We start from the raw sequence: 105375 nt of genomic DNA, 5'->3' as shown, positions 1-105375 counted from the left end.
CCCTAACCCTAACCCTAACCCTAACCCTAACCCTAACCCTAACCCTAACCCTAACCCTAACCCTAACCCTAACCCTAACCCTAACCCTAACCCTAACCCTAACCCTAACCCTAACCCTAACCCTAACCCTAACCCTAACCCTAACCCTAACCCTAACCCTAACCCTAACCCTAACCCTAACCCTAACCCTAACCCTAACCCTAACCCTAACCCTAACCCTAACCCTAACCCTAACCCTAACCCTAACCCTAACCCTAACCCTAACCCTAACCCTAACCCTAACCCTAACCCTAACCCTAACCCTAACCCTAACCCTAACCCTAACCCTAACCCTAACCCTAACCCTAACCCTAACCCTAACCCTAACCCTAACCCTAACCCTAACCCTAACCCTAACCCTAACCCTAACCCTAACCCTAACCCTAACCCTAACCCTAACCCTAACCCTAACCCTAACCCTAACCCTAACCCTAACCCTAACCCTAACCCTAACCCTAACCCTAACCCTAACCCTAACCCTAACCCTAACCCTAACCCTAACCCTAACCCTAACCCTAACCCTAACCCTAACCCTAACCCTAACCCTAACCCTAACCCTAACCCTAACCCTAACCCTAACCCTAACCCTAACCCTAACCCTAACCCTAACCCTAACCCTAACCCTAACCCTAACCCTAACCCTAACCCTAACCCTAACCCTAACCCTAACCCTAACCCTAACCCTAACCCTAACCCTAACCCTAACCCTAACCCTAACCCTAACCCTAACCCTAACCCTAACCCTAACCCTAACCCTAACCCTAACCCTAACCCTAACCCTAACCCTAACCCTAACCCTAACCCTAACCCTAACCCTAACCCTAACCCTAACCCTAACCCTAACCCTAACCCTAACCCTAACCCTAACCCTAACCCTAACCCTAACCCTAACCCTAACCCTAACCCTAACCCTAACCCTAACCCTAACCCTAACCCTAACCCTAACCCTAACCCTAACCCTAACCCTAACCCTAACCCTAACCCTAACCCTAACCCTAACCCTAACCCTAACCCTAACCCTAACCCTAACCCTAACCCTAACCCTAACCCTAACCCTAACCCTAACCCTAACCCTAACCCTAACCCTAACCCTAACCCTAACCCTAACCCTAACCCTAACCCTAACCCTAACCCTAACCCTAACCCTAACCCTAACCCTAACCCTAACCCTAACCCTAACCCTAACCCTAACCCTAACCCTAACCCTAACCCTAACCCTAACCCTAACCCTAACCCTAACCCTAACCCTAACCCTAACCCTAACCCTAACCCTAACCCTAACCCTAACCCTAACCCTAACCCTAACCCTAACCCTAACCCTAACCCTAACCCTAACCCTAACCCTAACCCTAACCCTAACCCTAACCCTAACCCTAACCCTAACCCTAACCCTAACCCTAACCCTAACCCTAACCCTAACCCTAACCCTAACCCTAACCCTAACCCTAACCCTAACCCTAACCCTAACCCTAACCCTAACCCTAACCCTAACCCTAACCTAACCTAACCCTAACCCTAACCCTAACCCTAACCCTAACCCTAACCCTAACCCTAACCTAACCCTAACCCTAACCCTAACCCTAACCCTAACCCTAACCCTAACCCTAACCTAACCCTAACCCTAACCCTAACCCTAACCCTAACCCTAACCCTAACCCTAACCCTAACCCTAACCCTAACCCTAACCCTAACCCCTAACCCCTAACCCTAACCCTAACCCTAACCCTAACCCTAACCCTAACCCTAACCCTAAACCCTAACCCTAACCCTAACCCTAACCCTAACCCTAACCCTAACCCTAACCCTAACCCTAACCTAAACCTACCCAGATACCCCTGGCTAATAAATATATAAACATACCCACATCACCCCTAAAACCTACCCAGACACCCCTGGCAATGTCACCAGGGTGTCTACAGCCCTCTCATCATGCTAACCCCCACCACAAAACCCTACCTAAAACCTACCCCTCTTACCTGGGGTCCAGATGGGTCAACCCTCGACTCCGCACCCCGCGTGGATCCAGCCCGGCCTGGCGTACCCCTCGTGGACGTAGCCCTGGATTCCTGCAAAAAAACAGAGAAAAAAATGATGAGTGGCTATATAAAATATAGTGTGGGTTAAATAACATAAATGGTTAATATAGTAAATAAATAAATAAACTGATGTGATGATACATACTTATCTGGCTTATAATAAAAAATAATGAAATTTATTATACATATAATGGCACTAGCAGGACATGGTAACGTTGTTGGCTATCTTTGGACCTGGGCCGCCTTTAGTGGTCAGTAGAAGGCTGGACCGTGCACAACCATTTCAGGAACCTTAGGGTCCCTGATCTTGGATTTTTCATTCCCCTAACCCTAACCCTAGCCCGGGTCATCATAGCCCTAGCTGGGATTTTTTACAGTGACCACAAAAATTTCTTGACCATGCGCTGGCTTTCCTCGATGAGTGTTGGCTGTCGTGTATGATTTAGGTGTATGTGTGAGACTCGTGGCGGCCAGTACAACTCTGGACAGTGCGTAACCGTTTCCGAATCCTTCGGGATTCGGATCCTGGATTTTCATTCCCCTAACTCAGCCCGTGCCGAGACGTCTGGACCTCGTGTTGACCACATACTTACCTGAATTGTACACGAAGGTGCCTACTTACCCGTTGTAAGTGCCTGCTGTTCCAGATTATTCGACGGGACCCTGTAAAAAATTAAAAAACATCAGTTTGTGTTAAAAAACAGTTTATGAAGCATTATACAATGCTGAACGTGGGAATTGGTCGCTGGGTGAGGGGCCCCGCCCTCCTAGCCTATATAAGCTGGAGGGGACAGGGTCAAATTCCCTTTTGTCATTCGGGCTCACCTGAAGAAGGCTAGATAAATAGCCGAAACGTCGCGATATGCCCGAAAACTTATATAAATAAGCTTAAAAAAATAAACTGCCGGCATCATTTGAGGGTGTGGTGCGTCCGAGCACATGGTTTATTTTTCTCCGTCCATACAGACGTTGAGTTAGACCTATTTTAGGTCAATATATGACAAATAAAATTATTAATAAATAAGCAGCCGGCATCATTTAAGGGTGTGATGCGTCTGAGCGCAATGCTTATTTATTTTTCTCCGTCCATACAGACGTTGAGATTAATTAGAATATGCCCCTTACCTAACACGCACTAAAACCTACCCCTGTTTTTTGGCGCAGACCCCTCCCTGAAATAGCCCGGGTCATCATAGCCCTAGCTGGGATTTTTTACAGTGACCACAAAAATTTCTTGACCATGCGCTGGCTTTCCTCGATGAGTGTTGGCTGTCGTGTATGATTTAGGTGTATGTGTGAGACTCGTGGCGGCCAGTACAACTCTGGACAGTGCGTAACCGTTTCCGAATCCTTCGGGATTCGGATCCTGGATTTTCATTCCCCTAACCCTAACCCTAACCCTAACCTAACCCTAACCCTAACCCTAACCCTAACCCTTTCTCTCCTTTTAAAAGCCTCTGATTTTCCTCCTTTAGTCTTGTGTGTTTTTTAGGGTGACACACACCACTCTAACCCTAAAGCTACCCGTCTCACACCTCTGGCACATAACCCCGAGGTGCACACACCACACAACACTAAACCTACCCGTCTCACACCTCTGGCGCATAACCCTGAGGTGCACACACCACTCTAACCCTAAACCTACCCGTCTCACACCTCTGGCACATAACCCCGAGGTGCACACACCACACAACACTAACCCTACCCATCTCACACCTCTGGTGCATAACCCTGGGGCATTTACCCCTCATACGCCTAACCCTACCCAGTTACAGCCCGCGGGATCTGAACCCTGGTCATAATAGCCCGCTTTAAAATTAGCCCTTTGACCCGTACCCCGGGCTTGGTGTGACCCCTGAGGAGGAACAGGTGGCTTTTCATTATTTATTATTCTATCATATAATTTCTTTTTTTCTTTTTTTCTTCTTATTATTATCTCTATATATACCCCCTCTTTTCCTATAAATACTGGAGTGATTAACGAATGAATAAATAAATAAATAAATAAATTCATAAATGAGTACATGAACACACACCACACACACACATACACCATGCAGTGAACGGAGCAGGGTACTGTGGGCTTTGGCCCTGGCCTCGTCCAGTATCCCTCTTTAGTGGTCAGCGGTTGGATGGAGCGTGCATAACCATTTCCGGCTTCTTCGGAGGTCGGATCTTGGATCGATTTCCCCTAACCCTAACCCTAACCCTAACCTAACCCTAACCCTAACCCTAACCCTAACCCTAGTCATCAATCATCAATAAAAATTAAATATACCGTGCACCCAGAGGAGGTTAATTTCCTTGATGTTGTCTCCTACAAAGGTCCCAATTTTTCTGCCACCGGTCAGCTGGACTTCAAGGTCTATTTTAAAGAGACAGACACGCACTCACTATTACACAAACACAGTTTCCAACCTAGCCACACTTTTAGGGGGATAGTAAAATCACAGTTATTAAGGTTTAAGAGAATCTGCACACAAAACACATCTTTCCTGGAAGCGTGTAAGACCTTGTTCACAGCTCTGAGAAAACGAGGATACACCCGCTCTTTTCTCAGAAACATATTCAGAACCTTTGACCGGCCGGCAGAGAAACCTTTAGGCGACGAGAGACCGAGGGACAAAATCATTCCTCTGGTGACACATTATTCTAATTTTAGCAGACAATTAAACGCAGCAGTCAAAAGCAATTTTGAAAAATTTATAATACCCTCTAAATATTTGCAACGTCACAAACCCATCGCAGCATACAGGAGAAACAAAAACTTCCTCGACATGCTGGTCCAAAGCAAACTCGAACAGCCTAGAAACACAGGCCGAATTGGCAGTTGCAAATATTATGTACATCATAGACTCATCAAGAGCAGGGTAAATAAATGCGTTATAAAACTGCCTACGTCTCTGTCCCATCTTAGTGAGAATTGTATATATCTCATTTATTGTCTCAAATGTCGACGACAATACGTGGGCCAAACCAAGAACGAACTAAGAGAACGAGTGTACCAGCATGCACATAATGTGCTGCACAAAATTATGAAAAGACAACATTTGGTGCAACATTTCTTGGTCCATGGCCTACAGTCGTTGAGGGTCACGTGTCTTCAAGCTAACCCACGATGGTCTCTAAAAGAGCGACTCAGGGCCGAGAGTCGCTGGATTAAACGCTTGGACACTGTGTACCCCAGGGGACTAAATGAGATATAGAGAGTTATAAATATCTATCCTTCTTTTATTTTTCTACCCTTTCTCTCCTTTTAAAAGCCTCTGATTTTCCTCCTTGAGTCTTGTGTGTTTTTTAGGGTGACACACACCACTCTAACCCTAAACCTACCCGTCTCACACCTCTGGCACATAACCCCGAGGTGCACACACCACTCTAACCCTAACCCTACCCGTCTCACACCTCTGGCACATAACCCCGAGGTGCACACACCACTCTAACCCTAACCCTACCCGTCTCACACCTCTGGCGCGTAACCCTGAGGTGCACACACTACACAAACACTAACACTACCCGTCTCACACCTCTGGCGCATAACCCTGGGGCATTTACCCCTCATACGCCTAACCCTACCCAGTTACAGCCCGCGGGAACTGAACCCTGGTCATAATAGCCCGCTTTAAAATTAGCCCTTTGACCCGTACCCCGGGCTTGGTGTGACCCCTGAGGAGGAACAGGTGGCTTTTCATTATTTATTATTCTATCATATAATTTCTTTTTTTCTTCTTGTTATTATCTCTATATATACCCCCTCTTTTCCTATAAATACTGGAGTGATTAACGAATGAATAAATAAATAAATAAATAAATAAATTCATAAATGAGTACATGAACACACACCACACACACACATGCACCATGCAGTGAACGGAGCAGGGTACTGTGGGCTTTGGCCCTGGCCTCGTCCAGTATCCCTCTTTAGTGGTCAGTGGTTGGATGGAGCGTGCATAACCATTTCCGGCTTCTTGGGAGGTCGGATCTTGGATCGATTTCCCCTAACCCTAAACCTACCCGTCACTGACCTGATGTACCAGGGACTTATACTTATACCTAAACCTACCCATCACAGATTTAATAGAATAGTTTTTGGATGGATTGTAGCCCTACCGGTAGCAGCCCTGCTGGCCGTAGCCCTGAGGGGTCAAGTGTTGGTATTTGGGATTTGTCCTCACAACCCTTTCGGGCCTAACCCTGTCTGATACAGCCCTAATGGGTGGATGACAAGGGCTTGGTATGCTCACATTAATAACCGGAGTGTTGTTTGTGGAAGGTTGGAATGAAGGGGTTCACCCCGTTAGGGAGCCTAGTGAGGTGATAGGAGAATTGAAGGATTGAGGTCAAGCATTGGACAGCCTTGTTTGTTACAGCCCTGAGGGGGGGCTGGGGCGACTTCTAACCTACAAATTGATTCTGTCTGTTCCCGGGGGACGAAGGGCGTTGGGGATTTTATTTCGGGGAGGGGCGTGGGGTTGGGTGTGGGTTCGTTGGGGGTTTAGATTAGAGTTGTGGGGGGTGTCGTGGGCCCAGCAGGCCATGCATTCCCTGGGGGGGAGGGATTTTTGTTATTGGGGCCCGAAGCCAGGTTGGCAATTCCTGAGTAAGGACAACAGTAGAGTCTAACAAGCGTCGGCCCGTGCGTGTCCTCAGACTCCCTTCCGGCCTGGCGACATGCTGGGTTGGGGGGAGCTGTTGCAATTCCAAAAAACCTAACCCTAACCCAGCAAAACAACAATTTATAAGATTAAAATCATGTTTTATTCAAAACTTCACATCACATTATACTTTATTTATATTATATAAATCTATATTTAAGTCGACTGTTTATATAACAATCTGTGATCTCATGTAGCTTCGGGTCAAAAAATCTGACAGAAAATACACAATGCTAAAAGCTATGTGGAATAGCATTGCATTATAAATATAATCTATTATGAAACCCCCCAACATGGCATAAAGAACACAGACCAACCATATATTGCCGAGATTGTGTGTTTGTCTTCAAACGTGTCTATCTGCATGAAATAGTGATCTGATGATCTCTGGAAGCTGTTTTGTTCATAGACATCTATGGTTTTGTTTATGTCAGATACTTCCTGAATGTCACATGGTGTGTCTGTTCTTCATCTATCCATATATATGGAGTGAATTTTCAGTAGTACAGCTTTCCAGTGCCCTCCGGCTGCCAGAATGAATTGAAAACACAGCATATCACAGTATACTGCACTCATAATGATACATCCGCGGATTTTGGATAAAGATTTAATAAATAATACTTCTCTGTATAGAAATTTGGCTCAAACATGTGAGAATCTATCAATATTTCTCCACATCTGCACACATTTGAAGTAAAAGCCCTGAGGGAAGTTGTTTTGTTGAGAGTCTTCATGACGACCACAGAGGAGTTTTTTATGAATGGGAGCAAATGACGCGCATATTACAATCAAAAGGTAGCGACGCCCATGATCATATTCATAACTCCTGGCACATATTAACACATTACGGTCATTATAAGGCTTTGAGAATAAAACAGAGGTAAAAAAAAAAAAAAAAACTTTAGTCTTAGATCTTTTTAATGATGTATAGTTTGTCAAGGTAATTACTTACATCTGATAGTAATTTTGAGTTAATTGAAGCAAAGAGAGCTTCAGTGCGTCACCGTCCTCGTGAACGTTAAGAGGTTAATAGGGAGCCATTGCAGGGGCTCAAAAGGGGGTCAGGAAATTTTGTTTAATGTAAATATACTGTTGTCTGAGGCGTTTGTGTGGTTTTTACATTCAAAAACAGCATAATGAATAAGTAATAGGCTATTTTCTACACTTGTTTTGAGGCTCTCTCCTGAACGCTCGGATTTTATGGGCGTGTCACTGAAGACTTGGAAGTAAACGCCCACAGCTATGATTGGAGAAGATTTGCATATTTAATGAGCTTTGGCTCCCCCGTGAGTACACGTGAGGGATTGTTTTGAAAGCAGCAACCAGAATTATTTGTCCCACAGGGCTCACAAAATGTATTTCAAACAAACACAATGATTTATCTCACATCCACCCGCGATTAATTGTAATATTATTTTTTATTACTTGGCCTGCCTGATTGGTTGATAAAACCTGAACTGCATCACACACACACACACACTACAATTTTTAAACACATTATAGATATGCTAATAAATCAAGAATAAAGCATTTATATCTGTATGTATAAACTATTAATGTCTATTAATGCTTTATAAATGATGAATTAACTATTTACTAATGCTTCAGAGTGTGTAGTTATTATAAAGTGTTACCGAAATGTGCTATACAAATAAAACTGCCTTGCCTTGCCTAAAAGAGCTATATAAATAAAGGTGACTTGGCTTGACTTTAATAAATGGTTGATACTACAATAAGTCTAAATGAAGCAGATCCACACCAACACAAAGAGAGCTTTAGAAAAGCACAGACACACACCATCACACACTGATCGTATTGTCTATATGAGAATTTATTACACACAGACACGTTGTTTCAATGACAGAAGTTCAGCTGTAGTATTAATGCAATGAAAAGACTCTAAAACATCTCACTGTCACTGATTTATCATGAGCTCACAGCATTATGGGTAGAATCTCTCTACTTTTTATTAATTCATCACAACAGTTTAAGTGTTGCGGAAGCAGAATTAAGCCCAAACCCAGGATAAAGCGGCTGAGTGAATCTGGTCTGGACTGTGTGGAAGAGGCTCATTGTGTCTCCAGAGACGCTGTAGAAGGACAGAGTCCCTGCACTGTGATCCACATACACTCCTACTATAGTGCTCATGGGCTTTTCAGGGAGAGAAGTCACTACTTTATTGTGTGAGACTGAGCAATAAAGATTGTGAATGACCATGCAGTACAAACTCCAGGACTGATCATTACGGCCAAACAGACACTCATCATACTCTCCCTTCCTGCGGATGCCCTTATATGACACTGCTATATAGACATCACCAAACCCACCCCTCTCAACCTCCCAGTAAGCGCGTCCAGTCACACTGTCACTACACAACACCGCCCATGGTTCATCAAATCTGTCATGATGATAAGGAACTGGATCTGTGTTAGTGCGAGCAACCATTCGGTTCCACCCAGAGATAAGTTTATGTGCTGTGTTCATATCCAGATTGGGGTGAATTAAATCTGATGGAGAGAAAACACATCAGCATCAGGAATTATGAATCTGATCTTTTAATGTAGCTGAACTCTTCATGTTCAATATATCAGCAGTGTCTCAGTTCAGTTTAATCATCATTCACATGATCAACTCTAAAACTCTTCTGTCATGTTTCCCCTTCTCCAGGAAGAACATGAACACACTCAGAGTTTTTCTGCTTGTGTTCTCAGTGACTTACATTGGAGGAAGTCGTCCCTGGTCTCGGGAACAGCGACTGTGGAAATCAACAGAAATGAAGAGTGTTATCATCATGTCAAGAGAAAATTATCCTGCATCCATTACTAACACATGCAGAAATCCTCCAACACAGAAGATATTTAGAGAAATGCCGCTGCTGTTTCCAGAGCCCAAATCCTGACACAAGCACTATTGAGGGTAAAAAAAGTGGCGTCAATGTGTTTTGCTGTAAGAACTGCAAAACAAAAACTTGCAAAATTGTCGCTATTTGATAAATTAAAATAAGCTGATAACATCGCTGTTTTCTCCAGTACGACTGCACAGCCAAATCTAATTTTGTCGCAATATTATCCTGTTTGACACTGTGAAGCTGCTTTGACACAATCGTGATTGTAAAAGCGCTATATAAATAAAGTTGATTGATTGATTGAAAATTGCAAACTGTATAATATATTTCCATAAACACAGACTTTACACAGAAAGAAAAATACTATTTTGTACTAATTATTTTATTTTTTTACTATTTACAAAATCATTAATCAGTTTTCCACTTCAAAGTGACATCAAAAGCACAAGGGGGGTATTTATTCATTTGATAAAGAGGGGGCCTTTTACAGCCCCCCCCCCCCAGCCTCATTTTGTATTTCATTATGAGGTTTAAATAATACATTTTGGTAACTTTTTATCCACCTTTTTCCAGTCCAAACACACTGGCCCTCATTTATCAAAAGTGCGTACACCAAATTTCCAGCGTACACCTTGCGTACACCCAAACCCACGGTGACTTTGATATTTATCAATATGGACGTTGGCGTACGGCACGCTCAAATCCTACGCCAGCTCAGGAGGTGGTGTACACACGTTTTGAGTTAGCGCGAAAATGCGCAGAAAAACAATTCCTAACACCACAAAACACATATGACCCACTGTTAAAAACCACAACAACAACATTCAGTGTTTATTTTTGTGCAACATGAACGTCAATGTTTAATTTGTGTGACTTTACCAAATCGTTTGATTTGTAGGCCTGTATTCCTCCAGTCGCGAGCCTGTGCACTTTATCTGACGTTTCAGGCCCGTCTGGCCCGGCAGCTGCGCACGGACTGGGACTAAAATAATTCATACTGACAAAATAATAAAAATGACCTTCTTCTTTTAAATAATAATAAAATCAATAAAAACGACATTCTTCTTCTAAATAACAAGCGTCATTAAGAATAAAAATTAAAATAATAATAAGAATTTTACAAAATGTTATGTAATTATTAATGTGAATGAATGGTACTCCACATCATCATCACTATTGTAGACCCCAATATACAGTCTTGTTCAAAATAATAGCAGTACAATGTGACTAACCAGAATAATAGGTTTTTAGTATTTTTTTTTTTTTTTTGCTACGTGGCAAACAAGTTACCAGTAGGTTCAGTAGATTCTCAGAAAACAAATGAGACCCAGCATTCATGATATGCACGCTCTTAAGGCTGTGCAATTGGGCAATTAGTTGAATTAGTTGAAAGGGGTGTGTTCAAAAAAATAGCAGTGTGGCATTCAATCACTGAGGTCATCAATTTTGTGAAGAAACTGGTGTGAATCAGGTGGCCCCTATTTAAGGATGAAGCCAACACTTGTTGAACATGCATTTGAAAGCTGAGGAAAATGGGTCGTTCAAGACATTGTTCAGAAGAACAGCGTACTTTGATTAAAAAGTTGATTAGAGAGGGGAAAACCTATAAAGGGGTGCAAAAAATGATAGGCTGTTCAGCTAAAATGATCTCCAATGCCTTAAAATGGAGAGCAAAACCAGAGAGACGTGGAAGAAAACGGAAGACAACCATCAAAATGGATAGAAGAATAACCAGAATGGCAAAGGCTCAGCCAATGATCACCTCCAGGATGATCAAAGACAGTCTGGAGTTACCTGTAAGTACTGTGACAGTTAGAAGACGTCTGTGTGAAGCTAATCTATTTTCAAGAATCCCCCGCAAAGTCCCTCTGTTAAACAAAAAGGCATGTGCAGAAGAGGTTACAATTTGCCAAAGAACACATCAACTGGCCTAAAGAGAAATGGAGGAACATTTTGTGGACTGATGAGAGTAAAATTGTTCTTTTTGGGTCCAAGGGCCACAGGCAGTTTGTGAGACTACCCCCAAACTCTGAATTCAAGCCACAGTACACAGTGAAGACAGTGAAGCATGGAGGTGCAAGCATCATGATATGGGCATGTTTCTCCTACTATGGTGTTGGGCCTATTTATCGCATACCAGGGATCATGGATCAGTTTGCATATGTTAAAATACTTGAAGAGGTCATGTTGCCCTATGCTGAAGAGGACATGCCCTTGAAACGGTTGTTTCAACAAGACAATGACCCAAAACACACTAGTAAACGGGCAAAGTCTTGGTTCCAAACCAACAAAATTAATGTTATGGAGTGGCCAGCCCAATCTCCAGACCTTAATCCAATTGAGAACTTGTGGGGTGATATCAAAAATGCTGTTTCTGAAGCAAAACCAAGAAATGTGAATGAATTGTGGAATGTTGTTAAAGAATCATGGAGTGGAATAACAGCTGAGAGGAGCCACAAGTTGGTTGACTCCATGCCACACAGATGTCAAGCAGTTTTAAAAAACTGTGGTCATACAACTAAATATTAGTTTAGTGATTCACAGGATTGCTAAATCCCAGAAAAAAAAAATGTTTGTACAAAATAGTTTTGAGTTTGTACAGTCAAAGGTAGACACTGCTATTTTTTTGAACACACCCCTTTCAAATAATTGCCCAATTGCACAGCCTTAAGAGCGTGCAAATCATGAATGCTGGGTCTTGTTTGTTTTCTGACAATCTACTGAACCTACTGGTAACTTGTTTCCCACGTAGCAATAAAAAATATACTAAAAACCTTGATTATTCTGGTTAGTCACATTGTACTGCTATTATTTTGAACAAGATTGTATGTGCCGTGATATGAAATTAAATGGTAATTGTTTCAAAACATGTGCTGTAAAATAATGCATTGTGATGGTAATTTATCATCCAAACAGCTTTAAACTGCTGGAGTGCGCTTCTCAACCTCCACTCTATTAAAAGTAGGCTACTCGTAATTTGGGTCCATATTTTGTTTTTGTAGGTGCCTTTAATCCCGCTCTTTAAACTCCCAAATAAAACAATTTCGGGTTTTTTTTCCAATTCCCTGGTGATGGTCTTGATGGGCGCGTCCATCATCTCACTAGTTCATTTGTCAGGACACTGATCAGGGAGTCAGCCCATTGACTTATGTGCTAATCAGTGCTCTGACTAGTGAGATGATTGAGCGCGCCCGATCTCCACGTCGGAGAAGTTTCGCTTCTTTGCCGTCTTCTGTGTGTCCATGGCGTAAAATGAAGGCGTGGAGGAGGTGGAGACTTGAATATATAGGGGCGAGTTATTCTAATGGCGATCGTTTTCAGCCGCGGCATTTATCAAGGGCAAGTATTGCGTACACCTGGATTGCAGAGGTACGCACAGCTTCATAAATCAGGCGATGAGAGGAGTGTAAGCATAATCTTACGCCAACATATACACCAGTTTCTACGCAAGATTGATAAATGAGGGCCACTGGGTTGAGTGTATATTATTTGGCATGGATAATGAAAACTTCCCTACAAAGTTTAAATCACAAATTCACATGACAGAACTATAAAGTTAACCTGTTTTTGTTTCACATTGTTTCAAATATGTAGTTTTGAAGTCACGCAAATTAACATTAGTAGGATCTGTAACTTATAACTGGTCAGCAGTCTTCGCCTCTTCATGACAGATCGCTTCCTGTACTCCTCATTAGTAAGCTGCTTTGGATAAAAGCGTTTGCTAAATGCATAAATGTAAAAAATGTCAAATGTAAAATACAGTAGCAGTACAAGCTCCTGGCTGGTGGAAAGCTAATGAATGATGGGTTGTAATGAACGATGAGTGGGAGGGGGGTCTCCTCATCAATGCCAGGCTCTGTGGAGGGAGAGACAAAGGGATAGTGAGGCTTGAGGAGTGAGACATGGAATGTGGGGTGGATGCGGAACTCGGGGGGAAGCTGGAGCTGGTAGGTGACGGGATTGATCTGCTTCAGGATCTTATAGGGACCAATGAACCTGGGACTTAGATTCTTGCATGGCAGGCGTAAGCGAATGTCCTGCGTTCACAGCCAAAACCTTATGTCCCAGTTGGAAGGTGGGCGTGGAGGTCGGCTGCCATCTTATGCCTGCGGAGAGCTCGCTGCAGGTGGTGGTGTGCGGAGTCCCAGACCCTCTCGCTCTCCCGGAACCAGTAGTCAACTGCTGGGACATCCGATGGTTCCTCCGACAAGGGGAACAAGGGGGGTTGGTATCCCAGCACGCACTGGAAGGGCGTGAGTCCAGTGCTGGGTTGGCGCAAGGAGTTTTGGGCGTACTCGGCCCATCCTAGAAACTGGTTCCAGGAGTTCTGGTGGCTGTGACAGAAGGTACGGAGGAATCTTCCGATCTCCTGGGCCCTCATTTATCAAGGGTGCGTACGCACAGTTCTGTGTGTAGTGAGTGCGTAAGAACAGTTTCACGCAAAGTGTGGGATTTACCAACTTGTACTTATACGTAGAAATGTGTGTAAATATAAGCACACCTCTGAGCATGCTTACGCAGAGAATCTAGTGGTAGAACAGCGATACTACACATAAAACAGCATGTAAAGGGTTACTTCAGCAATTAACATATGGCTTTGTATCAGTAGAAACCTGGGAGTATATTCGAATGATCGTGCTAAATTTATTTGACACTAAATTTATATATAAAATTATGCATTGTCTTAAAATGATATCTTCATCTATTACTATCAATAATACATCTATTATTTCCTTGGACCCAACCCACAGTTCCCTTACTGAAATCCTCAACAAGCCAAAATAAAATGGGGCTTGCATGCTATCGCCAGATTTCCAAACAGATTTGGAGCCACAGACTGACCCACATCGCCATAAAAGCACCATCATAAACCAACAAATGTAATTATGTAAATAGAAAAGTGTTTCATTCTGTTCTCTGCTAGACAAAAAATCATTTGTGTTGCAAATTTGTTGTTGTTGTTGTTGTTAAACATTGTCATTGCCGTCAACGTCAAAATGATTGACTCATTTTGTGTTTGTGAAGTTCCTCTTTTTGCCATAATTGCGGTGATAGAAAAAAAAAAAACAATCTCGTGATTTTTAAAGGGATGTGTTGTCACCATATATGGTTCTTTGGGGGCATTTCTGAATGCTAATGACTGTGAACGTGAACGAGCATGGCACTTACGCACGTGGGATTTATCAACAACGATTGCTTACTCATGTGCGTAAGAACTGTGTACGCACGTTTGATAAATACGGATTTTCTTGTACTTAGACACCATTCTAAATTTCAGTCGTACGACGAACTATAGAACCTTTTCTACGCACTGTTGATAAATGAGGGCCCTGGATCTTCCGTTGCGTCTGCCCGTTCGTCTGCGGATGGTATCCAGACGAGAGACTGACGGTCACACCTAGGAGCGAGAGAAAAGCTTTCCATACCCGGGAAATGAATTGTGGTCCTCGGTCTGACACAATATCTTCTGGGATTCCATAATTCCTGAAGATGATGTTGAACATAATCGCCGCTGTTTCGAGTGCAGTGGGCAGACCTTTCAAGGGGATGAGGCGACAGGACTTGGAGAATCTATTCACTACCACCAGGATGCAGGTGAAACCATCAGACGGAGGCAGATCTGTGATAAAGTCGACGCCTAGGTGTGACCAGGGTCGAGTTGGAACGGGCAGCAGAAGGAGTTTGCTGGCAGGGAGGTGCCCAGGACTCTTACTGATGGCACACTCCCGGCACCCTCTCACGTACCTTTTGACGTCGGCTGCCATGTTGGGCCACCAGAAGCGGTCCCGTAGCAGCGAGAGGATTTCATTGGTCCCTGGGTGGCCAGTGCCCAATGATGAGTGTGCGGAGTGAATCAGTGAATCAGGGTGTGCGCTGTGCCCGTAAGATGTACCGATGGTCTGGAGGGCAACCCGGCGGAGCGGAGGCATTGGAGGAGGGAAGGGTCTCTTCCAACCAGGAGATAGGGCTCACGAAGACTTTCTCTGGAAGAACTGGTTCGGGTTTCTCAGGGGGTCCCTCAGGGCTATGTAGGTGGGAGAGAGCGTCGGTCTTTACTTTCTTGGACCCAGGGAAGGTAGGCGATCTGGAAGTTGAACCTCGTAAAGAAGAGTGCCCATCTGGCCTGGCGAGGGTTGAGTCTCTTGGCATCCCTTAGATATTCGAGGTTCTTATGGTCAGTTAGGTCGAGAAACGGGTGCTTAGCTCCCTCCAACCAATGCCTCCACTCTTCTAGGGCGAGTTTGATGGCGAGGAGCTCCCGGTTGCCGATGTCGTAGTTTACCCCTCACCGGGTTGAACTTCCGGGAGAAGAAGGCGCATGGGTGGAGGCGGCTGGGCGTCCACTGCTGCTGGGATAGGACCGCTCCCGCTCCGGTGGTGGAGGTGTCTACTTCCACGACGAAAGGGAGGTCAGGATCCGGGTGTACCAGGAGGGGAGTGGTGCAGAAGGCTTCTTTCAACTCGTCGAAGGCTTGCGTGGCCGCTGGAGTCCAGGACAGAGACTTGGGCTTGCATTGCAGGAGATGTGTGAGGGGACCGGAGATGATACTGTAATTCTTGATGAAACGGCGGTAGAAATTTGCAAAGCCCAGAAAACGTTGGAGTTCCTTGATGGTGGAAGGGAGTGCCCAGGACTTGATGGCTTCCACCTTCCCCTCGTCCATCCGGATGCCACTGCGGTCGATGTTATATCCAAGGAACTGCACTGAGGGCTGGTGGAAGGAATACAGAGGGGGCGTTGGCGAGTCCATAGAGCATGACAAGGTACTCATAATGGCCAGTAGGTGTCACGAATGCTGTCTTCCACTCATCCCCCTCACGTATCCGGATGAGGTTATAGGCGCTGCGGAGGTCCAGCTTGGTGAACACAGTGGCACCTCGGAGATGTTCCAGCGCTGTTGGGACGAGAGGATGGGGATAACGGAACTTTACAGTGATGTTATTGAGTGGTCTGTAGTCGATGCAAGCTTCCGTCCTTTTTGGCCACGAAGAAGAAACTCGAGGCAGCAGGGGACGTCGATGGTCTGATGTAGCCCTGGTCGAGCGCCTCAAGGATGTGCTCTTCCATGGCCTTCTTCTCCGGAAGGGATAGGGGATAGATCTTCCCCATGGGCAATGGCTCACCCGGAAGCAGATCGATGGTACAGTCCCATGGCCGATGAGGAGGCAGCTTGGAAGCCCGGTGAGGGCAGAACACGTCGCTAAAGGGGGCGTAACAGGAGGGAATCTGGACAGAACGTTGATCGATGGGGCTCTGTGCCACCTCTTGATGGAGGTGGCACAGACAGGAATCTTCCTAGAAGATAACACAGGAGGGACAGGCAGCTGGAGAAGCATTGATCGCCCCACTTTAGGACCTCACCGGACTTCCAGGAGATGATGGGGTTATGCTGCTCCAGCCAGGAGCGCCCTAGGATCACGTCAGCAGTGGAATCCTCCAGAACCAGTAGATGTATTTCCTCCGTGTGGAGTATGCCGGACTGGAGCGGAAGGAGCCCGGCGAGGAGTTCTACCTTCCGCAGACTAAGGGGTTTACCCGTTACTGATTCGATTTGGTAGGTGGAAGGAGTGAGAGTCGTCGGGAGACGGAGCTGACGGCAGAGGGCACCGGATATAAAGTTCCCCGCGGAAACGGAGACGAGGAGGGCATGGACTGATAAGGAAACATCAGCAGTAATGAGGTTCACAGTGGTGGTTAACGGTTTACTTCTGTACAATGAAGGGTATATCACACTCACCAAAGGACGAGGTGGAAGCGTGGGACATTTGGAGATGAAGTGATCAGAAACCGCACAATAAAGGCATAGTCCCTGTCCGAGCAGTCTCCTCCGTTCCACGGGGGTCAATCTCGCATTCTCTACTTGAATGGGCTCAGAGACTGGTTCTGGAGGGCTGACGGATACTGGTCGGCAGAGGGACGGCAGGCTCGGGAACTGGTCCTGGTGTTCTTCCAGACACGCCTGCATACGAGTGGCGAAGCGGATGGACAGTTGGATGAAGTGTTCTAAGCCGATGGTATCCTCGTATGCAGCGAGATGCAACCGTACGCGTGGATCCAGACCTTGGCGATAGGTGGTGAGAAGCGCCTGTTCGTTCCATCTGCTAGCGGTGGCCAGGGTTCTGAACTGTAAAGCATACTCATTTACGGACATGTTATTCTGTTTAAGATGATATAACTTCTCACCCACAGAAGCGTCCCAGGCAGGCTTTCAGAAAACATCTTTGAAATGGGAGAGGAAATTTGACAATGATTCTACAATGGGATTATCTTGCGAATATAAAGTTTCCGCCCAGCGTAGGGCCTTACCGCTCAGTTGCGAGATGATAAAGGCCACGCGGGCGCGATCCGATGGGTAAAGGTGCAGTTGCATCTCCAGGACCAGCGAGCACTGCAAAAGGAATCTGTTGCAATCCTCTGCCGATCCAGAGAAGGGCGCCGGCTTGGCCATGGGACTGGCGAAATCCGGGGATGAAGAAGTGACGCTGGTGTATGCGGAAGTGCTTGCCGGTGCCGGTGCCAGTGAAGTGGCAGTGAGTGCACGGCGTACGGCATCCACCAGCTCTTGGAAGGGATCCGGGTGGCTCATACTGGTGCCCGCTGTCTAGGTCCGGTCTTCTTTTACGGTACAGACTAGACGGAGACAGGAGATGTTTAACAGAGTTTATTGCAAGGGCACCAGTAGAGAGTGACTGTGGCAGAGTGAAGTGAGGTGACGGTGAATCAGGTTCTTGGGTGAAGAGGTGATGGTCTTGGTAGGCTCAGGAGGAGATGAATGGAGAACACAGAACACACACACGCTGGACACTGGAGATCGTCTGAGACTTGGAATTCGCTGGAGAATGAAGTAACACACTTCGAGGGAGTCCTTAAGGTAAGCAGAGCAGGTTAGTACCTTGTGCAAACGAGACCGGACACTGTAGTGTGTGTGAGCATGTGTTTTATGCTGTGTGTGAGTGAGTGCTGATGAGGTGCAGGTGCGTGTAATCAGTATTCTGGGGAGAGTACACATGGGGTGTCAGTGACGTGGGAGCCTGGCGTGTCTGTGACACATTTCTCATTCCTTTTGTAATTTTGCACCACATTATCTTCCACAGAGGCTTCAGACACCTCTTGCTCACTTCCCGAATCAGATATATCAGAAAATTGTGTATTTTAATCATCATCCTGCATCTTTTTCTTACACTTTTCAGCTACTTCATAAGCATTTAACTTTCTTTTCACTGCTGCCACTTGAAAAATATTCTCCTCTTCATTAAGGGTTTCATTCTCCACCTCACCAAGCTCAATATCCATTGTCTCATCACTTCTCAGATTCACCTTTTTACTCCCTAACCCTAACCCTTTCTTCACATTTACATTCATTTCTGGTATTCCATCAGCTTCCCTATCTTCTGCCCCATCAGTTACTTGGTTCAACTTTTGATTTTGAGGTCCATTTTCATCTGCAGAGTTTGCTACATTTACATTGTTCAGGGCAGGAACACACTAAATGCCCTTCCTTTCCACATCCAAAATACTTCATGTTTTCAGTCGTAGCAAAGATAACATAATCAACTTTAAACTTGAAAGCAACATTTATTTCCTCAATATCCATTCTCAGTACCATGTAAACAAACCTACGAAAAGAAACCACATGTTTTAACAGGGGAGACTTACAACCCAGCGGAATTTTTTTTATTGCGGACGCGAACTGTCCATATCTAGACAGCTCACTTTGCAACACTTCATCACTGATGAATGGGGGCACATTCGATAACAACTTTCCTTGCAGGATTAACAAGTGGAAAAATCTTAATGAAACGTTCGTTGAGTACTAAGCCTCTTTCTACAATTTCATTGAATTTCTCAACTTTATCCAAGAACAAAACAACAGCACCGTTCATCCTAGACGCTGATCGGATACAATCGTGACCCACCACCTCTCCAACCACTAAAACAACTTCCTCGACCGGACACTCAACACCGACCGGCACCTTAAACCCTTGCCGCCGGGTGAGTTGCTCAAACCTATCCCAGTCCACAGAAAAAAGTGATATAAAACCGTAAAGTGAAAAAACATTTAAAAATTGACAGACCTTTAGATGAAAGAAAAACCGCAACCACTCTCAGATTCACTCGACTCACTCAACAGACACTCACGCATGCACAGAGAGAGAGAGAGAGAGCGAGAGAGAGAGAGAGATTTTGATTTTTGAAAAACTTTATTTACAATTAATCCATTATCTATTTACAGTACACCAGCAATATAAATATTAACCTTTCAACAATTTATATCTCCACAAATACACCTTAAACTTAAAAAGAACACACCAAATTGCCATCACACACTTCACACACTGCACCAAATCAAATTAAAACTTGTAAGATCTTCCATAATTTAATAAAAAATGAAATCAATCAAAATTCTAGCTTTGATCAAAATTGAAAAGCACATGTCAACATCATCATCAGACCTTTGTTCCACTTTATTTTTCCTGCTAACATAAATAGCCATTTTTGCTTGCCCTAAAATAAAATTCAACAATTGACAAATGAAACGTTTTTTTTCCGAAAGTACTTAAAAACCAAAATGAAAGTTTCAATACAAAACAATTCATTAAGTTTTCCAAACAAAACTTTCAACTTTATAAATAAACCTGCCAATCTAACACACTGCATAAAAGCAAAAAATGTCTCTCTTTGAATACAAAAAGGACATGCTGAACTGACTTCAGGATTTAATACTGAAATAAAATAATTAACTGCAATGGCACCATGGAGAATTCTCCATTGTATATCACCTACCCTTTTGGATAATGGTGGTTTATATAACGACCTCCATTCAGGTTGTACATCTTTACTCAGTTTAAGAACAGACCGCCATGGTGTATCAGTTCTATCAAGCATTTTCTTATTAAAAACCATGACACAGGCTCTATACAACTTTTTGCCTTTACTACATTCAAGATGGCTGCCATGCCTTTTCTCTGAGTTCTTGGCTGCCTACAATCTATTAAAAATCTACTTAATCGCATTAAGGACCATTAAATAAAGTTTGAGATTTGCTTAATATATGCACTTTGATCACAAACGGTGGATTTTGAGAGCATCGAGTTGTAAAGAACTTTGTAATTTGCAACAGTTTATACCACGCTTTGGAGGCTTCTGGCCTTGCTAGGCCTGAAGATCTATCCTCACCTTAACATCTAACTTGGTACATCGTGGTAAGAGTGAGTAATCATGCCTCCTAAATCTAAAGCAATGCCTGATGAGGATGCTGTTGTGACCATGAGTACACTTACCCAGTTACTGGATCAGCAGAAAGAATTCTACAAGGACATGCTACAACAGCAACAAGAAAACTTTAAGAGTTTTATTCAAATAATCATGGATGGAAACACAAAAAGGCTGGATGGTGTTATTAGAGATGTCCAGGAGTTGAAAACAAGTCTACAATTCACTCAAGGCATCATGGAAGATATGAAAAAAGGATATATAGACATTGATGTAAAAATCAAATCATTTGAAAGCAGTATTGCAAAGTCAAGGCAGGAAATGGATGAGTTATTTAATAAGTTGGACTACATTGATAATCAGTCCAGGAGATCCAATCTTCTAATTGATGGGATTGCAGAGGAAAAAGGAGAAACTGTGAGTGGACTAGAAATCAAGATTCAACAAGTGCTATCTGAGAATTTGGGTCTCGATGGTACAAAAATTGAGATTGAGCGAGCATATCGGATGGGCCAGTTCCAGGAAGGAAGAAAGCAGAGGAAAATTGTTGTTAAGTTTTTGAGATTTAAAGATCGCCAACGCATCCTTTTTTCTGCGAAGAAATTAAAGGGCACAAATATTTACATCAACGAAGACTTTTCAGATGTGGTGCAGCAAAGGAGAAGGGAATTGCTGCCTAAACTGAAAGCAGCCAGAGAAAAAGGTGAAAGAGCCAGTCTAAGGTATGACAAACTTATCATTTGGCCTGCCATTGGACAAAGAGAATAACTGACTTTGTTTACTATCCAACTCCAATTGTGTTTCATTGATGTTTTTAATCTTTTGTAAATATGTCATCTTTATTTGTAAACTTGTCAAAAAAAGGATTACTTTTAGCTCATTTAAACATATGCAGTCTTAGAAACAAGATTCATGAAATCACAAGAATCTGTTCAACAGAAAATATTCATGTTTTAGCTTTATCTGAAACACATCTAGACGACAGTTTTGAGAACTCACAGCTTACTGTTGATAAATACAAATTATATAGAAGAGATAGAAATCAAAATGGTGGGGGAGTTGCGTTTTATATAAAGGAGAATATTGTTGCTACATTTAAATCAGATTTAATGTGCAGAGATATTGAAATAATATGGTTAGAGATTAAACTTCCATTTAATAAGCCATTTTTGGTTGGTTGCTGTTATAGACCTCCAAACTCAAACGTAGAGTATGTACAAAAAATATGTGAAAATATGGACATGGTTTCAGATCAAAATAAGGATATCTTTCTGCTTGGGGATTTTAATATTGATTGGTTTTCAAAAAAGTGCTCATTGCATAAAAAGTTGTTTACAATGGCTACTGTATGCAATCTCAAACAAGTGGTGACACAACCCACAAGAATTGCTATGGATAATACATCTAAATCAACATGCATAGATCATATCTTTACTAATGTTCCTGATTTATGTTAACAAGCTGTTTCTGTGGGGGTAGGATGCAGTGATCATAACCTGATAGCAATTTCAATAATGATGAAAATTCCTAAATCTGGTGGAAGGATCATGTATCGTAGATCATATAAAAACTTTAATCCTAGATTGTTTGTTGATGAGGTCAATAACTCAAATTGGTCTGCAGTTCTTCAGGAGGAGGATGTAAATGCTTCTCTTAACATTTTTATGGACACTCTTAGTAAAATAGTTGATAAACATGCACCTCTTCGGAAAAAATCTATAAAAATCAACAGTGCTCCATGGTTAGATGAAGAGCTAATGTCCCTCATGAGGCAAAGGGACAATGCCAAAGATATGGCCTTCAAATCAAAATGTGATGTAGACAGAGCACATTATCGCAAGTTGAGAAACAAAGCTACAAAACTAAATAACATAAAAAAGAAAGCATATTATGGACAAAAAATCTCCAATTCTAGGAATGATAGCAAACAATTGTGGAAAGTATTACAGGAATTGATGTGTAAAAAGTCAAATAATTTGAATATGTACATGGAGACTAATGATGGTGACATTTTAAGTAAACCTTGTGATATTGCCAATCATTTGAATGATTTTTTTATATGCAAAGTAGAACAATTAAGATCTTGTATGACAATGCAAGACACTGAATCTCCTTGTGACAATGTTAGATTTATTATGAGAGGGAAAATTTGCTCCCTGTCATTTAATACTTGTGATGAGGACAACGTTAAGAAGTTGCTTCTCTCTTTATCTGATGAGAAAACCCCTGGTAATGATCATCTTGATGGCAAAATTTTTAAAATTGTTGCAAATATTTTGTCCAAACCAATATGTCACATCTTTAATAGGTCAGTTCTCAGCGGAGTGTTTCCGAAGATATGGAAACAGTCTAAAATTGTGCCTTTACTGAAAGATGAAAAGGCAGGGTTTACTCCTTCTAATTGCAGACCAATTCATATTCTTCCTGTATTAAGCAAAATATTTGAAAGGTTACTTTTTAATCAAATGCTAGAGTACTTTACATTAAATGAATTGCTAACGAGTTCACAGCATGCCTATAGACCAGGCCATTCAACTAACACTGCATTAGTGCATATGGTTGATCAGTGGCTTACATATATAGAGAATAAAAGACTTGTTGGTGCAGTACTTTTAGATTTTACAGCTGCATTTGATGTAATTGACCATGATATTCTGTTGTCAAAGCTCAAGTATTATGGATTCTCACAATTGTCTGCTTCACTGATAAGGAGTTATCTATATGGCAGAACTCAGCAAGTATTTTTTAATGGTAGTTTTTCTGATAGTAAATGTATATCATGCGGTATTCCACAGGGCAGCTGTCTGGGTCCACTCTTATTTTCAATTTTTGTGAATGATTTGCCCCATGTTGTTAGAAATGCAGAAGTTGTACTGTATGCAGATGATGCAAGTTTATTTTGTGCATCTCCTTCAATAACCGATCTAAGTATGAACCTTCAAAACCAATTAAATTTGATTATCAACTGGGTTAATTTGAACAAATTAGTACTAAATATTTCTAAGACCAAATGTATTGTTTTTGGTACTAAACACTTGTTAAATAAACCTTGTAACCTAAATTTGAACATTGATACAACTTTGGTTGAGCAGGTTACTACTTGACAAGAAATCTAAATACAAGGATTCACAAGATCTTAGTACCAAGCCTGAACTTTCATCAAGATTAGGCTGCACCACCACACAAAAAAGAATATTGAATGTCAGGAGTATTAACCCCTGTGAAAAAATCTCTCAACATGTGTTCTTCATCAACTGTAAAACATGATTTGAGTTTTATCCCAAAAATGTAGATGCTTCCTCCACATGTTCAAAATGAGGCCCAGTTACAGTCAATAAATGTCCCAAAGTGAAAACTTTGGATTTCTTCAATAGGACACTGATCCCCGGTAAATAGCAGTGAGTGGAAATGTCCAAGCGGGCCCCCATTATTAATGGTTCTTGTAATAACCAATTAAGCGAGTATGAGTTCTCAGTCTTGTGAACACGAAAGACTCCACACCTTAAAAAGGTTCTGATAAAAAGCAGGTAGCCCTGATAAAACCAGTTTAGTTGGATCCTTTAAAAAGAGGGATTTATCCAGTCCAAAACCTCCAATGGTATGCAAAATGGCACAACTAACAGCACGCCAGCCACTATCTGATGAACCATCCAAAAATCTTTTTAAAACCTGTAAACGAAAAGCAGCCATTCTACTTTGTAAATTAATCAAACCTTGCCCACCCTGTGAGACCCAGTGTAATTTGTCCTAAAATAAATTCACCAGCACAGCTTGAATTTCAGCCAACAAACTGTGGAGAAGGGTATGCCAAAGTGAGGATGCCACTAAGTTGTTGATAATGAGCGTTCGCCCCCTATATGACATATTTGGCAATAACCACTTCCATTTATCTAAGCGACCTTTAACTTTTTCCATCACCCACTCCCAATTCTTCTGTAAAACATTATCAATGCCTAGATAAACACCTAGATATTGTATGCCCCCTTTGCCCCAACACAACCCATCAGGAAGGCAAGGTTTACCATTAGACCATTGTCCTAACAATATAGCCTGACTTTTTTTCCAATTGACCTTGGCAGAAGACACCGCTCTAAACTCTTCAATAAGATAAAATAAAATCTGTACATCACTTTTCTTGTTGATCATTACAATAATATCATTAGCAGAAGGTGACAAGCATATCTTATTATTACAACTTGGTAAAACCAAACCACTTAAATAACTTCTTTTTTTTAAAGCAGTGGTTCAATGGCCAAAGAATACAGCATTTCCGACAAGGAACAACCTTGTCTAATACCTCTGAGAACCTGGAATGGAGCACATAAACCACCAATTTATTTTCAGTGTACTCTCGACGTCACAGAGTACCCTGATCATATCAACAATTTTTTTACAAAAACCAAACGATGTTAACGTACTCGACAAATAAGAGTTTTCAACACGATCAAACGCCGTCGCCTGATCTAAAGATATCAAGCCAATATCTAAATGAAACAATTTAGAGACATGAAACATCTCTAATTAAATAAATATTGTCAACTATCGATCTACCAGGGACACAGTACATCTGGTCCTGATGGATAACCTGATCCAATACTGCCACCAACCTATTAGCCAATGCTTTGGAAAGCAGTTTATAATCAGTACAGAGAAGTGAGACAGGGCGCAAGTTTTTTATATCAGTAAGGTCTCCTTTTTTGGAATGAGAGTGATCACAGCTCTTCGGCAACTCAACGGCAACCTGCTGTAGTGACATTGGGAGATGGTAGTGAGTTAATAATTAACCATCTGACCGGATCCTGGGATAATCTAATCATCCTACAAAAGTCCCTTGTATTACAAATATACCACTAATTAACAGATGAGGCGCCACATTATAATCCCCAAAGAAAGGATTTTGTGTGTTGAAGTCCTGGACACCTCAGGCCTTTTGGGCTGCAGCATACACATCACCCAAACAACCCCCCTGCTTTCGACCTCTGACCCACACAGACACACATACACAGAGAAACTGCTCTGAGAACACACAGATCAGCAATATATGGACTTTTAGATTAAGTTACCTCTTCAATGTACCAAATATATGTATTGTGATGATGCAATGTTTTGTATGATGTTTTGAAGTAACTTGGATGTTTACTGCGTGTAAAATCCATTTCTGTAGGCTAGTAACTGTAAATTCTGTATCTCTGCATTCTTGAATGTCAATACTGTCATTTATGGTATCATTGCAATCACAGATGCCCGACGGCAATGAATTTGGTATTTAAATATGCGACAAATGGCTTCAATATGAAACTATACACTTTCCGGGAAAATAAAGAAAATGGGCTCTTAATACATCACCCATTTTTGTTTGAGTCACAAGGAAGTGGGGGTCTTGTGACCCACTCTGCTCCTGATTGAATAATCTCAGCCTATCTCATCTATAAAACCTAGACCCACAATGACTCTTGGTGAAGCGCCTTCCATCAAAGAGAGACCCGCGCTTCCAACTTGAGAGATGGGATGAAGAGATGGCACTTTTCCGCCACTCTGGAGAGATGAATGATTGAGCCAGGAGCGGGCAAGGAGAAACGAGCAAACCTGCCCGAAAGACACGACCAGCAATCACACCCGGAAAACTCCTCCAAGAACTCCATCCCCTTGAAGAGACCCTTAAGAAACTGCAACAGACCTACACACCTAAAACTTAAATGCAAGTATCCTATTTTGCAATCAAACTGTGTTTTAAAGGTTGGGTTAGGGTTAGGGTTAGTACGCTTATACCCACATCGCCATAGGACCAAGTGCCTCGTATGTGTGAAGCCATAGCGCACACGACTACGATAGCACCTGCGCCCCAACAGTAGATGCCACATCTAACTCGTAGAATCTGACAAAGGTAAGCGGCGAAGACCAGCCTGCCGCATTACAAATATCTTGGAGGGAAGCCCTCGACAAAACTGCTTTAGAAGCAGCCATACCCCTGGTAGAATGCGCCTGGACATCCAAAGGAGATGGCTGTCCGGCCGCCTCATAAGCAAGTGAGATGGCCTTGACCACCCACTTGCTCATTCTCTGGTTAGACAGGGGAGCCCTCTTCTTTGGGGCTCCAAAACAGACAAAAAGCTGATCAGATTTTCTCCACAGGGCAGCTCTGTGGACATATGCGTCTAACGCCCTAACCGGGCACAGCAGATTTAGTCTTTCCTGGTCTGACGTCATAAATGGAGGAGGACAGACGGCTTGAAGAGTAATGGGGCCCCGTGGGCTCATAGGAACCTTGGGCATGTAACCTGGTCTGGGATGCAGGAAAGCCTTTACCATACCAGGCGCAAACTCTAAACATGAGGGCCCTACCGACAAGGACTGAATGTCTCCTATTCTTTTAAGAGATGAAATGGCCAATAGAAAGATTGTCTTTAGGGTGAGGAATTTCTCTGAAACTTCCTCTAAAGGTTCAAACGGAGGCTCAGACAAGCACCGTAAAACAATGGCCAAGTCCAAGGTCGGGACCCTCGAATGCACCACCGGCCTCAACCTTAAAGTACCACGGATGAAACATGTAACTAGAGGGTGTCTTCCCAAAGACACTCCACCCAAAGGGGTGTGGAAGGCAGCCAAGGCCGCCACGTACACCTTTATTGTGGAGGGGATCAACCCTGCCGAGAACCTTGCCTGCAGGAACTCCAGCACTGTACCAACCGGAGAGCCATCGGAGAGCCTATTCAGGAGGGATATTAGGTCCGAAAACCATATCCTGGTCGGCCAGTACGGAGCCACTAGAAGTACCTGGGCTACGTCCCGGCGTACCCTCTCCAGAACTCCTGGAAGCAGGACAATCGGCAGAAATTCGTACAGGGGCAGCCTCGGCCACTCCTGTACCATGGCATCCAACCCCAGTGGGGCTGGATGTGACAGAGAGAACCACTGAGGACAGTGAGAATTCTCTGCCGAAGCAAACAGGTCTATCTCTGCTTTCCCGAATTTTTGCCATTGGAGCTCCACCACCTCGAATTCTGGCCGAGGTGGTGGAGCTCCTATGGATGGTCATGATGTTTAGGACCCCTTGGATGTAAACTGCCCTGACGGAAAGCAGTTTCCCTTGGGCCCACAGGAGGATCTGACGTGCCAGTTTGTGTAAGGGACGGGACTTCAGACCCCCCTGGTGATTTATATAGGCGACCACCGATGTATTGTCTGTCCTGACTAATACATGATGGCCCCTGAGGTCGGGCAGAAACTGTTTCAATGCAAGAAACACAGCGAGCATCTCTAGCCGATTTATGTGCCATAGCCGCTGGTGTTCCTGCCATAGACCCTGGGATGAACGGCCACTCATGGTCGCACCCCACCCCGTGAGGGAAGCATCTGTCGTTAGCGTTACGTGACAAACATGAGCCCCCAACACGGGTCCCTGGGACAGAAACCCAGGATTTTTCCACTTTTTCCACATTTTTCCATTTTTCCAGAGCACAAAGGCATCGCCGCGTGACTTTGATCGTGCGGAGCGGATTTCCCCTCGGGGAGAACCCTTTTGTTCTGAGCCACCACTGTAGCGGCCTTATGTTCAGCAGGCCAAAAGGTATCACATTGGACGCAGCTGCCATGAGACCTAACAGTTTCTGGAACTGTTTCACAGTGACGGCACGGTCTAGCTTCGGTTCTTTGACTGCTGTCAGGATCGATGCTATGCGTGTTGGCGATAATTGCGCCCGCATAATTACCGAATCCCAGTTCACGCCTAAAAAAGTGGTTCTCTGAGCCGGAGAAAGCACACTCTTCTTGGCGTTCAGCCTCAACCCCAATTTCGACATGTGTGCGAGAACAGCATCTCGATGCTGAACCGCCATCTGCTCGGTGTGAGCTAGGATCAACCAGTTGTCGATATAATTCAGTATGCGGATGCCCTGCAGACGCAATGGCGCCAGAGCCGCATCCACACATTTGGTGAATGTGCGGGGTGACAGTGCTAGACCGAAAGGAAGTACTCGATATTGGTATGCCTCTCCCCCGAAGGCAAACCTCAGAAACTTCCTGTGATGCGGAAGGATGGAGACGTGTGGGATTACAAATTTATAAATTGTTATATCAAGGTTCCAATGTAATAGTATACTAACAGTTTGTTATGTACATAATGCTTTACAGTTTGGAGGTACAGACTGACTACATTCTAAGGAGATCAAGCTAATCAGTCTTTTTGTCTTTATGCACTTCCTGATCTATAAGCAACATTGTCAGTGATCACATTTGCATCAATTCATCTGATTGGTACTGTTATGCTGATAGGATTAGGACTGGTGACATGGAAATGTATGGGGTGTGTCCCTTTTACCTGGGCGGCATGTGCATTCCTTTGTTTAGATTGTCTCCTCCTCTGCTGTGTATATCCCTCCCCCTGAAATGTGGATAAATTACAATGTATACTGTTAGAATAAGACTTGGACGACTGCAGCCACAGATGGCACGTGTGTTTCTCAATAAAGAGGAACGCCTGCCCGAAAGATATACCTAAGCTCTCCTGGTCTTCACTTCTGAGTTTCCAACACATGGAAGTACGCATCTTTGAGGTCTATGGTCACAAACCAATCCTCCGACTTGATCTGCGATACAATCTGTCTGAGTGTGAGCATCTTGAACTTGAGCTTTGCCACAGAGCGATTTAATAGGCGCAGATCTAATATAGGGCGCAACCCCCCATCCTTCTTCGGCACGATGAAGTAACAGCTGTAAAACCCAGACTCCCTGCCGGGAGGAGGAACCCTTTCTATAGCCCCCTTTGGCAGGAGTGTCTCTACTTCTTGTGCCATTACCAGAGCCTGCTCCGGGCCCACCTCTGTGGGTAGGACACCGCTGAAAGGAGGTGGCCGCCTTTTGAATTGAATCGCGTACCCCCCTTTCGATTATCTGCAGGACCCAACGAGATATATTTGACAGACGTTTCCAATCGTCTAGAAAATCTACTAAGGGAACCAGCCTCTCGAGGCTGGCCTCTGGTGTATTTTGAACAGCAAGCACAGCGCCCTGAAGCGGCGGACCGGCAGGGAACAACTGACTTGACTGCTCGGGAGCCCCACGAGGGGGGAGCGGACCACCCTCGGGTGGCCCGCGGGGACCGTCTGCGCCCCGGCGTTGTGGCGGGGTTGGCAGCGCGGCCCCCAGAGGGCGCCGCAGGACAACAGGTACCGTAGGCAGAGGTAAACACCGTTTTCCTGCGGGGGGAACCACACTCAGCGTCCTGACGCTTCTGGCGTCAGGAACGCTTTGATGAGGCCTTCTTGGCGATCAGGACTGTCCTCAGATCAGCCCTGCCCCTCGAAGGCCTCGCCTGAGAGCGCCGTCCCTCTTCCCCGCGCTGAGGGGGAGTTCGGGTAGCGACGCTCTGCTTTTGTTGTGGCCTGTAGGAGGAGCTCGTACTCGGCTTAGGCTGCTGCTTTTCTGCAGCAGCCCCAGGGACCTGGATCCGGAGAGGGAGAAATTGTTTCAGCGCCGCTGCCTGTTTTTTCGACTCCTGGAACCTCTCGGTGACGGATTGGACCGCGTCACCGAAGAGGCCCGCAGGAGACAGCGGCGCATCGAGCAAAAAGCTCTTCTCCCTCTCCTTGATTTCGGTGGGGTTCAACCATAGGTGCCTCTCCGTGGCCACCAGGGCTACCATAGAACGGCCCACACCTCTGGCCGTCTCCTTGGTGGCCCGGAGAGCGAGATCACTGTGAGTTTCTTGTAAAAAAGCAACATCAATATTTTTGTTTAATTTCTTCATATATTGTAGTTCTTTTTCTAGAATCTCTGGTCCCACTTTATATTAGGTGGCCTTAAGTACTATGTACTTAGATAAAAAAATAAGTACAATGTACTTATTGTGTTCAAATTGTATTGCAAAACACCTTTGCTGAAATTGAGGTGGGATACGGGTAGAGTTAGGGACAGGTGTGGTGGTGTGTGTAAGTTTAAGGGTAGAGTTAGGTGTAAGGTAAGTGTCAACTGTGTAACTACAAATGTAACTACAGAAATTAATTACAGACGTAATTACATGCAGGTATTTTTTTAAATGTAAGTACAATGTAAAAACATGTATGTACACAATAAGTGCATTGTATCAAATGATTAATTACAATGTTACTACATTGTACTTAAGGCCACCTAATATAAAGTGGGTCCGAATCTCTTGCACCATTGACATTTAAAGTAGCTAAATGCACTTCACTCATCATTAAAACAAAAGAAAAGAAAAAAACAAAGAACTCAAAAAACTTGCTCTTAAAATTAACAGTCATCATTGTTCGAAGCAGTATTGAGATTTCTCACTATTTTCTTTAAACGATACACTTCTCTGTTCGTAAAACAATTTTCAGCCATTAGGATTCTTGCTTTTTCGACAAACTGCGTGAGATCAGGAAAATATTCCTTCACGCACACACCCCTTTTATTTTAAGTCGTTCTGAGAAACAGCTTAATGTCATCCAGCTCGTAATTCCGTCCAACAAACTCGCTCTAAGAAAGTGTCGTGCTAGAATCAGAAGACTCCCCCTCATCCTCTATATCCTTTTCTTCAACCTCTTGTACACTTTTTTTTTAACTTACTTTGGCGTCAATTACTTTGTTACTCTTCTTCCTTTTCTGGGGCATTTTGAACAAATTTGCTCTGTTTCCAAACTAACACAATCTGTCTCACGTTTCTTTGACCGCCACTGAATTCATCACCGAAGCACTTCCATTTTCTCCAACTCCTGTATCGTGAGAAAACTGTTGCACGCTCTCTATAATTGTTATATCAACATCAGAAACAGTTTCGGTATTCTCCGTTCCTAAGTGCTCATGTTGCTATGAAATCATCGCGACCACAGTCTCACCGGGAGCACCTATAGCTGTCACCGCCACATCCAAGCTCGTCCCCGGCAATACCTCCTCAATAGTGCCGCCAACACCAGCCGCACTACCACACTCACTATTCTCATTCCCAATGTTTAATCCATTATGTGGAAATTTATCAGGACAATTCCGAATTAAATGCCCCGATTTACCACAACCAAAACACTTAGTCTTTGTGGTAGAAACAAAAATAACATCATCAAAATCATCAATTTGGAAATTGAGTGTCATGTCCAACTCAGCATCATCTTGAATAATCATACAAGCAAGTCGCCTAAACAAAACAATATGTTTCAGCAGAGGCGAGCCGCTACTGATTGGGATCTTTTTAATCGGAGATACCAATTTTCCATACCGAGATAGAGCCTGTTAAAATTTTATCACTAACAAAAGGTGGAACGTTTGACAATGGCACTCGTTTAGCTGGCAATGAAAGGGGAAGAACAGGGACAAATTCCCCACCAATGACTACTCCGTTTTCAACAACTTCATTAACCTATCCACACTGTTAAGAAACACCACCATGGCGCTATTCATTCTAGAGGCAGATAACACGTTTTCATCATTCCTCTACACTCCCCGCGGACGCCACCTTAACAGCGTGATGCCGCATGAGTGAACTCAAAACCTGCGCCCGTGTTTTTTTTAAACTCTAGAGAGAACCAAACTCAACAAATCCTACAATAAATTGAAGATAAAAACAGAAAGAATCACAGGATAACTGTAGATCAGTTTTTTTCTTTTTAAAAACACTACATTTTGAGTTTAAGCAACGAAGGAGCAGCAGCATCTGAACATCAAGCAGGATCAGACCTGCACAGAAGAAATCATCCCAAAACTCTAATCAACAAACAGGCAAGAAAAGCTACCACCTTCAACTACACTACATTCAGCAGTAAAACATAAGATTAGAAAGAGATGAGTAACTTGTTGACTAAAGCTAAATGTTGAGGAAATAGTAAAAGGCAGGCTTTTAAAGGTTAGAGCTATTTTTGAAAGTTTAGTGATGACTTTTATTTGTGTTTATGTACCAAATGCACCAGTCCAAAGAATGGTATTTTTAGACATACTTTGTTCAACTCTGCAAAACTGTTGTCCTGAAGACTTCTTGATAGAAATCATATTGAGCCTCACTTCACGTAAACGTCTTGTGCATTTTATTAAGAAATATGATCTACGAGATATTTGGAGGGCTTTAAATGGAAATGAGAGACAGCACACTTGCCTTCACACACAGATTTTATAGTTTTAATTATCACCTCAGCATTTTTAGTAAATGCTATATTACACCAGCAAGTTTTTCAGACCACAGTATGGTGCACTGTAAGCTTATTTTAAGTTCAGTGAAACCAAAAAGTGCTTACTGGCATTTTAATACTAATCTGTTAAATGACAATTTTTAAGAAAAATCATTTAAATATTTTTGGGAAATTTATAGAAAGAAGAAGTCTTCTGAAGATGGAGTTTTACTGTCAGACTCTGCCGGTATTCGAGGAAGAGCAGTTAATTTTTTTCAAAATCTTTATAGAAATGAGTTGGGATCAGGGTGTTGTGTGGAGAATGGTTTCTTCAATAGTTTGCCAAAAGTGTCAGAGGAGGGTAATAATGATCTTGCAGGAGTTTTGACTATTATGCCCTGCAAGGCATGGAGTCTGGAAGAGCACCAGGAGTGGATGGTCTCCCAGTTGACTTCTATTAAGTATTTTGGTTGGAGTTGGGAGTAGATTTGCTGGAGGTACTCATTGACAGTTTGTCGGAGGGCAGTGTAACAATAACGAGTCTCGGGGAATAATTTATTTAAATGGGACTCATATTCATGAGTCTATAATGTGACTCACTGGTTGTACATTAGTTATTAACAGGATTAAAAGGCCCGTTATAAAGTCGATTTCAGTAATCTAGTTCCCTTTCGGGGAACTCGAGCTGCGTCGAAACGCTGTGAGAACGCCTCTGCGTTAATGCGTTGTGAAGCACGTGTAGAACCAATCCATCGGAAGATCAATCGATCTTCGGCGTGGTGACATCATCGACCGGAAGCTATAAAGCATCCGTGAAAACAAACAGGAACTAGCTTCTGTGCCTTCAGCAAGCGATCTGTGTGAACCTGTCTGTCTATTTGGTGTTTTTGTCTGTCATTAGAGAGAATTTTCCACCCTTTTGTTAAATATTATTATATATTTACAAAAAAAGAGAAAATAGAAGATCAATGGCGAGTGAAAAGCAGTTTAAGAGGTGTGTTCATCCCTGCCCACGCTACATCACGGGTGGGGATACAAACGCTCTATGTGTTATCTGCTTGGGAGCGCAGCATGCCCAGGCAGCCCTCGAGGGGGCTGCTTGCGAGCATTGTGAACAGCTTCCCCTGAGAACGCTGCACTCCCGCTGGGCACTCTTCGAGGAGGGTGCCTCGGCTCGTGTTCCCCGCGGCTCGGGTCCCGCTGCTGCCGAGGCACAGCGGAGGCTTCAGTCGTGGGGTTCACAATTGGACCTTGCAGAGGGGTTTGAGATGGGCGCTGCCTTATCTCTGCTCTCACCTGCACCGTCCAGCGCCTCTTCTGGGGGTTTGGAAGCCCACCCTGCGGTTTCTTCCCCCCTGAGAGAGACGCCGGTGCTCCAACTATCCAGCACTGAGGAGGCGGACGTTGAGTTTATCGCAACTGAAGACTCGCCACTTGAGTCCCCTGCTAGTGAGGAGCTAGTTGAGGTGCTCACGAGAGCAGTGGCCAGATTAAATATTGACTGGCCCACCGAGAGAGCTGAGGCGGGCAGAAAGAGACAAAGCAAGCTCTATGAAAGATTTCTGCCCTCTCGTGCAGCTGAGCCTCAACGTCGGGGCCTGCCGTTCTTTCACGATCTGCACACCGAGGTTGCTAGATCGTGGAAGAGACCGGCAACATCCACATATAGTAACATCTTAGGGCTGAAGCAATATGGTTATGGGGCGATGCCAAAGGTTGAAGAGATGCTCGCGAACCATCTCTTGCCTTCCTCGGCATCTTCCCTAAAGGCCCCAACTTTGCCCACCAAGCCATTAAAGACAACATTGGCGCTGGTGGGCAAAGCGTACTCGGCGGCAGGTCAGGCTGCTGCATGCCTGCATACTATAGCCATCATGCAGGCATATCAAGCCGACCTGCTTAGCAGTGACAGTTGGAATGGAGGGAACAGAGGCAGCCACGCCCCTCCCCCGAGCCATCAGTTTCCCTCAGAAGATAAAGACTGCAAAAGACAAGAAAACATATAAACACAACCTACTCAAGAAAAACCCAGACAATTTAATGGCTGACTGTTTCCAAAAAGGAGACAAGTCCACTATCACTAACCTACTGCTCTACACAGAAAACTGCTATGCTTGGCACACAGTGATCTGCAATTATCACAAGAACTTTACAAAACACGGCATCTGTAATGGGAGGCAAATTCGGATTTACGAAGAAGAAGGAGACAAAGTAAAACTGTATCTGACTGTAAATATATACCACAATGGAACAATAATGTTTCAAGGGAATTAAGTTTGATCCAGCTCTGTCCAGGCCAACTTTAACAGCCTCAAATCACTGGCAGAGAGTGAGAAACAGAGAGAGAGCAGGCAGCCATGTTGAGCCCGTGAGCTCAGGGGCGGGGCTAGAGCTAGAGGAGGAGGAGCCTCTCCTGGACTGTGATTCGCAGCTGGAGCTGTCAGTCACACAGATACACAGCAGTCTGTCCCTACAGGAGGTGGAGCTGGTGGAGCTCAGAGAACTGGTGCTCTCACAGACAACATCCAGTGAGTGCATACAACACCTGGAAAACAAACTTCACCAACTCACCAGAGACTTTACAACTAGTGTTGAGGAGCTGAGAGGAGAAATAAAAAAGCTGCAGCAGGACAGAGAGACCCTGAACAGTGAGCTGAAAAGTGTCAGAGAGGAGCTGATCTTCAGAGACAGAGAAATGCAAAGTTTGAGAGAGCAGACAGAAACCATCACACAGCCGAGCTCTAATGCCACCCAGACACCAGCAGACCCCCTCCTGACGGCCCCTGAGACGCCCACAGCACAGATAGATACCTACAGCCAAGAACAAGAAACCACACAGTCACATCCAGGCAGAAATAATCATTCTAATCGACTCAAATGGCAAATTCATAAATGAAAACTAGCTGTTTCCCAACCAAAAATCCCTAAAACACTCAGTTTCAGTCAATCTCATGTCCATCTTGAGTACCTATAGAGTAGTATTGCATCATTCATTTCTCCAAAAAGTCTTTAGTTTTATTATATTTATAAAAGAAATATGGGCTGTACCGAGTCTTTCCGGAAAAAAACGAGCGCCTGGAGGCGTATCGTGTGGGCGGAGCTAAAGAATGACGAGCGCAAAGCGGTGACGTCCTCAAGCGTGGAGAAACTCATGGCTATCTCAGCTAATACAGATAATGATCCAGAATCATTCGGAGGCTGAAATAAAATGAACAGGAGAAACGGCAACAGCAGGACGTCCGTCTCTGTGGTATGTACTGTATTTAGTGGCCTGTCAACATTTGTGTGTCTTTACTGTCTCTTTGCACGTCAGACTATTGTACATAGAACAACACAATGGAGTCCGTTAGCGCATTTGAATGACGAAGCACGCGATCGTGTCGTTTACTGATGTTTACTCACGCGACGAGCCAACAGCATAGACATTTGAAGCAGTTTTACTCACCGGCTGCTTCCAACGCAGGACCGAACCTTTATTGCTGGGACCGCTCCATCAAAAACACACTTTGGTATGATTTGGTGAAGTCCTGTGACAGCAGTGACCGTGGAGATCCGCGATGTTGTGAAGCTTCCCGTCATTTCTGCGTTCAAATCGGGTCAAATGCAGCGCTGCCTTCCCGGAATGCTGTGCTGAAGCGTTGAAGTCGCTCGACGTCACCCATAGGAATAAAGTGGAGCGCGGCGCCTGGATCGCCTGGATCTGCAGCTGAGAGTGTTTACGGGCGTGCATGTCCTCTCTCGCTCTAGTCACACGCGCGCGCACCCTACCGGGAGAAGAGCCCGTACAGCCCATACAAGGACCTTCCGATCTATTAACGTCAAGTCGACCCATACTCGTAAAAAACTCGCCAAAACTTGTGAGAAACCGGAAGGAGTATTTTTAACACAGAAATACTCCATCAAACGTCCAACATTAGTTTTTGAAACTTTGTCTATGTTTAGGATGGGAATCCAAGTCTTTAACAGTGTAAAGCTCAGTATGCATGAAACAGCATCCCCCCCCCCCCCCCCTTTAAGTAGCACAAGCTGAAATTAGCCTTGTAAAAAAACAATTGTAAGTTGCTTTATAAAAGTGTTTTTTTTCTTTTTCTGGTCGTTTTACAGGAAGCAGTACGCCGTCTTCACAACTTGGTCATATCACTCATTTAATTGTTATCCAGCTGCATGTAAGACATAGAGACAGTACGCAGGAGCTTCAGGTACAAACATCCAGTTCTTGCATCGCAGGCAGAAGCTGTGAAGAGTTCAGCTCGGAGTCGATTGAGAAGAAAGAGGGTAAGATTTATTAGATTAGATCCGTTTTTGGTCAGTGTGACTATTTTTCAGGTGCATTTTATGCAGTACATCGCGCAATACTGATTGTCTTTATTGGTTGTTTTTACAGAAGCTACAAGCAAGACAGAGTGTGTTAGCTGAGGATGAGGTGGGCCTTTGGAAGTGCGCTACCATAGACCTGATGTCTGATGAGGAAGATGGCATCGTTGGCGGGGTGTCTGGATGGATTGTTCGACCAGCCAGGAGCTCGCCGAGCTCTGTGCCACGCTGCAGTCGAGATTAGAGAGACAGAATGGCGCTAGTTACCTACAGCTCTGAAGCAGAAAACAGAGACTTCATGGTGCTGTAGGAATTTGGGCTTGTCATGAGCTTCCTAGTGTTGTGTGGGCAGATCTTAAACATTTTGCATTTGGTTGTGTGTTTGTTCTAATAAAGCTCTTTATTTGAATAAACTGCATGTCCCCGGCATATTTTTCTTTCCTCAATAAATGAATGTCCTTGATGGTTATAATAGTGTAGTCCATAGGATAACAATGACATGACTACACAACATAATAGCATATCACATGAATATGAATATATAAAATTATATGCAAATCATTATATATATATATATATATATATATATATATATATATATATATATATATATATATATATATATATATATATATATATATTTAAATTTATTAATTTATTAACCAGGTTGACCAATAGTAACAGATCTGCCAACCAATCACGAGTGATTTTTCTTGTTTCAATGTAATAGTTTCAACCAATACTGAGTGAGGAAATTCAAGCCATCCCGGCAAGGCGCCGCCCAGTGCTGCTATTCATATGCTAATTAGAGCCATTAGCGTCGTTCATTTCCGTCAATATGTGGCACAGACGAACGCGATGTTCACAGGCTGTGAACTGATGTTAATTGTCGAAAATCAGGGATATTTCCGGCCGTTTACGGGGACGAAAATCCCACTTTTCATGCAGTGCAGACTAATCTGCCTAATCTTCACAGAACTTTAGATTGCGGTGGAAACGCAGACAGTTGCAGGTTTGGGTGGAGAAAAGTTCCTGTAAAAAAAAGTTCCTGGTACAAATTGTTCTGTAATTTTGGTGGAAACGGGGCTTAAAATATAGAGGCCTTTTCTAAAGGAGAACTTTACAAAGCTCTAAAAGGATAAAAAATGGTAAAACACCTATTCTTGTAGGAAATATTGGGATATTTTGGGAGACGATCTACTGGAAGTATTTAATAATAGCCTAACTGAAGGTCACCTGCCGATGAGTTACAAAAGGGCTGTAATCACCTCCTACCGAAAAAAGGTGATCCAAGAGAGATAAAAAAAAAATGCCATTTCATTATTATGTGCTGATTTTAGGTTTCTTTCAAAGACTTTGGTGAATAGAGTTAGAGAAGTAATTGGGAACATTATCCATATTGATCAGTCATACTGTATACCTAACAGATCTATATTTAATGATGTTTATTTGATTAAGAATATATTGGATGTTTCTAGTCTTTTGAATGTAGATACTGGATAGATCACCTTAGATCAGGGAAAATAGTTTGACAGGGTTGAGCATGTTTACCATTAAAGATAAAAGTTTTATTGACATGATTAAAGTATTGTACCAGGACATTGAACATGTTTTAACCTCTTAACCCTCTTTTTGAGAATTTTCTGATAACAACGTACCCAAATAAAAATGTCTGCAGCTCTTAAACCACATGGTCTACATTCATAAATTGTGTCTTATTTTACCCAAGAGTCATAATAACTCAAAGTAGTATAGGAGCAGACTAAAACAAGGGGAGTGACTCAGGTTTTATTTATTTATTTATTTTTTATTCCCTTAGGGAAAAAAATTATGAGATTTTAATGTTGAGGCCCTGAAAATAACCTAAATATAAAACTGAATGTCTGATCATGTGGAATTTTAGGATGATACTCTCAGAAATGTAGCTTCTGTAAGCTATTATGTCAAGAAAAGCTTAAGTGTCCTTTCAAAAAGGCCCTTTATTTCAGAATATTTGTAATTGTGAAGAGTAGTTTTTGCTGCAAAAAAATCTGCAATAAACTGCTAATTATAATGCATTTACAGTTCCTGAAAAACTAAATCAACTATTTATAGAATTTACAAAGTGACAAAATTTTTTATTTAGCTGATAAAAACAGTCTGTCATAGAGTCTGTGCGGTCCACTGCGGTGTGTGGGTAAACTGGCGAGCAGGCACGGCGGTGTCCTGGAAACTAGGCACAAGTAGTATTCCCAAATAATGCTTACAAACACTGCACAAGATGATACCTTTTGATTGGTTACAACGTCCATCAATCAAACTTTTGTTGTCATTGGCTAGGCATTGATAGGCATTATCCATTGAAATCCATGGGCGCTTTGATTGACAGCTTGCGAGCCAGTAATGCGCTTCCTGTATATAATGTGTCATCAAAAAGCCTGTGATTGAAGGTGAGAGACCTGGGAGGGTTTATCTTGAGAGGAAGAGTCCAAAGTACAGGGGATATTGCCAGAATAATGATTAGAATCGATATTTCATTGAAAATGGATATGGTTGATTACACTAACTCAAAACGCACATGCACACAAAGGAGGATTTCTTGTGTTTTTTTTTCACCTTTTTTGTTGTTGTTTTGGATTTAAAAGTTGGATGAATTTTGAAGAATGGACCCTTACACTGGCATCTATGCTGTTCTTTATTGGATTCGTCCGATCTGATTTGCACGATATGAGATGAAAGATGAGTACTGCGTTTATTATGCTAATGTTTAAGTGAAGTTAATAAATGTAATTTTGGGAGGAGTACGGCCATTTAATCTTTCAATTAATACCAAGGTATAAAACCAGCAGCTTACCTCTTCCCCTTTTTAGTTCCTGAAGCATTTGGCCTGCCCAACTCTGCTTGAATGGCTTCGCTGCTCATTTCTCCTGTTGATCTCCAGATCGCCGGTCTCTCCGCTCCACATAACACCTCGCTCAAGAAAACCTCTCTCTTCTTCCATCTAGAATCATCACAGGGCTCGGTCGATCCTCATCGTGATGCATCGAGGCCTTCATCATCATCAACATCATCCTCTTCAGCAGTAACGTTAAGCCTCGTACCTCCTGCTGAGAAATGGTCCGTCAACGCGCTCAGGCAAGCGTTATCCAGCGCGAGTTTTCCATTTCACCCAGAGGAATTCAAAAGCGCAACTTCACGATCTGCTCGTGTGTTTTCACCAAAAACTCTCACTCTCACGCCGCATTCAGCGTTCTCGCAGCAACACGCAAACATCAACACAAACAACTGCCAGATCAATACGGTCCGTTACTGTTTCAGCCGGCAGCCTCAGCTGCCGACGCTTTCACGTCCGCCCCTTAATTCGGCCGGCACTATCGCGGCCGCAGACATTAGTTCCGCGGCCTCTTCGACAGTGACTGTTACCTTTCCTCCTCCCACAGGTAAGTATAGCTTCTTCTGTTCTTCTTTCCACGCTTCCAATATTTCTGTGCTTTCTGGCTTTTATTCTCTGTTAAATCGAGAAAAGCTATATAATACATTTCTCCTCTGCTATTGGAGCAGGCCCAAAGCGTGAGGCTGCCTCCGCAAACAGTCCTGCCCCCCCCCCCCCCCTTAATTTCTTCTCTGCTATAGGTGCAGACTCAAGCGTGAGGCTGCCTCCTCAAAAGGTCCAAAAGGCCCGCCCCTCCGTGGTTTCTAATGGATACGAGTTAAACTAAACAATCAAATTACACTTTATATTTTCCAAGATGTTTTCTGTCTTTTAAGGCAGTTTTAAGGCATAGTTTTATCACTATGATTTTATTTCAAGTATTTGTTTTAAATAAGTTTAGCTTAGTTAGTTGTTTGACGCTATAAAAGTTGTCACTGATGAACCAGCAGACTTTTTCAGAAGAAGAGTGGAGTTTTTATCTTAATTTCTATATTTCCCAGATTTTGGCATAAATATTAAGAGCATTAGCCCGAAGATTATCCAACCATCTATGATCTCTAAGTTTTAAACAAGAACACCATCCGTTTCCTCATCAAAAGCAATGAATGGATCAATTTAAAAAACTGCCTTTTCATTCCTATCTTCAATCTCCCGACACCCATCCAGCAATATAAATATCTTCCCTTTTCCCTTGCCACATGGAGGTGCAGATCTCCTCACATTTCGACCCGCTGTTTTCTGATGAGAACAACCTTCCTGTCACCAGGCAGTGAAGTTCATTTAAAAAGCTTCAGCAAATCCCCACCCACTCTGGTATTTAGGCTTACTTATATTCACCTCACTTCTTCCGCAATGGAGCAGACACCACCGCAGGCCAAAAATGGACTGCCCCACCATCAATTAAACTACTGGGTTGGTGGTCCTCAGAGGCCTTTCGTTTTTACTCTGTTCGGACCTCAGCCTCATCAAACAAGCCATCTTCGCTTGATGCTGCACTGCTCTGCCAATTTGATACTGCCGCTGCAGTACTTGGCTTTACTAGATATCACCGTTGTAGTCCTTCACTTAATGCCACTGTCCCTCGCTTGATGCTCCAGGGCTTCGCTTGCCACTACAGTGCTCCTTCAGTTTAATGCTGCCACTGCAGTGCCCTTATTATTTAATAGTGCCACTGCAGTGATCCGTCATTTTGCCGCTGCCGCTGCAGTGCCCCTACTATTTAATGCTGCCACTGCTTTGCTCCTCCAGTTTGCCGCTGCCGCTGCAGTGCTCCTCCTATTTGATGCTGCCGCTGCTTTGCTCCTCCAGTTTGATGCTGCCGCTGCAGTGCTCCTCCTATTTGATACTGCCACTGCAGTTCTCCTCCTATTTGATGCTGCCGCTATAGTGCTCCTCCAGTTTAATGCTGCCACTTGCAGGGCTCCTCCTTTTTAATGCTGCCGCTGCAGTGCTCCTCCTATTGGATGCTGCCACTGCAGTGCTCCGCCATTTTGACGCAACCGCTGCAATGCTCCGCAATTTAACGCTGCTGCTGCAGTGCTCCACCAATTTGATGCTGCCGCTGCAGTGCTCCTCCTATTTAATGCTGCCGCTGCAGTGCTCCGACATTTTGATGCTGCTGCTGCAGTGCTCCGCAATTTGACGCTGCAGTGCTCCGCAATTTGACGCTGCTGCTGCAGTGCTCCACCAATTTGATGCTGCAGTGCTCCTCCAGTTTAATGCTGCCACTGCAGTGCACCTCCTATTTAATACTGCCACTGCATTGCTCCTCCTATTTAATGCTGCAGCTGCGCTGCTCCTCCATTTTGATCCTGCCCCTCCAGTGCTCTACAATTTGATACTGCCACTGCAGTGCTTCTCCAATTTGATGCAGCCGCTGCATTGCTTCGCAATTTGATGCTGCAGAGCTCTGCAATTTGATTCTGCCACTGCAGTGCCGCACCAATTTTATACGACGTGCTTCTCCTTTTGATGCTGCCACCGCAGTACTCCGCCAATTTGATGCTGCAGTGCTTCTCCTATTTCATGCTGACACTGCAGTGTTTCGCTAATTCGTGACTGCCGCTGCAGTGCCCAGTGCTCCACAATTTAAAATTGCCGCTGTAGTGCTCCTCCAATTTGATGCAGCCGCTGCAGTGCTTCTCAGTTTGATACTGCCGCTGCAGCGCCCCGCTAATTTGAGATTGCTCCTACAGTGCCCTGCCAATTTGAGACTGCCGCAGCAGTGCCATGCCATTTTGAGACTGCCGCAGCAGTGCCAAGCCATTTTGAGACTGCCGCTGCAGTGCCCTGCCATTTTGAGACTGCCGCTGCAGTGCCCCGCCATTTTGAGACTGCCGCTGCAGTGCCCCGCCAATTTGTGAATGCTGGAGGCTGCTGCAGTTCCCCGCCAGTTTGAGAATGCTGCTGCAGTGCCCTGCCATTTTGAGACTGCTGTTGCAGTGTTTGCTCTGCTGCTGCAGTGCCCGCCATTTTGAGACTGCCACTGCAGTGCCCTGCCAATTTGAGACTGCCACTGCAGTGCCCTGACAATTTGAGACTGCTGTTGCAGTGTTTGCTCTGCTGCTGCAGTGCCCCACCATTTTGAAACTGCTGCTGCAGTGCTTTGCTTGATACTGCTGCAGTGCCATGACAGTTTGAGAATGCTGCTGCTGTGCCCCGCCATTTTGAGACTGCCACTGCAGTGCCCTGCCAATTTGAGACTGCCACTGCAGTGCCCTGCCAATTTGAGACTGCTGTTGCAGTGTTTGCTCTGCTGCTGCAGTGCCCCGCCATTTTGAAACTGCTGCTGCAGTGCTTTGCTTTATGCTGCTGCAGTGCCATGCCAGTTTGAGAATGCTGCTGCTGTGCCCCGCCATTTTGAGACTGCTGCTGCAGTACCCCGCCAATTCAAGAATGTTGCTGCAGCGCTTTTGCTTGATGCTGCTGCCGTGCCCCGCCAATTCGAGAATGTTGCTGCAGTTTCAATTCAATTCAATTCAATGAACTTTATTGTCCCCAATGGGGAAATTTGTCTTGGACTCTGGTGCCCGCATACACATATACAAACATAATACAAAACACACACACACACACAAAAAAAACACATTACATACATATAAAAACATACATGCTACTTATTTAAAAGTCTAATTGACGTTGGTACAAACGATTTCTTGAAACGATTATATTTGCACATAGGCATCCTGTATCTTTTGCCAGAAGGCAACAACTCATCTTCTGCACTTAAAATATGCGAAGAATCAGATACAATCTTGGTAGCTACACTGATGACTGACTGCTCATATGAATACTCCAATGATTGGTATTGCCTTTTCCCCATAATTCTCATTGCCATTTTTACCAGGCGAGCAAGTTTAGCTTTGGACTGAACTGTAATATTGCCAAACCACACAGTATATCGATAGTCAGCCTTCAATTACAGCCTGGTAAAAGATGTACATTATTTTCTGTTCTACCCCAAACAATCTTAATCTACGTAAAAAATGTAACCTCTGTTGCACACGACAGCATACACTATTCACATGAACACCCCAGTTAAGCAAGTTATCCATATAAACACCCAGATATTTATAAGAACAAACCTGTTCAATGGGTATATTATGGATAGATATTGGCGAGTGGTTCCCTACTGACCTCGGGTCAAAAATCATTTCCTCTGTTTTTTTAACATTTATGATCAGATGATTCATGTCACAACACTTCAGAAAAAGTTTTACCTCTGAATGATACACAGAAAGATCAGTATTATTATACAAGAGGCTAAGCAAAGCTGTATCATCAGAGTATTTAATCATGAGATTATTAGGATCAGAACTTGTACATTCATTTGTATAAAGTGTGAAGAGAATCGGGGAACTAACGCAGCCCTGTGGCACACCTATACTCATTCTTCTAACATTTGACACAGTATTATTGACCGTGTTCGATTGGTTAAGAACGAATAATACCATTTAATTAAAAACTGGTTCATTTTTTGGATTAGACCATTGGGCATAATTGTGTTAAAAGCAGAGCTAAAATCAACAAATAATAACCGTGCATATGCTTTGGGATTCTCCAGGTGTTTCGCTATAGCATTAGTAATAGTGTTAATAGCATCCTCTGTACCACGACCTTGTTTGTAGGCAAACTGAAATGGGTCTAAAACTGGTTTAACCTCTATCTTTAACAAGGACACCATATATCTCTCAAAGCACTTCATGACACATGATGTCAAGGCTATGGGCCTATAATCATTATTTTCCATTGGATTCGACTTTTTTGGTATCGGAATAACAACTGATTTTTTCCAAATATCAGGGACCTTATGACAATCCACAGATCGTTGGAAAATAGGACACCATGCCTGGCTAAGCTCCTCTGCACATGATTTTAAAAGTATGGCTGGAATGCCATCTGGTCCTGTTGACTTTCTTGTATTAATTAGACTAAAAAGTGATCAAACCTTTAGAGGGTCGATTATCACTCTGAAAGAAGTATCTTCATTTACAACAGTACCTAAAAAATTCTCACATTCTTGGGTGTAATCCTGTGCATCAAACCTCAAATAAAACTCATTTAACTCATTTGCCTTTTCCAAATCATTATTAGTAATGAGGTGCTTACGTCCAGTATTCATATTTGTCATTGCTTTAATTGTGTCCCATATTTTTTTTGATGGTACAGAATTAAAACTCTGCTCCAAAGGGTCCTTGTGTCTTTTCCTAGCGACTCTAAGCATGCCAGTGAGTTCTTTCTGTACCACTCGCAGACCGACCCAGTCTTTCTCCTTAAAAGCTTGTTTCTTTCGATTAATGCATTCTTTAATTTCTTTAGTAATGTATGGCTTGTTATTTGGAAAAACAGTTACACACTTCTTTTCCAAAACGTTATCGGCACAAAACTTAATATACTCAGTCAGTGTGTCAGTGTCCTCATCAATATCCCCATTCTGTAAAGTGTCCCAGTCTGTCACAGGAAATACACTGTACACATCCCTTAAGAGTCTCTATGCTATTCCCTGACCACACAGATACAGTCTTTACCTCCGGTTTGCTGCTTTTAAAAACAGTTCTATAGGTTGGAATCAGATGGATCATGTTATGATCAGAAGTAGATAGCGGAGGCTTTGATTTTGCAACATAAGCATTTTTGACATTACCATAACATTTATCCAAAATTTTCTTATCCCGAGTTTCACATTTAACATATTGATCATAGCCAGGAAGCATTAATTCTAACTTACACTGATTAAAATCACCCATAATAAAAACATTAGCGCATGGTGTTCTTTGCAACTGGTTTTGAACACAGTCAGCAATTTGCGCTGCTGCTTTTGCAGCATTTCCATCAGGAGGGATATATGCCACACATAAAATAATGTTCCCGAATTCTCTGGGTAAGTACACAGGTCTTAATGACAGACAGAGTAGCTCCAAATCGGGGTTGCAAACCCTCTCCCTCGCCGTATATTGAGTACACCAGTCATTCCTGATATAAACAGCAATACCTCCTCCTCTGCGCTTCCCAGCCATCTCAGTCCTATCCAAGCGAGCGAGGGAAAAACCATCCAGTTCAAATAAGGAGTCTGGGACGTCTTTATTTAGCCATGTCTCCGTTACCACCACCATGCCAGCTTCACGATACTCATAGCACACCTTTGCGTTAATCCGAAGTTCCTCTATTTTCCTTCTCAATGAACGCACATTCCCCATTACAACCGAGGGAAGCGGAGGCCTACTGCCTCTCCTTCTGACGCGTTGCCGAATTCCTCCTCTTCTACCTCTCTTTCGTAAACGCTTCCGTCGAAATAACTGCTCTTCCACTGCCACGGTGAAGTCTACCGCTGAGGTAATACCCTTTGCGCGAAGAGACAACAGTGCGTCTCTTGTGTAGATAAGCGGCAGCAAACTTCCATCCTTCACGCACTCTGGCGTGGCGCAACATCTTTCACTAAGTCCGATTATAATCAGCCCCAAGAGAAAAAGAGGAGCAATTTTCTTAATCCAGGCCATCATGATGTCCACAAACGGTACTTTGTTTAAAAAGTAACTTAAAAGAAACACTTTAAAAAAGTTACAAACTTAAAACAAACAGACAAACACACAATCAGTGTAGTGTAACGCAGCAGCACCTGAGCCCGGGTTGCCAGCTGAGCAGCGCCACCGGAAGGATTCCAGGATTCCAGGATTCTCAAGTGTTTGATGCTGCTGCAGTGCCCCGCCAATTCGAGAATGCTGCGGCAGTGCTTTGCTTGATGCTGCTGCAGTGCCCCGCTCAATGCCTGACTGCAGACACCTCACCTATTTCATAAACTGCCACAGCAGTTACCTACCTCAATACTGCTACAGTGCCATCTTCCATTCAGTCTATTTAACAATTTTGGGGGGTCTTCTGGAATAATTATGCAGACTCCTCCCGTAATCATGAGCTGTTCAAATTTCCATGATTCTTGCTTGCTGTCTATTTCTGCATTATGTTTTTGGGGGGCAATCGGAGCTCGGGTAGAATATCCTCTCCGAGCCCCTCTATAGCAGACAGCAAGCCAAATCTGTTTACCACTTTCACTAAGATTATATGGGCACACAAACTCGTGAAGTTAATAAACGTAATTTCGGGAGGAGTACGCCCATCTAATCTTTCAATTAATACCAAGGTGTAAAACCAGCAGCGTACCTCTTGCCCTTTTTAGTTCCTGAAGCATCCCTCCTTCTCCCCTGCTCCTCCCTTTTGTACAATTTTGTATACCACATTGGTGTTGGTTGAGGAGAGATCCCTGACACGAGTGTAAAGCGCTTTGGGTGTACAGTAGTACATATGAAAGCGCTATATACATGACTCATTCATTCACTATTGTATTCATTCAATTTGCCTGTTATAGGGGGGCAATCGGAGCTCGGGTAGAATATCCTCTCCGAGCCCCTCTATAGCAGACAGCAAGCCAAATCTGTATACCACTTTCACTAAGATTATATGGGCACACAAACTCGTGAAATAGCTAGTGCTTCAGCATTTCATTTAACCCTTTCCTCTCTGGTGTATTTATTGCAAAAACAAGTTAAGAACATAAATCTTGAGTGTTTTAGCTTTCAAAAGATAGATGTAATAGTTGATTGAATATTTATATAAAACAAAAGTAAATAAAAGTACAAACATGCCCACTTCCATCAAACCACCCTCCACCACCCCAGCGATGCGGTGCATATGTGACCGTATGAATGAGGTAAGGGTGGTGATTGACACTTATGTCCACCAATCAGTAGCGAGTATGTACTATTTCAAGGCTGATTGGCTTGAGCCTGGGATGCGTCACGTCCATATCCTCTCTTTGTTGTCGGTTTGCTTCAGCGGTTCTAGGTATGTGCTGTTAGCACGTAGCATTTTGCTAACTTATTTTCCGTTGTACTAATGGTTTGCTTGTTGTACACCAGCCTGTCTTTTCATCAATTGTGTCTCTCCGTCGGATGCTGTTTTGGATGCGATTTCTGCCCTCCCTTCAGGTATGAGGAAGTTTTATAGTAAACGATGTCTAGCTTCACTGAGGGGCGGGTGGTTTGAGTAATGTGCAGTCCCTGTACTTCAGTTTACCAGCGGGTTATTTGAAGGCTGTGTATCCTGAGTGGTGAACTGATTGTAAAACTCATCTATCCGTGTTGGGATTCTCCCTTTCGTCCTGGCCGTTTATTACAGCCCGGTTTTTCCTTCATTGCGTGTCGTACTAACAACATCGGATTACAACTATTCAGGGGGACTTCTGCTGCCGCCGTCTGGTTTCTGTGATTTGGTTTTAAATCATATCTTTTTTTGGGTTACTTTGGGGTGGAGGATCGTGCTGTTTTTGGAGCTGGCCCAAGGTCAACGTGGGCACTCCTTTCTGAGACCTGTCCCGCAAACTTTAAATGAGTTTTCGTTGTTTTTCCTTTTCAAGATTTGTATGTTGTCACCTGTACTGTGCTGTGGTGACTGTTGACCATCGTTTATGGTGGAATTGTGACTTTGTCTTTTATTCATTTGTTTGTGAGACTTATTTTGTTTATGATTTTTTTTTTTTCAGGAGCTGGGGTCCCACGGGTGAATGATCTTTGTGGTGGTGGTGGTGGTGCTGCTACAACGTTTGCCGTGTGACACTCCTGAAGTGTATGAGTGTGTGATCTGAGTCCACGGTGGTGTGGAAGTGTGATTTTTGGATTACTAGTGTGGCAATCACTCCGGTGGGTAACCCCAGCCCTGTAATTAATTATATTCTATTTTGTTTTGTTTATTTGGAAATTGTGTAACTGGGTTTTGTTTAACGTTTTTTTTTCTTTCTTATCCGTTTGTGTTAATTTGTTGTATTGTCACCAGAGAGCACATATGAATGGCACATATCAGAGCTGATTTTAAGTGATTTGTTTATCTTGAATTAAATTTGTGAATAAAACTTTTGTATTTTTATATGATGCCCAGGTTTCCTGCCCACATTTCTTTATAAGAGAGTCGAACCTGTGTGACCTAATAACAAATTGTGGGGTTTAACTCTATTTCCTGGGTGAAACCCTCCCAGGTGGCGTAGTCGCATTTTCTACAAGTAGTTAAACTTGAGCTTGTGTGTGTGTTAAGCTGTACCGTTCCCCATCTCCTGCCACACATAGTTAAGGGGTTAAATGTTATTTTTTATATAGATAAAGAGTAATGCAAAGAAATGTGCATATGACACTTACGTGTAGACATTATGGGGCCGATAGTGTCACTGGCTTCACTCACTCCCACTCTACTCACTGCTCTGCTGCGGATCAAGTACTGCCTTCCAAACTTCAATCCAGTCAGAGAAAAGACTTCATTAGGTGTGTTTATGACATGCCACTGTTCCTCGTTCACCTGCCGGTACTCCACTCTGTACTGCACAGTTTCTCCATTTGGGGACTTCTGCAGTTTCAGGGCCACACTGCGCTTCAGGACCTCCTTGACTTCTGGAGGGGGAGGCTTTGACATGGGCTGGAAATGTGTGTCTGTCAGCCTCCCTTTTTCATACAGACGGATGGACGAGCCTGGATTAGATGGATCGGGGATGGCAGACATAAGGAATAGGTGTCTCTTTTCATCTTTATTAGCCTCTGAAAAAGTTTTAAAAAGATTTAAGGTGTCTCTCATCTTTGAGATGACAGCAGGATCGTTGAACCACTTTATGACAGATGCCACAGAAACCATGTTTTTTTCCCCATCTAGCTCTTTAAACTTGTTAGTTTTTATAAACTCCTTCAGAGTTGACATATACTGGTCATCATACTTCAGAGATGTGAAGGTCAAGCAGACCACAACATCAATATTAAGATTAAAGAGGAAGGTGTTGAGATGGTCTGAGTCTTCAGTTTTTATTCCCTCCAGCATCTTGGTGTGAGAAGTTAATAGGGCAAGTTCAGCCTTTGCATCATTTAACCACTGGTTAAGACTGTCAGCTTTAAAAGGGGAGCTGAAGTGGATCCTCTGAATGTCTTCCAGCGAATTCTCCTGCAACTCTCCTCCTCTTATTGCAGACAAGACCCTGGCCACTTCTTTCAGGAGCATTGTCTTGTAAATGCTAAATGAGTTCTTAAATGAAAGCAGCCTCTCTTTGATGTCACTGAAAACATTCACCAGTGTGTTTCCGGACAGGTCGTTGTATGTCCTCTCTACTTCTCCCAGCTCCTCCATTATATCTTCAATGTTAGAAACCAGATGTGCGGTGATTTCTCTCTCCAACCGAGCAGCTTTTTCATTCAGTAGAGAAAGAGGATAGAGCCAGACTTTGATTGGAACAGCATTCTGTGGATTCTCCTTCAGGATATTGGGGAGCTTCTTGAACACATCTACGGCCTCCATGAAAGTGGTGGGGTTTTGCTCAAGGTGGAAGTCACCATGAAATGTGCAAGCAATGCTCTGAGCCATTTTCTTATCACTATCTTTCATTTCTACAGATGCTTGTCCCTCAATAGAAATTAGAGGAATCATCCTGACAATAATATTCAGTTTTCCCTCAATCTCCTGCTTATTTTCCTCTTCTGAAAATCTCCGATCAAACACCATGAAGGCCTGACCTCCATAAAGTACAGCCGTGACCACATGAGTTGCAGTTTTCTGGTCAAACACCTGCGGGTAGGTGATCTGGCCCAGATGGCTCATAGTGAGCTGTTCAAATCTGGTGGTTTCACTGTAATACATTGTCACTCTGGACTGCTGGTTTGATAATTTGGTGTCACGCAGAAACTTGGCAGATCCTCCAACCTCCACCAGCCCTCCTAAGAAGCTGGCCTTCAGGGAAGCACTTACATCCAGGAGATTTGCCTTACTAGAGAAAGAGTCGGAGCTACTGAAGTCAAAATCTGTCTTGTGCTGTGGACGGGTGTCCAAATCTTCTCTCAGTGCCTTCTTATCCCACAGAGTAACACCTGAAATGAAAAATTACTTTAACAGTCCCGTATGAGGACCAGTGCACTGTTGAACAAAAAAATGCAGGTTTTATCGTGTTGCTACACAAGTACTAGTGATGCAACATTTGGTGAAGAGGGTAAAATAAACTTGTATTTATTTATTTATTTTAGGTTAGTACAGCACCTGGAATGAAGGTATCCGTGCGGCAGTCATACAGCATACCAGGAAACAGAGGTCTTCCTAGAGCTGCCACTTCAATGGGCTTTGATGCCAAGGCTGCAGGAAATTACAAATAAAAGCTCATTATTTATTTATGATATATTTGAACAAAATTACATGATAATGTTTAACTCTTTCACAACCTTTTTTTTTTAAAGCTGCCAGCCACCACCAGCATTTTGATCATTTACGCAAAAGTTTCTTGGCCACCAGAATATTTTGTTGTATGAATATTTGAACATGCACTATATCAAAAGAAAGAACAGACCCCATTCTAAAAAAAAAAAAAAAAAAAAGTTCTAGTAAAAAAATATAAAGCTTGTTACAAATAATAAAATAAAATAAAATAAATCTACATTTTTACTGAATAAAGCATGTTTTTGTCAAAGACTATAACCAGATGGGATTCAGAAAGATGGTTAAAACACATATGGAGTAGATGGAGTCCATCAACACCCCAAACACATATAGCTTGTTGTTGGAAACTCCGAAATGAAGACCAAGAGAACTTGGGTATTTCTTTCGGGCAGGCATTACTCTTTATTGAGAAACACACGTGCCTTCGGTGGCTGCATTCGTCCAAGTCTAATTCTAAACAGTATTGTGGCAAGGGGGGCGTGGTTCAGCGAGGTCTGCAGCGGGAGAGAGAGCCGCGGGACGAGCGGTAAGTGAGTGGGTTGGACGCAGATTGATAACACCTGTATCTTGTTCCAGTAATGGGCGTGGGGAGAGGATAAAACGCCTGTGGAAGCGGAAGCCAGGGAGAGAGAGACGGACTGCTGACGCGCATCCCCAAAGAGACTGAGTTGACCCGGAAGCCGGAAGTGCTGTTACCCAGAAGTGTTTCTGTAAAAGAGTATTGAAGAGAAGTCACACGCCTGAGTGTGCTTGCTGTGTTTTGAGTTAAAGAAATAAAATAGCGTCAGCAGTCCAGCCGACCCCTTGTCCTCTTCCTTCCCACACACAAACATTATCACACTGGTGCCGAAACCCGGAAGGAAGTAGGACAACGCCGCCGCCATGCAGACGTCTTCCGCCACGCCATTTGAAGACATCATTACATCCCTCGCGGTCCTCCACCGCGAACAACACCAAGCCCTGCTGGACCTTCGGACGGACCAGGAGCGCCGGTTCGCGGCGATAGTCCAAGGCCAGCAGGAGGACCGCGAGAGATTCCGGAGCTGGCTTGACTGGGAGGCTCGCACCGAGGCCGCCGGGCAGACCGGCGCACCGGTCTACGTGCCCCTGCATAAGATGGGGCCACAGGATGATCCCGAGGCCTTCATCAATCTCTTTCAGAAGGCAGCGGAGGCCTGCGGTTGGCCCCGGGCACAGTGGCCGGTGCGCCTGATACCGCTACTATCAGGAGAAGCCCAGACGGCTGCTCAACAACTGCCGGTGGCGAACCTCCTGGAGTACGACGACCTCAAGAGGGCCATCATTCAGCGGGTCGGCCGGACCCCTGAACAACATCGCCAGCGCTTCCGCTCCCTGGAATGGGGCGAGGCCGGCCGACCCTTCGCGATGGCCCAGCAGCTCCGGGACTCCTGTGGCAAATGGCTATTGACGTGGACCACATTGTCGATCTGGTGGTGCTGGAGCAATTCATCGCTCGGCTACCGAACAAGACAGCCGAGTGGGTCCAGTGCCACCGGCCCACGTCGCTGGAGACGGCCATCATCCTGGCGGAGGACCACATGGTGGCGTACCCGGGGGTCGGCGAACCCCTATTAACTTCTCTCTCTCTCTGTCTCTCTCCCCCCTCTGTCTCTCTCTCCTAAACTGAATCGTGATTGGGACAAGCGGTCACACTGAATCGCCTCATGACCCGATTTTTTTGGCCAGGCATTCATTACAACGTGCGCAGGTGGTGCGCGTCTTGTCCGGAATGTCAGTTGGTAAATCCACTGGCCGCTCCAAAAGCGCCATTGCGCCCCCTTCCATTAATGCAGGTCCCCTTCGAGAGAATTGGGATGGACCTCATCGGGCCATTAGAGCGATCCGCACGCGGACATCGTTTTGCGTTAGTTATCGTGGACTACGCAACACTATATCCGGAAGCAGTGGCCATCCGCAACATTTCCGCGAAGAGTGTTGCGGACGCACTGTTTCGACTGATCTCCCGGGTGGGGGTTCCGAAAGAAATCCTCACTGATCAAGGCACGGCCTTTATGTCACGTACATTACGCGAACTGTACGGATTACTGGGCATTAAATCCATTCGAACAAGCGTCTATCACCCACAAACAGATGGCTTGGTCGAACGGTTTAATCGCACGCTTAAAACCATGATCCGTAAGTTCGTACAGGAAGACGGCAAAAATTGGGATAAGTGGTTAGAACCCCTTTTATTCGCCGTGCGGGAGGTTCCGCAAGCCTCCACGGGGTTTTCCCCCTTCAAGCTTCTCTACGGACACCAGCCACGGGGGGTGCTAGATGTCCTGCGAGAAACTTGGGAGGAGGGGCCTTCTTTGGCGAAAAATGAAATTCAGTATGTGCTGGACTTGCGAACAAAACTCCACACACTGGGGCGGCTATCCAGGGAGAATTTGTTACAAGCCCAGGACCGCCAGAGCCGGTCGTATAACAGGGGAACTAAAATACGTAAATTCACACCGGGAGAGAAAGTGCTCGTATTACTCCCTACGTCGAGTTCCAAATTAATGTCGATGTGGCAGGGGCCGTTTGAGGTCGCACGACAGGTCGGGGATCTCGATTATGAAGTGATACGGTCCGATAGGAACGGGGCACGTCAAATCTATCACCTCAATCTCCTAAAAAAATGGAATGAGGTTGAATCATTGTTGTTGGCCACGGTGATCGGGGGGGAGGATGATCTCGGGCCAGAGGCGAGCATCAAGGCGCAATCAGTCGCGCTGGCCCCTGGTGGAGATCACCTCTCACCGTCCCAACTCACTGATTTGTCAAAGTTACAGGCGGAGTTTGCCGACGTGTTCTCGGCCCTACCGGGACGCACCGACTTAATTCAGCACCATATCGAGACCGAACCGGGCGTGGTAGTTCGCAGCCGGCCGTATCGTTTACCTGAACACAAAAAAAAGGTGGTTCAGGAAGAATTAGGGGCAATGCTGGACATGGGACTAATAGAGGAGTCCAACAGTGACTGGGCGAGCTCGATAGTTTTGGTCAATCAATCAATCAATCAACTTTATTTATATAGCGCTTTTAAAATCACGATTGTGTCAAAGCAGCTTCACAGTGTCAAACAGGATAATATTGCGACAAAATTAGATTTGGCTGTACAGTCGTACTGGAGAAAAAAAACAGTGATGTTATCAGCTTATTTTAAATTATCATATAGCAACAATGTTGGCAGATCAGTATATAAGTTTATAGAAGTAAATAATACCTAATTCATACATTTTATTTGTATAATAAGTTGAATAACTTTAATCATATTTTTAGTGTCCCCAACTGAGCAAGCCAAGCCAAAGGCGACCAAAGGAACCAAAACTCCATCAGGGCGTGATGGAGAAAAATAAACCTTGGGAGAAACCAGACTCAGTTGGGGTGCCAGTTCTCCTCTGGCCTATTAACACACCGTGTAAGATTATTATTCTGGCAACCTTACAGGTCAGAAATCATATTAGATCGGAATATTCAAAATTTCAGGGTATCACGGAAGAGACAGATTTATTTGGAAATAAATGATGGGATGGGGCGTCGATTACACAAGAGTATGAATACATGAAAGATCGGAATTATTGCGCCGAAGACGGGTTTTGAGCATGTCGTGCCAGTGAGGCAAATTCAGAGGAGACACCAATTGACACGGCTCAGCAGACACTCCAGGATGAGCTGGTCATGTCCAGGCGCAGGTCCACCATCCGATCCGGACCGGGCCCAGATCCGGGATAAACCTCGGGATAAACAGAGAGACAACATTAGCGTAGATGCCACTCTTTTTATGATGTAACGAGTACATCAGGTGTTATGGGAAGTGTTCCCGGTTCCGGCTGACCTAGTTAATGCAGCCTAACAATCAGTCAATTGAATTGAATAATGAAAGTTAAAAATGTTCTATGTGTATGCCATAGTAAAGAGATGTTCCTAAAACCGACGGCTCGGTCCGGTTCTGTGTGGACTATCGCAAGGTGAACGCTGTGTCGAAATTCGACGCTTATCCAATGCTGCGGGTTGACGAGTTGCTTGATCGGCTGGGCACAGCTCGATTTTATTCGACATTGGACTTAACAAAGGACTATTGGCAGATCCCCTTGTCTCCATTGTCCAAAGAAAAGACAGCTTTCACCACGCCGTTTGGATTGCACCAATGCCTGGATTGCACTCTATGTGGCGGGCCGCTTTTACACTCCCCTGACTTTTCTCTCCCTTTCTTGTTGCAGACTGACGCGTCGGACAGGGGGGTTGGGCGCAGTCCTGGCCCAGGAGGTGGAGGGGGGAGAGCGGCTGGTGCTGTCCATTAGCCACAAGCTCTCTAAGAGAGAGGCTAAGTACAGCACCATCAAAAAAGAGTGCCTTGCCTGCCGGACGGCTCCCCGGCCTGAGTCGGGCGGTGGGGGTATGTGGCAAGGGGGGCGTGGTTCAGCGAGGTCTGCAGCGGGAGAGAGAGCCGCGGGACGAGCGGTAAGTGAGTGGGTTGGACGCAGATTGATAACACCTGTATCTTGTTCCAGTAATGGGCGTGGGGAGAGGATAAAACGCCTGTGGAAGCGGAAGCCAGGGAGAGAGAGACGGACTGCTGACGCACCCCCCCCAAAGAGACTGAGCTGACCCGGAAGCCGGAAGTGCTGTTACCCGGAAGTGTTTCTGTAAAAGAGTATTGAAGAGAAGTCACACGCCTGAGTTTGCTTGCTGTGTTTTGAGTTAAAGAAATAAAATAGCGTCAGCAGTCCAGCCGACCCCTTGTCCTCTTCCTTCCCAGAGGTATAGCTTTGACAGAAGCGGCTCAATCCTGTGTAATAGATCTATTTCCTGCACCAATTGTTTGACCCAGAAATGTGATTTGGTTTTTAGCAATTTGAGCTTTGTGAAAGCCATTTGTGAAAGCCGATCCATTTGTGTACTTTTTTCTGCAAATAGTCCAACAATGCTTTCAATTCAGTTTGATGTACCTCATGATCTGTAGAGGCAATCAAAATATCATCGACATATTGAATCATGGTGGACTGTTTGACTGGACATTCTGGGTCACACAAATCACGTCTGACAGCCTGATGGTATATAGTTGGGGAATCTGAAATCCCTTTGGCAACCATGTCCACTTTAATTGTTCATAGTTAACTGTGAAAGCTAACCATGCCTGGCTGTCAGAGTGCAAGGGTACAGAAAATAATCCATTAGACAAATCAATTACTGAAAAAAACATACAATCTAATGGTAAGCCATTACAAATTGTAGATGAATCTGCTACAAGAGGGGTGATTTTATCAATATGTTTATTGGCTACTCTATAGTCTATGGTCAGTCTCCATGTCCCATTGGATTTTTTTATGGGCCATACAGGTGAGTTACAGGGACTGTTGGTTTTAGCTAGCACTCCTTGCTGCAACAATTTTTCTACAATGGGTTTGATTCCCTGTATAGCTTCCTTATTGATCGGATATTGCTTGGTTACAGGAGGTCGAGTTCCTGTCAATTTAACTAGCTTTATGCCTGTCAAAAACCCACAATTATCCTTATCTTTAGCCCAAATTTGGTGATTCTGTAAGAAAGCATACTCAGGAGGGGTTGAACCATTGGTAGAAACTTGTGCTGAGGAAATGTTTATGCTGGTAGATTCTGAGGACATGTCTAAAGTTAGATGTACTTGTCTGAGTAGATCCATGCCTAGAATTGCACCTGTATTTAATGGAGCACATAGCAATTTTGTGGTCAGAGTCTTTGGGCCAAACTGTACCTCTATGGATGGTGTTTCATACAAAAGCGAATCTTCACTTATTACACCAGTTAAACAAAGTTTAGTTTTCTTAATGTTTAAACCTTCAGCCAATTTTGTAGAAATTACTGTAATTTCTGCACCTGTATCAAGCAAAAATTGGGAAAAAAAGAGAAAATCTCTTTCTCTTTTATGCTACCTTTCACAAAAATGATCTTGTCATTGTGATGGATTATAGGGGAAAGGTAACTACTCACAGCCCCAACAAATTAGTTTTTTGCCTGTTCTTTTTGTGCTTTTCGAAGAGCCTGAGCAAGCTGTCCTAAAGTTTCAGTGTACCGTGGCGGAACTACTTCAGTATTGTAGGCTGGCTGAGAAGGAACAGAATTATGCATAGTATTTATTTTACTATCTTGCAACCTTTTCCTAGAAATGCGAGATGCATTTTGCATAACAATGTCCTTCTAAATTCAGAAAAATGTGTAGGTGATGAGGGCAAGTTCTGGGATAATCTTTCTCTAGGTGCTAGCGCTTTGGCAACACTTTGAACATGTTCAACAGAGTTAGGAGGAACACTTTCAATCACAGATCAGATCCCTTAGATTCAATCTGACTGGGGCAACACAAAATATTAGCCGTAATGCTAATCTTCCCTGCTGAAAAACAAAGGCAAAACAAAACAATTTTTCCCTGCCGAAACCAAGGCTTAATTCATTATTAGCTGGTAATGCTAATTCTTCCCTGCCTGAAAAACAGAGGCTTAAACAGTACTTCCCTGCCGAAACAGAGGCTTACAAACTATTAGCTTGTGATGCTAACCTTCCCTGCCTGAAAAACAGAGGGTAACTTTCATCTCTAAAACTAATTTTTTAAAGGATAACCCTACAGCTGTCTGATAACTCTTCTCTGGCGGCACAGAGGGAAACAAATTTGTACTGGTCTTTACGGTTCTTTTGGATAGAGTGGCTCACCAACCCTTGGTTGTACAGAAAAAGTCAGCTGGATTCAGTCTGGAATGAAGTCAGAATCTTTGTTGAGCTGGATTCAGTCTGGAACGAAGTCAGAGGGCCCTATCTTGCACCCAGCGCAATTGACTTTGTACACCGACGCATGTGTCATTCCTATTTTGCACCCGCGCAAAGCGCGCTTTTCCCTCCACAGAAGCACGTCGCTAAACTAGTGAATGAACTTGCGCTCCCTGGGCCGTTCAGCGCAAAAAAGGAGGCATTGTTCCGGCGCAAACAATCCCTGGTGCTATTTTGCTGTTCCATTAAACAGTTGCGCCACTGACCAGAAAAAAACGGGTCTAAAGTCAGTGGCGCGTTGCGCGTTGTTCATTATGCTATTTTAAGGGCGCATGCTTGACCATAATGTATAAGCGTGCACAACGCGCATACACGTTGCTCATGAAATCTACACAGATGCAACAGTTATTTTTGCAAATCATAAATTGTTACACTAAAAAAATATATATTAACATATTGTGGTGTGACACGAAGATGTGAAAAAATAGGAATAAATCTATCTTACAAATGATTCAGGCTTATTGTAGTAATTAAGGATCAGACCTGTTTGCCCAATAGTGGCAAGACATATATGAATATAGGGACATCTGACAAATTGGTTTGTCCATCAAGAACCAGGAAAAAAAAAAACACTGAAAAACTGAAAAAAAAACTGTTTAACCGACGCTATTTTGGGTGGGTTTCTCCCATCCCCATACAACACAAATTCTCTGTCTTTCACTCCCTTACGAAAGGAAAATATATTTACCAATTTATTACTTGAAATATATTTTAATATATTGTAAATATATGGAATAATATATTGATGGTATTATAAAATATATTATATATTCATGTAATATATTGCAAAATATACAAATGATTGCCGCTTTCAATATATTGCAATGTATTGAAAAATATAAATATTAATTCCTATATATGTGAATATATTGCCTAATGTATTGCATGAAATTTTCCAATATACTGCAATATATTTTTGTTTCGTAAGGGCTGCTCTTACAAGAATGTGCGCCTGGTAAATACGCCATAATAATAGCAATCCATAATGGAACTTGCGCACCTGCTTTTAAAGGGAATGTTGGATGCCGCTCTGATTGGTTTATTCACGTTACGCCCAAACCACACCTATGAATAATGAAGCTACTTCAGACCAACCCATTTTAGATTTGCGCCGGGCGCAAGAGCCACTTATCCCGCCGGGAAAATAGCAACAGCGCCGAAACCCGCCCACAAAGTTACTTGCGCTTCACGCTTTGACACTTGCGTTTCAGATCGTTAAAATAGGGCCCCAAATGTCATAGGTACGGTCAAGCGGACGCAGACATGTTTGCCCACAAGGAGTCAACCCATTGTTCCTTTTGTATCAGCCTCCCTCTTCTAGCTCCACATGTACTGGACACCAAGCTCCTCAGAGCAACCTATTCTTCCACAAATGTTTGTAGAAACACCTGCATGCAGAGATGCTTGATGTATACGCATGTGACCATTAAGTGATTAAACATCTGAATTCAGTGACTTGGAGGAGTGTCCCAATACTTTTGGCAATATACAGGTGCTGATAATATACTAGAATATCATCAAAAAGTTGATTTATTTCACTAATTTCATTCAAGAAGTGAAACTTATATTATATTCATTCAATACACACAGACTGATATATTTCAAATGTTTTTTTATTTTTATTTTAAGGATTATAACTGACAACTAAGGAAAATCCCAAATTCAATATCTCAGAAAATTAGCATATTACTTAAGACCAATACAAAGAAAGGATTTTTTTTTTTTTTTTAAATCTTGGCCAACTGAAAAGTAAGAGCATGTACAGCACTCAATAATTAGTTGTGGCTCCTTTTGCCTGAATTACTGCAGCGATGCGGCGTGGCATGGTGTCGATCAGTCTGTGGCTCTGCTCAGGTGTTATGAGAACCCAGTTTGTTCTGATAGTGGCCTTCAGCTCTTCTGCATTGTTGGGTCTGGCATATTGCATCTTCCTCTTCACAATACCCCATGGATTGTCTATGGGGTTAAGGTCAGGCGAGTTTGCTAGCCAATTAAAGGAGAACTCCGGGGAATTTTTAAGTGCATCTTGATTGTTATACCTTTGTGAGTACAGTCTATAGGAAAACAAACAAACCAGATTGGTGCTTGCAACATGGAGCTGTTCCAGTTAATGCCCAAAGCTCCCACTCAACTAAAATGGCAGTTATGGGGCATAAACGTAAAGGATGTCTTTGTGCCTCTTAAAGGGCACAAAATGCAATTAAAATGTCTGTCCAACATGAACAGGCCCTTAAATGACTACGAGATGCATTTAGCAACTTAGACATTGTTTAAATTCACCTAAATGGTGTTTTAGACGGCTGTAGTCTCGCGCTGAAGTCCCTTGGGAACTCAGTTGTAGCCGGGAAAAGGTAAATAGTCCAGTTGGGACGAGAGTCGTGTGTGTGAAGAGTGATCTCATTGCTCTGCTCTGTTCTCATCATCGAACGTGTCCGAAATAAATGGTTTTCGATTCTGTACTGGTGATCCGAAAACAGCTGTATGTTCGGTGACACGCGCATGCTCAGTATCAGCTGCTTGTGAGTTCTCATCAGTTCTCTCAGCAAAGCATGTCTCAGTTCAGTGAACTGTTGGAGTTACAACATATAATTCAAGATATTCGTTTATTTCTAGTCGAAGGGATTGTCCCTCATGTCAGAAAGTAAGTAACTAAAGTAACTTGTGGGATCAGCGCTGATTTGAGATGCAAACCAATTTGGTGAACTGGTTCGACCGGTTCACTAAAAATAACTAGTTAAAAAGAAAGATTAATTCGTGAACCGGACATAGAGTGAGGATTGGCTCACAAGTGAAGAAGAAATGGCTCGGGTTTGTGCCTTTCCGAATTGTGGCAACAGAATGCGAAAATTTGCACCAAACACTTTGATAAGGATGACTAACTTACACAGACACAACACAGCTGAGCCGGCTGAAGAAAAATGCCATTCTGTGGTCGAAGACAGGTGCAACCACTGTGGAGGTAATGTAAACTTTATTTATCCTTCAATTTGGGCACACACGGCTTGAGGAAAGATGTGCTGTAATACAATCATCAACTAGTTTATTTACCCTTTTCCGGCTACAACTGGGTTCTCACGGGACTTCGGCGTGAGACTAGATCTAGCCATCTAACACTATGGACAATTCTAACATTGCTTAGGTGAATTTAAACAATGGCTAAGTGCCAAAACGCATCTAGTTGTCATGAAAGGGCCCTGTTCATGTTGGACAGACATTTTAATTTAATTTTGTGTCTGTTAAGAGGCACAAAGACACCCTTTACGTTTATGCCCCATAACTGCCATTTTAGCTGAGTGGGAGCTCTGGGCATTAACTGTAACAGCTCCGTGTTGCAAGCACCAATCCGGTTGTTGTTTTTTTTGTCATTTTTTTTTCTATAGACTGCACTCACAAAGGTATAACGATCAAGATGAACTTAAAAATTCCCTGAGGTTCTCCTTTAAGAACAGGTATACCATGGTCCTTAAGCCAGGTACTGGTTGCTTTGGCACTGTGTGCAGATGTCAAGTCCTGTTGGAAAATGAAATCTGTAGCTCCATAAATTTGGTCAGCAGCAATAAGCATTAAATGCTCTGAAACTTCCTGGTACACGGCTGTGTTGACCTTGGACCTCAGAAAACACAGTGCATCAACACCAGCAGATGCCATGGCACCCCAAACCATCACTGACTGTGGAAACTTTACACTGGACCTCAAGCAACGTGGATTGTGTGCCTCTCCTATCTTCCTCCAGACTCTGGGACCCTTATTTCCAAAGGAACATAACTTTGGACCACTTAGTAGTCCTTTTGGTCTTTAGCACAGATGAGACGCTTTCGATGCTGTCTTTTGTTCAAGAGATGCTTAACACAAGGACTGTGAAGCTGAAACCCATGTCTTGCATACGTCTGTGCATAGTGGTTCTTAAAGCTCTGACTCCAGCTACAGTCCACTCTTTGTGAATCTCCCCCATATTTTTGAATGGGTTTTGTTTCACAATCCTCTCCAGGGTGCGTTTATCCCTATTGCTTGTACACTTTTTTTCTACCACATCTTTTCCTTCCCTTCGCCTCTCCATTAATGTGCTTGGACACAGAGCTTTGTGAACAGCCAGCCTCTTTTCCAATGACCTTTTGTGTCTTGCCCTCCTTGTGCAGGGTGTTAATGGTCGTCTTTTGGGCAGCTGTCAAGTCAGCAGTCTTCCCCATGATTGTGTAGCCTACAGAACTAGACTGAGAGACCATTTAAAGGCCTTTGCATGTGTGTTTTGAGTTAGTTAGCTGATAAGAGTGTGACACCAGGTGTCTTCAATATTGAACCTTTTCACAATACTGTATTCTAATTTTATGAGATCCTGCCTTTGGGATTTTCCTTAGTTGTCAATTATAATCATCAAAATTAAAATAAATAAACATTTGAAATATATCAGTCTGTGTGTAATGAATGAATGTAATATAAAAGTTTCACTTTTTGAATGGATTTTTTTTATTCTCTAAGGTGCTGGAAAAAGTTGTTGCTGCACAGCTTCAGGTCCATTTGGAGCAAAACAATCTATATGAGAAATTTCAGTCTGGTTTCCGCTCAGGACACAGCACAGAAACAGCTTTGGTCAGGATCACAAACGATTTATTGATGGTGGCAGATGCTGGCTCTCCATCCCTTCTCATCCTCCTGGACTTAACTGTAGCTTTCGATACAGTTGATCATAACATCCTCCTTCACTGTTTACATTCCACCATCGGTCTCTCTGACTCGGTCCACAACTGGTTTTCTTCTTATCTCACTGGGAGAGCTGAATATGTTGCGTTGGGACAAGCTACATCCCTGTCACACAATGTCACCTGTGGTGTCCCTCAAGGCTCAGTGCTTGGCCCGACCCTGTTTATCCTCTACATGCTTCCCTATACTATTTTCAGTGCTATGCTGATGACACTCAACTTGACATTAGGACAAGTTCATCTCCCTCTGCTGACCTCACACCATCCACTTTGATCACTTGTTTGAATGAGATAAAGGCGTGGATGAAGCAAAACTTTCTGCAGCTAAACAGCTCCAAGACTGAAGCTATCCTAGTTGGCACTCCACTTCAGGTCCGGAAGTCCGTTATCACCAGCATTGCTTTCTCTGATCAGGTCATTCCGCTTTCCACTTCAGTCACCAATCCGGGGGTCAGAATGGAATTGCAGCTTACTTTTGAAGCTCACATCAAACACCTGTGTAAGACCTCCTTCTTCCGCCTCATAAACATTGCCAAACTTCGTCCCATACTAACACTGGAAGATGCGGAGAAGCTTGTCCACGCCTTTATCTCCTCCAGGCTGGACTACTGCAAAGTGTTCCTTATCGGAATCCCTAGCAAAAATCTCCAGAGGCTGCAGTGTATTCAGAACAGCGCTGCTAGGATCCTCATGAGTGTGTGCAAATATGACCATATCACCCCCATTCTAAATTCGCTCCACAGGCTTCCTGTGTCGTTCAGGATCCAGTATAAGATCTCTCTCCTTACCCACCAGTGCATCAATGGTGACGCACCCTCCTATCTCAAGGAACTCCTCACCACAGAAACATCCACAAGTAACCTCCGCTCTGTTTCTCTGTATAATCTTAAAACTCCCATGACCATTCTCCGTACTCCGTACAGCCCCCAGTCTGTGGAATGCTCTCCCTGACCACCTGCGGACTGTAAATGCTTTTAAGCGTGGTCTTAAAACCCACCTTTTTAGCAGAGCTTTTAATTGATTTGTTCTTCTTAATTTTTCAGTTTTATTTTATTTATTTTACTTATTTATTTTTTGTTGTTGATTGTTTCTAATTCTGTAGCACTTTGAAATTTTGTTAAATATAAAGTGCATTATAAATAAAATGTATTATTATTAAATAAATCAACTTTTTGATGATACTCTAATTATTTGACCAGCACCTATAGTGTATACATGTTCTAGCTCTAGTGTTTTAACTTGATTCTAACTTGTAGTTACACTTCTCCATAATCAGCACAAGGAAGACACAATTGTAATTAAATACATTTTATTAACAAAAGATAAACAAGAATAACTAACACAACTACTAAATCAATAGTAAAGGAATAAAGTGCATAAGATGCATAAAATACATGTGATTAATTTGGGTGTGGCTACCCAGCAAACATGCGACATCAGATAGACGTTCAGATCATGTCTGTATAACGTCCGTCAGTTCAGTCCCACTTTTGCACGTCTTTGCAACGTGCAAAACTGGTTCAACATCCAAACGTCTGACAAGGGACCCTCTTTGGACGTCTCTGGACGTGCAAAATTAGTTCAATATCTGGACGTCGGACTAGGACCCTTTATGAACGGCTGTGGACGTGCGAAACTAGTTCAATATCTGGACGTCCAAAAAGAGACCCATTTGAACGTCTCTGGACGTGTGGAACTAGTTCAATACCTGGACGTCTGACAAGGGACCCTCTTTGGACGTCTGTGGACATCCAAAATTAGTTCAATATCTGGATGTCTGACTAGGACCCTTTATGAACGTCTGCGGACGAGCAAAACGTGTTCAATATCTGGACGTCCGACAAGGGACCCCTTTAGACGTCTGTGGACGTACTTAACTAGTTCAATATCTGGACGTCTGACAAGGGACCCCTTTAGACGTCTGTGGACATCCAAAATTAGTTCGATATCAGGACGTCTGACTAGGACCCTTTATGAACGTCTGTGGACGTGCGAAACCAGTTCAATATCTGAACGTCCGAAAAGAGACCTCTTTAGACGTCTGTGGACATGCTTAAGTAGTTCAATACCTGGACGTCTGACTATGACCCCCTTATTGTTGTTTGTGGACGTGCTAAACTGGTTCAATATCTGTACGTCTGACTATGACTCCCCTTTAGACGTCTGTGGACATGCAAAACTAGTCCAGTATCTGGACGTCCGAAAAGAGACAAATTTTAACGCCTCTTGACGTACGGAACTAGTTCAATATCTAGACGTCTGACTATTACCCCCTATGGACGTCTGTGGACTTGCAAAACTAGTTCAATATCTGGATGTCCGAAAAGAAACCCATTTGAACGTCTCTTGACGTGCAGAACTAGTTCAATAACAAGACGTCTGACTATTACCCCCATATGGACGTCTGTGGACGTGCAAAAGTAGTTCAATATCTGGACGTCCAAAAAGAGACCCATTTGAACGTCTCTGGACGTGTGGAACTAGTTCAATACCTGGACGTCTGACAAGGGACCCTCTTTGGACGTCTGTGGACGTCCAAAATTAGTTCAATATCTGGATGTCTGACTATGACTCCCCTTTAGACGTCTGTGGACATGCAAAACTAGTCCAGTATCTGGACGTCCGAAAAGAGACCCATTTGAACGTCTCTTGACGTGCGGAACTAGTTCAATATCTAGACGTCTAACTATTACACCCCCCCCCCCATGGACGTCTGTGGATGTGCAAAACTAGTTCAATATCTGGACGTCCGAAAAGAGACCCATTTGAACGTCTCTGGACGTGTGGAACTAGTTCAATACCTGGACGTCTGACAAGGGACCCTCTTTGGACGTCTGTGGACGTCCAAAATTAGTTCAATATCTGGATGTCTGACTATGACTCCCCTTTAGACGTCTGTGGACATGCAAAACTAGTCCAGTATCTGGACGTCCGAAAAGAGACCCATTTGAACGTCTCTTGACGTGCGGAACTAGTTCAATATCTAGACGTCTAACTATTACACCCCCCCCCCCCCATGGACGTCTGTGGATGTGCAAAACTAGTTCAATATCTGGACGTCCGAAAAGAGACCCATTTGAACGTCTCTTGACGTGCAGAACTAGTTCAATATCAAGACGTCTGACTATTACCCCCCTATGGACGTCTGTGGACGTGCAAAAGTAGTCCAGTATCTGGACGTCCGAAAAGAGACCCATTTGAACGTCTCTTGACGTGCGGAACTAGTCCAGTATCTGGACGTCTGACTATCACCTCCTATGGACATCTGTGGGCGTGCAAAACTAGTTCAACATCTGGACGTCCGACAAGGGACCCTTTTAGACGTCTGTGGACGTTCATGACTATTAACTAATTGTTAAGTAATATGTAAGTTTTGTTATGGGTTTTGAATACATTTTTAATTAGTTAATAGTCATGTGCCTCAACAAATAGCATAACATCATGATACCTTAATCATTAGCTAATGGTTAATTGGAGACAACTGGAAGTTGAAATGCAGACTGTGGGAATTTACACCATTAGTTAATATAATATGTTATAAATACATTATGACACATTTAACTAATAACAATTGAATTATTACTTAATCTATTAATCATTAATAAATTAGTTACTAATTATTATTATTATTAATAGTTCATCATGAATATCTGTGCACCATTGTTACCACTTTTTTTGGAATGGGATATGTGCATTTTTGGTGTGTGTGTGTAAAGATGCACATCATTTAGCACACTGCTTTGATGTCCTGATGTCATTGGAGGACACTGATGAAAATGCATGTTTATATGTGTTAGATATGTGCTAAATAATTCAGCATTGTTTTTCAGTGAAATGTCAAGTAAATTAATTTTTACATTTTAAAAATTTATAGCTGAATTTTATTCCCATTAGTGCACCTGTTTTGTCAAATTGTATTGTTGATGCAGTTTTCACTGGTTGTTTACCAAATTATATAAATGAATGTCCATAAAGTGGGTGTTGACATTCCTGTTCCCTGACATGGTAAAAAAAATCATAGTACATCAAACAGAATAGCAAATATTTAATTTCGTCCTTTTCAAATTGAATCGTCATCTGTCCTGGTGGGTGAAAAGCCTCTCGAGTTAATGCTGTCATTTTGTGGCAGGGTCACCCAGCAAAAAGAGAGGAACAAGCAAAACGTAAAGGAGGTGTGCAATATAAAAGTAAGGGAGCTAGTAGGCAATTAGCTGTTCAAATCTTGGGATACAGTAAAATAGTATTTGAGGTGCAAGAGCATCTTTCAGTATTCTCCGCAGAGCAATTATGGTGGGTCAGCTTTAAAAAACTTGGGTACCACTGTGGAAGCTGGCAGACAAAACACAGCACAAAATATTTGGTAACACTTTACTTGAAGGGGTGTGCATAAGACTGACATGACACCTTCATAATCATGACATGACACGTGTCATGAATATGAAGGAGTTTTTGTGCATGTTTATGACAACTGTCATTAAGTGTCATTCGCTTAATTATGTCATTTTTAATGCAATGATGACATTTCGGAGTTGTCTTTGTTATGACAACTTGACATAAACCAATACATCATAACCTGTCAGTGTCTTTGTCATGACAACTTGACATTACCAAGACAACATAACCTGTCATAAACATGACATAACAGATTATCAAATTTAAGAAACTACTTATCTTATAGGGTTACATACCTGTCAACTTTTGGGTATCAAAATCCGGGATAGATGGGGGGGGGGGGGGGGTTAAATCCTCACATAAACCCATAATAATAATACATTTTATTTGTACCTGTGCTCTTCCTACATGTATAACAACTTATCAAGTGGGAAATATACATAAATTGTTATTAGTTTGCACTGCATAAGTTAAGAATTATATATTTAATCCTTCTTAAAGGTACTGAAGTTATTTACTCAAGAACAGAGCATATTTAGTGAGCAATTACTTCTGTTCTTTACATTGTCATTATAAGTGAATACTGTCACTTTAAAAGATCTTCCCCTGTCGCACATGATGAAGGCGCAGTTACAAAACTTACAAAACGCGTGACTGTCCCCCACCTGCTCCTCTTCAGAAAATTAAATTCGCTGTCCCATTGATCCCGGTATTTACACAGGGTTTGGGTTTGTTGGCAGGAGTGCCTTCCGTCTCTATCGTTAGTTACGTCCATCATCCGTCTGTTTTGTTTTTCCCCGCGTTGTCACTCGTCGTCATCTGACCACACACACTATAACCTCGTGACAACGGCCACCTGTAGGCTACTGCAGATGGCAGTTATCGCGAGGCTAGTTACATAGCTCAGATTGGAAATGTTTTTTTGTTCTTTTACTCCGGTATTATTATTTTTTAATAACGCAGGTTAAAATACGGGAGATTTACGGGAAAATACAAATACGGGAGGACGGCGGGAAAGAAGGGTAAAATACGGGACTTTCCCGGCCAAAACGGGATACTTGACAGGTATGTAGGGTTAACCTTAAACTGCCATGTGGTTGGTAATGATGTTGACTGAGGCCATTATAATGTCATAAATTTTTTTCAGTGGCACAAGTTTAATTTGTCATTAAAATGTAATTAGGTGTTAATACGCTGTCAAATAATTTTTTAATAACAGCATCATTAATATCTTTCAGTTCATAATGTTTTATTTTATTTATTAAGTTTAAAAATAAAACCACCAGCTTCAACAGAAGGTTAGATAATAGACAATTTCAAATGTCTTAAAAATATGAAAAGGAGTTCGAGAAATAAAATCAATCATTTAATTTTTAAGACCTGCCCTCTCACAGAACTGACTCTTAAAAACACAAAGCATGAATTTATAGGTGACCAGCACCAATTAACGCAAAAAGGGGAAAACACGTACACAAATAATGGCCATTACACAAAATAAACATATATATATCAACATCATATGCACACATAAACAAACACAGAAAAATAACACTTTGTCAAATGACTTCACTTTATAAATTATCTTCCGATGTATAAAAATAAGAGGAATAGTCTTTAGAGCCCCACCCCGGGCTGAACAAGGAATGGTTGCCGCTACAGCCTAGGCGGAACATTATATCTATGGCCAACGTTTCCGCCCGAGCCCCTTTTGACGGTGCACCAGCACACGGGACTCCGACATAGCAAACAGACAAACAAAGAAATGGTAAGAATAAACTCAAACTATTCGTTAAAGAGTGAGCGAAAGTTTAAATAAAGTATATTAAACCCAAAATAACGTTGTTGTGAATTGTTTTTACTTACTGCAAACTGAATTGACATTAAACACCTAAACAAACTAACCTGACTGAGGCTCTGCCAACAACTGTTACAGCGTACACATAACCAGCGGTGCCACCATAGACATCAGCATATAGGTGTATATGTCTATGCCACTCTATCATTTTGAGTTATATTAATAGTTTTTAATGACTCTGTACGATTTCCTCCATGATGCCTTATTTCAGGTCAAGCTAAATATTCATGACACTGTTATAAAATAATTTGACAGAGTATTGACACTTAATGACATGTTAATGACAAATTCAACTTGTACCACTGTAGTTCAGGTCAGGAAATATATTCATGACAATGTTATGAAATAATTTGACACAGTATTGACACTTAATGACATGTTAATGACAAATTCAACTTGTACCACTGTAGTTTAGGTCAGGAAATATATTCATGACAATGTTATAAAATAATTTGACAGAGTATTGACACTTAATGACATGTAATTGACAAATTAAATTTATAAAAAAATCATGACATGATAGCCTAATGACAGCCAACGTCAAAACCAACCACATGACAGTTTAATAATAATAATAATAATAATAGATTTTATTTATAACGCACTTTTCATTCCGAAGAATCTCAAAGTGCAACAAAGGGAAAAAATAACAATACATGAATAACAAGTAAAAATTACATCTCAACATCATGCCGGATGCTGATGACGCTAGCCTGGTGCAAACTTCAGCCACCATGCAGTTCAAGCCCGAGGGAGACCACCAGTGAGCAGCCGACACCCAGAAGAGAGAGCAGCCGCAGCGAGCAACATCAAATGTCCTTCACACCAAAACCAACCACAAATTCAAACAAAAACAGAAGAGAAGCGGTGAAAAAACGGCAAATAACGTCCTCTGAGTGGCTGCCAGCAATCAGCAACAGTCCCAATTGTAGCTCTGTTAGACTACTCACAAAAATAAGAAAATAAAATCTAAATGTAATAGTAAAGTTAACATGATTTGTGGGTGGAGAAGCGGCGAACAGACAACGCCAGCGTCCTCTCCCCCACGTTGCCTAGCAACTAATGTAATGTAAACCCAAAAAGCTAAGTAGTTTCTTATATTTGATAATTAATCTGCTATGTCATTTCATGTCTGTTTATGACAGGTTATGTTGTCTTGGTAATGTCAAGTTGTCATGACAAAGACACTGACAGGTTATGATGTATTGGTTTATGTCAAGTTGTCATAACAAAGACATCTCCGAAATGTCATCATTGCATTAAAAATGACATAATTAAGCGAATGACACTTAATGACAGTTGTCATAAACATGCATAAAAACTCCTTCATATTCATGACACGTGTCATGACATGATTATGAAGGTGTCATGTCAGTCTTATGCACACCCCTTCAAGTAAAGTGTTACCAAATAGGTAAATACAGAAAGAAGGAAAATCAGTCGATAATAAGGAGACTGCATAGTGAGAATGTGGCAGGAAAACAAAGGGAAGTGGCTAGGGCACACTGAAAACAAAACTCTGCTTGTCAAAGAGAACAATTGAGAAGAGACTTTCAGTCTGAAAGAAATATTAGGGGAGGCCGGGGATAGTTGTGACCTTTCTAGTACTAAGCCAGTGTGTTCAAAATGTGATTCAAACTAGTTACAAGTGTCTGCTATTAAATGAGATAACTATTATCTTTGCAACACACAGAAAATGAGGAGTGTTCACCCCATAGTATGGGTAGTTGTAACAGACCCTGGGGTGAGATGTAACTATCCACCGGGGTGAAATGTAACATAATGAAATAAGGATTATAGCAAAAAAATATATATTTTGAAAGCTATATATTTAAAACTAACTTTTCAATATAACTGATGTGTGTGTCACTCTCAGTTTGTCACTCTCATAGTAATAAATTTAACTTTAACACAAGCATTGTGTGTGTAAGCAAATTTGTTACTGTCAGTCATAGCATTAGCCATAGTAAAATATTGAAATTTAACACTTGAATGTGCGTACGTGTGTGTGTGTGTGTGTGTGTGTGTATGTAGGGTGTAAAACCATATTTTGATTACCGAACACTCGGCCCGGCAAAGATGCCTTATTAATTTCAATACATTTAAAGTATGCCTCCTCTGTATTGATAGAAAATTGTTATATTAGGGCCAGGACAGAACTTGAAAACAGGACATGTCCTGGGAAAACAGTACGTTTGGTCACCCTAGTGTGTGTGACTGTTACAACTATCCCTGTTACAACTATTAAAATATAAAATAAATCTTCAGGCCATAAAATAATTCAATATTTATTTGAGTAGCTACAGAGCTGGATAAAATAATTTACTTTTTAACCTGAGGGGGGCGGTAATGCACCTCCGACCTCCATTAAAAAAAAAATCAAAGAAGAATCGCCTCGTCACATCACACTGTCCTCGATGCACACGTGGAGAGAGACGGACTAAAACTTTAAAACAGGTAAGTAAAAAACATTGATTTGATACGTTTTTCAGTTAAGTTTAAATGACATCAGATGAAGTGAGTTAAGCCACATTTTCCCCATAATACCTCGAGATAGGCCTACTAGTTAAAATGGCGGCGTTTTGCGCGGGCAGCAACGTTACCAATGTCTGTCAGTTTTGAAACAGTTAATTTACTTTATATATTTCCACATGTAAACTGTATTTATTATTTAACCAATTTGCATTGGGGTCATCAAGCTAATTCAATTAACGTTAATCCCCAATGTTAAGATGGACTCGGTGTTCGTATGTTGGTCAGGATTAATTCACACACTTTTAAACATTTTACGTTGTTTTATTTTATTTGAAATCGTGCTGCTCGCGCTGGCTCAGTGGGTAGTCCAAATGTGTCGATTCCTCGACAGAGTCGGGGTCGACTCCACACTAATCGACTGTTGCTTTGTCCGAAATCACTCGGACATAGTGTATAGCCTACGCCAGGGCTATTCAAATACATTTGCAGGGGGGCCAAAATAGGAAATTCCAAAATTTGTGAGGGCCAGACGGACATATTGATATCAGCTAAAGGAAATTAAAATATACTATATAAAGTACATAATATATTAAATAAAATAAGGTACATTATTCTTTTGGTTTCCTTTATTATTTCAACACATTCATCTTGTTTTGATTAGGCCTACAACAAAGTGCAAAACTGCAAATACTGAGGCATAGACACACAGCTTTTACCCCTGAAACAGTAAACATCATTTCATAAAATCATTTCATAAAATCATTTCATAAAAATCAAACAATCAAAATAAAGCTGTCATAAGTGCAAAACTGCAACTGCAGTTTCAAGTATCAAATCTTATTTGGGGAAATAACAACATTCAAATATCCCTGAAGTATATCTTTCAGACAGTGAGTACACATTTTAAAACTAGAAAAAACATTTAAAGTGTAACTGAGGCATAGAGACACAGCTTTTACCCTTAAAACAGTAAACATAAGTAACAGCTTATATATTGGACGTAAAATCATAAAATAGTTTCATAAAAAAATAATTTCATAAAATAATTTCATACAAATCAAACAATCAAAATAAAGCTGTCATAAGTGCAAACCTGCAACTGCAGTTTCAAGTACCAAATCTTATCTGGGGAAATAACATTTAACATATCCCTGAAGTATATCTTTCAGATATACACGTATATTTCATTTACGTTGCACAGTAAACACACAGGTCTTTCGGTCCCTCGCTTGCTTGCCGTAATTGGCACAGTAAATAAGTACTTCTCCGTCCATTCACTCTGAAACTTACGATTTTCTCTGTCAACTTTGCGGTTTGGCTTGGACAACGCCATGTTAGATGCATTAGGTGTTATAGGCAGCGTGAGAACATCGAAGCAGCGAGAATGAGTGTTTTTGTCACCATGGAGACGACCTGCTCTGCTCTAGAATCTTTCCTCTGTCTGTGCGCCAGATTCAGCAGATTCGTAGATTTTTTATTATTTTTTATCATTAAATCTGCCACGGGCCAGAATAAATTTCAATCGGGCCAAATTTGCCCCCAGGCCGCTATTTGAATAGGCCTGGCCTACGCAGTGAAATTGATCGGGGAATTCAAACGCTGAAGCACTAACGTTACACCGCGTCAGAGCTGCAGCAGAAACAGTTGCGTTTCCACTACAGGAACGTGACTTTGGGGTGGTACTCGGCGTGTTTCGACTGCAGGAACCAGGGTCTAAATGAAGGCGCGTGTTCTATCAGCAGTCGCAAGGTCAATGTCCGTAATAGATAATAAATATGTTGTCTTATTTTAAATCTGGCTTTACGAGCTTTCAGAATATGCTTTAGTATCAGTGCTCGTCTCTTTTCCGCAGTTTTGACTCCACCCCCATCAGCCAATTTATGAGCGTGCTGATCGAGATCATCCATCAAGTCAACATTATTTATACAACATTAGCACTTTTTACAATGCTGATTGTTTCAAAGCAGCTTCACGTGTGCAGGAAAACAATGCAACAGAATTTGATTTGGCCATACAGCCGCTCTGGTGAAAACAGTGATGTCATCAGCCTATTTCAATTATCAAACAATGACAAAGTGGCAGATCAGTAATTTAATTTATTTAGTTAATTTATTTACTAATTACATTTATATGGATATTTAGTGTCCCCATAGCAACGAGGTCAACCCCGCTACTCTTTAGTAATAGTTGCTCTCAGCAGCTTTGTGAATAGGTTTTAAGAGAAAACTCTTAACTAAGAACTTTTACTGCCATTTAGGAGAAATCTTAGTGCTAAGATGAAATGTTTTGTGAATATGGCTCCAGATCTGTATATTTCTTTATATTATAGTTTTTTCTAATTTGGAATATTCTTCATCTCTTACAGGTTGAAGCAATAATGATTGAAAAAATAAGAGTAAGTTCTTTTTTATGTTATGTTGTTTCTCAAACTAAATTGAATGTAATAGGTTTGAACACAAACCCATCTTCATCATTACACCAAAAAGTCTGACATTTTTGTCTTTTAACTTTAACTTGATTTTAACTATGTCTCACAAACCTTGACTGAAGCATGACTCTTTCAGTGACATTCTATTCATACATAGAGAACTTTGAGAACTGTTGACATACCAAAACATTTTATTGTAAGAAAGCACATTTCATAATCTGATTCAGGATCAAACTAAGATGGCTTATTTAAAAGAATGGCGCAAAAGGAAGGCAGAAATGGATCAGTTCCTGCATTCCGAAAGTGATGATGATGACCATGAAAGTCAGAGATTAGTAACTGATAGATCAACCTCTGGATTACATAATCAGGCTGAAAGTGCAAGCAGTTTTGAATGTATTCATTCAGCAACTGACAGTTCAACAACAGACGAATCAGACTTTAACACTGATGTGGAGTATTTGTCTTCTGACTCAGAAAAAGAAGTTTTAAATGATGATGTTAAATTGGATGTTCCCGATTTAGAAGAGAATTTAAGAGAATGGTCTACAAAGAACAAAATCACACAAAGATCCTTAAATGAATTATTGGCAATATTACAAAAGCAAGGGCACCTACTACCAAAGGATGCAAGAACACTCCTTGCTACACCACAAGCCGTAGGGTCCATGCCAAAATGTAGTGGGCAATATATTTATTATGGATTAGAAAAGGGGATTTGTCATTTGTTAAGTCAGTCAATGTCTTTTGGACGTGATCATGATTCAGTAAACCTCAGCATCAATATTGATGGTGTCCCACTCTTCAAAAGCAGCAAACTCCAGTTCTGGCCAATTCTGGCAAAGTTTCATAACTTTGACCCATTTGTGGTAGCTCTCTTTTGTGGGGACAAGAAACCGTATCCTCTTGAGGAATATCTTGAGGACTTTTTGATGGAGTGTGAACATCTCACAGGCAATGGGATGATTCATAAAGAGAAGACCTATGCTGTTCATATTCAAGCATTGATCTGTGACGCACCAGCAAGAGCTTATCTGAACTGCATTAAGAATCATAAGGCCTATCACAGCTGTGAGAGGTGCATCACCAAAGGTGCTTACATCACAAGAAGAGTGGTATTCAATGAACAGGGATGCACCTTGCGAAAAGATGAAGCTTTCAGTGCAGTTGAGTACAAGAACCATCAAACTGGTGTTAGCCCCTTCATTGCTGCAGGAATTTCTTGTGTCAGCTCATTTGTCTTAAGGCCGGAACACACCAAGCCGACGGTCGGCCGTCGGGCAGTTTTTGTGCGTCGGCCAACTAAGTTTCCTCGGTGTGTTCCACACAGTTCCACGCCGTCGGCTGGCGTTGGTCCTCGTCGGCTGTTTTTCAGCCGATTCGACATGTTAAATCGGCGTCGCCGCATGTCGGGCAGTCGGGACATATGATCGTTCTGATTTGCTGTTCAGCTAGCGAACCAGTGCACGAGAAAATAAAACGGAAGTGACGAAGCAAGTAAACGACAGAGTCAAGAGGGAACACAGAACGCTTGTCTCCTCCATAGACAGTAAAAGAAAGGTGTCGTCTCATTTGATTATATTCCTCATTCCGATACATGTTAACACATGTTAATATATATGGCTGTGTAGACCGAGGCAAGTGAAGACAAACTGATCAGCATGATCCAGCAAAGGCCAGCTTAGTATCACACTACGGGAAAATGTTAACGTTATGTCAACTGTGTGGCGAAAGCAGAACTGTGGCGTGAGATCGCAAATTAACTTGTCATGTCAGGTAAGATTTCCTTTTTTGCAATAGTTTTTTCTTCTTCAGTAGTCCATATTTTTTTAAAAAACTGCATGTTAGATTGTTGTGTGCAACTTTCATCTTTGCACAGCAGTTAATTTCACATTCAAAATGCACTAAAGATATCAAAACACTTAATGCATGTCTTCATGTCCAAAAGCAATGATAAATCCACAGTTTAGCCCTCATATATTTCGGTTGTACTAACTGTGTGGAGAGTTTTGCAAAAGTGACCTAAATGTATTGAGAAATGTGTTCTAGCGACTGTAAAAAAAAAAAAAAAATGCTGTCATCCAGAATACATCCAGTTAATAGTAGAACAAAAATGAACATTACAATAGCCATGAAATTGACATAACTCAGCGTAAGTTTTTTTTTTTTTTTTTGTCCCTCAGAGAAAGAGCTCAAGAAGCGGTGGGATTCATTGCGAACCCAGTACATGTGTTACAAGAAACCTGGACCCTCAGGAAGTTCTGGAGCTCAGAAGACCCACCTGCAGTTTCTAGAACCTCACACAAAAAGGAAGGAGTGCACCTCAAATCTAACTATCAGGGTACACACACACACACACACACACACACACACACACACACACACACACACACACACACACACACACACACACACATATATATATATATATATATATATATATATATATATATATATGTGTGTGTGTATAATTTATTTTATTTATTTTTTCTTTCCATTTGAACAAATGAACATTTTGCTTTTGGTAAAGTGGCCAATGAATGTTCAGATGGGTCTATTTACAAGTAATTCAACAAATCAACTTCCACAATGTGCATCTGAATAGATCCATTTAGCCAATTTGCAGGGTATTGTTTTAGCTATGCCCTGTTATTGTTATGGGTTATTGGTGAACAAGTGTAAGAATCTATTGTATCACATTGTTCACATTTTGATTGTTTCTTTAAGGAACCTTTGTCTGAAAGTGAATCCTGTTTACCCTCAGATGGTACCAACAGTGACACCTGGATTGGCACCCGTGAGGAGCCCAGCTTCATTACGGCTGAGCTACGGCTCCGTACACCCTTGGCTGAATCTACCTATATAGCTACTTTTATAGCTATTCTCTATATAGCTATTTGTGCCCATTGTACTGAACATTGGAAAATAAAAAACTTTGACTTTGGGTACTTGCATTCACAGTTCTTTATGTAAAAAAGGATCACAAAAAACAAGATGATGCAGAATTCTAACCCTCATTTTGCTATTTGACATCTAACTAGCAGGGTAAATAAACACATCTATATTGATGTTTTAATTTAAGAATAAATAGATTTTCAATTAATAGAGACATATTTTCATAATGTGTTACTTCCACAATACAATGTTATCAAAGTGCAATATCTGTAAATTAATAGTTAGCATGGTTACTGTCAGTTAAGTTCAGTGTATGGTTTAGTGTTACATTATTTTCATTAACATTTCTGTGCCACTGGAGATTTCATTTCCAAACTGCTGTTATGTGATGTGCAAGAAGCAGCATGATATCATTTTGAAGAAATGTCACCATAGGCATGTTTCCAATGAAAAAAATATACTCAAATTCTGTCATAATTCATTGAACTAGCACCAAGCATTGTCACAAACATAATTTACTGTAAATCAGAATGCGTCATACACATATATTTATTTTAACAATCCTTATAAGTGGCCATTGTTCAGATTGTGTCACATTAACTTCCACAATGCATCTGAATGAGCCAATTTGCAGGGTATTGTTTGAGCTATGCCCTGTTATTGTTATGGTTCATTGATAGGTGAACAAGTGTAATAATCTATGGTTTCACATTTTGACTTCGGGTATGGTTTCACCCATGTAGTGAGCTTTTCTTTGTATTTTTCGCGTCCGCTTCTACCTTTCCTCTTCCACAAGTAAAAGACCAAGGGCTGACAACGGCAATGCCATTTGCAACGTTCTGAAATGCACGAATCCGTCTGTGTGGGGAAACGAAAACGACAGCTGATATCTTTATAACTCTTCCGGTTTCCCGCTTCGAATAACGAAAACAGACTACTGCCACCAGCTGGGACGGAAAGGTATTTCCTCTAACGCAGGCGCAGAACGGACGCGCTATTGGCCGTCTGATGTCGAGCGTCGGCTTGGTGTGTCAGGGCAACTTTGGACCGCTTTGGACCCAAGACGCTGCCGACGTGAGGCAACGTGAGCCGACCCAGCAGTTTGCTTTCGTCGCCACTAGTTGATCGGCGTCGGCTTGGTGTGTTCCTAGCTTTAGACTATATGCATATGGTCAACTTGGGAGTAGTTAGACGGATGCTAATATTTTTGACTCGGGGCCCAACACTTTGCCGCCTATCTGTAAGGCAAAAGGAAGAAATTTCGCAAAAGCTCAACAGACTAAGAGAAAAAATGCCTAGTGAATTTGCTCGGCAGCCCGGCGGTCTAGAAGAGCTGGACAGGTGGAAGGCCACAGAATTTCGGCAGTTTTTGTTGTATACAGGACCGGTTGTACTGAAAAATGTGTTATCTCCTGAAAGATACTACCATTTCTTGTCCTTGACAGTTGCCATGTCAATTATGTTGGAGTCAGATGAGACTACTCGCAATGCATACCTTCAATATGCCCAAGAACTCATCTCGCACTTTGTCATCCGCTGTGCTGACCTGTATGGAAATTATTTTTCAGTGTACAATGTACATGGACTGATTCATCTTCATGAGGATGTCCGCCACTTCAACTGCTCATTGAATGACATTTCCAGTTTTCCTTTTGAAAACCATCTTCAACAAATCAAGAAGCATGTACGGAGTGGGAAAAATCCTCTAGCACAGGTGACCAGGCGATTGTCAGAGATTGAATATGCAAACGCCAACAAGATCAGAACACAGCCTGAACCACGAATGTTTGTTTCTACAAAGGAAAAGGACAGTTGTTTTCTCTTGCGAAATGAAAGGTTTGCTTTTATCAGAGAAAGAAGAGGAGATGGGATTGTGGTACGCGATCTCCTACACCAGCGTTACACATCAGCGCTGTTTGAAAAGCCATGCAGCTCAAAACTGCTAAATATAGTGTACTCAAGAAATGGACGAGGCAGGATGAAAAGACGACAACTGCTTGAAACTGATCTGTTCCGCAAGGTGGCCTGCCTCCCTCTTGAAAATGGTGGTTCTGTCCTCATACCTCTCCTCCATGGTATAGAACACACAATTTGAAGGTTGGCAGTTTTATCCTAATTAACCTCTATGTTACATTTTGATTAGATCTTGTTGGACTAGCACAAACAAAATTTCCCACGCCAACAGATAAAGATGCTCAAACAACAGCCAGACACCTCTTTGAGGGCAAGAAGAAGACCTCTGGTACCAAGCCCAGGAAGGATAGGACTTATCATTGGTCCACATGCAGTTTCTGCCCTTCACCCACATAGAGACTGATCCCTTATGTCCTGGTTTGTGACAGCTATAAACATTCCTCAGGACTTCAGCAGTAGTGAAACAAAGAAAGACCAAAATGATCAATCCAAATCCATTCACAACTATGTTTGGAAACCTTAAGACTGATGTAAACTACACACATCAATTTCATACTTATTCAGAAAAAATAAGCATTCTCAGTGACAGAAATCTGTAATACAACATCTTACACCGAATCAGCTGTTAATGAACAAATGAATGAACACATAACAGTTCAATATTTTTCCAGCATGTTTGGAGTCTATTTGTTTAGTATATGGCCAATGGTATTCTGATGGTGGTTTAGAAAGTGAGAAATGCATAGATAAACTTTACAGACACTTTAAAGACTTCTAGCTGTGTACAGCATGCAAATGAGTTCCACAGGGGAAAGAAGGGTGGGCCAAACTGTGTGCCCCCTCTGATGCCAGCAGCCAATCGCAACAGTGGAATGAAGAAACGCCAAATTGCAATCTCCTCCTCATCGGAAAGGGATAAAGGTATCCTTTCAACAGACACCATGTTCTGAGTCTGTCCGGAGAGGATGAGACTGTGACAGAGCAACCAAGTTCTGAGCTTCTGGTTTAACCCAGAATCAACAAAAGATCTGAGGATCTGAGTCTACAGCTTGTGAGGCAGCAACAGATACAACGTTCTGAGCCTCCAGCCTGTGAGGAAAGAGACATTAACCAACACTACGTTCAGAGTTTTAGTCCAGCGAGACGACTACAGCACGTCCGTCCTGAGTCTCCATGCTAGAGAGACCAGAGAGTATTGACCATCTTCTGAGTGTCTGGCCCAGAGAGGCAGAAGACACACAGAGACATTTGCAACAGCGTTAAGCTCTGGGGAGCAAACCTTCACTTCAAGGTTTCTTCATCTGCGTGTTCCAGATTAAGGACCTTCTTCACCTACTTCAGGGCCTCATCTGCGTGTTCCAGATTTTAGGACCCTTTGGTGCCCCAAAAGATCAGCTTCCCGATCTTCGTGTTCAAGGCTGTTGAAACGGATTCCAGCTCCTTTCCCCACTGCATTGTCTCCCAGCAAAACCAGTGGAAGGAGTCATACAATCGGACTGCTTTCTAAACCACTTGGAACGTAAATATCACTTAACCAAACCTCTTTCTAGAGACCTTGGCATTGGTGTATATTATCAGTATATGACTTCTTAATTTACATTAGAGGCAATGTGACTGATGCTAGTTAATAACAAATAATCTTTTGTTTATGTGTTTGATGCATAATAAGGTTCTTCAGCTTAGTTTCAGAGAAACAACAGTTTATCTTTCCATAAGTAACATAAAGTAACTCTTTCTTAGCCACACTCAATCACATATATTTTATCCATTGTATGCACTTTATTCCTTTATCATTCGTTGTATTCATTTAGTAGTTGTGTTATTTATTCTTGTTTATCATTTGTTAATACAATCTATTTTATTACATTTGTGTCTTCCTAGTGCTGATAATACATAAGAAGGTCTACAAGTTAGAAATCTCACCAGTCTTTAAAGAAATCAAATGGTCATGAATCGGCATATTAATTCATGATTCGGATCGCGTGTCAAACTGCTGAAATCACGTGACATTCTTGACCGTTTGATTCTTTATTTGAGGAACACAGAAAAGAAGACTATGCTGAATAAAGTAGTAGTTTTTGTTATTTTTGGACCAAAATGTATTTTTGATGCTTCAAACGAGTCTAACTAACCAACTGATGTCACATATGGACTACTTTGATTATGTTTTCATTACCTTTCTGGACGTGGACAGCAAAGTGTGCATACACTTACATTCAACGGACAGAAAGCCCTCGGACTAAATGTAAAATATCTTAAACTGTGTTCCGAGGATGAACGGATGTCTTTCGGGTGTGGAACAACATTGGGGTGGGTCATTAATGAAATAAATTTCATTTGAGACCACAGTGAAAGGTAACAGCTCATAGATTGTGATCTCTCAACTGAGGATGTTGAGACAGCTTTAAATTCCAGAGCTCCCAGCACAAGAACATTGTATGACCAGCCATCCAATTGTTCTTCAAGGCCTTCTTCCCTTTACCACGTGATTTGCCGTAGCAAGATGCAGTCTTCTTTCAGACAATTCTAATTTGGGTATTCTGTGACATATGTGCCTATTTATGATCTCACTGACACATCACACTATGTCACCGGACCTCAGAATTTATGTGTTTTTTGGCGCATGTGCTTCAGACACAGTTTCCGCAGCAGGCATTCCCATAGCATCAATTACATGACGCAGCGTCTTATACATCACATACGTAACCTGAGACAATTTGTCCTTCTAGTGATTTTGAATCTGTCCCTGTGATATTGTTGATAGCATATTCACATTTTGTAACAATTCGATCTTACCTGGATATTTTGTGTCGTCAGGTTTTGGTTGTAGATCTTCCTATTTTTTAAAGAATAGTTTAAAAAATCATTAAGATTTAATTTCATGAAATGCATCTGTTTACACATTTTGTCTGAGGAAGTGCACTTACCTGTGCATTCACTGCAGCTAGGGTTGCCAACCACAAACATGTACAGTAGATCCAGCTCGGCTGCTTCAGGGACATCATAAGTGCCACCATCTTGGGATCGTCAACAAGGAGACCTGTGTGAATATCAGTGAAGGTCAGTGGAGAAGATGCATACCACAACCTTGTCTTGTTTAGTTTCATTGTCATATTCTGATTTTTCTGTCACCTTTTGCCTTAGTTCTCATTGTTTGTTGTTTCTGATTGTGCACACCTGTTTGGTTGATTATCATTCCATGTGTATTTAAGCACTCAGTTTTCCTCAGTTCAAGGTTCTGCCTTGTTAATCTTAATGTGTATTTAACCTTCTGGGGTCGACAAACACACTGACAGCCCGGCATGTTTTGTTAGATTTTTTTTTCATATAGCTGCCAAAATTCTCTGTCATTTTTGTCAAACAGGAATTAACGAGTAATACATCTTTCAAAATTGTTCACAAAGTGTCTACTTTTATTTGTGTACACTCACAATAACAACAAAGGGTTGTGCTTTTGTAAAATAAAGAAAACGAACTCGGTTACTGTCGTAACCTAAATTCCCTAAGAGAGAGGGAACGAGTATTGCGGATGGGAAAAACTCCTTTTCTCGAGAATGTGAAGCAGAACTTTATTAATAAAGGTATCTATGTAAAGCGCAGTGCAGCTGCACGGCAATAGCCCGGCGCGAGGAGCGCTCTGATTGGCCGGGCCGCAGCAACTGCAGGAACCTATGGTGAGGCGGCTGACAGGAGTGAACCATTGGGGGCACTCCAGAGAGACCGCTGAAAAAGGGGGGCTAAAAATAGCATACAGGAGGCTATATAAGACCCTGATTCATCATAGGTGTCAGGTTTTAAAAAACGACTGAAGCGACACCTGAGAAGCACAAACACGTCACGAAATGCAATAATCGTTCCCTCTCTCTCAGGGAACCGAGGTTACGAAAGTAACCAAGTTCGTTCCCTTTTGAGAGAGGTTCCTCGTATTGCGTATAGGAACAAAATGTAAAACGCTGTGCGTGCTGACTGACCCAAAATCCCCAGCTGAATGAGGGAAAGTCAAAAAACCTTTAGAGAGACCGAAACAGGCGGGCTTTATAAGGAGAATGAAAGAACCGGAAGAGTCGGTTCGTTTGAACACCTGAACGGACATAGTCGGAACTATGGTAGAGTGTAATGGTGCAATGAACGATTGAGTATAAGCGGAACGCAATCAGCAATCATGTTGCCAGGGTTGCAGATAGAGCCCTAGACGGAGAAAAGCACTGCTTGTAAAGCTGGGACCTCCAAATTGTAGAATCTGATAAAAGTGGGCAGAGAGGCCCAGCCTGCCGCCGCACAGATATCTTCCATGGAAGTGCCACATGACCAAGCCCAAGACGAGGCCATTCTAGCTTCTAGACCTATATGCTAGTGAGATTGCATCCACTATCCAGTGTGAGAGTCTGTTTCATGACAGCACAAACTTTAGTGCGGCCACCGAAGCAATGAAGAGCTGATCCGACTGCCTGAAGGGGGCGGAGCGCTCTAGATACAATCTCAATGCTCTGACTGGGCAGAATAGGTTTGCGTCTTATTCTCTCTGAGATGCGGGTAAAGGAAGCAGTGTAAAGACCTGCATACTGAAGGGGTTTATAGTACTTTGAGTATAAAACCATGTCTCGGTTTGAGCACAACCTTGAAGTTGCTGGACCCAAACTCAAGACAGGAAGGGCTCACGGAGAGTGTGTGTAAGCCACCCGCTCGCTTAACCGAGGCCACAGCCAGCAGAAAAACGGTTTTGAGTGATACATGCTTCAAGCTCGTGTTCTGAAGTGGTTAGGAGGGGGAACCCTTTATGGCTTCTAAAACCACGGCGAGGTCCCAATAGGGACTGAGGATGGGGGGAGGCGGGTTTAATCTCCTGGCCCCTTTAAGAAAACATACAATAAGATCACTTTACCCTAGTGAATGTGCCGCGATGGGAGCGTGGTTAGCTGCTATGGCGGCGACATACACTTTGAGTGTGGAGGGGGAACGACCCGCGTCCATTAGCTCTTGGAGAAAGTGAGAAATCGTTCCTCTAGTTCGCATGAGTGTGCGTCGATGTTTCACACAGCATACTGATTAGAAAACCACTGACCACTTCAAAGCAGAGCTGCCAGATAGCGGGGGCTCTAGCTTCCGAAATGGTGTTCATAACTTGTCAGGGAGGTTTCCGGATACCTGTTGATGGGCCATATGTGGAGGGCCCACAGCTCGGGACTGGGATGCCAGATCTTCCCTTTCGCCGGCGTTATTTCCTCAGCGGAATGGGCCATGGGACTGTGTCTGACAGCTGAATCAGTTCGGAGAACCATGTGCGGTTCTTCCAAAGTGGGGCTATTAAAAGCACTGTGGATACTGTCTCCCTGATCTTTTTTGATGGTTTGCAGCAGCATCGCGATCGGAGTGAGCATATAGAGGGAGTCTGGGCCAAACATCGGCCAGGGCGTCCCTGCGTTTGCAGAAAAATATTGAACTATCTGAACTATCTGAACGTGAAAGTATGCGCTTTTCAGATCTATTGTGAAAACCCAATCCCCGTGGCGAATGTGCGCGAGGATCTGTTTCACGGTCAGCATGTTGAAACGAGCGTGTCATAAGTGCTTTGTCCAGATGTCTGGAAAATGGGCCTGAGACCGCCATCCATTTTCGGGACGAGGAATTAGAGACAGTAAAAACCTGACTCGCTAGCGTCGGGTGCACTGTATCCACCGCTCTCTCCTTTAACAGTTTTAACACCTCAGCGAGAAGCACGTGACTGACACTGCTTCTTACTGAGGGCTCAACCACGGCTTGAATCGCGGGGGTCAGCGAGCAAAACTGTAGCGAGAACCTCGTTTTATATGTTCAACACCCAATATTATATACCAGGAATGGCCTCCCAGGCCTGGGCTCGTGAAGCCAGGGGCTTCTTGAATTAGATTTAGGGGCAGGCCGCTTAGTAATAGGGGCCTGTTAACCCGGTTGCTTGTGCTGTAACACCGAGCTTGTAACACTGTGGGCATAGTGTTAGGTTTTGGCGGTGCAGGCTTTGCAGTGGGCGCGAGCCTCACATTTATATTGTGTGTGCGAGAGTGGGTTTTGTGAAAAGTGCTTGGGTGCAGGAGTGCAGACTGTAAAGTGGGCACATTTCCTACATAGAAAAAGCTCTTTTGTGTAGTTGTAAACAATGTGCAGTGGTGCGCACTGTGTAGTGGGCGCAACCTACGTAGAATACCCACGGTGCAAACCAGTGAGCGAGTCCACAGGGGTATACGCACACAGCATTAGTGTGCAGACGAGCGTGTTTAACACACACTAGTTGACTGCAATATTTCATCTCCAGTCACTTAACTAAGGGAACTGGGAGAATGTAAGGTAGTGCGGGTGGTATGGAAGCCATTCCACAATTCAAGTTCAAGTTCAAGTTCAAGTCTGCTTTATTGTCAATTTCCACATGTACAGTACATACATACAGAGAATCGAAATTGCGTTACTCTCAGACCCCGGTGCATACAGATAACATTCACATTAAAGCCTACAAAATAACTAGATCAAATATAAAATATAAAATGTAGGTACAACTATACAATAAGGGAATGATAAAAAAAGACATATAATAAAATTTAAAATAGAGTTAAATAAAGCAGCGCAAGGCAAATAACAGATAAAATGCTGGGTAACACTTTATAATTAATAATGCTCAGTTGTAAGTCATTTATAAGTGGTTAGTTAATGATGAACTAATCATTTACAAAACATTCATAAATGATTATCAAGTGATATGCTAACATTTTATGAATGTTTTGTAAATTCCGTTACAAGTCATTTACAAGTGATTAGTAAATAATTAACTAATGATTCATGAAACATGACTATGTGTTCATTAATGATTAATGAGTGATTTGTTAATTATTTTACTTATATTTAGTAGATTCAGTTATAAGTAATTTACAATTGATAAGTTAATGATGAACTGATGATTTACAAAACATGACAGTGCATTTCATAAATGTTACTTTTTCGTATGTTTTGTAGATTCAGTTATAAATTATTTACAAGTTATTAGATAATGATAAACTAATAATTTACAAATCATGATTATACAAATGATTAATATGCTAACAATTTATAAATCTGTCATAAGTTAGGCCTATCTTTAAAAAAATTGCATTTCATAAAATAATCAAAGAGATCCTTAGTAAATGGTTAAGTTACTAGTTTATTACTAATTCTTATTATTAATCACTGAAATGTCAATATACCATTAGCTCAATAAATTGTTAATCATGAACAAATGATGATCAAACCATTAGTAAATGATGAGTAGCCTATATAATGTATTGATGCTTATCCCAATGCATCAGATCAAGACGCATTAATTATTTGCATTTGTAAAAGTAGACATGATTTTATAAATATAAATAGGCTACTTTTTATTGCAAAAACTGACCAAAAACAGTATAAAAGTATTAGCTCATGTTGCATTCCAAGTTTTCTGAAGTCATGCGATATCTTTATGTGAAGAACAGAGTTGATCTTAATGTTTTAATCATTGAAATGATGATCCCTTTATGAAAGCATATTTATCTTATTTATCATTCAAATAATACTCCTGTCCTTACTCTTTAGCAGGACGCAATCGGTCACATGACACACAAGAGCCAATGGCATTTTACAATCAAAGCTGACGTAATGACGCAATTGGTCATGAGACACATGCCAGCCAATGCTGTCAAAGCTGACGTGACCTTTCTTCCGAAAGTTCCGGCGGCAGATTTTGAAATGTGTTAATCATTAATCTTCGGCCGGTTGATGGACTCGACGCTGCTGATCGCTTCTGGGGATTTACTTCACACAAACCAATCGTTTGGCCTCGGGACACTTGGAATATTTGTACTTTTTGAATAAATTGTTCCTGCAGTCGTATCTGCCTGTTTTTTGTTTTATATAAAACACAAAGGGGTAGGTTTAGGGAAGGGATTTGTTGTGACGAATAGGAGTTAAATGCTTTCAGTATTTAGATGAATTACCTATTTACACATTTCTATTGCAACAGGTGAGGAATAGCAGAATTTAATTTTCACATTTAACGTTACATTTGTTGTAGCAATCAATGGACGCATTTGTAACGGGTGAGGAATATCTACAAATGACGTGTAAAACATTTACAAGTGATGAATAGTCTACACTTTAGATTAGGGGACACAGAAAGCGATGTAAATGCCTTGGATACATGTGCAGATCATTTGTAACGGGTGATAGAGATTTGTAAATGATTTATTCATGCGTTTACAACATCATCTCTCACAGATGATGAACACTTTGAGGTGTGTACTTTAATGTAAATGCTGACTGGTGAGGGTATAGACAGCTCTTCTCTGACACGAGCACCTGATGCTTCACTGGAGGGTAAACCAGTTCACATTATCACTAACGTTAGACCCATTACAGAACACCAGTTCACATTATCACTAACGTTAGACCCATCACAGAACACCAGTTCACATTATCACTAACGTTAGACCCATCACAGAACAACAGTTCACATTATCACTAACGTTAGACCCCTCACAGAACACCAGTTCACATTATCACTAACGTTAGACCCCTCACAGAACACCAGTTCACATTATCACTAACGTTAGACCCATTACAGAACACCAGTTCACATTATCACTAACGTTAGACCCCTCAAAGAACACCAGTTCACATTATGACTAACGTTAGACCCCTCACAGAACACCAGTTCACATTATCACTAACGTTAGACCCCTAACAGAACACCAGTTCACATTATCACTAACGTTAGACCCCTCACAGAACACCAGTTCACATTATCACTAACGTTAGACCCAGCACAGAACACCAGTTCACATTATCACTAACGTTAGACCCATCACAGAACACCAGTTCACATTATCACTAACGTTAGACCCATCACAGAACACCAGTTCACATTATCACTAACGTTAGACCCATCACAGAACACCAGTTCACATTATCACTAACGTTAGACCCCTCACAGAACACCAGTTCACATTATCACTAACGTTACACCCATCACAGAACACCAGTTCACATTATCACTAACGTTAGACCCATCACAGAACACCAGTTCACATTATCACTAACGTTAGACCCATCACAGAACACCAGTTCACATTATCACTAACGTTAAACCCCTCACAGAACACCAGTTCACATTATCACTAACGTTAGACCCATCACAGAACACCAGTTCACATTATCACTAACATTAGACCTATCACAGAACACCAGTTCACATTATCACTAACTAACATTAGACCCATCACAGAACACCAGTTCACATTATCACTAACGTTAGACCCCTCACAGAACACCATTTCACATTATCACTAACGTTAGACCCCTCACAGAACACCAGTTCACATTATCACTAACGTTAGACCCATCACAGAACTCCAGTTCACATTATCACTAACGTTAGACCCATCACAGAACACCAGTTCACATTATCACTAACGTTAAACCCCTCACAGAACACCAGTTCACATTATCACTAATGTTAGACCCCTCACAGAACACCAGTTCACATTATCACTAACGTTAGACCCCTCACAGAAAACCAGTTCACATTATCACTAACGTTAGACCCATCACAGAACACCAGTTCACATTATCACTAACGTTAGACCCCTCACAGAACACCAGTTCACATTATCACTAACGTTAGACCCCTCACAGAACACCAGTTCACATTATCACTAACGTTAGACCCCTCACAGAACACCATTTCACATTATCACTAACGTTAGACCCATCACAGAACACCAGTTCACATTATCACTAACGTTAGACCCATCACAGAACACCAGTTCACATTATCACTAACGTTAGACCCATCACAGAACACCAGTTCACATTATCACTAACGTTAGACCCATCACAGAACACCAGTTCACATTATCACTAACGTTAAACCCCTCACAGAACACCAGTTCACATTATCACTAACGTTAGACCCATCACAGAACACCAGTTCACATTATCACTAACATTAGACCTATCACAGAACACCATTTCACATTATCACTAACGTTAGACCCCTCGCAGAACACCAGTTCACATTATCACTAACGTAAGACCCATCACAGAACACCAGTTCACATTATCACTAACGTTAGACCCATCACAGAACACCAGTTCACATTATCACTAACGTTAGACCCATCACAGAACACCAGTTCACATTATCACTAACGTTAGACCCCTCACAGAAAACCATTTCACATTATCACTAACGTTAGACCCATCACAGAACACCAGTTCACATTATCACTAACGTTAGACCCCTCACAGAACTCCATTTCACATTATCACTAACGTTAGACCCCTCACAGAACACCAGTTCACATTATCAATAACGTTAGACCCATCACAGAACACCAGTTCACATTATCACTAACGTTAGACCCCTCACAGAACACAATTTCACATTATCACTAACGTTAGACCCCTCACAGAACACCAGTTCACATTATCACTAACGTTAGACCCATCACAGAACACCAGTTCACATTATCACTAACGTTAGACCCATCACAGAACACCAGTTCACATTATCACTAACGTTAGACCCCTCACAGAACACCAGTTCACATTATCACTAACGTTAGACCCATCACAGAACACCAGTTCACATTATCACTAACGTTAGACCCCTCACAGAACACCAGTTCACATTATCACTAACGTTAGACCCCTCACAGAACACCAGTTCACATTATCACTAACGTTAGACCCCTCACAGAACACCATTTCACATTATCACTAACGTTAGACCCATCACAGAACACCAGTTCACATTATCACTAACGTTAGACCCCTCACAGAACACCAGTTCACATTATCACTAACGTTAGACCCATCACAGAACACCAGTTCACATTATCACTAACGTTAGACCCCTCACAGAACACCAGTTCACATTATCACTAACGTTAGACCCCTCACAGAACACCAGTTCACATTATCACTAACGTTAGACCCCTCACAGAACACCATTTCACATTATCACTAACGATAGACCCCTCACAGAACACCAGTTCACATTATCACTAACGTTAGACCCATCACAGAACACCAGTTCACATTATCACTAACGTTAGACCCATCACAGAACACCAGTTCACATTATCACTAACGTTAGACCCATCACAGAACACCAGTTCACATTATCACTAACGTTAAACCCCTCACAGAACACCAGTTCACATTATCACTAACGTTAAACCCCTCACAGAACACCAGTTCACATTATCACTAACGTTAGACCCCTCACAGAACACCAGTTCACATTATCACTAACGTTAGACCCATCACAGAACACCAGTTCACATTATCACTAACGTTAGACCCATCACAGAACACCAGTTCACATTATCACTAACGTTAGACCCATCACAGAACACCAGTTCACATTATCACTAACGTTAGACCCATCACAGAACACCAGTTCACATTATCACTAACGTTAGACCCATCACAGAACACCAGTTCACATTATCACTAACGTTAGACCACTCACAGAACTCCAGTTCACATTATCACTAACGTTAGACCCATCACAGAACACCAGTTCACATTATCACTAACGTTAGACCCATCACAGAACACCAGTTCACATTATCACTAACGTTAAACCCCTCACAGAACACCAGTTCACATTATCACTAACGTTAGACCCCTCACAGAACACCATTTCACATTATCACTAACGTTAGACCCATCACAGAACACCAGTTCACATTATCACTAACGTTAGACCCCTCACAGAACACCAGTTCACATTATCACTAACGTTAGACCCATCACAGAACACCAGTTCACATTATCACTAACGTTAGACCCCTCACAGAACACCAGTTCACATTATCACTAACGTTAGACCCCCCACAGAACACCAGTTCACATTATCACTAACGTTAGACCCCTCACAGAACACCATTTCACATTATCACTAACGATAGACCCCTCACAGAACACCAGTTCACATTATCACTAACGTTAGACCCATCACAGAACACCAGTTCACATTATCACTAACGTTAGACCCATCACAGAACACCAGTTCACATTATCACTAACGTTAGACCCATCACAGAACACCAGTTCACATTATCACTAACGTTAAACCCCTCACAGAACACCAGTTTACATTATCACTAACGTTAAACCCCTCACAGAACACCAGTTCACATTATCACTAACGTTAGACCCCTCACAGAACACCAGTTCACATTATCACTAACGTTAGACCCATCACAGAACACCAGTTCACATTATCACTAACGTTAGACCCATCACAGAACACCAGTTCACATTATCACTAACGTTAGACCCATCACAGAACACCAGTTCACATTATCACTAACGTTAGACCCATCACAGAACACCAGTTCACATTATCACTAACGTTAGACCCATCACAGAACACCAGTTCACATTATCACTAACGTTAGACCACTCACAGAACTCCAGTTCACATTATCACTAACGTTAGACCCATCACAGAACACCAGTTCACATTATCACTAACGTTAAACCCCTCACAGAACACCAGTTCACATTATCACTAACGTTAGACCCCTCACAGAACACCAGTTCACATTATCACTAACGTTAGACCCCTCACAGAACACCATTTCACATTATCACTAACGTTAGACCCCTCACAGAACACCAGTTCACATTATCACTAACGTTAGACCCATCACAGAACACCAGTTCACATTATCACTAACGTTAGACCCCTCACAGAACACCAGTTCACATTATCACTAACGTTAGACCCATCACAGAACACCAGTTCACATTATCACTAACGTTAGACCCATCACAGAACACCAGTTCACATTATCACTAACGTTAGACCCCTCACAGAACACCAGTTCACATTATCACTAACGTTACACCCATCACAGAACACCAGTTCACATTATCACTAACGTTAGACCCATCACAGAACACCAGTTCACATTATCACTAACGTTAGACCCATCACAGAACACCAGTTCACATTATCACTAACGTTAAACCCCTCACAGAACACCAGTTCACATTATCACTAACGTTAGACCCATCACAGAACACCAGTTCACATTATCACTAACATTAGACCTATCACAGAACACCAGTTCACATTATCACTAACTAACATTAGACCCATCACAGAACACCAGTTCACATTATCACTAACGTTAGACCCCTCACAGAACACCATTTCACATTATCACTAACGTTAGACCTATCACAGAACACCAGTTCACATTATCACTAACGTTAGACCCCTCACAGAACACCAGTTCACATTATCACTAACGTTAGACCCCTCACAGAACACCAGTCTGACCCATTGAGTGAAAGGATTTAACTTACCGCACTGCAATCCCCTGACTTTAAGTCATTTTAAAATGTTTATTAATTTGACAACTAGTAATTTATCATTCTTTAAAAAAAATTGAAATTTGATAAATGCATTTTGTGGTTTTTAACAGATCAGCTTAAAAATGTAATGACATATCAATAAATTATATATTCTTTATCTACTAATGGTTTGATCATCATTTGTGTCATATTCACCAGTGTGAGTGCTCGTGTTCACCACCAGAGGACACTCCACCCTGGACTGTCACTCCATCACAAACAACATTACCCATAATCCCCGGACTCATTAGCACTCAATGTTTACACCGGTGTCTCATCACCTCATTACCTCTGCCTATATAAGCCTGGTTATCTCTGTCATTCATTGCAAAGTCTTGTTTAGTGTCAACTGCATTTCTGAGCGTTTCTATGGTTTCATGTTTCTTGGTTCTTTGGATTTCTTGCCTGTCTCGGATTACCCTTTTGCCTCTGTCCCTTGTTTTGTTTGCCTGATTGAACTGCCTACCTGTGTTTGACATTTTGCCTGTTTTATGGACTACGACTTTGGATTACCCTTTAATAAATACTGCGTTTGGATCGTCAACCTTCTGTCTCAGAGCAGTTCGTTACAATTTGTTCATGACATGAGATAATGGTACACTGAAATTTCAGTGATTAATGATATATTAACTAGTAACTTAACCATTTACTATGGATCTGTTTGATTTTTTTATTATATGCTATTTTTTAAAGATAACTTACCACAGATTTGCAAATTGTTAGCATATTATACTTAATAATTTTTGAATGTATAATCATGATTTGTAAATGATTAGTTTATCATTATCTAATAACTTGTAAATAATTTATAACTGAATCTACAAAATATACAAAAAATAACAATTTAGTAACATTTATGAAATGCATGTTTTGTAAATCATTAGTTCATCATTAACTAATCAATTGTAAATTGCTTATAACTGAATCTACTAAATATATGTAAAATAATTAACAAATCACTCATTAATCATTAATGAACACATAGTCATGTTTCATAAATCATTAGTTAATTATTTACTAATTACTTGTAAATGACTTGTAATGGAATTTACAAAACATTCCTAAAATGTTAGCATATCACTTGATAATCATTTATGAATGTTTTGTAAATGATTAGTTCATCATTAACTAACCACTTATAAATGACTTACAACTGAACGTTATTATAAAGTGTTACCTTCAAGGTATATCAATTATTAATGCAGTGTAATGCTATAAGCCCTTCTTTAGTTGTGATTTTAAGTGTAAATATGTTTAACAAGTTTAAACTGGGAGAGAAGAATCGTGTTACAATCGTACACACGCATCTATTTTAAACCAACAGCACACTTAAAATACAACGCAAGAAAATATGAGTTGAGTAGTTGAGTCTTATCGGAATTCAAATGTCTCTTCAAATGGTCTGTGAGAGGCAGAGCTGCTGACGGTACTCGCCTGTATGACGCTCCCTCGTGCGAGGTTAGCAGCCTTGCAGGTCAAGCACAATGTTGCGTTACATTATTAATTTAATAAAACACTGAGAGCGGAAAGTACATAGCTCATTCATCAGACCAGTTCAAATACGTCACGTCGCAGTCTGACCTTGATGGTGACGAAAAACTGTTTTAGAATAAAATGGCCTAACGTTATGCAAACCTGAAAAGAACCGGAGAAAAAGTCCTGCTGTTTGGAGGTAAGTAATAAGTAAGACTAATGTAACTAAACGTGAATTAAAAAGTTGAATGAACATGCACCTGACCTTATGTTTTGTATGTTCTGTTACCAGATGCTGCTGTTCTTCACGAGTGTTTGCTGTCAGTTCTCTCTGATGGTGTGTAAGCGGCCATCAGACGCAAGTGTACTGAGCAGCTCACCAGAAAATGGAATATAATGTGTAATTTATATTTATATAGAGAGATGGTCAGTGGAATAAGTGGACCCACTTTATTTTAGTTGGCCTTAACTACTATGTACTAACATTGTAATTAATAATTTGATACAATGCACTTATTGTGTACATACATGTTTTTACATTGTACTTACATTTTCAAAATGACCTGCATGTAATTACATCTGTTATTCATTTCTATAGTTACATTTGTAATTACACAGCTGGCACTTCCCTTACACCTAACCCTACCCTTAAACGTACCCATACCACCACACCTGTCCCAAACTCTACTCTTAAACTTACCCATACCACCACACCTGTCCCTAACCCTACCCTTAAACGTACCCATACCACCACACCTGTCCCTAACTCTACCCTTAAACTTACCCATACCACCACACCTGTCCCTAACTCTACCCTTAAACTGACCCACACCACCACACCTGTCCCTAACTCTACCCTTAAACGTACCCATACCACCACACCTGTCCCTAACTCTACCCTTAAACTGACCCACACCACCACACCTGACCCTAACTCTACCCTTAAACTGACCCACACCACCACACCTGACCCAAACTCTACTCTTAAACTTACCCATACCACCACACCTGTCCCTAACCCTACCCTTAAACGTACCCATACCACCACACCTGTCCCTAACTCTACCCTTAAACTTACCCATACCACCACACCTGTCCCTAACTCTACCCTTAAACTGACCCACACCACCACACCTGTCCCTAACTCTACCCTTAAACGTACCCATACCACCACACCTGTCCCTAACTCTACCCTTAAACTTACCCATACCACCACACCTGTCCCTAACCCTACCCTTAAACTGACCCACACCACCACACCTGTCCCTAACTCTACCCTTAAACGTACCCATACCACCACACCTGTCCCTAACTCTACCCTTAAACGTACCCATACCACCACACCTGTCCCTAACTCTACCCTTAAACTTACCCATACCACCACACCTGTCCCTAACCCTACCCTTAAACTTACCCATACCACCACACCTGTCACTAACACTACAATATAAATATAAAATGAACACAATCGGTATAATGTACTTACTTTTTGATGTAAGTACATAGTAGTTAAGGCCACCAAATATAAAGTGGGACTGAATTAGTTGCATAATATGTTTTCCAACATCTTCCAGTGTTCATTTAATAAAAAATATAGTAGTTAATTTTGTTTAGCTTTGCTGAAACCATGTGAAACCATTAATAAAAACTGTTGGGCTTGTTTAATGAAATGTCTCTTCATTAGTTATGTATGTTAGATTTGTTAATTTATTGTAATGTTTATTATAATGTCCTTGAAAACAAATGCATTCAACATTGGGAAACTAAGTCAGTAAGTAATTCATTAAAATGTAAGGTAGCACATTTAAAATACTGTATTGTGTGACTATGTAATTCAAAGTATATTGTACAATGTATAGCTAAGTAATAACACATTTTAGTAATTTGTATAATCCAAGGTAAATTATATATATATATATATATATATATATATATATATATATATATATATATATATATATATATATATATATATATATATATATATATATATATATATATATATATATATATATATATATATATTGTTCTGCCTCCTTAAGAGGCTGTGTAGTTTTTAAGGGACATTTGCAGTCATAAATATTTGGTTATGGTTTGTTTTTGATATTCTGTTAAGTTTCGGTTTTGCCTGCCGCAATTGTATAGGTTTTATGAGAGGACTTTTATTATGACGTGTGTTCAGGAGCAACACACGGTGAATAGCAGGAAATAACAAGCTCATGGCGCAGTGAACGCTCAACATACGTTTGTGATTCAGCTGATTCATTCCTCCTTCTAAACATTGTGGAAATCATTGGCTGTAAGTTTATCTAAATAATATATATGTCTGTAATATATTGTAGGAGTTAAAACGTGATAATCAAAGATGTTTGTTATTGCGGATTGGCGCTAGAGTGCTGTAACGTTATGCTAATGAGTCAGCGATCTTTCTCTATCTACATTTACTTGTTACATTGTTAAGTATGATGCCATTTTGATTATTAATACGTTTTCTGTATTTCTTTTATTTCATTCACAGTTTTACTCGGTTCAATGGCCGACGTTTGCCCCTGTAAACTGCACTAAATGTTGTGATCATTAAAGGAGCAAGACGTTCATATCCTGGCTCTTGAACAGAGTTTGGCTTGCTGTTTATCTATGTTCACGCAAGAAAGCAAACACATAGAGAGAACAGTACAGTAAAAAGCCAATAATCAGCGTGTACAGGAGGAACATACAGTAATCATGGAAACTGAAGTGAGTGGAGGGAAAGAAAAGGCATCTTCAGAGGTCAGTTCTAAGCGCTCTTCATCTTCCTCTAAGTGTACAGTTGCTAGCGCCGCCGCTAAAGCTAGAGCCTCTGCAGAAGCTGCACGTGCCAAGATGGCGTTTGCAAAAAGACAGCTTGAAATGAAGAAGGAGAAAGCCAGGCTGGAACAGGAAAGAGCAATGGTGGAAGCGAGTCTAGAAGCGTTGGAAATCGAAAAGGAAGCTGCCGCTGCTCTTGCAGAAGCTGAAGCGTTAGAGGCAGCAGCAATGGAACGTGACGACAATCGCAGTGAAAAGAACACACTTTCGTCACATGTTATTTCAATGAGAACAGAAGAATATGTAAAACACCAGACTCAGATGAGCTCTGATTTTTCTACCTTACCTCTGAATAACGCTTTGTCTTCCTGTTTAAAGGAATCAACTCCACTTTTGATAGACAAGTCGCAGAGCATGAGCGCAGCATACAACGGTGACACAGAAATAGCTCAGCAGCAGAGCATATTCTTTGATAAAGAACATCTTCAGAGCACAAGATATCCAGATTCACTGTACAATCTGCCTCGTTCCATACTGAATACTACATCTAAGGCATCGGCATGTCAAGATCCTGCTTCACAGAGGTACGCAGTCCATTCAGATACACAACATTTCTCTCAAAGTCAAGCCGTGCCTATGTTAGACTTTGCTAGATTCGTGGCCCGTAGAGAGCTAGTCACCACTGGACTTACCAAGTTTGACGATAACCCAGAGAACTTCAGAGCCTGGGAGTCTTCATTTGTTAATGCTATGCAAGACTTGCAGCTCTCAGCCAGTGAAGAATTAGACTTATTAGTCAAGTGGCTGGGAAAGGAGTCGTCAGATCATGTGAGGAGGATTCGAGCTGTGTATGTTACTAATCCACAAGCTGCTCTTCAACTCTCTTGGATGCGACTTCAAGAATGTTATGCCACTCCAGAAGTGATAGAAAGTGCTTTATTCAAGCGGCTGGATAACTTTCCACGTCTATCTCCAAAAGACAACGCGAAACTCAGGGAGCTCGCAGACCTGCTCATGGAGCTGCTTGCAGCGAAAGGAGATTCATACTTACCTGGGTTAACTTATCTCGATACCCCTCGCGGTATTAATCCCATAGTGGAGAAGTTACCAACAAGTTTGCAGGAAAAATGGCTGTTCGCTGGCTCACGCTTCAAGGAAGAGAACAAGGTTAGTTTTCCCCCATTCTCGTTTTTCACTAATTTCATCTGCAGTGAAGCTAAAGCCAGGAATGATCCTAGTTTTAAACTCTCAAACAGTAGCCATACAGTCATCAGAAACGAAAAACCTTTCTTCAAACATGGTGCTAGCAGAGTTCCTGTGTCAGTGCACAAGACAGATGTGTCTGCAAATGACGAGTCGGATTCAACAAATGTGAATGAGACTATTAAGGGAGACTTGAAATACTGCCCTATTCACAACAAATCACATCCTCTGTCAAAATGCAGAGCCTTCAGGAAAAGGACATTGATGGAACGCAAGACCCTCCTGAAAGAACACAAAAGATGTTTCAGGTGTTGCTCTCCGAAACATGTAGCCAGAGATTGTCGCACGACCCTGAAATGCAGTGAGTGTGATTCTGACAGACATTGCACAGTTATGCATCCTGACATAGCTCCACCCCTCTCAACACCTCTGATGCAAGATCCAGACACAGAACAGCAGGACAACGCTACCCCAGAGGTAACTTCAAGGTGCACAGAAGTTTGTGGAGAAAATGCTTCAATGCGATCCTGTGCAAAAATGTGCTTGGTGCGTGTATTTCCTCAAGGGCAGCGAGAACGAGCTATCAAGATGTACGTCATCATCGATGATCAGAGCAACCGCTCACTGGCCAAAGGAGAGTTCTTCCGTCTGTTTGGAATCCAGAGTAACCCCTCTCCATATTTGTTGAGAACATGTGCTGGTTCCATAGAAATGTCTGGAAGAAAAGCTCTCGGCTTTCAAATAGAGACGCTGAATGGTAAGACGTGTCTTGATCTCCCACCATTAATAGAGTGTAACGAGATAATGAGCAGCAGATCTGAAATCCCCACTCCAGAGGTCGCCTTTGCTCATCCACACTTAAAACCTGTGGCACAGTTCATCCCTAAGCTAGATCCTGATGCTCAGATCTTAATATTGCTGGGAAGAGATATGATCCGTGTACACAAAGTGAGACAACAAATCAACGGGCCTCACAATGCACCCTTTGCACAGCGGTTGGATTTAGGCTGGGTGATTGTAGGTGATGTCTGCATTGACAAAGCCCATAAGTTGATGGTGAGAGTCTTTAAAACTAACATCCTGGAGAACGGCCGCCCATCTCTTCTCACTCCATGTCAGAGTCACATCAAAGTGAAAGAGAAATTGTGCTATGGCGGGGAGCAAAAGTCTGTCATTTTTCCGCCTTCATACAATCACGCTACTCATTGCATGCAAGCAGAAGACGAACTGGGACTCAAGCTATTTGAGAGAACCAAAAATGATAACAGACCTGCCATGTCCTTTGAGGATGAGAGCTTCTTGAAGATCATGGAAACAGAGTTCCACCAAGATGAACAGAAAAACTGGGTCGCTCCTTTGCCATTCAGGTCACCCAGACCATTACTCCCAAATAATCGGGAACAAGCATTGTCTCGCCTTAATTCCTTGCGTTGCACGCTGAGTAGGAACCCTGAGATGAAGGAACAGTTTTCTGCCTTTATGGAGAAGCTCTTTCAGAACCATCACGCGGAAATAGCACCCCCTATCCACGAGAATGAAGAGTGTTGGTACTTACCCATCTTCGGAGTTTATCATCCGCATAAACCGGGGCAGATACGGGTGGTATTTGATTCCAGCGCGCAACACCAAGGTATTTCTCTGAACAATGTGCTCCTCTCAGGCCCTGACCTAAACAACTCCCTGTTAGGTGTGCTGCTACGGTTCAGGAAAGATCTTGTTGCGATTATGGCGGACATCCAACAAATGTTCTATGGTTTCCTGGTGAAAGAAGATCATAGAAACTATTTGAGATTCCTCTGGTACAGAGACAGTGACTTGAGCAAGGAAGTGGTAGAATACCGTATGAGGGTACATGTTTTCGGGAACAGCCCTTCTCCGGCAGTGGCCATATACGGTCTGCGGTTAGCTGCACAACAAGGTGAGCAAGAGTACGGAACTGACACTTCGCACTTTGTCAATAGGCATTTCTATGTCGACGACGGTCTCATATCCTTTCCCACAGAAGCCGAAGCAATTGACCTGCTCAAGCGCACTCAATAATCGCTTTCTAAGTCAAATGTCAAGCTCCACAAAATAGCCTCGAACAGTATTGAGGTGATGCAAGCTTTCCCACCAGAAGACCTGGCCTCTGACCTCCAAGATCTGAATTTTGGGAATGAGAATTGGCCCACACAAAGAAGCCTGGGTTTATACTGGAACATTAAAACAGATACCTTCACCTTCAAAGTCGCAACTAATGACCAGCCCTACACTCACCGTGGAGTGCTCTCCACTGTGAACAGCCTTTTCGACCCCTTGGGCTTGGTGGCACCAGTGACGATCCAAGGTAGAGCGCTGGTACGTGAGCTGACTAAAGAGATACATGACTGGGACACTGTTCTTCCTGAAGAGAAAAGAAACAAGTGGGAAGAATGGAGAACCTCACTTCAGAAGCTAAGTAACCTTTAGATCACACGCACATACTTACATTATTCACTCTCTAACACTGCATACACTGAGTTGTGTGTCTTTTTGGATGCCTCGAACTGGGCCATTGGGGCAGTGGCCTACATACGAGCTCTGACTGATGAAGGCGAGGTCAAAGTGGGATTTGTGTTGGGCAAGGCAAAGCTGTCACCTCGTCCTGAGCCTTCCATCCCTCGTCTAGAGCTTTGTGGAGCGGTGCTGGCTGTAGAGATGGCTGAATATATCCTTGACGAACTAGACTACAAGCCGAATGCAGTGACATTCTACTGTGACAGCAAAGTAGTCCTAGGATATATCTACAACGAGTCCAGACGCTTCTTTGTTTATGTGCACAACCGTGTTCAGCGGATACAGCAGTCGACTTCTCCAGATCAGTGGAATTACGTGCCTACAGACCAAAATCCAGCTGATCTAGCGACAAGATCTGTGGTTGCGTCACAACTTAGCAACACTACATGGTTCACAGGACCCAGGTTCCTCTACAAACCACCCCAAGTGCAAGAGTGTGAGTCCTTTGGACTAGTGAATCCAGAGTCGGACACAGAAATCAGACCTTGTGTGACCAGCTTCGCTACACAAGTTGAAAGAAGCCTCTTCTCAGAACGGTTTCAGCGCTTTTCTACCTGGGAATCTTTGTTAAGATCTGTTTCCTTTTTGATTCACCAAGCACGTTCTCACACGTCAAGGCCCATCAGCACATCCCATGGATGCAAAGGATGGCATCAGTGCAACGGAATACGCACACCTGTAGAGCAGACAGCAGCAAAGAGACTAATACTTCTACACATCCAAAAAGACCTGTATCAAGAGGAGTATGCTGCTCTGCAGAGTAATGAGCAAGTTTCCAGTTCAAGTGTGCTGCGGAATCTTGACCCCTACATCTACGACGGTCTCTTGAGGGTTGGTGGACGTCTCAGACACGCCTCTCTTGAATCAGCAGTAAAGAATCCAATCATCCTCCCAAAGCAAAACCATGTTACCAAACTGTTGGTGAATTATTACCATTCAAAAGTGCACCATCAAGGCCGACAGTTCACAGAAGGAGCAATCCGATCGGCTGGTTTGTGGATTGTAGGAGGGAAAAGATTGATAAACTCCATTCTTCATCGTTGTGTGACATGCCGCAGACTCAGAGGAAAGCTGGAAGTCCAGAAGATGGCAGATCTTCCTCCTGAGCGCCTCAGTACATCTCCTCCATTTACTTACGTGGGGTTAGATGTTTTTGGTCCATGGACAGTGGTCACTAGACGCACCAGAGGAGGTGTAGCCGCAAACAAAAGGTGGGCTATACTCTTTACGTGTATGAGTATAAGAGCTGTACACATAGAAGTAATAGAGTCTATGAACACTGCCAGTTGCATCAACGCTTTGCGAAGATTTTTTGCTTTGAGGGGACCGGCAAAACAGCTCAGATCAGACAGAGGAACCAACTTCATCGGAGCTAGCCAAGAACTGAACATGCAGCCAACAAAAGAAAACCAGACGAGTCTTCTGAAATACCTCCATGAGACTGGCTGTACATGGGAATTCAATCCTCCACACGCTTCCCACATTGGGGGAGCATGGGAACGCATGATCGGTGTGACTCGCAGGATTCTAGATGGTATGTTGTTGGAGAAGAAACATGCTCATTTGACTCATGAGGTACTTTGCACACTGATGGCAGAGGTGTCCGCAATCATAAATGCTAGACCTTTGGTTCCTGTCTCGTCAGATCCCTATTCTCCATGCATACTCACTCCAACAATGCTTTTAACCCAAAAGACGGGAGTGTCTGTCCCATTTGAGAACTACACTGAAACAGATCTCCTAAGGTGTCAGTGGAGACAAGTACAAGCATTGGCCAACGAGTTCTGGAGCCGATGGCGAAAAGAGTACATCAGTACACTCCAACCTCGACGCAAGTGGCACGAAACTCACAGAAACTTGCACGCTGGAGATGTTGTGCTGTTGAAACAAGCTCAGTCCCCAAGAAATGACTGGCCTTTGGGCTTAATCACATCCGTCTTCCCGAGCAGTGACGGAAAGGTCCGCAAGGTAGAGGTTAAAAAAAACCTCAAGTGGTAATGTGAAGACATTCTTACGACCTATTTCTGATGTGATCTTACTGCTAGCTAAAGAGGACTAAGTAAGAGTAAGACAGACTGTTATAGTGGCATAAATCATGCCAAGCGGGGAGTGTTCTGCCTCCTTAAGAGGCTGTGTAGTTTTTAAGGGACATTTGCAGTCATAAATATTTGGTTATGGTTTGTTTTTGATATTCTGTTAAGTTTCGGTTTTGCCTGCCGCAATTGTATAGGTTTTATGAGAGGACTTTTATTATGACGTGTGTTCAGGAGCAACACACGGTGAATAGCAGGAAATAACAAGCTCATGGCGCAGTGAACGCTCAACATACGTTTGTGATTCAGCTGATTCATTCCTCCTTCTAAACATTGTGGAAATCATTGGCTGTAAGTTTATCTAAATAATATATATGTCTGTAATATATTGTAGGAGTTAAAACGTGATAATCAAAGATGTTTGTTATTGCGGATTGGTGCTAGAGTGCTGTAACGTTATGCTAATGAGTCAGCGATCTTTCTCTATCTACATTTACTTGTTACATTGTTAAGTATGATGCCATTTTGATTATTAATACGTTTTCTGTATTTCTTTTATTTCATTCACAGTTTTACTCGGTTCAATGGCCGACGTTTGCCCCTGTAAACTGCACTAAATGTTGTGATCATTAAAGGAGCAAGACGCTCATATCCTGGCTCTTGAACAGAGTTTGGCTTGCTGTTTATCTATGTTCACGCAAGAAAGCAAACACATAGAGAGAACAGTACATATATATATATATATATATATATATATATATATATAGTATATAGTATATTGCTTGTGTGTTCTGAAGATACTAGTAATTAATTTGTTATTGACCTAAAACTCAAATAGTCTACTATAACACAAATAAAATATAATTATAATACAAATAAAGCACATTTAATATCACTAATTAAGCATGTAATTAGTCCCTATACTTAAAGTGTACTAAGTATACTTAAAGTTGTTCCAATTTAGTACACACAAGTACACTAAATACACTTAAAGCTATGCTTAACACAATTTAATTACAACTTAAATATACTTAGTACAAAATTAGTTGTTTCAAAACAGCACACCAAGTTAACTAGTCATTAACACACTTCAAGTATACTGGAAATGAGTCTGGCCGCAAGTATACTTAGCATGCTTTTTTTTTCACTAGGGTTGTCAAGGTTCAAAGTGCATTAGGCATTGACCGACCATCACTGCTAGATCTTTGTCCCTTACATCAATTTCATTAAACATGTAAATGCATTATCCTGCTTTCTGTCAGCTTATTGAAGTGCATATTTTAATGTAATGTGTTCTCACATGGCGATTTAAATTTCTAGTCCAAGTATATAGCAAATAACTTTCATAAAACATCAGATTTATAATTAAATGAAATATAAAAAAATATATTTATAAAATAATCAGTGGTGAAAATTGTGGATTTCTAAAGTGTATTATTTTTACAGAGAAAACATCCATTGACATGACAGTACAAATGAATTCATCCCAAAAAGAAAGAACTCTGCTTTTTTTATGTAAAATTGCTAATGTACAACGCTTTGCAACTTATTTAATTAACCGCAAGAAAACCTCTACAGAATGGTTGTCATAACCAGATTATTGGTTGATTTCTCAAATATTACATGGGTGTATTTTTAGTGCTAGTAGTCAAAAATAAAAAGAAATGATATTTTTACTAAACAAGGTTCAGGAAGAGCATGATCAAATAATTGACACAGCTGGAGAGTTCTCAGCTAATCATCAAAAGAGGTGTATATATATAGGCAGATTAACTCCATTTTGTTGACAGTTTATCAGCATCCCTCCATTACCCCTTCTCCACATTTTGCTCTTTTTAGTTCTAAACCACTTACATACAGCGGGTACTCTGGGTTCGGGCAGAAGTCCGAGCTCGAAACCCTCCCCTCGGTCAGCACAACAAACACGCATTTAAATTTACTCTCTATAAATTATATGTTAGTGTGAACTCGTGAAATAGGCCTAGTCAAAGACATATTGAAATATTGTTGTGATCTCATGTTTTTTTTGTTCTTACTGAATCATCCAGAGTAAGCTACATTTTTAATTTGCAGGGTATAATGTGGAGTAACATTCATCACTACTCCCTTCTCTTGAGTACTTTTAAATGTGCTATTTTTTACTTCTACTTTGAGTAGTATTTAGGACAGGTACTTTTACTCTACTAGAACTACATGTTTTGACGAGTAACAGTACTTCTACTTGAGTATGCTTTTTCAGGACTCTTTCCACCACTGTCCATTTATAGTTGCCACACATGCCAATGTGCATTAGCTCGTTTAGTTACATCAAAGTAGATTGGCTCTCTGGTGAGATTCCTATTCGTCGGTCTTTGACGTGCCATCGAGAGTGACCAACTGAATAGGAACAACAATTTTTCATGTATTATTAAAACAAAGTAAAGATTTGGGAAGGCATACCTCTCAGAAAACTTACAAATAAATATACTTGTATACATCTATTTGGAAAATTGGGATTGCTAGACAAGAATTTTGTGTGAAAACCTCAAATTAGACCAAAAGTTAAAAAAAATCACTTGTTTTGCCAGTAGCTCATAATTTGCATAATAACTCATTCTGACAGCACGGGTCACACACAGAAATATAACAGTTAAAATATAATATAATAGTTAAATATAACTTTGCACTTCCTAGTCTCTCAAGTTTTAACTTCATAGTTTGACAATTTCTTACGTCTATCCTCTGAAATACTTAACTTTTCCTTTTAGCGAACATGTAGATTGATTTGCTGTAAAACTTCACTCAACCTTCACTCCAACACATTCACACTAACACTGCCTAAATCTTACCTGCGGTCTCTGTTCTTGATATGGTGAATCTGAAACGGATCAGAAATCTGTAGCGATACTTATAGTCCAACTGCTGAGGAAATGCCTCATGAAAACATGTGATGTTGGGAAATGTTGAGAAAGATTGGAGGGGGAGGTAGCCAGTGGTCAGAGTCAATGCCCCTTTGACCTTGAAATGCTTTTTGGCAGTATACAGTCATTTTGTGTGAGGTACGGAGTAGAAATGATTAAAAATCAACAATTGCTCTGACTTTCGCATACTCTTTAAAACATTCTCCTCTCTCCTTTGTCCTCCTCCTCCCCCTCC

At 42.1% G+C, this 105375-nt stretch overlaps 1 protein-coding gene across 1 annotated transcript; it reads right to left on the bottom strand.

The window, feature by feature from the left end:
* Window positions 1–8543: 8543 nt before the first annotated feature.
* LOC137091674 (cytolytic toxin-alpha-like) lies at window positions 8544–105158 on the bottom strand. The gene is made up of 7 exons (XM_067456311.1): window positions 105069–105158; window positions 81724–81836; window positions 81593–81632; window positions 51160–51252; window positions 49290–50993; window positions 9450–9485; window positions 8544–9237 (listed from the first exon to the last, which is right to left on the bottom strand). The coding sequence occupies exons 2-7, from the start codon at window positions 81811–81813 to the stop codon at window positions 8708–8710; spliced, it is 2493 nt and encodes an 830-aa protein (XP_067312412.1). The 5' UTR covers window positions 81814–81836; window positions 105069–105158; the 3' UTR covers window positions 8544–8707.
* Between the last annotated feature and the right edge of the window lie 217 nt (window positions 105159–105375).

The sequence above is a fragment of the Pseudorasbora parva genome, chromosome 10 (assembly GCF_024679245.1).
Source record: "Pseudorasbora parva isolate DD20220531a chromosome 10, ASM2467924v1, whole genome shotgun sequence".
In the NCBI taxonomy this organism is placed as follows: Eukaryota; Metazoa; Chordata; class Actinopteri; order Cypriniformes; family Gobionidae; genus Pseudorasbora; species Pseudorasbora parva.
This window is presented reverse-complemented; position numbering and strand designations above follow the sequence as displayed.

Excerpts from the sequence above, each read along its gene's own strand:
- LOC137091674 (XM_067456311.1), bottom strand. The coding sequence starts at position 81,813 with ATGGTGGCACTTATGATGTCCCTGAAGCAGCCGAGCTGGATCTACTGT. Across the intron at positions 81,633-81,723 it reads TAGCTGCAGTGAATGCACAG|GAAGATCTACAACCAAAACC; the intron begins GTAAGTGCACTT and ends TTTAAAAAATAG. Across the intron at positions 51,253-81,592 it reads TGACGACACAAAATATCCAG|CCTTGGCATCAAAGCCCATT; the intron begins GTAAGATCGAAT and ends AATTTCCTGCAG.